General features: G+C 47.6%; 2 protein-coding genes and 1 long non-coding RNA gene across 3 annotated transcripts; all 3 read right to left on the reverse strand.

Moving 5' to 3' along the window:
- Nucleotides 1–12,879: 12,879 nt before the first annotated feature.
- On the reverse strand, nt 12,880–91,286 carry ADCY10 (adenylate cyclase 10). Its single transcript, XM_050962977.1, has 35 exons — nt 91,100–91,286; nt 87,842–87,946; nt 86,137–86,175; nt 84,772–84,915; nt 80,839–81,044; nt 79,087–79,183; nt 77,975–78,063; nt 77,083–77,274; nt 75,845–75,966; nt 73,784–73,860; nt 73,410–73,599; nt 70,867–70,922; nt 69,465–69,636; nt 67,517–67,709; nt 61,093–61,179; nt 55,493–55,776; nt 51,733–51,869; nt 49,364–49,489; nt 43,855–44,136; nt 42,234–42,590; nt 40,291–40,371; nt 37,953–38,015; nt 35,712–35,763; nt 33,537–33,768; nt 31,613–31,720; nt 31,055–31,233; nt 29,742–29,789; nt 28,386–28,542; nt 27,382–27,586; nt 27,202–27,298; nt 24,289–24,404; nt 20,955–21,072; nt 20,088–20,283; nt 18,076–18,264; nt 12,880–13,287 (listed from the first exon to the last, which is right to left on the reverse strand). The coding sequence occupies exons 1-35, from the start codon at nt 91,284–91,286 to the stop codon at nt 13,099–13,101; spliced, it is 5,172 nt and encodes a 1,723-aa protein (XP_050818934.1). The 3' UTR covers nt 12,880–13,098.
- On the reverse strand, nt 57,591–60,721 carry LOC127055866 (uncharacterized). Its single transcript, XM_050963395.1, has 2 exons — nt 59,434–60,721; nt 57,591–58,405 (listed from the first exon to the last, which is right to left on the reverse strand). The coding sequence occupies exons 1-2, from the start codon at nt 60,098–60,100 to the stop codon at nt 58,302–58,304; spliced, it is 771 nt and encodes a 256-aa protein (XP_050819352.1). The 5' UTR covers nt 60,101–60,721; the 3' UTR covers nt 57,591–58,301.
- On the reverse strand, nt 64,289–67,072 carry LOC127055919 (uncharacterized). The gene is made up of 3 exons (XR_007775660.1): nt 66,511–67,072; nt 65,222–65,274; nt 64,289–64,615 (listed from the first exon to the last, which is right to left on the reverse strand). It is a non-coding gene; the product is annotated as an uncharacterized LOC127055919 (long non-coding RNA).
- Nucleotides 91,287–104,986: the final 13,700 nt, after the last annotated feature.

A 104,986-nucleotide genomic window follows, 5' to 3' on the forward strand; every position in this document is an offset into this window, starting at 1 on the left:
TCCACTGACCTCGATGGGCTTTGGTCAGACCCACCAGCGAACTCCAGATGGTCAGATTCCATTGTTAATTTACATTCATGCAGACAGGCCATTGACAACAATGGGTTTGCCAGGCAAACATTACCCTTCTCCAGCACTGGGTTTAGCATGGGGCCGGGCCCAGAGTCAGAAGGGGCCCCGGCCAGCCCGATCCCCCAGCCGGCTGAGCTGGCCACGAAAGCTGCCCCCATCCCTGCCCTGCCTCTTCCCCAAAACCCACACCCCTGTTCTGCGCCTGCCTCACCTCTTTCCGCCCTTGCTCTACCCCAGCCCTGCCCCCATTCCACCCCTTCCCTTCAGCAATATCCTTGGGTACTGCAGCAGGGGTCCGGCATGCCCTGAACTCACGGGGTGGCGGGAAGTGGAGCAACCTGGCCCCAGCCCGCCTCCTGTGACTGCTGTGTGGTGGTTCCTCCCTGCTCCTCAGTCCCAAGGCTAGGAGCCAGGGAAGCAAAGCAGAGCAGGCTGGGGCCCAGTCACTCCACTTCCCACCGCCCTGTGAGTGCGGGGTCAGGCCCGCCCTGCAATCACTGGGCGGCAGGAAGTGGAGAGACCCAGCCCCAACCCGCTCTGTCCCCGAAGCCTGGGGAGGAGATGGAGCGGTGGGGAAGGGGCATGGGATGGAGAAGGGGATGGGGAAAGCAGGGGGAAAGAGGCAGTGGGGAAGGAAGGGGGTGGGATGGGGAGGAGATGGAGCAGTGGGGAAGGGGCATGGGATGGGGAAGCGGGGGCCCAGCATGTGGATCCCCTTGGCAGCAGCTGGAGCTCCACCGTTAAGCAGGCCCATTAAACCCTCACCCTGACAAGCCCCACCTCTCCTGCATCTGTACCACCCCGATGAGCCTGTTGCCGGCAGATAACTGCCTGAGGCCAAGCAACAGCGGGGGGGTCCGTCGCCTGGTGTGCCGCGCCAATAAACACACCAGGGTGGAGAAGCAAACCAAGTTTATTTGAGATCTCAAAGCGGTGCAGGGAGATTGACTCAGATCAAGCACACCTAAAACAAGCAGTCTGTTCCTTTATATCCATGAGAACTTTTCTCACTGACTAGCAATCCCTCGTTTCCCCTCCCTCTTCCTCCTTCCTCCCCCTGTAGCAATTACGTAAGCGCAGGTGCATTAAGTAATCTTGGCCGCGGCAGCTCGTTAGTAAGTTTTCCTTCTGCAAGTTATCTTGTCCTTCTGCTAAAGGTGCACAGGCCTCATTATTTCTGCTTTAGACCAGTTAGAACTGTTGCAACTGATAACGGCTGTTACACCTGGCCTTTTAGGTCGATTAAAGTTCAAACATGGAGGGACTCTTGTCTGCTGAGGCCTAAAACCAGGAAGGCTCCATACTCTTGTGGCCTTCCACCCTCCTGAGTTACGTAGGGTTATGCTTAGTGACACCAACAACTCCCTCCTTTGAGAATACTCAACAAACTTTTGGCTGAGTGTTCTCACATTTAAAGGATAACATGTGATTTAGCTCTAGGGAGCTGAAGTGCTTTACAGCAAGCAAGCAAGAGAAGAGTAACAATACACAACACCACACCAGTGAGCAGGAGGTGAACAATGCCTTCCCCTATTTTTCCCAGGTTAAGTAACCAGCCCCAGAGGGAATCAGAAATAGTGGGTTTCCTTTCCTGGGCCTTCCACTGTTTAAAAGCCTGTTTGGCTGACAGGATGTACTTTTTAATATCCTGTGCGTCTTCTGGGACATAAGTACAGCATTCATCCTCTATAAGGGCGCACATCCTGCCCTGGGAAGCCACACTTCCACCCAGGAAGTGTCCAAGTATGTCTCCATGATCACAGATCAGATGGTATTTCTGATGCGTCTGTAAGGGCAGTGGGCCAAGTCTGGTACTCAAGATCACTTCAAATGGCCATCATCTGGTAATTCAGGAAATCCCGAATTCCTAAACATACTAGATCCCACTGCAATGCCTTCCCAGCCTCAGTGATATTCAATACCATCTTTCCTTGGTGTAGTACTATAATACACCTGTTATTTAACTATTCTCAGGTACTTTCAAAAGGCATCGACATTAATAGCATAGGAGGGGGGTTACATTATTAGTCACTCTCCAGGACACAGGGCGCAGCCTGTAGAATAAACCCCAAAATCCAATTAATACCACATTCCCAAACATGGCTCCCACAAATGTCCTCCCACTAGTGTATAATTCTTTGTTTCTTCACCAGGGTCAGTTCTTAATGTTCTTTCTAGTCAGGAATTCCTGGACTTTGGCAATTTCAGTGGAGCGAGTGTTCCTTCTTCTTTCCCAAAACAGTCGTGGTGCAGCATCCTTGTACTTTTTCCCTACTGTCCAGAAGGCACAGTGGAGCTAGAAGGTGAAATAGGCTAATCATCAGTAGGAGAATTCTCCCGATGTGGAGGGGTCTTTTTGCAGTGAGAATCTTGGGTCCATGCAGTCAGTCTTTGACATTTTACAGCGACGGTGGTAGTCACCGGGACTTAAGGGCCTTTCCAGGGTGGAGCCAGAGCAGACTTTCGTCGGTGGACCTTTACATCAATCCCGTCTCCTGGTTCCAAAGAGTGTTAGGGCTGCTAGGGTCTTTGGGTAGCGCTTCTTTACCTGTGAGAAAAGAAACTTAACACATTTCATTAGTGCCTGGCAATGTTTTGCAAATCTCATAGCTGCGTGGGCAAATTCAAGCCCTCCTTTTCCTGGTTGTTAGCCAAGTCTTAACTGTGAGCAGTGTTCTTGAATGGAGTCAGTATCTTATCTATAGCCTGAGCTTGCTATTTTATTTTATTTTTTTTCAGTTAATTCATTCTGTTCTTTGTCCTTCTTCCCTTCTTGGCTTCTTTTAACCTGCAAAGGAAACTTCCACTTTTTACTTATACACCTTCTTCCCAACAATGAAGACATAAACATTGTCATTATACAGTACATTAGTCTTATTATTTAATATATGCCACACACACCCTTTTGCTAAAATAACCTTATTACAGAGCTTTGGAGCAACAAGCCAGGACAAGCACACCCACTTTGAGGAGTTCACTCAATACAACCTCTAGTCCAATAGCCTTTCACCATCCCCAGCCCTCTGGCTAGAAATCTGAGGTAGCCAAAAAGATCCCATGTACAATATGGGGAGTGGGTTAACTTTTCATGTCTTTGCTTTCAAAGACTGTTGGTATGCAAATTTTAACAACAATTTTTGCAATTAACAGTTTGGCCAATGAAATTTCTTTTCTTTACTTAAGGAAATGCATTAGACTTTAGTATATTACATTCTCCTGATTTATCCAAACACTTTGTATTCCAAGTTGAACAAAACAAATATCTGCATTTTAATTTAATCTTTTTGTTTGATTTTAAACTAGACTATTTTATAAAAATATTAAACACAAAAATTCCGGCCACAAGACAAACACCACAGGACAGAACATAGAACACAAAACATGATTCCTATTGTGCCAGTAAATGCATGGTACGTTGAATGCTGTTCAGCTGGCATCAGTTTTCTCTGATTATCTGAAAGACAAAAAAAAGAGAGGTCTACCCACCCCTTCTGGGCAGACAATCATCGCTTGAAATATACAAATACTCTTGTTGGCTTCAGGCAAAACAGAGGAATTACCCCATAGTTTCTTGTATTTGTTTCATAGGCAGCCCAGGTTTTCAATTACATAACACTGTATACATTCTTCAGCTAATTCAACTAAATTGTTCATAGCCAAACCAAATGATTGCAATCCAATAACTTCTTTTCCTGAATTTATTTACAAACATTTCACAGACACCAAAAACTTTTTTTTCTTTAGCATTTTTACAAAGTTCAACTGCTGTTTCGTTCAGCAACTACAGAGTTAACTTCTCACTCTCCCTTAAATCACTTGCTTGTCTCCCAACAGCCACTTTTATCAACTTAAATCACCATTCCAAGTAAGTCCTGGGTATTTGAAATCTCCATGCTTACACTTACTGACTCCTTCCTTCCACTACACCCTTAAAGTTTTCCAACCTGTTTTCCAATCTCTCTGTCTGTTGCCTGCCCGCCTGGGCCCGATCCTGCTTTTCTTGCTGAACCGTCCCTTCCATGGGCACCAACTTGTTCCACTACCAGTTTAGCTAGGAGGGTGGGCTTCTCATCTAGCCCCCACCCCTCCTGGTCTCTTCCCTTAAACATTCTTACTCACAAGACTACCCGAGTCCTCCTTCATGAGGCTTGCCACCTGGACAAAAACACATGGCCCATTGGGCAAAGGCCATTTACTTAACATATAATTTAAAGGACTATTCTTAGAGGGTTTACCCAGAGACTCATTCATCTGTTTGACACGTAAACAGAAAAGAGAATTACACAGAGAGCAGAGGGAATTACAGTCTAAGCCAGACTTTCCCACTTCTATACACTGACCGCTACAGGGGACGGGACAGAAGGATCTCAATTCAACCTCAGAACTTTCTTGCACACATGGCTTCCACTCCGAGGAATTACGAACAAGAGGTTCAGTTCTGCCCACACTCCTAACGCCCAAATGAACAGAGCAGAAAAACAACAGTAACCGGTTAAACAGAACAGAACCAGATAGCGTTTTCTTATCCTATTAGGACTCACTTTTACTCATGCAGTTCTCAACATATAACACCAACAGTACCAAGCAAAGCAAACACAAAATAACAAGGGTAAAACAAATAGATGGTGTAAATTCTGCAGGGCTCCCCCCTTCTTAATTGCTCACCAAACTGTGACAAATTTCTGTTACCAATCTATCCCTCGTGTCAGGTGATCAGGCTGACACTACAGGATCGTTGGGGGAAGATAAAGAAAACACACCATATAACTGTATTTTAAAGCTCCATTAATAAAATAATAAAACAACAACGGAGAGTGTTGGGAACGCTCCCTCATCACTCAGGAAAACATTAATGCCCCAAGCCCCTTTCATACCCACACACGTACGTCCAGACTGGCCACTTCTGTGTATAATGTTCAGAGAAGGGGGGAGAGGTGAACTGGAGATTATCCTGTATACAGCTTGTCCAGAATTTCTAACATGCTTCTGCTCTTTGGAGGGCTGTTCTCTTGCACCCTGGAATCTTCTGCAGCATCTCTTTCAGAGATTCCAGTCCAGGTCAGCTGCCTGCGGCTTCTTCACTGTCACCAAGCCACACCGGCTCCGGGGTCACAAAGGCACACTGTTGGATCTTACTGGACAGTTAAGCTTTGCAAATGTATTCTCAATTCTGTAACTTGTATTTCCTTTGCTTCGCCTCTGTCTATATTTTTTCCTTCACAGCCAGCTGGGGCCGAAAGCAGCCCCTCCCTGCACCAAGCACAGTCCGCGCCGATTCCTGACCCTGAACGCAGAGCAATCCCCCCCTTCCATCCCTGGGCCAAGATGATTTTTAAATTAACCCGTTCCTTTCCTCAATAGACAAATTTGCTCACCCTGTGTCAGGGCTTTTTGGTGATTAAACGCTCCTCTTAGATGTATGATCTTATCTAGATTGAAGTACCTTCTAGTGGGCATTATTTAGATGGATTTTCACGGTGTAAATATTCCAATTCTCTAAATACCTGCAGGTTGTTGAACTATAATGTACGTACATGTAATATGCTGGGGTACCCTTAGGGGGTGAGATGGAATGTTTAGACTGTCCCCCACCCATTTTCCACTTACACACACACGGAGGGTGCCCTGTCCGCGCTAGCGGCTCATAAACTAAGGATTTTTCCCTACAGGGTACTCACACAGGAGAGGCTAACGAGGATGGCCACGACCCTCCTACACCTCCCTTCAGCAAAGAGCGTCGGCTAGTCTCTGGGAGACGGCGCCGCTTACTCTGATTGCATCCAGTGAGATGATCAGACTGTCAGTAGCCCACACAGAAAGGAAAGGGGAAGGGAAGATGGGTACACACACTCCTAGACCCAGGCAGCTTCCTCACCGGACGATGCCAGGCCAAGTCAGCCCACCATGGGTTGGACCTCCTAAAGATCCACTAGTTACCGGGCTTGCGTTAGAGTAGTCCTGGTCACGAGCTTTTGCTTCACAGGGTACTCTGGGCGTCTTCCGGTAACAGTCATTCACACTGGCCCCCAGTACCATTCTGCATTTGATCTTGCTTTTTAGCTACAACAGGGAGAGAGTGCACTAGGACATGGGGTCTCCCCTTTCTAAACAGGTCCCTCCTTTTTCCCTGCACTATCCCTAACCTGCTTTTGGATCCCTGCACTCTGCCAGACAGAGGGAAGAACTGGAGCTACAGTGGGGTATTTTTACAAGAGCTCTCCATACAAACAGCTTCAGAAGCTACCCATTTACTGACAAAACAGGAGTAATTGGAGGATCGTGTTATAATTAAGTGATCCTTCCGGTGGCCACCTTTCTGGTCCTCTAGTTGATATTGAGGCCAGTCTACTATACAGAACTTTTTAGTTTGCTTTTAGTTAGTGGATCTGATCCAAGCACTTCCCAATTCGCTAGAATGCATTCTAAGGGTGTACACCGTGCCCTGCCTGTACTCTGTCCCTGCCCCATATCCTAGGGTGACACTGGGCATCCCCAGGTCATAACAGGCAAAAATCCAGACCACTGGACTGTTCCTACCTTATCCAAGGGACCGGTTCCTCACCGTCGCCCTCAACTGCTTCTCCACTACTCGAGCGCGTTGCACCGTTGTGCCCTCTGGGGTCAGTCGAACTGCGTCTCCGCCGAGGCCCCCGGTGAAGTCACCGGTGCGCGCTGGGCGTCAGTCGTCGCCGCAATCCGTCGACCACCAGAAGGGATCCAGGCAAGGCTAATTTTAGCCTCAATGCCCCACGTTGGGCGCCAAGAACTGTTGCCGGCAGATAACTGCCTGAGGCCAAGCAACAGCGGGGGGGTCCGTCGCCTGGTGTGCCGCGCCAATAAACACACCAGGGTGGAGAAGCAAACCAAGTTTATTTGAGATCTCAAAGCGGTGCAGGGAGATTGACTCAGATCAAGCACACCTAAAACAAGCAGTCTGTTCCTTTATATCCATGAGAACTTTTCTCACTGACTAGCAATCCCTCGTTTCCCCTCCCTCTTCCTCCTTCCTCCCCCTGTAGCAATTACGTAAGCGCAGGTGCATTAAGTAATCTTGGCCGCGGCAGCTCGTTAGTAAGTTTTCCTTCTGCAAGTTATCTTGTCCTTCTGCTAAAGGTGCACAGGCCTCATTATTTCTGCTTTAGACCAGTTAGAACTGTTGCAACTGATAACGGCTGTTACACCTGGCCTTTTAGGTCGATTAAAGTTCAAACATGGAGGGACTCTTGTCTGCTGAGGCCTAAAACCAGGAAGGCTCCATACTCTTGTGGCCTTCCACCCTCCTGAGTTACGTAGGGTTATGCTTAGTGACACCAACAAGCCCCTCCGACACCCTCCCCACTGAGCCCCAACCACCTACACCTGGACCCCCAGCCACCTCCCCTGCACCCAGACACCTGCCCTCCCCTGCTGAACTCCAACCACTTTCACTTGGTCCTCCCTGCACGTGGAATCTCCCTGTGCACCCAGATCCCGCACTGAGCTGCCTGCACCAGGGCCGGCTCCAGGCACCAGTGAAGAAAGCCAGTGCTTGGGGCCACCAATGTAAAGGGGCAGCATGTCCAGGTCATCGGCAGCAGGACCCTCAATCCCTCTCAGAGCGAAGGACCTGCCACCAAATTGCCACCAAAGCATGAAGCGGCACAGTAGAGCTGCCACCAAAGTGCCGCCAATCATGGCTTTTTTATTTATTTTCTTTCCACTTCGCCGCTTGGGGCAGCAAAAGACCTGGAACCGGCCCTGGCCTGCACCCAGACTGCCCCACACAGAACCCTCTTACCCCTATCTGGACCCCCCTCCACTGAGTCCCTCTGCGCTTGGATTTGCTGCCAGGGTGAGCCTCCCTGCCCACATCTGGTGTGCCTGGTGTAAAAGAAGCAGAGCCCCAGGGTCTTTCTGTGGCAGGCATGGCCCTTGTGCTGTGTCAGGGTCGAATTCAGCCTCACTGCCAAGTCCCTGTCCCAGGGGGCTGGGAAGGCTGCAGGGTATTCTCCCACCTCCATGCAGCCAGTGGCCTGTACTCCCCACTGCCATGGTGGAGCTTCCACATTTATTTATTGTAAAAAAAAATATTGTAGAATTTAAAATATTATACACAGAATTTGATGCAGGATTCCCTCAGGAATATGGGGTGCTGTGCAGCTGTGATGGTGGGACTGTGAAGAGGGTGCTGGACAGTAGTGGTGTACAGGGTGTTGTGCAGTTGTGGTGGGAGGTCAGCGGTAAGGGTCTCTGGGCAGGGGGTGCTGGGCACAGAGTGACCAGAGGAGAGGGAGAAAATATCGGGACACGGGGGCGGGGAGGTCCGCCAGCAGAGCAAAACCAAAGCCAAGTGCTGCTGGCAGAGCAGCGAGAGAGAAGGGAATAAAAAAAACCCGAGTGCTGCCAGTGGAGCAGTGAGAGGAAAAAAAAAAAGCCGAGTGCTACCCGCGGAGCAGAAAATAAATAAATAAATAAATAAATAAGGCAAATGCTGCTGGTGGAACGAAATATCAGGACAAATTGCGTCCCGACCAAAGATCGGTTAGGATGCGGGACAAACACCTCAATATCAGGACAGTCCCAATTTTATCGGGACATCTGGTCACCCTAGCTGGGCATAGCGGGTCTGGGGGCATAGGGCATATGGATCTGAGGAGGAGATCTCTGGGCAAGGGGGCGCTGGGCATAGGAATCTGTGGGGGAAGTCTCTGAGTGAGGGGGTGCTGGGTATAAGAGCAGGGCACTGGGCAGGGGGGCAGTGTGGAAGGGGTACACTGGCAGTGCAGGGCTGGGCAGGCCAGTGTGCGTCTAGCAGTTGTGGGTTTGTAAACAGTGCCCTTGTGCTGCACTGAGTGGGGCTACTCCTGCTGCGCTGCACCTCATTGCCTCCAACCAGCCCCTCGCTCTGCCCACAAAAAGTTAATCTGGCCCTGCCCTCTTCTGTAAGGTGGAGATCCTAAAGCCATATTTAGTCTGACATTCCCAAATGTGTAACCACTTACTCTACTTCCAGAATGTGCATATTCTGGTGTGGTCCCATAGCACATGTATAAACAGGGTGGCCTCTACAAACATTACCTTGGGGCTGGCATTTTCCAGACGTTGTTAAATAAACATGTAGAAGATCAAAGATATATATAGATCAGTGGTTTTCACCTTTTCCATACAGGACCTGCTCATTTAGCAATATGTGAAGGGCAAGATGGTCCCTGATATCTGGTCACATGCCCAGGCTGAGAACCCCGATATAGATAATATGTAGTCTCTGAAAGTTAATTCAAGAGAGTATCAAAAGGACTCCATAGTTTCCTCAAACTTCTATGGTATTCTCATCAGTAAATACTGAAATGGGTTTTGACCCCAGTACTATGTATATTGCCATTGTTCCCCCTCCCCCGCAAGAGAAATTGGCTCCCACTGGAATTCTCAGCTCAGAGGGGATGGAAAGTGGCCTCTTGGGTGTTATTTCAAGGGCATTTTTTGTTTGCTGAATATCAGAGTAATACTAATCCTGCACAGAGGGAATAAGGCAGAAACCATAATGGCAGAATTAGCTACTAAAGTGAATAACTACTGGGTATTTCTCAGTATGAAATACATTTATATTCCATACATAGGATAACCAGGATAACTGCTGTCCTACTAAAATCCCTGTGTCAGTTCAGCATACAATAACACAGTGGTTCTCAAACAGGGGTATGGGGCCGTTGGCAGGTTTCAGGGGGTCCACTAAGCATGACCAGTGTCAGACTTGCTAGGGTGCAGGGCAGAAAGCTAAAGCTTCACTGCACAGGACTGCAGCATGGGGCCCTGAGCTCCACCACCTGGGGCTGAAGGCAAAGCCTGAGCAACTTAGCTTCACGGTGCCCCCTATGGCATGGGGCCCTGGGCGATTGCCCTGCTTGTTACCCCTTAATGCCAGACCTGGCTTTTATATGCAGTTTTATTGGACAAATGGGCTGTGGAGTTTTTATAGCATTTTGTGGGGGCTCAGAGAAAGGTTAAGAACCTCTGCACTAACATATTGACTCATGGGCAGAAACCCCTGCCCATGCACAGTTCTTTGACCACCTTTGGTGGGAACATTTTTGACCATCTTGTAGCTAGTTTGGGACACTTTTTAAGAACACATTTTAAACCATTTTGAAGCTTTTTAAAAAAAACAGCTAGTTTGTATCACTTTGGGCATTTGGGGGGCAGTTTTGATCATTTCTATGCATTTTTTGTCTTCTTTTGGGGAATTTGGAAGCATTTTTAAACATTTTTGAGGGGAAGTTGTTTTCACAGCTTTTTGGCAGTTTGGAGGAAAGTTTTATTTTTCTTACCAGTTTTTTGGTACATTTAGCATCTAAAATATGCGCAACTCTGGCACCACAAATGCTCAATTGAAATCAAGGAGCTCATTCAGGTGCATGAAGTTAAGCACATCCTTAAATGTTTTCAGGGTGAGGGCCAAAGAGAGGAGGGAGAGAGAGTGGAATTTTTTGCAGTTGTGGTGACTGACGTGCAAGGTTATTATTACTCTTTGAGTGTCATTGCTTGATAACGTCTGCACTTAAACTCCTCAGGAGTTAGAGGATGCAGTGTTGGAGAGTTTGTATATCACCTGTGTCAGAACAGAGTTGAATGCACATTGTCCAGTAACCATTCCTCACTTTGAAATGTTTTTTCCCTCCCAGTATGCAGACACAGATTTCTATGAGACTCCAGATTTTCAGAACTTTGATAAACTTTTTTTTTTTTTGGTGCTGTTTTTCAATACTTTCATAGGGCTTTGGAACTTCAAATTTCAAGGACAATTTTTCCACCAACTCTATTTCTCAGTACACCACAAACAAGAAATTTTGAATGCATGCCTTCAGCTTCTCATCTCCCATGTCTGTTTCCTTTCAAAAGTTAAGATGGAGGCAGCAGCCTAGCTGAAGCAAAGTTGAAGGCCACGCGGATTAGCACGCTCATACACAGGATCTCTCTTACTGAAAGGCATCACACAACAGACTTCATGCCTTTTAATAAAATACAGAAACAAGTCATGAACAGCACCAGCTGGGGATGCCTAAAATATCTGTGGTGGATATGACGTTATTGACATAAACTGTGACAGTACAGATCATTGTTGCAACCAAGGTCCTATAGATTACACTAAATCTTGTACAAAGGAGGTCAAGTAAGGAGTCTATGAAAAGGTTATGATTTGCTGGTTGTGATTATGCTATCTGGATGCATGTGTCATTTTTGTATTTAAAGTTATAAGTATTGGCTCTATACTGTCTATATTTCAAACTCGTGCTATGCTTCTGGGTGACACCCCAGACAATTTGGCATCAGCACTGCCTAGGCTGCTTGATGGCCCATTAAAGACCATCAGCTATACAACTGACCCACTGAGAGAAGGCAGATACACCTTATGACTCAGCAAGGCATGCAGGGACATGTCTATGGAGGGAAGGCTTCCAAGCCATGTGCTGGGCAGCTTGTGTTTGAAACAAAGGAAGCACAGATCACATGGGAAGAGACTATAAAAGGCAGCTGCATCTTCTCCATTTTGTCTTCAATCCTGCTTCCTACCTCCGGAGGAACTTTGCTACAAACTGAAGCTCTGCACAATGGACCGAATGACACATCCAAGCTGTGGATGTACTCCAGAGACTTAACTTAAGCCAGCAGTTTATTCCATCACTGCTACAAGCCTGAACCAAGAACTTTGCCATTGCTGTATGTAATTGATTCCTTTAACCAATTTTAGCTCTCATCTATATTTCTTTCTTTTTATGAATAAACCTTTAGATCGGGATAGGCAACCTATGGCATGCGTGCCAAAGGCGGCACACGAGCTGATTTTCTGTGGCACTCACACTGCCTGGGTCCTGGCCACCGGTCTGGGAGGCTCTGCATTTTATTTAATTTTAAATGAAGCTTCTTAAACATTTTAAAAGCCTTATTTACTTTACATACAACACTAGTTTAGTTATACATTATAGACTTATAGAAAGAGACCTTCTAAAAATGTTAAAATGTATTACTGGCACGCAAAACCTTAAATTCGAGTGAATAAATGAAGACTCAGCACAGCACTTATGAAAGGTTGCCGACCCCTGCTTTAGATTTTAGATTCTAAAGGATTGGCAACAGTGTGATTTATGGGTAAGATCTAATTGGTATATTGACCTGGGTCTGGGGCTTGGTCCTTGGGATTAGGAGAACCTTTTTTCTTTTACTGAGGTATTGGTTTTCATAACCATTTGTCCCCATAAGGAGTGGTGCTTGTGGTGATACTGGGAAACTGGAGTGTCTGAGGGAATTGCTTAATGACTTCTGGTTAGCCAGTGGACTGAAACCAAAGTCCTCTCTGTTTGGCTGTTGGTGTGCCTTAATAGTGAAGGAACCCCAGCCTGGGGCTGTGACTGCCCCATTCTAAGCAATTTCTCCTGAATTGATACTCTCAGTAGTGTCACATAGGTCACATCAAGTATCAGAGGGTAGCCGTGTTAGTCTGGATCTGTAAAAGCAGCAAAGAATCCTGTGGCACCTTATAGACTAACAGACGTTTTGGAGCATGAGCTTTCGTGGGTGAATACCCACTTCCTCAGATGCATGTATTCACCCACGAAAGCTCATGCTCCAAAACGTCTGTTAGTCTATAAGGTGCCACAGGATTCTTTGCTGCTTTTATAGGTCACATCGTTACAGTGGGTGGAGAGTTGTAGTGACTTTGTTGAAGAAAGTGCATTTTAGTTATGAATGTTTAAAAAAAAATTAAATTAGACTTTTCTTTTTGGGAATAGCACTAGACTCTGTTCCAGATTATAAAGGAATACATTACTATAGTGAAGAGCTACTGCAGAGTTTAATTAACAGTAAGGAAAAAATGGTCTAAGAAAGCCACGGTGAGAACCCACATTTACCAAAGGAAGAGATGAGCAAATTTAGAGGACTTTGCAGAGAGCAGGTGTTGTACCGTAGGAATATCATAAATGCTTACAAATTTGGGCAGTGCCGGTTACAAAAGCTTACAAAGTGCTCCAGTTGGACAGAACTACATGCAGCTCAGACATCGAGGATCTCAGATTCTGGGAAAGGATTGTTAATATCCAATGCTGGCACCCGCAGCAAGTACTTGGTTTTATGAAGCTCTGGAAAGTCTTTCTCTGTCATTCCTATTTTCCACTTGGGAAAATCTGGTGCAGCCTTCAGCCATAAGTCTTCCATGGGGCCTTTTGCAGTGAACCACCATTCCTAAGGAAAACAAAAGGGAAATGAGAGGCCAGAATGAGACTAGATCTTCAGAGACAGCATTTCCAAGATGGTCAGGAAGGGGAGAAATCTGACAAGAGCCCCCTATTCTTGCTATCGATTGCTATCTATCCCACACTGCCCCACCAGCAAACCAGGGAACAAACAGATTACGAAAGTTGCAATTTGACCTTTGGTTCCCAGCTGGCTTTGGGGAAGGAGGTAATCTGCATCATTCATGCCTAAACCTGGCACGGATCTCTTCCCCTTCCATGCTGGCTCAGCACTGCTGCTCCCCATGCTGTGACCCACGATAAAAATAGCCCGTACAGGGATGTTGAAGCCCCTTTACTTATGCCCTTTTAGGGCGTAAGTGAATGGTTTTCATTTGATGATTTACTCATGCTTCACGCTACAGAGACACTATACTGGAAGTATAAATATTGTAGTTATTTATCTTTCTACAAAATACTTTATTGCAATAAAGCAGGCCAGCTGCCTTTACAAAGATGACACCAGAACAGAACCATCAAACCACAGAACTGTCCTCCAAGGTGATAAAAATGCATCTTGCAAGGGGAACTGTTCTCTCAGTTTGCCACCAGGGTGGAATTTCTCAGGCTAGGCTGGCAGAGCCTGTGGTTGGAAAGGCCGATTCCAAACTCAAGTCTTCCACATTGTGTATGGCAGAGTACTGTAAACAAGGAGCCAGAGAAGGATCTTACTCAAGTGGTTAGAACTCTACTTGTGTCCATCTGGGTCTGGAAAAAGTTCTCAGACATCCATATTTCAAATCCCCTCTCTTCCTGGGGCATGTCCTTCTGATGAAGGTGGTTGGCCATGGTTTGTATGTCATCCTAGCTGTAGATTTCCCATACTTTTTTTTCCCCTTCTCCTCCAACTGTGATTGGACCAAGCACATTTCTGGCCAATGTCTTTCTAAAAGGCCAATCGCAGGTGCTTCCTGGACCCAAAGCTGTCAGCCTATTAGTATTATTATTTTTATTTGTATTGCCTCATTGTGCTAGGTGCTGGACAAACAGAACAAAAAACCATCCCTGCCCCAAGGAGCTAACAAGCTAAGACAAGAGTCAACAGGTGGATACAGACAGACAGGGGAGCACAAGGAAACAGTGAGACAATATTGGTCAACATGGTAGACTATGGTCTCAAAGCACTTGGCATCATGGCAAAGGAGAGTTTTAACTTCAGTGCCCACACTGGCCTTTGTTATCTTGGTCCAAAACAGAACTGTGCAGTTGGGGCCCTGGTAGAAGGTCCTGTTAAGACAAACCAACTAGTTTTGAGTTTGTGTCCATAGTAAGCCATCATACCTTTCTTAGCCTAATTCTTTCAAGGGATGAGACAAATGTATCCATTTTGCTTCACTTCTAAATTCCAAACTATACACCCCAGCCATTTGCTCCAGTCAGCTCCCTGGGCAGGAGAAGAAAATAGGCTCTGTCAAGAAACGCAAGAGCTACATTAGAGCACTGGCTTTGAGATATTTTCTGACATTACCTCACAAGAGTGTGTTAAAATTAGGTCAGGAACTAACAGTGCCAATGGAGGGGAGGTATAGCTCAGTGGTTTGAGCATTGGCCTGCTAAACCCAGGGATATGAGCTCAATCCTTGAGGGGGCCACTTAGGGATCTGGGGCAAAAATTGGTCCTACTCATGAAGGCAGGGGGCTGGACTCAATGACCTTTCAAAGTCCCTTCCAGTTCTAGGAGACTGGTATAGCTCCTATTCTTATTAAAACTCTTCCAGTAAGAATGCTTGTTGCTGTTATACGTCCATTGCTCCTGTAGTTACCTTCACTTGTTCCATGTCCTGTCTATATGAGGAGTGTACCATGAAAGTGCATATTTTCATGCATCGCAGGCATGCTACCATCTGGCAGTGTCTTCCAATTATACCAGCTTCTTTGCAGGTGCTTCAGGGCACATGGCCCAGCAGATACGTTGTCATGTAGGTGTCTTGGCCAGACTGCACTAGATCTTTAGACATGAAAGCGCATATTTTCATGCATCGCAGGCATACTACCATCTGGCAGTGTCTTCCAATTATACCAGCTTCTTTGCAGGTGCTTCAGGGCACATGCCCCAGCAGATACGTTGTCATGTAGGTGTCTTGGCCAGACTGCACTAGATCTTTAGTAATGCTCCTGTTTTTAAGTCTTTCTGCATTGCTGCTTGTGAGCTTTTTACATTTTTCTCTGCTTGTCTGACATCTGACAACAGCCAGCTGCTGTTCATCAGAGACTGGGCATTTCTGTCCCTATTGGGAATAGTAGGCCAGGCAACCAGAAGGTGTGGGGTCAAGAAAAGGAAATTGGGGTGAGGACTGGGTGTGCTGGGACCTACTGACCATGCAATGGAGGTGTAGGAAGGAAGGAGGGGAAGGGTGGCTTGTGCAGGGCTCTTACAAACACACACTCAGGAGAATCTGGGAATGCATTCCCTTCCCAACCCAAATCAGACCCCATCGGTACATTTTCACAACTATAAAGTAGCTTACCAGATCTGAATGGCATTTCTCCGGCTCTCCAGGGTTGAACCTGTAGCTGTCTCAGGAATCACTGCATCAGATTCCTCTTACTCCTGGCACTCAGAGGCCTTCTCCTCTATTGCTCTCATAATGCAGTCTCCAGTACAGGGAATGTCCATCTCTGCCAGATGCTGGGAAATGCCATCATACATACACCTTCCCTAATTGCTGTGATCATGTGGTACCACAGGCTCTGGCCCTGTCCATAAGGCAGTGAGTATCCTGATGTCGGTGCTGGCCAGCTGGCAGCCTGGTCGGATGATCCAATGAGGCATTGAAGAGATCAGATTGCAAATCAATCACCAGAAGAAGCCTGCCACTGTGGAAGCACTGTGCAGCTAGGGGCCACTCATGTGTGCTGCACTGTTTGTACAAGTAGGTGGGTCCTGGCCAGGCTGACTCCTGGTCAATGGAATGCAGACAAGTGACCAGTCAGGCCACCTCTGCAGAATGGGATTGCACTGGGAGGTCCATTTGCACTCTTTGGGCTAACACAACATTGCCCTCTGCTCACCATGACACTGAAAATGACTGAGGCTTGATCAAGGTGGACCTCAAAAAACACAGGTGGCTCAGCACAGTCTATAGCATAATAGAAACCCAAGTGTGTGTGTAGATGTGGAGCATGTTACAGCCATTCTAGGGAGAACATGCTATGTTAACCACGACAAGTTTGACCAAGCCACGATGGGCAGGCAGGTGTAGACAGATGCATGGACAACATGAAAAGGAGATTTAATTTTGCAATATATAAAGTTTTCACTAGAGAGAAAACCACTAGACCCCTAAAAATGATGCTTCTGTAGATCTTCCATCAAAATTTACTCCAAAGCACAAGTTCCAGGAGGCACAGAGCAGGAAGCAATGTTATTTTGGAATGGTTGGACATGTACTAGAAATGGTCCTAAACCTGTTAAATGTTTTGAATGGGATTATATGCTTCTTAAACCATAGCCCTGAGGATCGGTCCAGTGACGTCAAGGTAAGTACTGTGCACACAATACTGCGTAAGACACTTGGGTTGAAATCTCAGGCTTCATCTCACTCCACAGCTTGGCAGATGTGGGTTTGTCTACACTTACCGAGGGATCGACACACGGTGATCAGTGCATCAGCGGTCAATTTTGCAGGTCAAGACCCACTAAATCGACCACAGATCGCTCTCCCATTGATTCCTATACGCCACCAGATCAAGTAAGGGGAGTCAATGGGAGAGCATCTCCTGTTGACATTGCATAGCGTGGACTTCGTGGTAAATAGATCTAAGCTACATCAACTTGAGTTATGCTATTCATGTAACTTAAACTACGTAGCTTAGATCGACTTTTCCCTGTAGCATAGACAAGGAGTACTGCAGAGTAACCCTGGCAAGAGCTGGAAGCCTATTTGCTGGATTTTGTAAATAGTCACCACTGCAGGGTAAGCAGTAGCACAGTTAATAATTGAGTCCTTGAGAGATTCTGTTCCATTCTGTTGGAGGAGAGTCCTGATGATGTGGGTGGGTGTGGACATACACAACAGGGTGAAGGACCAGGTGCTGTGCATGCTCCTCCCCAAGCCTGGTCCCCAAATGTCATGCCAACCCAGGCTATCTGAGAATATACCACAAATGTTAGTGGAAGTTAGCTGTTAGGTGGGCTTGGGGTGTATGTCACAGTGGTGGGGCAGTTCCCTGCCCTTGTCAGGAGTTAAAGAGCTCCTCTGGCACAACCAGCCTCAAGCCAGTGCAGCTGTAAGGCTTGTCCAGCCTAGGTATGAAGGAGCAGGACTGCAGTGCAGCGGTCCCTGACGCCCAGAAGCAGAGGTTGCTGACTGGGGAAACAGCTAGAGAGCCTTGCCCACCCAGGCCCTTGCAGAAAGGAGAGGGCTGATACTTTTGCCCTTTTTTTGTTCTCTTTTGCTTTGGCTTCCCAAACTTTGTTTCGGCTACTTTAATTCCCCCTACCCCTGGGCAAGGGGGCAGAGGCTTTAAACAGCTCTGGACTTTGCGACAGGAACAGTGCCCACCCTCTCCCCCAAGGGATGCTAGGGAGGTATAGCCTACTGCAGGCACCCAACAGCTCCATCCAGGATTTCAGTCATTTGCTTTCACAACCCCTCCCTTGACTTTATCTATATTGCAGCCATTAACCTGTAGCCAGCTCCACTTTCTTCTAGGGAATCCTAAATCCCTTCCCAGAGACCAGCTCATCTGGTGCTCAAAGGAAAGAGCTTTCAGATTACCAGCTCTCAGGACTTACATTGCTGATCTCCAGCCAGGATTTCTCCAGGAGGTTTCCATATATGTCACAGAGTTGGAATGCTTGGGATAGGTAGATTTGGCTCTGTTCTTCATTGCCCAACACCAGGAGGATATAGGCTTTCAGGTGGTAAACCCTAGGGTAATAGATAGGGCTTGTGGAGCATCGAGAGAGAACCTGGTCCAAGTCCTAACAAGAGAACAATTGAGATTCATGTCAGGATGACATCCCAGAGCTTTGAGATCCCTTTGCAGGAATACAGTATGCCTGAGCCAGCTAGAAAGAAACAGGAAACCTGCAGAGAGATAGAAAGTAGCAGGGGTGAGATAAAAACCAGGAAGATTCAGACTGTATGAATTTGTCTTGATCATGCGCTTAGTCTGCACTCACTAAACTGGGCTTTGCAATAGTCTCTTATCTGACCTACAGGACAATTCCTCTTTGGGAATTGTGCACTCTGTGTGGCTGATTTCTCTTCTACCTCCTGTCCAGAGGCCTAAAGATATGTTTCTTGCAAAGTGAGTGGGATGGGGACGAGGGAACATCTGGCACAGCCTTAATAGCATCTTTTTCCACATCTCACAATGTCCGAATAATCTGTCATGGCCCTTTCACCCCACAAATGTACATCAATTACTGGCCCTGAAAACATATAGTTGAAGGGCTATGATAATGAAATACTGCTTTTTGATCAAGGGTTTCCCCCACTTTCTGAGTTCTCCTACTGGCTTCCTGCCTCTTATTGCATCAGCTTCAAGTTTCTCTGTCTCCCCTACAAACTCTACAATGTAGACATAAACCTAGCTGCATGGTGCAAAACTGTTAATGCCTTCTCCCCTCCTCCCTTGCATAGCTGGACACATACAAATATAGAACATCACTTTTGACCAGTTTCCACATTCCACACCAAAAATAGAAGAGTGTATGTGTGCTTTGGGGGCACTTCATTTTGTCTGGGGATTTCCCCTTCTCTCCATTGTAGTGTATTATGGGGGGAGAAGAGTTTTTGCAATTCTTGCCATCAATTTTTGGATGAATCAACTGGAAAGAAGCAAAATTATGATCAACTTCTCCCTCCACTTGGAATAGGTTTTGCATTGGTTATTGCTCATGCTGAGCTGTAGTACAACACTGAAGGGATTTCAAAACCAAACCACCACCTGAACAGCCATTAAAACCATTACAGGGGCCCAAACAGGCAACTCGGTAATTCAAGGGAGGAGACTAAGGCTAGTAGAGCTGAGTAGATACACAGAGCTGGAATGCTGCAGGTGTCAGGACCCTGGTATTGAATCCAAGTCCATTAGGTCCCTAAACGGTATCCCCAGTGTCCACGCCATGGCTGCACGCTGAACCACTACCCCTGACTGACAGCCTTGGTGCTAAAGGCCTACAGCCCCACAGCAGCTAGGCCCCTGATTGGCTGGACTGACAGCTTTCTCATTGGGCACCTGGACTATATAAAGACCTCAACAGGAAGAGGAAGCTGTCTGAGCAGCAGGGCATTGCTGCCTGGACCACCTTGCTGCCCTGCTGTTTTGCCTGACCTTGTCTTGCTGCTGTACTGTCTCACCTGACTCTGCCTTGCCTGACTGCACCTACCTATCTTGCTAACCCAAACCCTTGGATTGGATCTCCTGGCTACAGAACCCCTGCAAGAACTCTGACCATTGCCCCGGACTGCCTGTAATATCAGTTGTCCTCCCAGTTACCAGACCTCCCACACACCACTAGACCATGACTCTGGACTTACCTAGTCTGTTTCCCATCCTGACCTATCATAATGCCCAGTGTCTGAAAGAGAAGTGTGTAGGGAAACTTGACAGATGGTTGCTCCCAATGGGCCTGATTCAAAGCCCGTTGAAACCCGTGGAAAGACTCCCACAGACATCACAGGCTTTGGATCAGGTCCTCCATGTCTAGCAGCCACCAGGAGATATCCAGCCTCCATTTGCAGATATTGCATTTTACAGTCTTTCCACATAATGTGGACTTCTCCTTCTCCCTCTCACCTTTAGCGTCTTAGTACGAGTCTCCCGGACCAATTCAGGCTTTTCCTCAATGTGTTTCCGTAGCACAAGGACCTCACACTCCAAGAATCTACAGAATCCACTGGTAGCAAAGAATGAGGCATTAGTTCTCCTCAGCAACCTTCTGGCCTTTTCAAACGGCTCCTTGAAGTTGCCCCACTGCTGAAGTCTGGCAAACCTAGATCACCGAGAGAGAGAGAGATCCACATAAGATTTGCTGTAGGGGACTGGACTATTGGACCAGCCAGCGGCACCGATCTATAGATGGAAAACTCACACTGCATCTAGCTACCTGCACAGTGCTATACAATGGGGAGAGGAATTCTTCCTAATGCATGCAGCAAAGCATGAGATATGATTACCACCCACTTAGATTGTACTTTGGGGGCAGTGACTGTCTCATTGTTCTGTGTTTGTACAGCACCGAGCACAGCAGGGTACTGGTTCATGACTAGGACTCCTAGGCACAATGGTGTTGATTATAATAATTTAATGCAAAATAAAGATGTTTTTACTGGACCTAAAATTATCCATCTGAGGCATGTGCCATCATGACAAAAACTTTTCAGCCACCCCGCCAGCTAAGGTGGCCTTAAGGCTCATCAACACCCCATTCAGTCCTCTAGTAGAACTGGCCCAGTTCTGCCACCCTTACTCACATTGAGAAGTACCTGATCAGCCAAGTAGTCACACTGATTTCAACAGGACTCATGGACTAAATTGTTATTCAACATGAGTACAGATGGCAGAATCCGGCCCAAAGTTTCTGAGTTCCAACCCACCATATGGCAAAATAAAGATTAAACCAGTAACACAGCAAAGCAATTTTGAGGAGACTTGGTATGTTACCAAATGGCCAGGGATGAATACAGCCCCAACATGATGCTGTTCTGAGAGATAAGGATGCAGTTTTTTTCATTGTGCTGTATGAATTCCAGGCACTCTTTAAATGACTTAAACGAAAATCCTGTAAAAGAAATTTGCATTAGAAAAGCTATTTCCCCTTCTGGTGGGGGTGTATTTCCCTATTCTAAAACTACCATAAGTACAAAGATAGTCAAGAGGGATTTTGGAAGTAGCTGAATCGCCTGGCAGAAAAAATCCTCAGATCTCGATGAAAATCTAAAAGGAATGCTGCAAGATTTGAAGTTTTAACTGAGTTTCTTGGGGTTGTCACAGGCTCTGTATCAGTGATCTCTAGTGCAAGGGGAGAAACCTTGTACTGGGCAGAAAAAATGAAAGCATCATCACTCAAGCATGCAGTCCACTATTAAACTGCCCATGTTTCTGTAACACCGACAGATCCCAATTGACAGCAGCTGGGATAGAATCTGAGACCTCTGGAGCTTGGTGCATGAGCTAAAAGCCAGCTGCCTGTTAGCTAAGGTTGTAGAGCAGACTCATACTCTCGCTCTAAGTGGTCTCAGTGCCACTAGATGGGACAGAATACCACACTCAGGAGGTGCGTGGGTTACATTTATTCTCCACAATGGATGCAATGCAGGGATGGGCAAAGCAATTCCTATGTTGTGGAGAAGCAGCAGTCCTTCCATAAGGAAGGTTGCCACTTGGATCCCATTATCCATCCCTCTCTTTCTAAAAGGAGGATCTCCTTAAACTACAGAGCATCTAACGAAGTGAGTATTTACCCACGAAAACTCATGCACCAATACGTCTATTAGTCTATAAGGTGCCCAGGATTCTTTGCTGCCAGAACAAAAAGAGAGTTTCAGATTCTTCCAACTTTTTTGTCACTTTTGTAGGGGAAACAATCCAAATAACCACAATCAAAAACCCAAAGAGAATTGACTTCAGCAGATCGCTGCCTTTGATCATGATTGTGAGAGTAACCTTGCCTATGTAAGCAGAGTCAGGATGAGCTCTATCCTGACATCTGGTGGAAAGAATTTCAGAGAGTGTATTTGCATAGGCACGCCTACTCCATCCCACGCTGGCAAGCTGTCGGACTGCTTTGTGACAGAAATGACTCAACCTCAGTTGAGTGGTACTTGCTAGACAAGGGACATGGGTTCCAAAACCCAGTGAATTGAGAGAGGCTGGGGACAGGTATCTGTGCCTGGTGGTGCAATCTCCTTGAGGAGCCAGAAGCACCAGTTCCACCCCCTCCTCTCTCCACTGTGGAATGTCAGAGTTGATTTTTTTTTCCCCTCAAGAATCTAAATACAGGTTACTGAGCTGAACTCACTTTGGGCTAATGGTGCACTAGCACTGGGGCTCCCCTACTAAGAGCTGAGATCACTAAGAGTTGAAATCACTAAAGAGCTGAAATTACTGAGCTGAGAGCACTGAGTACTGTGCTAACTAGTGGGGGAGCCTGAAGATATACTGTGGAACAGAGCAGCTGGTGGAGTGGAGCAGTTGTGGGGACGGCTGGAGCGGATCACGGGACAGCTGGTGGCAGCAGAGTGGCTGGCAGAGCGGAGTAGCTGTGGGACGGGTGGAGCGGCCCACAGAGCGAGCGGAGCCGAGCAGTTTGCAGAGAGAACTGGAGCAGCTCATGGAGCACAACAGCTGGTGGAGCGGAGCAGTTTCTGAGGACGGCTGGAGGAGCAGAGTGGAGCGGCTGGTAAAGCGGAGCAGTTCGTGGAGAAGGCGGAAGCAGAACCCACGGAGAGGCAGGGCAGTTGGCCCCGGACCACGTAAGGTGCCCCTTTCTACCCAAGCTGGGGGGAGGGACCTCTACAGATAAACTCTCGAACTCTGGGGTGGCATTGACCAGAGACTTTTGGGTTGTTGGACTTTGGGGTGATTGGACTTAAAACTCTAAGGGGAAAAAGGACAGTGCCAAACGTACTTGGAGGTGGGTTTTTGTTTATGGTTTGTGTTATAACCCTGTTTGTGGTGTTTCTCCAGTGGGATGCCGCATTGATTCCTTCCTTTATTAAAAAGATTTTGCTACACTCAGACTCCGTGCTTGCGAGAGGGGAAGTATTGCCTCCTAGAGGCGCCCAGGGGGGTGTGGTATGTGAGTGTCCCAGGTCACTGGGTGGGGGCTCGAGCCGGTTATGCATTGTGTTACTGAAACGGAACCCCTGGATACTGAACCCAGCCCTTGTTGCTGCCAACTCAGAGGGGCAGAAGGTTATACCTACAATAGGTTATTAAACACATTTAACAGATACTCCAAGGAACAGACATTCCTACACTGGCTAGCTTGATGTAGCATGTAAAAGGACTGCTGGAGCCCTAGACTTTCACTGCAAGGAAAGTCTCTAACCCTTTCCCTTGCAGAAGCAGAGCTCACAGCATAGTCAGATCAGTAGAGAAGCTAGATTTGTCAAAGAAAAAAGGTTTCCCATCACCAATCAAAGGTTCACAAGGGAGTTCTCCCCTCTTGCAGACCTCAGGAAACCCACTGTAAGGTGGTGTGAAGTGACCACTTCATCTCCCAGCCAAGCCCCCTGTTCTCACACAGTCTCCTCACTTTGTGGCTTTCTGAAGTCTGTACAAAGGCAGCTGTGATCCTGGAGACCTTGGGCCAGGTCTATGATTCAATGTTTTACCAGTCTAGTTAAGTCAGTTAGGGGAGTGATTTTTTTAATGAGATAGCTGTGCCAGCCAAAGCCCTAGCATGTAGCAGCTTTACTGAATGGGGAAAGGGCTTTTGCAAGTACAGTTTATGTCATTCACAAAACTGGTATAAGCTGTACCAGTCGAATTTTTTTGCTGGTATAACTGCATCTCTATTAGCAGGGTTTTGCCATTTCAGCCATACTGATATAGTTATACTGGCAAAGGTTTTAAGTGTACACAAGGCTTTAGATGTGTGGAGTGCCCGGGGGCTAAAAGGAGCAGGATGATTGGGGGGAATTCCTCCATGCGGCTGACTGAAGTCTGCAGAACCCCAGTTAGCCTTAGGAGATTTGTTAGCCAACTTTACAACCTCCCACTCCCATTATAAAGCTCCATATTCGTATGGGAATATCCCAAAAGTTTCAACGTTTACACAGATATCAACATCCCCTCATCGGAGCTACAACCCCTTTTCTGTTAAAACTTTTAACTCTCTTCTTTAAAAGCATGTCAATTGCTGTTTAACCACAAACAAGATGCCAGAATGGCGCCACCATTTTTTGGCAGTGTTGACATGGCGACCATCCCTGTCCAGGAGTGTCTTTGCTAAGCAGGCCATTATCTGTTGTCCTCATCACCCAGTACTTACCAGCATAAAGCAAGAGTTCTAAACAGTAAGAAAAGAAACAAGCCATCTCAATGATTCTCTCCTCCTCAACAGCCAACTCCTCCAGCCAGCTCAGTACTTGCACACAATCTTGGTACCTAGACATCATGGAGAATTATTGCATGACTCATTTTATTCTGTGTTTCTCCCTTTATTTCCTTTCCTCTTTTCATGTCTCATTCTCTATCCTCCCATCCATCATTCCACTCATATATCTATCCTATTTTTCTCTCCAAGGATCTTTGGTGAACAAGCTTATGGAGAAGGACTTCAAGGATGCCCAACAAGACACTGAGTGGATAGAGACGTTCCGCTGTGGTCCTTCCCAGGTGCGCAAAGTATCCCGATGTTCATATAAGTGTCTGCAAGGTCCACTGTGGAGAGCTAATTGCCTTTCCAGCTGGTCATTGACAAGAAAAAGCACCAGGAGCAGTGCATATAGAAGGCAGGTGGCCAACCTATTACTACAGACAAACATGCCCCAGCAGAAGGAACAGTTGTGAGAACAAGTCTGTTCAGGAAGCCACTGTGGCTCAGAGAACGTTCTTATAGACCAGGGGTAGGCACGTGAGCTGATTTTCAATGGCACTCATACTGCCCGGGTCCTGGCCACTATTCCAGGAGACTCTGAATTTTAATTTAATTTTAAAAGAAGCTTCTTAAACATTTTTAAAACCTTATTTACTTTACATATAACAATAGTTTAGTTATATATTATAGACATATGTAAGCAGAGTCAGGATAAGCTCTACCCTGACATCTGGTGGAAAGAATTTCAGAGAGTATATTTGCATAGGCACACCTATGCCATCCCAGGCTGCCGGGCTGTGAGACTGCTTTGTGACAAATGACTCAACCTCAGTTGTGTCGTACTTGCTAGACAAGGGACATGGGTTCCAAAACCCAGTGAATTGAGAGAGGCTGGGGACAGGTATCTGTGCCTGGTGGTGCAGTCTCCTTGTGGAGCCAGAAGCACCAGTTCCACCCACTCCTCTCTCCACTGTGGAATGTCAGAGTTGATTTTTTTTATTCCCTCAAGAATCTAGATACAGGTTACTGAGCTGAACTCTCTTTGGGCTAATGGTGCACTAGCACTGGGGCTCCCCTATTAAGAGCTGAGATCACTAAGAGTTGAAATCACTAAAGAGCTGAAATTACTGAGCTGAGAGCACTGAGTACTGTGCTAACTAGTGGGGAAACCTGAAGCTATACTGTGGAACAGAGCAGCTGGTGGAGTGGAGCAGTTTGTGGGGATGGCTGGAGCGGATCACGGGACAGCTGGTGGAGCGGAGCGGCTGGCAGAGCAGAGTAGCTGTGGGACAAGTGGAGCGGCCCACAGAGCAAGCGGAGCCGAGCAGTTTGCAGGGAGAACTGGAGCAGCTCATGGAGCAGAGCAGCTGGTGGAGCGGAGCAGTTTCTGAGGACGGCTGGAGGAGCAGAGTGGAGCGGCTGGTAAAGCGGAGCAGTTCGTGGAGAAGGCGGAAGCAGAACCCACGGAGAGGCAGGGCAGTTGGCCCCGGACCACGTAAGGTGCCCCTTTCTACCCAGGCTGGGGGGAGGGACCTCTACAGATAAACTCTCGAACTCTGGGGTGGCATTGACCAGAGACTTTTGGGTTGTTGGACTTTGGGGTGATTGGACTTAAAACCCTAAGGTGAAAAAAGGACATTGCCAAACGTACTTGGAGGTGGGTTTTGTTTATGGTTTGTGTTATAACCCTGTTTGTGGTGTTTCTCCAATGGGATGCCACATTGATTCCTTCCTTTATTAAAAAGATTTTGCTACACTCAGACTCCGTGCTTGCGAGAGGGGAAGTATTGCCTCCTAGAGGCGTCCAGGGGAGTGTGGTATGTATGTGTCCCAGGTCACTGGGTGGGGCTCGAGCCAGTTATGCACAGTGTTACTGAAATGGAACCCCAGGATACTGAACCTGGCCCTTGTTGCTGCCAACTCAGAGGGGCAGAAGGGTTACACATAGAAAGAGATCTTCTAAAAACTTTAAAATGTATTACTGGCACGAGAAACCTTAAATTAGAGTGAATAAATGAAGACTCGGCACAGCACTTCTGAAAGGTTGCCAACCCCTGTTATAGACAGATGTCTAATAAGAGATAGACCAGTCTTCTAATCTGACAGAGGTGGGAAAAAATAAGGCTGCCACGTGACTCCAGTTGACACTTCTGAGCCGTGTGACAGAGGTACCTGTATCCCAAGTATGGGGATCCAAACTGCCTCCTCATGAGGAAGAAATACACTTCAGAAGAAAATTACCAGCCAACCAAAGCAAAAAGCCAAACTTAGCCTGTTCATACTTCCTCACTTCCTGGCTCGATAGACCAGGGAAGTCCTTGGTCGCCCTCATAATGTGCCTCCCACCTCTTTCTGTCAAGGGCACATTGTTATCATCAATAGTAATTCACATTAAGAGATGTTAGGTATGGCTCAGTATTATCCCTCTATCTCCTCCTTGGTCAGCCATGAGGCTGGACACCATAAATAGGGCCCTGTGTAAATCACATTTTCGTGGAGGGCATGGAAATGGAGAAAATGCCCTGAAACCATGATCTTTTACATATTTTTCCTTACAATTGACTAAATGTACTTGTCAAATTCATTCCTTACAAACTGTTGGGAGTTTTCTAAAAAAAAAAAAGAAAAAAAAGGGATTTATACAGGGCCTTAAACATAAGGATGTCCTTCCTAGAGACAATTCCTAGAGACATTGGTCTGTCTTCTGTCATTGTAACCACATGCCTTGCCCACTGAAGTCATTGGGATTTCTTTATATTTACTATACTTGGGTCTCTATCGTCCTTCCACGGTTCCTTATTAGATTTCTTCTCCATACACCATTCTCCTTAGCCAGTTCATACGGAACATAAATTTGCATCATACCTGATGCTCAGAAAGAGAGCTTTGAAGAGCATGCAGAGAACCAGATAGTCCAGCTTCCGTTTCTTCAGACGCACACACATTTCATGGGCTCGATAGCCTGTGGAGAAAACAAATGTGTTAAGTGTCTCTCCCTTAATACTGACACCTTCTCTTCACAGTATATGATGAAAGTAGACTTACCTAATTGAATAGATAGGGGCAGGTTACCCAAGCAGAGCTTCATATAGGCCAGTGATTGTGCTAATTTAACTGTTGTTAATAGCCCTCCTCCGATAACCTGTAGGTGAGAGCTACGCTGGATGGCCATCAGCTCATATTTCATCCATTCATCTTGGTAACCCATCATCTGGCAGCAGAGTGAGAATTCCGTATAGGATGAAATGATCTAAAATGTTCAAAACAAGAAAAAACAAGAACCTGAAACTGTTGACTAAATCGTTATCTGGTATAGGCTCAAAAGGGACAAATGGATAAACCAAAAACCCCCACATTTCTTTGTTCCTTTTTCTCTTACAATACTGACCATTAAAAAAATTAGGATTATTAATATTAACATTTATTATGCTCATGTCTAAAGGCTCCAGTCAGGATTCCCGCCCCTCCCCCCGTGCTAGGTGTTGTACAGGCACAGAATATAAACTAGTGTAGATGAAATTAGCAATAGCTTAAAAATCAGAACCAACCTAAACTGTTACAATAAAAAAAAATGAAATTGAACCTCAGATCAACTCTTTTGGGAGGCTTAAAAAAGCTCAGTGAACTTTAATTGTTTGTCGTTTCACCACATCTCTGCCTCCCTAGTTCTTTCCAGAGGCAGAAGTGCTGCAACATGGCAAGAAAGAAGACCATGGGCATGTTTTACCATCCAAGACAGAAAGAAGCAAGGCATGCTGGAAATCTGACAAGAAAGCTGGTTTTCCATGAGATTTCCAGTCCCAGAGGCTTAGACAGTGGGAATGAGGTTCAGAAAAACATCAGAACATTGGGATGATTATCCACAGCAAGCTTTTATAGGTCAACCCATTGCTTGTTGAAATTAGATATCTGCTCCATAATAGTCAGGACTCCTCAATCCCCTTTGGGCAGGATGTGTCCTGTCACCACAGTTATTTCCAGGGCTGCTAGTTATTTCCTCTTCTTTGGGGGCAGGAGGAGAGGTTTCCTAGTGGTGATGGTGGACCCACCTGGCTCTCATCATCCGATTCCTCTGCTGAGTTCACTTTCATGAGTGCTGCCAGGCGACAGAACTTTTTGCTGTTTGTAGCAGTGTCCAGGCTGAAAAGTTGCCACAATAAGGAAAGGCAGTGGCCCTGCTGGTACAGGAAAGCTAATTTCTTCTCCCTGTCACACAAGACACATCTTTAGCCAGAGCAGATCACAGCAGCACAAAGATCTCACTATTACTACTAATTAAATAGAAAGCTGGGGTGGGAGGAGGAGGAGGCAGGATCCTGAACTGGACATTTCTTCCTCCTCCTAAGAGAGGAGGCATGGAGGATTCCAGGCAAGGAAAGGGGAATGGAAGAAGTAGCAATCGGATGATGGGGTACCAGTTGGGGGAGGGTCAGTCAGCAGAGGGGTGGCATTGTGCGGGAGGTGGATGTAGCAGCAGGGAGGTTGAGGGTACCTGTGGGCATTGGGAAGGAAGTGGGACATCTGCTTCCCCACTTTGGCTGGCTGCGGAAGGGAGCAGCACAGAAGAACCTGAGTCTGCTTTATGCAGCAATGCTGAGAACCCTCCCCCTTGCCTGGCTACTACAGATCAGCTGTTAGGCTCCAGCCAGTGGGGGATTAGCAATTGTAGCCCTGTGCCAGTAGGGGTTGCTCTGTCAGCAGAGGGGAGCAGGAAGGTCTTGGCCAGGGCATGAGGGAGCACCATTAGCTGGGTAAGACACTTCTCCCCCACCATCCCGCAAGCATGGAGGGGCACAGTTATCGGGGGGACCAGAGGGGATAGCTGTGAGGGTGATATGGGGAAAGCCATGCTGTCAACTCTCATGATAGTTGGCATTTTCTTAAAGCCCCAGCTCCTGGAGTCATGGGATCACAGAAAGCAGCAAATGAAGTGGGTATTCACCCACGAAAGCTCATGCTCCAATACATCTGTTAGTCTATAAGGTGCCACAGAACTCTTTGCTGCTTTTACAGATCCAGACTAACACGGCTACCCCTCTGATACATAGGATCACAGGAGAACTTTGGCTGCCATTTATTATTTCAAAAGAACAAGGTTCATGTTGTGAAGAAAAGCTTGAGTGACTGGTGATCTTCGGGGAAGGGAGGAGAAGCCGGAAGGGCTGGGGGAGAGGAAAGAGACTGGGGCGGGAGGCTATTTGGGGCAGAGAGAACAAGGGGGCTGGGGCAAGAGGGAGAGAAGGAATGAGTGTGGGGAAAGCAAGAGAGGAGACTGGGAACTGAAGGAGGAGAATCGTGGCATGCAGTGCACCACAAGCTGGCTTGGGGGGAGCTGTTGGGGAGTCTGGACGGATTTCACATGGAGAGAAGTCTGGAGTGGGAAGGAGGGTGAAGGCTCAGCTCACCATCTGGAGACTCCTGCAGTGTAGACTGGGAGCCTGCCACTGGGGACACTGTAGGGGGAGGCCAAAGTAGGTGTTGAGTGTTTTATTGAGGGGTATCAGATGAAAGGCAGTTATGCTAGGACACTTTGGTGATCCAGGAAGGAGGGTGGCTTCGTGGCAGGGAATTACTCTGTCCATCTGCCCCACCAATGGGGATAAGAGGTGAATGTAATGGGGGGAGGAGTTGTGTCAGCAGGAAGGGGGGTCCAGCAGAGATGGGGAAGAAGGTGAGCAGAGGAGGAGGGTGGCAGCAGCAGGGGGATATAATGACCTATGTTGGGGATTCCCGGGGAAGACATGAGACAGCCTGACTCCACCCTGGTGCCTCAACCCAAACTCCTTCATCCCACCCTTCAGGGCCTCACCTACCCCTCCTGGAATCCAGCCTTTTCCTGCTCACTTGTTTCCCCATTCCTGAAATCCCCCTGCTGGACAGTCCATCACTTCTACCTGTCCTCACTACCTCACCTTCATGCCCAAGCACCCCATCTTCAGACTCCCCTTCTCCCATCTTGCCTTAACCCTTCACCTCTGCACTTCCTCCTTTCCACTGCCCTAACCCTCACTGCCCAGTACCCCGGGCTGCCTCACTGACCTCTGCCACCAACCCCTCCCCTGCTGTTCCACCACTGCCTCCCCTCCACTGGGGTCCCTCATCTCCCCCTGCTTCCCCCTCCACAGCACCTCCCCCATTATGCATCCCACTCTGATATCTCCCCTTCCTGTGGTACCTCCATCCCCTCATGCTGATACTCCCACCGCCTCACCTCTCTCTCTATCTGCTTGAATCCCCAACAACACTATCCCGCACAGCCCAAAGGGTCTCTCCATAACACCAGATGCTTTTCCTTGCTCCCTCTGCCCCCGTTGACCCCAAAGCCCATGGCTCCCAAAAAAGCATTCCCATGATGAGGCTGGTTAGCAAGGACAGGCCAACACTTGGAAATAATGCCTTCAGCAGTAACAGGGAGCATAAAAATATTCTCAGAAACAAATGCATTTCTTTGCAATCGATTCCTGTTTTCCAAAATAAATGCTTTGCTTTAAAGTATTGTACCATTTGGAATGCATGTATCTGTAATTCCGTCTTCACTAGAGTGTGTAAACACCACTTTTTAAAGCCCCCACTCTTCACATGCTTAATTTGAAGCATGCAAGTTACATGCTTCAAATTAAGAATGTGCTTAAGTGTTTGCAGGATCAAGATCTAAATGACAACCAGGTACTAAGGTAAAATCCACCCGACTTGGTTTTACTCCAGTTCTACTTCCTACCCTTTACTGCGACTATACAAGAATTGCTGCTTCTTCTGGTGAGACGCGTGCTTTGACACTTCCAGCAGAGTCTTAAAAAAGACTCCAATCAAGGTAAATGGGAATCTTCTGTTTAATAAAATCAAAGCCTTCCTAATAAATTTCTTTGCCAAATTCATTTGGCCCATGTTATAACAGACCTGCAGAGGGGAAGGGAGAGTAAGACAAAGACTGTTTGTAACATTATCAGCCAACTGCATGCTCCGAAATGGTAGGGGTCTCAGCTGCCATTTTCTAGCATGACATCAATGCTAGAGCCAAAGGCGGAGGTGGGTTGGGTTAAACGTCATCAAAACTATTGTGTCCTCCACCCCTCATTTAAGATAACTGTGAGAGACAACTCAATGGCCTCACCTAAGCCAAAGGGGGCATGCGAGCCCATCCAGTAGTTTGGACTTTTAGTTTCGGATGAGGTTGTATGGACATAGGAGGGCGACACAGGAAACCTGCAATCATCTTCCATGGATGGCCCCAACCAGATACATAAAAAGGTTCCGTAATGTCTTGCTGACTCTTTACCTCACCCTTCAGGCTGTAGAAGGTAGCTTCCTCAAACTGGTTAATTACAGTCGCTCTGAGATCCACTGATTTGATCAGACTCTCTGCTGTATCCAAATTGCTAAAGGCCTTAAGCAAAGCAAACCGCAGAGAAGGGTAGGTGACCATTGTGCCACACACTTTCTCCAACCCCACCACCCACTGAAGAGAAAGGGCTGGATTCTTCGGTCTGCTACGGCCACTGCAAGCAGCCAGAGATGGCCAGTGGAGAATCCCCTCTTCGCAGGTGGAGGCAGCAATGTGTCTCCTGCCCCCATCCTCCCACACCCTGTGGCAGGGGAAGGAGGGTGTTCTATGGGCAAGGTGTGAGCAGAATGGGGTCATGGCAAAGCTTTACGCCTGATCTTCCACTGATAGAAGCCTAAGCTAGGGCTGCCCTCGTGCCCAAGGCAACACGGCACTGAATCACGGAGCTGCGGCTGTGCACCCCGTTTCTTTGCTACCCTAGCTGTGCTCACGCAGCGGTGAATCAAGCCACAAAGCAAAGGAAGCTCTCTTCACTCTGTCTAGGACAGCAACGTTGCTTTCTTTCCCCTTGGAGTAACCCAGGAGCTGCTGGAGCTGCCTGCAGAGCTGGGACATAATGCCCATGGGTTTCTTTGGCTGAATGTATGGAGGAAATGTAGTACTAAAGGACTGATGGCATTGAGTCCCAGTCACCCTTCAACTCCCTCCACCACCACCACCCTCCATGCAGCCTTGCCAATGCACCTTACTCCTGACCTGTGTACCACCTCCTCCAGGCTATTCCAGTCATAGGCCCCTTCCACAGCTCGCTAACAGAAGCACCTCATCTCTCCCATGAGCTCTCCATGGTAGACATTGCTAATTCATAGGATGATTTTTGTCATATGACTAAATGTCACCCAGAGACTATGATGGGCCTCCCAAAATAGTGTCCCTAATGATCTCCTTATCCTCCCCACCACCACCACCACCACCACCACCTCCTATGCCCCCAGCTTCTAGAGGACTGGGGCTAGTGCCCTAAACCACCATGCCTTTGAACATTCCTCACTCCCCTCCCACTACTATATTTACTATACTAGGGGGGTTGGGTGAAACCGCCTGGAGGCTGGTGCTTTTGATAGCCAGCCTTCACTCCGGACAAATGTGTAAGGCACTCAGCTCTTTTCTGGAACAGACAGCCAAAGCAATAGGAGCCTCCCCCAAAACGCAGGCCACGGGCAAAACTGGAGCAGGAGTTGATCCATGTGACCTAAGCAGTTTCCTGGGAGTCTGATAACAAAAATAGGGCTTGGGATTGACTGGACTGCACAGGCGTGTGTGGGTGTGAAACATCACAGAAAGACCCAGAGAAGGCAGCAGAAAGCCAGGACAGCCACACAAGGACTTGTAGCATGACCCTGAGAAAAAGGTGCGGGTGTGAGAGCGAGAGCGTTTGGGCAGAGTGCTGTCTGGAAAGAAGCTTGAATCTGTGAGCAATTAACTGTCTCCAACTGTTTGAGTCCTACAGTGTTCAGGGAAACAGAACTTTATGTTCATTCCTTGTAAATCAGGAGGACTGCATCAATGAAATGCCTGGCTCAGTTTCTCCTTCTAACAGAAACAACCCACAGGATCCCAAATTTTGACTAAAAGCTCAGATCAAAAGAGGTAATAATATTAAGCCGTATGTATGCTTGTAATCTTTCATGTGCTATGTCTGTGACATTAAAATCCTGTGCCACAGCTCAGGGTCTCTAGCAAAGTAGGAAGGAGCGGCAAGGGAAATGTAGGGCCTAACACTACCATTCTGAAAGAACCAAAGAACATGTGTTCCTAGATGAAATCTGGGATAGCCTGCTAATATGGGGAGAAGTAAAAGGGAGACCAGTGGAAAGGACATGAACTCGCATGGGCTCAAGGGAGCAAAGCAGCTCACCATGTAGTTGTTTGACAGATGTAAGTAAGCAGCTGCACACTCCAACAAGTAATACAAGGCTCTGGCATATTCTCCCATCGCCATGCAGTGCCGGGCCAGGGGCACAAAAACAGACTCCACGATCTCTTCACATTCGCAGGATCCCAAGCGCCTGATCTTCTCCCGACCCCTGTCAGACTGCTGAATGATCTCATCCAGCCTCTCCAGAAACTCCCTCTCTATCTCTTCAGCTCTGGCCGGAGACAAGATGGCAGAAAAGGGGGAGGATTCCCATGTCACAAGGCTTTCTTGTGTGTCTGCGTGTGGGGTGTTTGGTAGAATTCACAGTTCTAATTCCCCGGTGCTGTTTTTATGTTGTTCTTGTGACCCAGGGGACAGTGCTCTCTGTCCCTAAACTCCTCGCCCCGCCTGTGCCTTTATGGCACTGTTCTGGAGGAAGGCTATGGCATTCCTTTATGCAGGGCAAGTTTAAGGCAATCTGCAGCTCTTGGCACACCCCCACATGGGGTCTTGTGGCCACTAGAGGGTGGACATGTGGCGATGCTCCCCCACCACCACCTCCACCAGACATGGCAGAGCCCCCCTTCTCCCTGGGCCATGCCCTGTCTGCTGTGGGGTGGGCTCAGGCAGCTTCCTCCCTAGCTACAGTGACTGCTGCTCCCCTGCAGGCTCAGGCAGATGTCACATCCCTGTATCAGTTACTTTCCCTTCTCTTTTTTCACGTTCTTTTTTTGCAAGGGCTGGAACCAGATTTCTTTAAAATGAAAGCTAAGATGCAGACGTCATTGCAGGGTTTCTGGACGGAGTCCAGGCCCACAGCACAAGCCTGTGACGTTAGCCAGCCTTGGCACCCTGTGCTTTTGGCCAGGATGCAGGCAGCCCTTTCCCTGCCTCGCTTGAGAAGACAGAATTTCATTGCCTCTGACAGCACCAGCACCTAATCCCTCCTAAACAGAATAACCTAAACCATTTCATTCTGGAGAGCTTCCTGTCTCTTAACACGCCAGAGAGAAAGCGGAGCACAAAAGTTGGCTAAAATGTACCTGACTGAACAGCAGTTCTACAAGATAACTTTGTAAGCAGGCCTGAGTATCTTACCTTGGATAGAAAAGAAATGTGACCTAACTGATTAAACTGTATCTCCTGCCCTTGGTTTATCCGCAGCAGGACTGTGAACCATAGCTGGCCCAGACAGTATGAAGCTTTCATGACTATCTGTCTTTCCCAAGCAGGACCTTGAAAATGTGAATTGAGTGTAAACAGATGGAGAGATGCCTGCCTGAGTCTGCAGAGAGCCTGAAACAATCATTCTGAGAGTGTGTTTTGCCGCATCCATCTCAACCAGGGCTCCATCAACTCTGCTCTTCCATGGCTGCGCAAGTTGCCATTTTTCCAGAATGCCACAGAAACCACCATTTCTGCCATGGAATTCACTGTTGAATTCACTGTTTTGCTGCATTCAGGCACTCATCATTTTATCTTCCTGACCTGCCAGCAGCTACCTCTTGCTCTGCAGATTTCCCCACGACAGAGAGTTATTTCAGTGTACGCTCCCTGTATGGTTCCATGGAACCAGGGAATGGGGAAAACGCTAAGTCCATGGAACAACACAGGCTGGTGAGCTAAGCAGGCTGGAGAACGGTACAACAGCCAAGATCTGAAAAGATGAGACACTAAGCCAGCTCCCAGATTCCCACTTCCCTGGCATCCACAGGGGAAGAAGGATCTGGGCCAGGCTGGGGCAGGAGCTAAGGTTTGGGCTGTGGAGCCAGGCCACCCAGAGGGTGTAATGAAAAATCCATTCGGACTGTTGAAAATAAATAAATTCTACTGCAAGAATGTTTAGCTATGAGCCACAGGGGATGGGGGGAGAGTGAGTGGGAATGAAGGGCATTTCCCAGAGAGAGACAGAGAGTAAATTAATGCTGCTGTAGAATGTAGGAAACCCATTGTGCCATGGAATACATGGGGCCCTGACAGTAGGCATGTTCCATTCTAAGAGAGTCCCTCACACCATCCAAACTCCCAGTCTCCGTGGGTATCTTGCCCCCCATTTGGTAATGTCTTCTCCCACAGGTAGCAGCCAAACCCATATATTCCACTCACAACCTCTGGAGCCCCTAGGAATCTATTTCTTTGTAAGTGGTCTGGTGAATGAAGACTTTGTTCCCGTACTTAAGATTTTCCTCTGGCAACATCTTGTGTTTCTTTAGTGCCTTTACAGTCTCTGGAAAGAAAAGCAACCACTGATTCAATGCCACATCATATGTCCTGGAATAAAAGCCGATTTTTACCATTCTCTAGCACTAAGATAATGAGATGAAATTCCATAACATAGCGAATGTCTTCACTGCAGACTTAGTGTGTGACATACCAGGCCAGGAAACTCCAGAGGCCACAGTTAATGGGAAGAATCCCACCCACCCAGAAATCCTCCAAATGTCGACAGCTTAAAGAGGAGAAACACTCACTACTCCCAAAAATGTTCTTTATGGTCCAGCTCTTTAGCTAGTGTAAATCAGCATAGCTCCATTGATGTCAGCAGAGCTACACCCATTTATACCAGTATATGATCTAACCCAGTGGTTTTCAACCTATTTACCATTGTGGACTGCATATGTGGCCCACAATGTGTTATGTGGGCCACATCCAATACTACCTCTATGGCCCTGAGGATGTCACATGGCCTGCAGCTCTGTGCTGATTGGGCCACAGGTGGCCTGCAGGCCGCAGGTTGAGAACCATTGGGTGGAGTTTTTTGCCCAAACTTGTTAGTCCATAATGCACTTCATCAAACTGTTAAAGGTTCTTTTCAGCGCAGCATTTTAGGCTTTGGCTACACTAGCACTTTTGTTGGCAAAACTTTTGTTGGTCGGGGGTGTGTGAAAAAACACACAGCGACTGACCAGGGCCGGCTCTAGGTTTTTTGCCGCCACAAGCAAAAAAATTTTGGCTGCCCCACATCCCAGCCCTGGGCTCCCCCCCTGCCCACCGGTGCCCCCCCCGCCACCCTAGCACTGGGCTGTCTCTTCCCCCACACCCACCCACACCCCCTGCTGCCCCAGCACTGGGCTCCCCACCCCCAAACATGAGATCCGCTACCAGCACATGGTGGCCAAGCCCTGGCCCAGCCACGACTCCATCCCCATGTGGATGGAGCTGCTGGGCAGCATGGAGTGGGAATACTTCCAGGTGGCAGTGCGGCTGCGGGGCAGCACGGAGAACACGGCTCCCTCCCTGGGCTTTGAGGTGCTGCTGGTGGCCGAGGTGGATCAGTTCATGCTCACCACCCTCACCCTTGACATGCTGGCAGCCGAGGACCTGGAAAGCCCCCTAGACCTGCTGCTCTTCAGCCTCACCATGCCCTGGCCCAGCCCCGGCAGGCAGAAAGGTGAGGATCTCCGGCTGCGGGGCTACCTGCTCAGCACCGACGAGCCCAGCCGGCCGCTCACCTGCTCACACACTCCAGTAGCCTCTCTCGCCACCGCAGCCCAGGCTCGGCTCCAGGGGACCCCGCTTCCATCCCTCCCCAGCTCCTCACACACTCCTGTGGCGGTGGCGAGAGGGGCTCCCGGAGTGTGTGAGTAGCCGGGGAGGGAGGGAAGTGGGGACCGGGATGCAGGAAGGAAGGAGGGGTCCTGCTGCCACTCTGAATCTCCCCAAGGCGGCTTGGCAGGGTACGGCCGGGCTGGGCAGGGGGCGCAGATCCCGGCTTGCATGCTGACAGGGCGAGTGGCTTTTTGCTATTCCAAGCAAAAAAAAGGAAGGGGAGCGGGGCGGAGTGCCGCCCCTTAGAAAGTGCCCCCCAAGCACATGCTTGGAGGGCTGGTGCCTAGAGCCGGCCCTGGGACTGACATAAGTTTCACCAACAAAAGCGCTTGTGTGGACAGGACTATGCTGGTGGGACAGCATCTCCTGCCGACATAGCTACTGCTGCTTATTGGGGGTGGTTTAATTATGCAGCTGGAAGAGCTCTCTCCCCCAGCATAGAGCGGCTACATGGGAAACCTTACAGCAGTGCAGCTGCAGCGGTACAGATGTGAGATGTGCCATTGTAAGGTCCCTAGTGTAGACATAGCCTTAGTTAGTCAGAGTGAAGGGGGAGAAATTCACTTCCCTCTAGCCACCTATTTTTGTTTGTTGCTTTCTTTTAAACAGTATTTTTCACTCCTGAATTTTTCAGGCTAATATATGATGCTGAGGAGCCCAATTTTGCTCTGTTACAAAGATGCAACCCCCGTTAAAATCAGTGGAAGTCCTATATTTAATAAAGCTGTGATTTGAGCTAGACACACACAGTTCTGTTTGGGTTAGAAGCTTAGATTTGGTCTTTAATTTCTCACTGCTGCACTGACTGAGTCTAAAAAAAACCCATGGGTGGTCTGTTACATTCCAGGAAGATAAGCTTGAATTTACCTTTCTCAAAGTCTTGTGGAAGTAATAACTCTAACTTCTTGGAGAAAGTAGAAGTAGTGATGTCTGAAATTCAGAGAACAAGGGAGAAGGCATATCTAAGGGTGCTTGCTGCACAAATCCTTTGTTCAAGACAAATGGTTCTTGTACATGCTGCCTACATAGAGAATAATCTTTACCGGCATTGGGGACCATGAAAATTTCAGGAGATGGCTGTCTGGACACAGAGATCCTAGTCAAGGGTGCACCTGCTCAACATGAAAAAGAATCGAATAAAGTTCCTCTGAAAAGCCACTGTAGAGTGATCATCTGCCTTTGCTTATTGGAAAGAGAGTTTTATGAGCTTTCATCGCGATCCCAGTCTGCAGCTGAGAAAAAGAGTGCTGCCTCTATGAAAGTGGCTACCATCCCAATAGACGTGCCATTGGACATTAGCCATTTTCTGTTGTATTCTTTTATACATGACGACTTGAACACTCCCTTCATTTCTTTCTACAAAAGGACCACAACCAGCATAGTATGACTGTCTTTTGTATGACATGTTAAACTCAGGTACCAACCATTATGGTCATGAAAGATTTCATAGCACTTTTCTCAAAAGTTAGAGATGGCAACTGTGATGTTCTGATCTAATTTCTTTGTGGAAATGTACATTCGACTCCATAAACACTTTTCGGAGTGTGATTTGAAATAGTCATTCCTTCCCTCCTACTCCTTAAAATACCCTGCTGGGTAATGTTGCTGATACAGAGTAGTTGCAGTACTCCACCCTAGAGATGGCTGCATTTCTTGGTGGGTGAGTAATCCATGTTTAAAGACACTGTATAAATACTGTAGGAAGTTTTACTGTCTTTTCAGTGCCCTGTTTGGCCCTGTTTTATTACCACAATAAGCGTAATGCCCCTACTCCATTTGTTACATTCTTAGACCTGGTGCGATGAACAGCTCAGTGGGATAGTGGAGAATATATAGAGAGAGAGAGGTCTAATTATTATCACAAAACACCGCCACACACAGTACCTCTAATCCACCTAACTCCTCTTTTCATTAAGAACTAAATGTCCAGTTCTTTCACAGAGTCCGTGCGAAGCTGTACCTACATTAACATACTAGGTCAAATTCATTGTAGTCCAACTCCATTGAAGCAGGCTTACTCTTCTCTTAAATTATTTTGCAATAGGTTTGTTCCATATTGCACATATTTTCCTACTCATACTGTGAACAGCAGCATTCTCTAGAGAGAGCCAATGTTTCAAATTCAGACTGCCCGAACTGAAGCAGGCGGAAAGGAATGACCCAAACTGGAACTTGATCAGAAGTTGAACACCTGGGCTTGGATCCTTCCTCTTACCTCACTTGCCATAGGATCTTACAGAGCTCAATTTTACATTTCATCTGAACAATGGGAAATCTCCAGCCAGGCGGCACTCCCTAGCACCGTGGTAGGGCACTGGTTCAGTACTGACTCAGGGGATTAGGCCTCAAAGGTATTTAGGCACTGAGCTTCCATTGAAATCAGTGGGACTTAGATGCCTAAATACCTTTGAGGGGCTGGGCCATAGTCAGTTGCTCCCTGTGATGGGGCTTTCTCCCCATCACCTGCAAGGCAAGGGAAAGAACCCCAATTAGAATACTCCACACTTGGGAGTGATTAACTAATTGCCTCCTGGACAGAGGAAGCAGAGCAAGGCATTTTAAGTAGACTGAGGGTGCTCTGGTGGGGACAGACTACAGTGGACAGTGGTTTCTGATGAGCAAAGCCCTAGCAGTGGGTTTAACAGCCAGGAAACACCAGAAGAAGAACACTGCAGGAGTGGTTTAGGGCCCTGCAGGAGAAGTCCTGAGGCAAGGCCACCAAGGGAACTACAGCGGACCCTGAGGCTTCAGAAGAGGTTTTAGTTTGAAGATCTGATTGGACTTTCATTTGGACTTCTTCATGTTATCCCCAAAAGGGATTTAAATTTCCATGTACCTTGGTCAGATGACCATGCCACAGTGCACCCAGAAGTGGCAAAGAGGAAGCCTGAGCAAGGCCATTGAAGGGCAGGGAGTGAGCCCAGTAGGTGAGGCCAGAGACAAGGACCCTGTGCAAGATAGCATGAGGGGTGCCCACTAGGTGAGGATGTGCTACTTGTACTACACTGCCCCTGAATCCTTCTCCACTCCCCATACCAATACTTTACCTGCCTGTTTCATTTTCTTTTTTGTGCTCTGTCTCATACCTTCACCCACTTCCCTTTTCACCCCTCTTTCTCTCTCCAGCTCCCTGGGTTTTAGCATAGTGGTCTCACCTCACTCCCTCCAGGTTACTGTGAGTTCTGTATCTGATGGGACTTTTTACCTTCACTTGTCCTCTGGACACTTTTAAGGGAGCATGTGCTGGTTAGGGAAGCCTCAGCTGTGACAGCTTTTCTCTCCATCCCTGCCAAATTGGAGAGAGAAACACGTGTTAATAATGAGCTGTAGAACAACTTCTCATCGCTATCCGCATGGCAGCGGCCAGCGGAATCCAGTGGGCCATTGTACTAGGTGCTATACTGACACAGACTACAAAGATGGTCCCTCTCCAAAAGCACTTAAAATCTAAACATTTAAAAGACAAAACTAAAGGCTAAGTTCTCACCGGCTGTGAAAAACGTGTCACGGACCATAAAATCCCTTCTTCCCTGGTCTTCTGTATAGTATAGGGTAAAAGTACACTAATTTTACAGGGGAGACCAACGTTTCTCAAACTAGGGGTCCCAACCAAAAGAGGGTTGGGGAGGGGGGTGTCACAGTATTACCACCCTTACTTCTGCCCTGCCTTCAGAGCTGAGTGGTCGAAGAGCAGCAGCTGCTGGCCAGGTACCCAGCTCTGAAGGCATCACCCCATCAGCAGCAGTGCAGAAGTAAGGGTGGCAATACCACAACCCCCCTACAATAACTTGTGACTCCTCCACTCCCCCTTTTGGGTCAGGACCCTTGCAGTTACAACACCATGAAATTTCAGATTTAAATATCTGAAATCATGAAATTTATGATTTTTAAAATCCCATGACCATGAAATTGACCAAAATGGACCGTGAGTTTGGTAGAGCTCTACCCGTGGGGGTTACACCACCAGTGCCCGCTGTGCTCTGTAGAACAACTATTATTTGCATTGCCATAGTGTCCAGGAGACCCAGTCACAGATCAGGACCCCGCTATGCTAGGAGCTGTACAAGCACAGAACAAAAGGTCCCTGCCTCAAAGAGCTTACAGGGACCAAATTCTGCAGCAGAAATCCTAAATTCCACCAACAGGGTGAATTCCTTGGAAAATTCTATGGCTGCTCAAACAGTCCACAGGGTCCTGATTGAGATGAATGGGACAAATCACACCTCTCTCAGCCATTTTTCCTCAAAGCCATTGTTTCAGGCTTTCTTCAAACTCAGGTACATGACACTGCCTCAGTTTCCATTTTCTCTATTATCATAAAGACTATAAACATATCTGTTCCAGCAGGAAAATTCAGATTATAAAGAATATTTCTAGGGCAAGGACTCAGTTCCCCAGCAAACCCCACAGCCATGGAGTTGTGGAATACCCTAGGCCCTGTGTCTAGGTGTAGCTGAAGGCAGAATTTGGGCCAGCCCAGGTTCCACCTTCACATATTACCATCCCAGCTAACATAGCCTCCTTCCCTGCACACAGTCCTTCCACTCCACACCTCTGCCTGCTTCTCACTACTCCTTCACAGCCCCACGCTGCCCCCACCACAGTCCTTGACTTTTCCCTACTCTTCAGCTCCTGACACCAGACCTAAAGGATGAGCAGAAATGTGAGGGGGCATGGAAAGGTTACAGCATATGTGGGGCTTGAGGGGCAGAGAACGGGGATATAGGAAAAAGTAAGGGGATTGGGAGAGCCTGAAAAGGGGGCCAGGATGCCTCTCCAGATTTCCTCTAGGGTGGGAGAGGATACAGAGCAAACAGGGCTACTGGAGGTGAAGGAGAAGGGAGAAAGGGACTTGGCAAAGGTGTCTGGTGCATCCAACCAGCTGAGAGCAGAAGATGCCCAGAGGCACACTTAGTCACACCCACTAGGCCCCATGTCTCAGAGAATGCAGAGGCTAAATACACACTCGTGCAGTATTGGGATGCAGAGCTGCATTGAGGACTGTGCAGTCAGTGCATTGCCTGCATAGCCCTAGTCTCTGCAGCAGCAAGCAAAGCTCTCCCTGTAAGATTCTGCGCCCTCCCGGCAGCACAGTCCCTTTGGGAGCCCAGCCTGGGGAGCGCTGTGGAAACAAGGGTTTCCATTTACCTTCAAATGAGGGTGCCTGAAGCCTTTTCAGGGTTGTGTAAATGATCAGTGAGGCTGCTTCGCTGAATGGGTATTCCTTGTGCTGCTCAGAACTGCTTTCCTGAGACTCAGTGCTCCCCAGCGTCATTTCCACAGTGTGGCGGTGAAATGAAATGAAGTCCCCTTCTCCGCAGCGTCTGCATTTGTGAGCCTCCCCTTCCAGATAGCTCACACACTTGAGATGTAAGGCTTTCTTCTGGCTCTTCAGCCAGATCTCGTAGGCTGCTTCCTGCAGCAGTGGCATGCAGAACGCCATGACACCGCATTGCATCACCAGCTGCTCTTGCTTGATTCGGTTATAAACAGAAGAGCGGATATCTGAAAGATAACGTGGGTTTATCCATCCCCTCTCAGCTAGGACAGCATTTGAGCACACAAGGCTCTGTTTCTGCTGCAGCCACTGATGGAACTGTCCACACTGAAGGTGTAACACAGCCCTGGGAGATGGGTCATCGGTGGTAGGGATCAAACCTAGGACCACCAGATCTGAAAGCATGAGACATTACTGCCTGAGCTAAAAAATGCAATCCTTAGCCATGGATGTAGCAGGCTCCTTGACCTCCAGATTTGGACCAAAGTGCCACACTGTATAAATTATAACCACTTGGCAATACACCAGCAGATGACAAAATACCTCATACACTTTAATTCACACCTGTTGCTATTGTTGGTGCCAGACTTGCATCGAAATAACAAAAGATGTGTGGTGACTTCTGTGCCAATCTGTGAGTAGACAAGCCCTTAGACACCATAGGGAGAATTTGGTGGAATCTAGGTGAGGTAGGAGGAGAACAGAACAAAATAAAAAATGCAAGTAAGACATATTAGCTCATACCAGCTCATTTTGGCCTTTATTCGTCCTCACAGTATGTTAGGGGGTTTTGAATGACTATAATTTAGTGCTTTAATGTATATATGCTGCCACATCGTGGTTATTATTGTTTGTATTAAAGTCAACAGAGATCTCAACTGAACTGAGGGTTACATTATCCTGGGCACAGCATAAACGCATAATAAAAGAAAACCCCTGCCCCAATGAGTTTATAATCTACATACCTGTCAGACAAAGTGGGGGACAGGAAACTGAAATACAGAGAGATGACGTGACTTGCAGGCCAGTGGCAGAGCCAGAAGTAGAGCTTAGGTTTCCTGTGTGTGTCAGGTCAGTTTCCTGTCCCCTGGACCCAACTGTCTGTCTCTACATACCGCAAGAGTGACTTCAACGCATTCCTAATGCTGCAACAGCTGAGTTTTTTGTATAGAATTTTCCTTTATTTTTTTAAAGAAAAAAAGCATTGACAATTACCCTGAAACAGATGCTTCCCAGGAGTTTATTTCAAAGTGTGACGCAAGATTCCGATGTGTAGGCTGTGACTATTAGTAGATACATTTAAGATGCAAGAAATTACTAAAAACTACAGGCAAAAAAAAATCTAACGATCTGTACATTACTAGAGACAGCCCCTGCACTTTATGCATGTTAACAAGAAGGATTCACACAAAGATCACCAAGAACACAGACAAGCAGCAGTGGGATTTCAGCATACTCTGATGCCCACAGTACCTGGCCAGCTCCACATACCTGACTCTTGTCCAATTGATCTCACCGTCCCGGGGCAAACAAGTAACTCTGTGGAGGGCATATCCTGTGATTGTGCATTCTGGGAGTCCTTTCTTTTATTAAAACACTTGAAGATGTGGGAATCCACCAGGGCTGCAAGTGTCTGGTTCATCTTCCTCTTGGTCCATTCAGGAAGGATGTGGAGCAGCAGCTCAGTCGTGAAAGTCAGCCCAATGATAGCTGCACACTTCACTACCATCTGCTCCGAAGGGCTCATGTTGTCTAACTCAGCCAGTGCAATGCCTACCGAAAACAAGTCATCCAGTAAATCATCACTTCTCCATGCTAGGTGCTCCTGAGAGACCAAGACAGTAAGATTACAGTGGTTAGCTTTAGCATTGGGAGTGAGAGGAGGATGGACGTCCTCTCTGGATCCTGTACTTTTTACCCTACAAATGAACTGACCTGAGGAAGCCAACACGTCAGTTATCTCTTCTGAAAGCTGCCTTCACCATCAACTACTGATCATGGGCAGTCACACGGAATTCACCCACTGGATTTTTGTACTGACCATGAGTTGATCCAGAATCCACCATAACTGCTCAGTAGCTTGCTTTGACTGTAGAATTCATTCGGAGGGCTGTCTTTATATTAATTCTTAATAGTTTGTCATTTAAATGAGACTTAAAGTGGCTTCCCAGAACAGCATCTGGACTCTGCTGCACCGAGCTAGAGTGCCGACTACTGAACTAGAGGTCTGGCATGACTCCAAGAGCAGACCAGCGTATTCAGGGATTAGACTGGGGCACAAAGAGGGGAGAACCTTTTACAGTACAAATGCCAGAAGAATGCCTGTTAAGTAGACTGTAGTGAGACTGAGTGGCCTCCCTCAAAGCTGAAGAGGGAGGAACCACTATACTCCCCACAGTGGGCAGGGCTAAATCTGCCACTCCCCCCTCACCAGAAGTCCTGGGGTGGGACAGAAAGTATAAAAGGAGAACCCCAGAGCTCATTTGGGACTGGAACACCAGAGGGAGCAGCAGATGTCTCTTCTAGGGAGCTGGAATCTCAACATGATCCCAGACTAGCAGGACTGTCCTTAGGCATACACTATGTATGGCACCTGAAAATTTGGGGTACCACTGAGTCTTAGGCCTGATCTACACTACGCATTTATACAGAATTTAGCAGCGTTAAATCGACTTAACCCTGCACCTGTCCACACAATGAAGCCCTTTATATCAATATAAAGGGCTCTTTAAACTGATTTCTGTACTCCTCCCCGACAAGGGGAGTAGCGCTCAAATCAGTATTGCCATGTTGGATTAGTGTTAGTGTGGCCGCAAATCGACGGTATTGGCCTCCGGGTGGTATCCCACAGTGCATCATTGTGACCACTCTGGAAAGCAATCTGAACTTGGATGCACTGGCCAGGTAGACAGGAAAAGCCCCGCGAACTTTTGAATTTCATTTCCTGTTTGCCCAGCGTGGAGCTCTGATCAGCACAGGTGGCGATGCAGTCCCAAATCCAAAAAGACCTCCAGCATGGACCGTACAGGAGATACTGGATCTGATCGCTGTATGGGGAGACAAATCTGTTCTATCTGAGCTCCGTTAGAGAAGACAAAATGCCAAAACATTTGAAAAAATCTCCAGGCTATGATACAGAATCCACAGCACAGTGCTGTGTGACAAGCGTAACGGAAAGCCAAAGAATCAAATGTACGCTCATGGAGGGAGGGAGAGGGGACTGAGGATTCCAGCTATCCCACAGTCCCCGCAGTCTCCGAAAAGCACTTGCATTCTTGGCTGAGCTCCCAATGCCTGAAGAGTCAAAAACATTTTCCCGGGTGTTTCAGGGTATATGTCGTCAATTTACACCCTTCTCCCGCCCAGAAAGAAAAGGGAAAAAAAACACTTCTTGACTTTTTTCACTGTCACCCTATGTCTACTGCATGCTGCTGGTAGATGGGGTGCTGCAGAGCTCAACACCAGCACCCCCTTCCCAGTGGCAGGTGGTGCAATATGACTGATATCCGTCTTCATCATCAGCCCGTGAATGCTGCTGGCTGGCCTCGGTGAGGTCAGCAGGGGGCGCCTGAGTTAAAATGGGAATGACTCCCGGTCATTCCCGGCAGATGGTACAAAACAGCTAGTAACTGTCCTCATCATAGCAACTGGAGGCTGAGTTCCATCAGCCCCACCCCTTTCATGTCTAAAGAAAAGATTCTGTACTGCCTGGACTATCAGCAGCGGGAGGCTTCCTCCTCCTCATTTTATCTCACTAAAAAGTCAGTGTTTCTTATTCCTGCATTCTTTATTACTTCATCACACAAATGTGGGGACACTGCCACGGTAGCCCAGGAGAGTTGGGGGAGGAGGGAAGCAACGGGTGGGGTTGTTGCAGGGACACTCCCTAGAATGGCATGCAGCTCATCATTTCTGCGGGATCTCTGGGGCTCTGACACAGAGCGGCTGTGCTCTCTGGTTCTCTAGTATACTTGCCCCATATTCGAGGCAGGACTGACTCTATTTTTAGACAAAACATAAAGAAGGGAATGACCCGGGGAGTCATTCCCCATTTTTGTCCATGCGCCCCCGGACGACCTCAGCGAGGCCAGCCAGGAGCACCCATGACAGCAGCAGATGGTACAAAACAACTGATAACCGTCATCTCATCGCCAATTTACAATGGCAGACAGTGCAATAGGGATGGTAACCGTCTCTGCTACCTTGCAAAGGCAAATGAATGCTGCTGTGTAGCACTGCAGTACCGCGTCTCTCAGCAGCATCCAGTACACATAGAGTAACAGTGACAAGGCAAAATGGGCTCCATGGTTGCCATGCTATGGCGCCTGCTAGGGCAATCCAGGGAAAAAGGGCGCGAAATGATTGTCTGCCGTTGCTTTCATGGAGGAAGAATTGAGTGACAACATTTACCCAGAATCATCCACGACACTGTTTTTGCCTTGGGATCTCAACCCAGAATTCCAGTGGGTGGGGGAGACTGCGGGAACTATGGGATAGCTACGGGATAGCTACCCACAGTGCAACGCTCCAGAAATCGACACTAGCCTCAGACCGTGGACGCACACCGCCGAATTAATGTGCTTGGTGTGGCCGCGTGCACTCGACTTTATACAATCTGTTTTACAAAACTGGTTTATGTAAAATTGGAATAATCCCGTAGTGTAGACATACTCTCTGTGTCCCGCTCCTGCCTCTTCCTATCCCTGTTCTGACCCTTCCTGCAGGCTCCCTCGGCTGGCTGCTGCAGCCTGGTGACTCTAACTCCGGAGAGGATCTAGTAACTTAAAAGTGAAAAAGTCTTTCAGCCTGCCAGACCTATTACCACAACATTGAAACTGTTAAAGAGCCATTCAAGTGGTAATAAAACCATTTAACAGGCATTTGCCAATCCCGAGGTATATATTGTCTGTTTCTGAATTTGCTGACCAAAACAGTTGTGCATTACTGTAATATTTACTCAGAACATGTCAATCTACAGGACCTTAGTTTAAAATTTGCTTTAAAAATATTTCATTAGTGAGTTGGTGAAGATTATAAAATCACATCTCTAAAAAATCCTTGCATAGATTTTTAGATACACAATCATCTTTAGCCTTAAATGTTTGGATCTTCAGACATATCGTTTTTTAAATAAATCCTTCAAAAGACCACCTTATCTAAAATACACATTTTAATTTTAATTACTATAGGAAAAAAAACTTGCTTCCAAAGTCTTCCTGTCCTTTCTGTGCATCCCATTCTCCCTCCATATGCCCGCCCCGTTGAAGAGAGCCCTTAAAGGGACAACACCCCTTTCCTTCCAGATAGCTGGACAAAGAGTTTCCCTTTCTTTACTTCTGACTATCTGATGAACTAGTTTTAACAGAACCCTCCAGCAAAATTAGTACTTAGTAAGATATAACATCCTTTGTTATGCCTAAAATCTTTGAAAACCTATTTTAAAGTTGGTAAAATTTCATAAACATGTCTGTTGTTATGGAGATCACACAAAGTTTTCTTAGTGTTCCCTTTTTCTAAAAGCAATGAACACACTAAAAATTTATGAACACACTAAACTGCTGTGACTGATTAATTTAAAATAATGTTTTTGTTTCAGTGCGTTAAATATTTAGTAATCTGGAATGATTACTTTATGAAGGTTTAGGAGTCCATTTAAAATATAAAATCGGCTTAGAAATACTGATTAAGAAAATGTAAATCAGAGAAGAGCTGCATCATGTATTCCATAATATTTAATGTTGTATTCAGCAAGACAGCTGATTCGCCCTTACTACAAAGTTTTTGCAAATAAGTCTCTGACAAACTTCAAGGCATATCAAAAAACCTATGACTGACATTTTTTATTCCCGAGTTTAGTGCTTTTAATTAGATACCTTCTGCATGTCCAGTCTTCACCATCTGGCATGCAGGGGAAAACATGCCCCATTTTCTTTAGAAAGAAATTGCAGAAGATTTTTTTTTAAATGTCATTTGCTTCATTTGGGTTCAGGGATTTGGCTGGAAGGGGGTGAGCAGAATGGGGGAGGGAAGAGAGGGAGACAGTGGGGAGAGGGCGGGGCCTGGACAGAGTGGGGCAGGGCAGAGCAGGGGTGGAGTATGGGTGGGGCCACAGGCAGAAGAGGCTGGGAAGCTAGCCTCCCCAAGGGACAGCTTCACCCACTGCCCATGACAGCAGGTAAGAGCGGGTTGGCTCCTGCACACCCAGCATGCACTGCAGTCTCCTTAGACAGGAGCTGTATTCACAGAGCCAAATGTGTGGGTGACATGCATTCTGTGTGAGGGAAAGGGTACAGGGGTCTCTGCAGGGAACTGTGACTCTCCGCCCCTGTGAGGCAGGCCAGGTGGGTCGGTATCTTTTGCTGCCTCCTCCTCCCACATTGGGCATAGGGGCACCAGTTTAATAATACTGCGTAGGGCCCCTTAAATCCTAAGGATGGCCCTGCAGACTAGGCCCTGAGTGGAGCTGCGCCCTGCGGTCAGAGGAGACATGAGAATCCCCAAGGATTCCCCGCCACTGTTAGGATCCTGGGCTGGGACCTGGTGGAGTAGGGTGGGTCTGGGTCTCCCTATCCCACTGCTGCCAACCCCACCCCTGGGGTGGCAGTCTACCCACCTTAGACCAGATGGTCTGCACTTGCCTGTTTTTGCTCTGTGCCAGCCAGGAGGTTCTGGGCCATAGACTGCCTGTGCTTTATCATCCCCGTCTTCCTCCCCAAGGGCCAGAACTTCGCCATAGACTATTGATTACTACCTGCCTGTAGTGAGGCGGAGTGGCCTCCATCCCCACTTGAGAGTAATGAACCACTACACATACTTCTTGCCTAATTGGAAGGTATGGCCTATTCTGCAGAGCTCAGACTCATGCTTCTCTGCTTTGCTCCAAAGTTCAGACCTGCGCTGTCTGCTGCATTCAAGCTCCCAGGCACTTTTAAACTGCTACCCTTAAGGAACAGAAACATTGTGTCCCCACTGGCTGGAGACATCAGGATCAGACCCTCACCTTTTAAGGTAGGGGGCAGCATAATATTTTGCAGCTTAACATTCTGGCGAATGGTGCAAATGTACAAGTCATTGTCTGAGCTGGAAAGCGATTCCGTTTTGGAGGGGATGGCCTTGATGGCATTGGCTGCACGGAGAGAAAGAGGAGAAAAAACAGTGACAAGAACTCACATTTTAATTGGTTTGCTTTTTAAATATAATCAAAGTAAAACAATACTTGACAAGATCTAATGGGAACAGCCATTATAGCCATTTTGGTGTGAGAGTAAACTCTGTCACCCGGAATGCAAAACGGTTCTGTTGCATTTCTACTTTATCGCAACAATCCGAGGCTGGCTCTTCTGGGGGCCAAAGCTTTAGTGTTTGATCCCTGCCCAAAGGGATCTCCTAGATTTCCCAGACTAAATCAGATCAATGGCCCATCCAGGCCAGCATCCCAGTCCCATCAGCTGCTTAGGAGGAAACTGTAACTCTTCTTCCCTTATGGAAATTTGGCACTAATATATGGGGAAGTACCAGCCTAATCCTAGGAAGTAAATCGCTGGTTTATGGCCTACAGGAGCTGGGCTGCGATTTTTCTCTTCCTCCTTATTTATTTAGGAAGTTTTAAGAGGCTTACAGAATCATTGCCATTGAATTATTATCATTTTGGTTTTGATGTTTACAACAGCTTTTATTTAAAGAAACATTGTACAGCAACATAATCATCAAATCTCTCTGTTTAACAGGGTGTTACCTTTGCACTATGCAAGAAATTTTGTTTCTGGTGAAGGTGGCAGTTTTGCAACAAAAAAACTTCAAAAACAGACTCCAAAGATAGACTGCTGAACTCAAATTAATATGCAAATTAGACACAATTAACTCAGGCCTTAACAGAGACTGGGAATGGCTGGGTCATTACACTAATTGAATCTATTTCCCTATGTTAAGTTCTCCTCACACCTTCTATGGGTCATCTTAATTATCAAAAGTTTTTTTTCCCTTGCTGACGATAGCTCATCTCAATTGATTAGACTCTTCCTGTTGGTATGCATACTTCCATCTTTTCATGTTCTCTGTATGTATAAATATCTCCTGTCTGTGTGTTCCATTCTGTGCATCTGAAGAAGTGCTGTAGCTCACGAAAGCTCATGCTGAAATAAATTTGTTAGTCTCTAAGGTGCCACAAGTACTCTTGTTCTTTTTGCAGATACAGACTAACACGGCTGCTACTCTGAAACCTGTATTATTCTGATTACCCATTTATCAAGCCAGGCATGTCCATCAAATGTTATTAATCAAAAACATGGACAGATGTGCTGGGTTTGGTTTTGTTTTCAGGCAAATGTATTTTGTCTGAATATTGAACAACATATCTAAGAATCTATCCCCTACATTTCTCATATCTTAGCTAGTATAACTGCAAGTGATACCATTCCCATAAATATCAAAATCTTTTGGATGGAAGATATTTGCCACCATAATATCTTGTATCAATTAGTCCACAGATTAACTGTGTGCTGAGTAGGAAAGTGTTTCCTTTAATGTTTTAAAGATGTTAATTTTTCATTTCACTGGGTGGCAGCATATTCTATTATGGGAAACTATAACTATTCACTATTAGAGGGGTACCACATAGCAAAAATCTTTTAAGGTTGCTAACAAATTGCATTATAACCTTCTTTTTCAGTGACTTATAACTTTGTTAGGCATTAAGCTTTGGAACTGAAATTTTCCATGCTTGGTCTCTGCCTCAGATTTGTTTTTTTTGAAAAGTTAAGACTTAAAATGGTTCAGCAGTTTTGTAAATGTTAAAAAAATGCATATTTTCCACCTGCCCTCTTTTTGAGCAGCTTCAGTGTCCCAAAGATTTGGAGCAGGAATAAAAATTTGTCAGGGACAAATAGCATCCAAGAGTTCTAACTCAGTCCCATGCTTTAACCACTTAACCTCACTTCCCTCCTGGAGACAGGAATGGAACCCTGCAAACCAGCATTCTACTGCTGCCTAGCCAAGTGCTGCTCAATGTACATCACTTACCCTCTGCCGCCTCCCCTGACCCTAGTCTCTCCTCCTTTCCTAGCCTGTGCAGCTTCTCTTTCCATTCCCCTCAGCACATCTCCTCTTTGTCCCTTGCACCCTCCTTCCTTCCCTGAATTCCAGCAACCAGTGCCAGGCAGACAGACATTCCCAGAAAGATGAGAACTGCCTGGGAGAGTGAGTCACTATACAGTATACAGTGGGCTATGGCATTTAAGAATATAAGAACGACCATTCTGGGTCAGACCAAAGGTCCATCTAGCCAGTAGCCAGTCTTGCAACAGTGGCCAATGCCAGGTGCTTCAGAGGGAATGAACAGACCAGGTAACGAGTTAATGACAAGTAGCTTACTGAAAAGGCCCTCCCACTCATCATCTTCTTCTTCCTCCTCCTCCCACGGATGGAAGATGAGCATGTTGTTTAAATGGAGGTTCCGCAGCAACTCCTCGCAATAAAATGGGATTCCATGGCTTCTCTGTATCAAGAACCTAAAGAGAGGCAAAACTATCACTGACCATTAAAATAAGGGACTGTTATTCTCCTTAGCCGATGTTGGGGATGGTAGCTACGTAGACACCATGGTGACAGGTGCCTTAACAACATCTAAGATTGCAGTTGAAATGGATGAGGCTGCATCAAGTGTCCTGTATGCCTCCTACATGGTAGATTGCAGGGCTATACTGAAGATACAGAGCGTGTTGTGGGGTGAATGAGCAGCAGGGCATGGGGGCAGGCTCTTAGGAAAGCATCTCAATATTCAAATGACAGTCAGGTGTAAATCAGCACTTAACGTAGCTATGGTCGTTTACAACAGCTGAGGATCTGGCCCCATGTTTGTTTTTAAATGTTACTAATAGCAACTAGGTTAGTAAAACTGGACCAAATATTCTCTGCTAGCTCATTACATAGGTGTCACCATCTTCCTGCAGAGTTTCAACCTGTCACAGCCAGCCTCTTCCTTAAACATCTTCCTCCTTTCTCCCATAAAGCCCTATCAGTCGCAGAAAAAGCTCCCTGGCAAAGTCCATCTAGTCCCCACCTTTTCCTTCTTCAAATTCCTTCTTAAAAGTCACCTCTGCCTTTATGCCTGCAAGACACTGCCAGTTGACATTGGCTAGGCAGATGGCAAGCCATAAGCACTGTTCATTGTGCTAAAATGTACTTAGAATCATAAAATTGGAAGGGACCTCAGTAGATCATCTAGTCCAACCCCCTGCTCAAAGGGGGACAAATCCCCAGACAGATTTTTTTTTTTAAAACCCCAGTTCCCTAAATGGCCCCCTCAAGGATTGAACTCACAACTCTGTGTTTAGCAGGCTGATGCACAAACCACTGAACTATCCCACCCTCTTGTTTGACTAACTCTTACCTTCCCATTTCCTCCATCATCACCCTCTTTGGCTACCTGTTGTAACATACAGTCTTGGTGTTGTTAGGGCAGAGACACTAGAGCCCTCATCCTGACTGGCACCCTTAGGTGTTACCATAATATAAATAAATGCCAAGATTTTTTTAAAATGGGAGCCTAAAGTGAGACTCTTAAATCCATATTTGGGCACTTCAATAAATTGCCTGATTATTTCAAAAGTGCTGAGCACCCAGCAGCTCCCATTGACTTCAACCATGCAACTTTAGTTGTGCATACTCACTATGATTCAATCTTTAATTAATTACTGTCCCCCTCTTCCCTGCGGGACTCTTTGCTTCAGTCAATGCACACAATGGAATCTAGGATCCTCTGGTTACACCAGTGTGTGGGTCACATGAGAGTCCTTGGAGTTATTTTAAGGGTCCCTTCTACAGTACTTATACAAAACCAGGAGGAGGGTAAGGAGATTTGCTTAGGCACATACAGCAGTTAGGCATCTAACTTCCAGTTGCTCTTTTGAAAATCTCTCCATTTTGTACCAGGCTTTTGGTTTGCAACATTATCAACAGGCTCGACCAATATCTGTTGACTAGTTGCTATGACATTTGCGGCCTCTCAGCCACTTGAATTGCAAAGACTCAAAATGTCAGTAAAGCTTCCTTTGGCACAATAGCCCCCAAGTCCGCTCATTACCTAATGTTTCACTGATTCACAGATTCTAAGGCCAGAAGAAACCACTGTGATCAGCTAGTCTCACTTCTTGATCAGTATATGGGATGGTAGAACACAGGCCATAGAATTTCCCTGAAATAATTCCTGTTGGAACTGGAGCATATCTTTTAGAAAAAAACATCCAGTGTTTTCGTACCATGCTTAGTTTTAGTATCTTAGCAAATATGGAAACAGTACGGGCATGGCCACCTGCATTACAGTAGTAAAATGGAAAAAACAATAAGGATAACATTTTAAAAAGCACTGTGCAGGTTTTTTTTAGTTGATTGCTTTTAGCTAAAAGCAGGTATCAAATAAGGTTTAGTGAATTTTTAGCCTTGCAATCTGAATGGGTGAAACGGCAACCTGGAGATAAGCGTTGGCTATGTCTGTTTATAAAACTGGAGATGGAAGCCTAGTACAGACTGGGTTTTACCTAAGCAAAAAGGGAACTGCTGATACAACACTGAGGACTCTTGGCAGGTCACAAATGGATATAGAAATTAGGGTGACCAGATACCAAATGTAAAAAATCGAGATGGGAGTGGAAGGTAATAGGTGCCTGTATAAGAAAAAGCCCCAAATCTCGGGACTATCCCTATAAAATCATGACATCTGGTCACCCTAATAGAAATAGGCAGAAAGAGTCTAGAACTGGAAGGAGTTGCCTAAATTTGAGGTACTGGTAGCTGTGTTCAGCTGGCTGGAATAATGAACATAGATGGGTGGGTAAGTCACCACCTGCCCCCCGTGGGACATGTTGAGAAGAGGTGTAGGAGCCACTGGGTTACTCCAGAAATGGTGGGGAGTTACTCCAGAAAGCTTAGGCTTTACTGTGAGGATTTTACCTTTGTTTGTGGGCTCCGAGAATTACTCTGAGGACATCCAGGCATCACCCAGACTGCTGAGGACTTTGGGCCCCATCACTGGACCAGCTGGATCCCAGACTCCCTAGGGGATGGGAGACTGAAGATTTCTGTTGGTTTCTTCTGCCTCACCTGTCGCCACTGCCTGATTCTATGCTCCTCCTCAGCATCCTTCCAACCAACTCTGAGGCCGATTGAACCACATAGCACCTTCATGACAAGCCAAGACACCCTCTCAAGCTCTGCAAGCCAGACATGCCACTGCTGAACCTGTCTGGAGCTGCCCTGCCTCAGCCTGCATTAATTCCTGGGACAACCCCAGAAAGAAAACTGCATTTCCTCAACCTTTGCTGCCTCACCTTCCCTCCCCTGCTGTGCCAACCCCTTTGCCTAAAGAGTTGGAATAATCTCTGACCATGTTGACTTGAAACCCTGTCAGAACTCAAACAACTCAGACTGTATTTTCCCTCTTTGCGTTGAGTGAGTAGTTGAAGGAATTTTGACAGGGCAGTTGTTGTACTAAGGTGCACTCACACCTGACTGCTGAATGGTGGGGCAGGAAACAAAGGTCAAGTTAACATCTTAGCCTTCTGTGCTCACCACTCTTCACCACAACAGAGGGGATCGATGGTACCATCTTAGCTCTCTGCCTAGGAGCAAACTGATCAAGAGATCCGCTGAGCAACCACCCTGGGATGTATTTGCAAGCCAGAACATTAGAAGGCAGTGACAAGCCAAGAGCTATGTGTTAATAACAACAATAATACCCGGACTTTCTATAGTGCTTTTTCAGAGTCAGTATAATGATCTTCATTTTACAGATGGGGAAGCTAAGGGACAGAGAAACAACGTGACCTTCCCAAGGTCACCTAGTAAGCCAGTGATAGAGCCAGGAATAAGCCTCAGTCCCAATCCAGTGCTCTATCCACTAGGCTACAGTGAATCTTTGCCAGGCCACTAGATGGAACAGCATTCAGTTAGGGCCAACCATGTTTTACTAGGTGCTAGGCTGTTGGGCTGTTTTGAGACTGCTTTCATGGACCCTACAGAGTCAGTCACTTGGCCATGAGCCATTTGGTTCCTCCTTTACGGACCTGGTCCCCTCTGTTTTGCTGAGAAAGGTTGGTTTGCAGCTAAGAGCACAGATCAGGTGCCTATCACTTACATTTCTAACTCCCGAGGGATGCTGACCACCCCAAGGTCCTGGCAGGCTTTTTGCAGGATCACAGAGGGCTTTAGCTCCCGCAGCTTAACGTAGGTGGTCTTTGCGCTGTTAATGATGTTTGCAGCAGAAACACAAGGCAGCCGTGCTTGGCGGCTGGGAGGAGATAGAGACATGACCATAAACACTGGGATCCTGGAGAGCAAGTTGTCCAGAAATTCCCATGATGCAAGATCAATGAAGTGGGCTTCGTCAATGACAAAAATGAGAATGTCTTTCTCCACTGCCTAAAAAAGGGCAAAAAAAATTGCCTGAATAAGGTGTTGCTTCAGTTACATATATCTTGCCTTCAGGCCAGGGCCAGGGGTCTCATACCCCCACCCCCGTGACTGCTACTCCAACCTATTGGATGGAAGAGCCGCTGCAGCTCCTTTATGTTGGTTAGATAGGATACGGGGCTCTGCATACACATGGATCCATGGCTCCTCCCATGGCCTGACCCCCTGACCACCTCTAACATGACCTTCCGTGCTGACTAGGGGTATGTCTAAGTTACGGGATTATTCCGATTTTACAGAAACCGGTTTTTTAAAACAGATTGTATAAAGTCGAGTGCATGCAGCCACACTAAGCACAGTAATTCAGCGATGTACTGAGGCTAGCGTCGATTACCAGAGCGTTGCAGTGTGGGTAGCTATCCTATAGCTATCCCATAGTTCCTGCAGTCTCCCCCGCCCATTGGAATTCTGGGTTGAGATCCCAGTGCCTGATGGGGCAAAAAACATTGTCACTGGTGCTTCTGGGTACAGCCTCACCCCTCCCTCCGTGAAAGCAGCGGCAGACAACCATTTCGCGCCTTTTTTCCTGGGTGAATTGTGCAGACGCCATACCACGGCAAGCATGGACCCTACTGAGCTCAAGTCAGCAATCATGGATGTTTTAAAGACCTCGCACATTCTCGTGCAGTCTATGCTGAACCGGGACCTGCAAAGCCAGGCGAGGAAGCGGCGGCTACAGCAGAGCGGCGACGAGAGTGATGAGGACATGGACACAGAATTCTCTCAAAACCGGGGCCCTGGTGCGTTGGAGATCCTGCTGGTAATGGAGCAGGTTCTAGCCATGGAACGCCGATTTTGGGCCCAGGAAACAAGCACAGACTGCGGGGACCGCATAGTGTTGCAGATGTGGGATGATTCCCAGTGGCTGCGAAACTTTCACATGTGTAAGGGCACTTTCATGGAACTTTGTGACTTGCTTTCCCCTGCCCTGAAATGCCAGAATACCAAGATGAGAGCAGCCCTCACAGTTGAGAAGCGAGTGGCAATAGCCCTCTGGAAACTTGCAACGCCAGACAGCTACCGGTCAGTCGGGAATCAATTTGGAGTGGGCAAATCTGCTGTGGGGGCTGCTGTGATGCAAGTAGCCAAAGCAGTCACTAAGCTGCTGCTACGAAAGGTTGTGACTCTGGGAAATGTGCAGGTCATAGTGGATGGCTTTGCTGCAATGGGATTCCCTAACTGTGGTGGGGTGATAGAGGGAATCCATATCCTTATCTTGGCACCGGAGCACCAGGGGACCCAGTACATAAACCGCAAGGGGTACTTTTCCATGGTGATGCAAGCACTGGTGGATCACAAGGGACGTTTCACTAACATCGACGTGGGATGGCCAGGAAGGGTTCATAATGCTCGCGTCTTCAGGAACACTACTCTGTTTAAACGGCTGCAGCAAGGGAATTACTTCCCAGACCAGAAAATAACAGTTGGGGATGTTGAAATGCCCGTAGATATCCTGGGGACCCAGCCTACCCCTTGATGTCATCGCTCATGAAGCCATACACAGGCAGCCTGGACAGTAGTCAGGAGCTGTTCAACTACAGGCTGAGCAAGTGCAGAATGGTGGTAGAATGTGCATTTGGCCGTTTAAAGGCGCGTTGGTGCACATTCCTGACTCGCTCAGACCTCAGCCAAACCAATGTCCTCATTGTTATTGCTGCTTGCTGTGTGCTCCACAATCTCTGTGAGAGTAAGGGGGAGACCTTTACGGCAGGGTGGGAGGCTGAGGCAAAACACCTGGCCACTGATTACACGCAGTGAGACACCAGGGCGATTAGAAGAGCACACCAGGAAGTGGTGCGCATTAGAGAAGCTTTGAAAACCAGTTTCATCACTGGCCAGGGTACAGTGTGACTGTTGTGTTTGTTTCTCCTTGATAAAACCCACCACCCCTTGATTGACTCATTCCCTGTAAGCCATCCCCCGCACCCTTCGAACACAGCTTGCTTTCTAAGGAAATAAAGTCACTTTCATTTAAAAATCATGTATTCTTTATTAATTAATTATAAAAAGAGGGAGAGAACTGACAAGGTAGCCCGGGTGGGGTTTGGGAGGAGGATAGGAGGGAAGGAAAAGGCCACTAAAAAAATTTCATGACAGCTTTTTGGTTGGGCTGTCCACTGGGGTGGAGTGACCAGGTGCATGGAGCCTCCCCCCACGCGTTCTTACTCGTCTGGTGGGTGAGGAGGCTAAGGAACATGGTGAGGAGGGAGGGTGGTTATACAGGGGCTGCAGTGGCACTCTAAGATCCTGCTGCCATTCCTGAAGCTCCACCATACGCCAGAGCATGTCAGTTTGATCACGCAGCAGCCCCAGCATTGCATCCCGCCACCGCTGATCTTCCTGTCGCCACCTCTCATCTCGAGCATCCCTCCTGTCCTCACGTTCGTCCCTCCTGTCCTCACGGTTACTGGCATCTTTCCTGTACTTTGTTACCACGTCCTTCCATTCATTCAGATGAGCTCTTTCATTGCGGGTCACTTCCATGATTTCCGAGAACATTTTGTCTTGCGCCTTTTTTTCCACCACCTTATCTGAGATAGCCTTCGGGACGGAGTAGGGAGGCTTGAAAAATGTGCAGCTGCATGAGGGAGGGAAAAAAGGGAGAGAAGTATTTAAAAAGATACATTTTACAGAACAATGGTTATACTCTTTCACGGTGAACAACACTATTCACCTTACATAGCACATGTGATTTCACTACAAGGTCACATTTTGCATCTTAATATTGAGTGCCTGCGGCTCTGGTGTTAGAGATCTCACAGACGCAGGTCCGGGCAGCAGAATTCGGCTTGCATGCGGCCATGGTAAGCCATTGTCTTTCGGCTTCTGCAGCCTTCATATATTCAGCACTCTTCTTTCAAATAGCAAGCAAAGCCTGTTGAGTGCTGCTTCTTTCCTATTAATGTGCAGCAGCAGAAACCACCCCCCATCCAGTTCTCTGGGATGATCGCTTTACCCCTCCCCCCACCGCGTGGCTGGTATCATGAAAGATCACTGCTAAACACCCCGCTCCCCCCCTCCCCCCAACCGCGTGGCTGGTAGCAGGGAAGATCCCTGCTAGCCAAACGCAAAAAAGCTCAGCACCAATCACCCCCCCCTTCCCCCTGCTTGGCTACCTGCAGGGAATTATTTCTTTTAAGCCACAGGTAAACAGCCCAGTAGGAATGGCCATCTCTGTCCCCTTAATTAAATTCCTGAATTTCAACCAGATTACCATGAATGGTAGCACTCTCCTGAGGATAACACAGAGAGATAAAGAATGGATGTTGCTTGAATGCCAGCAAACACCGGGACCATACGCAGGTAGGCTTTGCCATGCAATGATACCAGATTACTTGCTACATGCATGGCGTGGTCAAGTGTCCTACTGTGGAGGACGGAATAAGGCTTCCCTGCCCAGAAACCTTCTGCAAAGGCATTTGGAGTACCTCCAGAAGAGCTTCATGGAGAGGTCCCTGGAGGATTTCCGCTCCATCCCCAGACATGTTAACAGACTTTTCCAATAACTGTACTGGTCGCGAATGCATCCCAAGTCCTCAGGGCAAATTAATCATTAAAAAATGCTTGCTTTTAAACCATGTTTTATATTTACAAAGGTACACTCACCAGAGGTCCCTTCCATGGCTTCATTGTCTGGGCTAGTGGCTTGGGCGGGCTGGGAGGGTAATTCCATCAGGGTGAGAAAAAGCTCCTGGCTGTTGGGGAGAATGGAGTGCTGTGTGCTCTCTGCAAGCTCGTCTTCCTCTTCCTCCTCCTCATCTTCCCCATCCGCAGAATCCTCAGGCATGGCTAAGATTACCCCTACCTTGGAATCCATGGACAGGGGTGGGGTAGTGGTGGCAGACCCCCCTAGAATTGCATGCAGCTCAGCGTAGAAGGGGCATGTTTTCAGCCCTGCCCCGGACCTTCCGTTTGCTTCTTTGGTTTTCTGGAAGGCTTGTCTGAGCTCCTTAACTTTCACACAGCACTGTACTGAGTCCCTCGTGTGGCCTCTCTGCATCATGGCCTTGGAAATTTGTTCAAATGTTTTTTCATTTCGTCTTTTGGAACGGAGTTCTGTCAGCACGGAATCCTCTCCCCATACAGCAGTCAGATCCAGTACCTCACGTGCAGTCCATGCTGGAGCTCTTTTTCGATTCTCCGGAGACTGCATTGTTACCTGTGCTGATGAGCTCTGCGTGGTCACCTGTGCTGGTGAGCTCTCCACGCTGGCCAAACAGGAAATGAAATTCAAACGTTCACAGGGCTTTTCCTGTCTACCTGGCCAGTGCATCTGAGTTCAGATGGCTTTCCAGTGCGGCCACAATGGTGCACTCTGGGATACCGCCCAGAGGCCAATACCATCGATTTGCAGCCACACTAACCCTAATCCGACATGGCAATACTGATTTCAGCGCTACTCCCCTCGTTGGGGAGGAGTTCAGAAATCGGTTTTAAGAGCCCTTTATATCGATATAAAGGGCTTCATTGTGTGGATGGGTGCAGGGTTAAATCAGTTTAACGCTGCTAAATTCAGTATAAACGCGTAATGTAGACCAGGGAGGAGACAAGGTCCAGAGCTTTCCTTCCAGCCAGCTCATCCCACTTCATTCATGCACGTGTAAGAGGGCTGTGTCCCTGCACACCGGGGCAATGTCACCCAAAATGATTAAACTCTTTTGGAAAAGGGGGTATTTAAGTTTTTCCACTCTGGGGGTATAGGCGGTGTATTTTGGAAGGAGATCCAAGCATTGAGACAAAACGTGAGCCAGTTTCATGGAGAATCCATCCCATAATCTGAATCTGAGAAGGACCAGAAAGTGCACTCGGTGATACAGAAAGACATAGTCCTGCCCTCTAGCTTTAGACATCACACAGTGAGTGCAGGTAACAGGAATTAGGACTGAGGAGGGGTATAGAGGATAAGGACATAAGGAAAATGACTGGGGTACACCGTATTCCCAGCCTGCTAACCAACTGCTCATTAGCAGAATCTGCAGGTCCAGTCAGGGCCAGCTCCAGGGGGTTTGCCGCCCCAAGCAGCGCATGCGCAAAAAAAAAAAAGTCACGATCGCGATCTGCGGCAATTCAGCGGGAGGTCCTTCGCTCCAACCGGGAGTGAGGGACCCTCCACCGAATTGCTGCCGAATACCTGGACCTGCCGCCCCTCTCTGGAGTGGCCGCCCCAAGCACCTGCTTGATAAGGTGGTGCCTGGAGCCGGCCCTGAGTCCAGTGCAGTCTGGGGAATCATTTATCTCCATTTCACAATAAAGAAAGTGGTTCACCTTCTGTAGTATTTTCACAAGAAATAGTTCCATCTCCTCTGTCCTTGTTTCATTATCCATTTTGGAAACCTCTGCAGAGATGGGGAACTAGTCAGAAAAAAATGAGAACAGTGAGCAGAAGAGGCAGCGTTCCTGTTCATGATATACACATTCATGGGAAAAGCCCTGATTGAAATGTCCAGCCTAGTGAAACACACATGTTCATCTCAGTGTCTTTCCTTTCCACTCAGGGATTGCATCATCCAGGACATGTGTACGTGAATATACCAAGGCCTCTGCTTCTAGATCCTCTGTCTAATTCCGGCTGAACAATTAAACTACCATCTGACAGGTCTTTGGTGACCTATGTGAAATAAACTGTTGATCTTAGACCTGCTCTTGGTAGGAGGGTGCCTACAGCAGAGGAACTATGGGTGAAATCCTGGCCCCACTGAAGTCAATAGGTGTATTGCCTTCCCTTGTGATTCAGTTGAGTCTGGCTGACTGACAGTGGACAGGCTAAGAACTGGAGGGGCTGTGATAGCTGAACTGCCCTCTCACTCAGAGAGGTGGTCCTTTCAGAGCAGAGGTGGGAAGTTGTGTGTACACAGCAGGCTCACTCCACCAGTATGGGAATTCTGTGGATAAGGAGAAGGGTTTCATTCTCCAGGGCTGCCAACCCTGCACATTTCACCCAGTTTCCATTTTTGAAACCTCACCCTCCATGACACCTTTTTCCCATTAGGCCTCTTTCGAAATTTGATGTTTCCATACTGTGCAGCGACAGGCAGCAAAAGCAAATCTTTAAAGTGTAGAGAACAAGAAACGAACTCCCTCATTTACTTTTATGGCAACCAGTGCAGCTACCAGGGTGAATCTTTCCCTCCACATTCAACTTTTCTCCACTCCTGCTCAGTATCCACCCATTCTCTTAACTGCTCTGTAAGTGCCCTAAGCTCCCATCTGAACCCCCAACTTCCACCTTCAAAGTTGTTCCTGGGATGAGTAAGGGCTATTTCTTGCAATCTCACAAGTCTGTGTGGAATTGCTTCCCTTCCTCCTTGTAGACATGCGGACTCACCGCTGCGGCACCTCCTGCTGGTCTGTTCTGGGAATTAGCTCATTCCAGCTCCAGGTGATCCGCCTGTCCTCTGGCTCCCATGTCCCTCCCCTGGCAGTAACCCCTTTCTCTCAGGGTCTCCCCTCCCCAGGGAGCCCCCACCCACTATCCCCACCTCGCCTCAGTATCAGGCAACTGCCTGTCATCATCTAGCCCTACACCCTGGGGCAGACTGCAGTATCAGTCTACTCATCACTGGCAAGGTTGGGTTTGGATCTGCTGCCTTTGCCTACCCCTGGGCTGTCCTTTGCAACCCCCAGTACCTGTTGCCTTCTGCTAGGCCACAGCCTGGGGCTTTCCAGGTTGGAGCTCCCCAGCTCCACTTCACTCAGGTACCCTGTCTCTAGCTCCCTGCAGCCAGGCCCTTCCCCCTCTACAGGCAGAGGAAGACTTCTGAGCTCCTGGCTCTCAGCCTCTTTATACAGAGCAGCTGTGGCCTGACTGGGGCGTGGCCCAGCTGCAGCCACTTCCCAATCAGTCCAGTTTAGCAGCCCCCAGCTACAACCTTCCCTCATGGCTGTTTTAAGCCCTTCACGGCAGGAGCAGCGTAACCACCCTGCTACACTCCTATGTAAGCACGGGCGTGTACTTGGCGCGGTTTACCCCTGTCCCGGACACCTGCCCCTTCTGTGGCTTGAGGGAGACCCTGGCGCACATTTACTTAGAGTGCGCCCGGTTGCAGCCCCTACACCGGCTCCTCATTAACATCCTTTTACGTTTCTGGCTGCACTTTTCCCCTCACCTCCTTCTCTACGCACTCCCTATCCGTGGCCCCACGAAGTCCCGGGACCTCCTGGTCAACTTCCTCCTTGCCCTGGCAAAAAAGGCCATCCACGCGACCAGAGAGAGGAGGTTGGCCGATGGAGACCCCGGCGACTGTGGGGCTTGTTTCCGATCCATGGTCCGTTCACGCATCCGGGCGGAGTTCCTCTGGGCGGCGTCCACTGGCTCCCTTGACGCCTTTGAGGAGCAGTGGGCGCTGTCCGGGGTTCTCTGCTCGGTGTCCCCGTCAGGTTCCCTTCTTATGACCCTTTGACCTCACTCCTGTCCCTGTTCTTTTATTAGTTGTCCCCCGAACTCAGTGGGTTCTGTGGCCCTGTGGTTCCTCCCCTTAGGCTGGGGGAGGATCCTTTAGCAGTGGGCGGGCTTTGCCCGCCCACTTCCCAGACACCCAATAGATACACTCCTATGTAAGCACGGGCGTGTACTTGGCGCGGTTTACCCCTGTCCCGGACACCTGCCCCTTCTGTGGCTTGAGGGAGACCCTGGCGCACATTTACTTAGAGTGCGCCCGGTTGCAGCCCCTACACCGGCTCCTCATTAACATCCTTTTACGTTTCTGGTTGCACTTTTCCCCTCACCTCCTTCTCTACGCACTCCCTATCCGTGGCCCCACGAAGTCCCGGGACCTCCTGGTCAACTTCCTCCTTGCCCTGGCAAAAAAGGCCATCCACGCGACCAGAGAGAGGAGGTTGGCCGATGGAGACCCCGGCGACTGTGGGGCTTGTTTCCGATCCATGGTCCGTTCACGCATCCGGGCGGAGTTCCTCTGGGCGGCGTCCACTGGCTCCCTTGACGCCTTCGAGGAGCAGTGGGCGCTGTCCGGGGTTCTCTGCTCGGTGTCCCCGTCAGGTTCCCTTCTTATGACCCTTTGACCTCACTCCTGTCCCTGTTCTTTTATTAGTTGTCCCCCGAACTCAGTGGGTTCTGTGGTCCTGTGGGTCCTCCCTTTAGGCTGAGGGGGGATCCTTTAGCAGTGGGCAGGCTTCGCCCGCCCACTTCCCAGACACCCAATAGATACACTCCTATGTAAGCACGGGCGTGTACTTGGCGCGGTTTACCCCTGTCCCGGACACCTGCCCCTTCTGTGGCTTGAGGGAGACCCTGGCGCACATTTACTTAGAGTGCGCCCGGTTGCAGCCCCTACACCGGCTCCTCATTAACATCCTTTTACGTTTCTGGCTGCACTTTTCCCCTCACCTCCTTCTCTACGCACTCCCTATCCGTGGCCCCACGAAGTCCCGGGACCTCCTGGTCAACTTCCTCCTTGCCCTGGCAAAAAAGGCCATCCAAGCGACCAGAGAGAGGAGGTTGGCCGATGGAGACCCCGGCGACTGTGGGGCTTGTTTCCGATCCATGGTCCGTTCACGCATCCGGGCGGAGTTCCTCTGGGCGGCGTCCACTGGCTCCCTTGACGCCTTCGAGGAGCAGTGGGCGCTGTCCGGGGTTCTCTGCTCGGTGTCCCCGTCAGGTTCCCTTCTTATGACCCTTTGACCTCACTCCTGTCCCTGTTCTTTTATTAGTTGTCCCCCGAACTCAGTGGGTTCTGTGGCCCTGTGGTTCCTCCCCTTAGGCTGGGGGAGGATCCTTTAGCAGTGGGCGGGCTTTGCCCGCCCACTTCCCAGACACCCAATAGGTACACTCCTATGTAAGCACGGGCGTGTACTTGGCGCGGTTTACCCCTGTCCCGGACACCTGCCCCTTCTGTGGCTTGAGGGAGACCCTGGCGCACATTTACTTAGAGTGCGCCCGGTTGCAGCCCCTACACCGGCTCCTCATTAACATCCTTTTACGTTTCTGGCTGCACTTTTCCCCTCACCTCCTTCTCTACGCACTCCCTATCCGTGGCCCCACGAAGTCCCGGGACCTCCTGGTCAACTTCCTCCTTGCCCTGGCAAAAAAGGCCATCCACGCGACCAGAGAGAGGAGGTTGGCCGATGGAGACCCCGGCGACTGTGGGGCTTGTTTCCGATCCATGGTCCGTTCATGCATCCGGGCGGAGTTCCTCTGGGCGGCGTCCACTGGCTCCCTTGACGCCTTTGAGGAGCAGTGGGCGCTGTCCGGGGTTCTCTGCTCGGTGTCCCCGTCAGGTTCCCTTCTTATGACCCTTTGACCTCACTCCTGTCCCTGTTCTTTTATTAGTTGTCCCCCGAACTCAGTGGGTTCTGTGGCCCTGTGGTTCCTCCCCTTAGGCTGGGGGAGGATCCTTTAGCAAAGCCCGCCCACTTCCCAGACACCCAATAGATACACTCCTATGTAAGCACGGGCGTGTACTTGGCGCGGTTTACCCCTGTCCCGGACACCTGCCCCTTCTGTGGCTTGAGGGAGACCCTGGCGCACATTTACTTAGAGTGCGCCCGGTTGCAGCCCCTACACCGGCTCCTCATTAACATCCTTTTACGTTTCTGGTTGCACTTTTCCCCTCACCTCCTTCTCTACGCACTCCCTATCCGTGGCCCCACGAAGTCCCGGGACCTCCTGGTCAACTTCCTCCTTGCCCTGGCAAAAAAGGCCATCCACGCGACCAGAGAGAGGAGGTTGGCCGATGGAGACCCCGGCGACTGTGGGGCTTGTTTCCGATCCATGGTCCGTTCACGCATCCGGGCGGAGTTCCTCTGGGCGGCGTCCACTGGCTCCCTTGACGCCTTCGAGGAGCAGTGGGCGCTGTCCGGGGTTCTCTGCTCGGTGTCCCCGTCAGGTTCCCTCCTTCTGACCCTTTGACCTCACTCCTGTCCCTGTTCTTTTATTAGTTGTCCCCCGAACTCAGTGGGTTCTGTGGCCCTGTGGTTCCTCCCCTTAGGCTGGGGGAGGATCCTTTAGCAGTGGGCGGGCTTCACCCGCCCACTTCCCAGACACCCAATAGATACACTCCTATGTAAGCACGGGCGTGTACTTGGCGCAGTTTACCCGTCCCGGACACTTGCCCCTTCTGCGGCGCGAGGGAGACCCTGGCGCACGTTTACTTAGAGTGCGCCAGGTTGCAGCCCCTACACCGGCTCCTCATTGCCATCCTCTTATGTTTCTGGTTGCACTTTTCCCCTCACCTCCTTCTCTACGCACTCCCTATCCGTGGCCCCACAAAGTCCCGGGACCTCCTGGTCAACCTCCTCCTCGCCCTGGTAAAAAAGGCCATCCACGCGACCAGAGAGAGGAGGTTGGCCAATGGAGACCCCGGCGACTGTGGGGCTTGTTTCCGATCTATGGTCCGTTCACTCATCCGGGCGGAGTTCCTCTGGGCGGCGTCCACTGGCTCCCTTGACGCCTTCGAGGAGCAGTGGGCGCTGTCCGGGGTTCTCTGCTCGGTGTCCCCGTCAGGTTCCCTCCTTCTGACCCTTTGACCTCACTCCTGTCCCTGTTCTTTTATTAGTTGTCCCCCGAACTCAGTGGGTTCTGTGGTCCTGTGGTTCCTCCCCTTAGGCTGGGGGAGGATCCTTTAGCAGTGGGCGGGCTTCACCCACCCACTTCCCAGGCACCCAATAGATACACTCCTATGTAAGCACGGGCATGTACTTGGCGCTGTTTACCCCTGTCCCGGACACCTGCCCCTTCTGCGGCGTGAGGGAGACCCTGGCGCATGTTTACTTAGAGTGCGCTAGGTTGCAGCCCCTACACCGGCTCCTCATTGCCATCCTCTTACGTTTCTGGTTGCACTTCTCCCCTCACCTCCTTCTCTACGCACTCCCTATCCGTGGCCCCACGAAGTCCCGGGACCTCCTGGTCAACCTCCTCCTCGCCCTGGCTAAAAAGGCCATCCACGCGACCAGGGAGGGGAGGTTGGCCGATGGAGACTCCGGTGACTGTGGGGCTTGTTTCTGCTCCATGGTCCGATCATGCATCCGGGCGGAGTTCCTCTGGGCGGCGTCCACTGGCTCCCTTGACGCCTTCGAGGAGCAGTGGGCGCTGTCCGGGGTTCTCTGCTCGGTGTCCCCGTCAGGTTCCCTTCTTATGGCCCTTTGACCTCACTCCTGTCCCTGTTCTTTTATTAGTTGTCCCCCGAACTCAGTGGGTTCTGTGGTCCTGTGGGTCCTCCCCTTAGGCTGGAGGGGGATCCTTTAGCAGTGGGTGGGCTTCGCCCACCCACTTCCCAGACACCCAATAGATACACTCCTATGTAGCTGCAGATGGCTAACGGTCTGTGAATATCCTTTTGAATGTATAGGAACAAAGTCCAGGGTGTGTGCGCAGACTAGGATTCAGGCTCACCAAATAGGTCAGCCTCATGACTGCAAGAAGGGCAATCCCAGAATAAGAGTGAGGAAGTGGGACAGGTGAAGTGGATGGCATCAGATCTACAGCATGATGCCACTAACTCTTCCATGCAAATCTAGGAGCAAACATTTCTGCAGCCATTCCCAGCACCCTGTATAGCCCAATTATAACAACTGTGTTGAATTTCATGAGAATTCACACCTTTGAGCCAGTGTGCGATTTCAGGGTAAGAATAAAAAATGCTGAGATGCTGAATTGGTGTGAAGCAAGGTAAATAACAGAACCCAATTCCACAGACAGGCTTTTCCCCCAGAGAGTGAGGGCTTTCTCCATTACCTTAACAAGAAAGATGTTATTCAGGAGGCAGTAGTAGGTCTCTTCTACCACACCTCCGAGTTTGCCTTGGAGGATGTGCTGTCTTGCATCATAAGATTTACAGGCATCAATCCCCAGAAACATGGCCATGAGTGTCCGGATGGCAAAAAAATTCTGCTGCACATTTACCTTTGTCAGCTCCATAGCAACAACCCTGCATGGTTAAAATGAAGAGAAATTATAAGGAAGTTCTAATGGGGAGTCAGGAAGAGCCAGCACATTCTGAGAAAGAATTACAGAAACACAAACCTACCACTTACCATATGGACATCTAGACACATAGAAAAAGTTTCCAAATGAAGGAGAAATAATGGAACTAGGGTTCTTCAGCCCTTTGTGATCGACCTCCAAGACAACTACAAGACATTTCAGCACCTGATTTTTTGTATGGATAAATGGCTGAGGATCAGCAAAGGATTTGAGCAATGTCTCCTGGTCTCTGTTTCCTCCGTGGCTGGTGCAAAACAACCTAACCCCAGAGCTCAGCCTCTCCATTTTTCACTTTTCTTTGAGGAACACAAAAGATGAACAGCCCTGAACTGATCTCCAACCACCTTTTCTAACCATACCCCTTTGGGTTACTGTCAGAGTCCAGACTGATCAATCTGTTTATTGTCTTCTGGAGAGCACAGCCTTGTCAAAAGCACCTGGCTGCTTTCAGTTCAGTTCCATGCATTCCCCTGGACTCTAAAGTCATCCTGCATTGAAAGACTTGCAAACAGACATATCCGTGAGCATCCATCCCATTAGAGCTGCTCTCATTGCCATATCGCATGCATCCAAAAATGCCTTTTCTTAGTGATGGGCTATCTCCCAGCCCTTCACTAATGACATTTTTAAAGTCTGGCCATTTCTCTTGGGGAAAAAAACCCAGCACACTTATGAGCTTTTATCCACAGTTCAAAAGTTGCATTAGCCCATGAAAAGCTGATCAAAACCTTTTGAATTTTGAAATTTCAACATTTTTAATGTAAAAGTAAAAAGGACTTTTTTTTTTAATATTGACAATTTTCATGGAAATCTTTCCCCAGCTTTCAACCAAGTTTTGAGCTGATCAAAATACTTCAAATTTTGAGTTTTCAAATTAAAGGGGGGAAAAATAAGTGGAGAATTAATAAAACAAATTTGCAGAATGCCCTCCCAATTTTTTTTTTTAGCAGCTCTCCCATATACACTGTCTTGCTAGACATGTTTCCTATTTAGCATCTCAGTCAAATAGCACTGAAACATGAATCTGACTTGATCTGTGTCATGATAGCCACAACCAAGGAATCTTTCATAGGATGCATGGGACAAATAGCCAGTCGCATCTCTTTTTGATGCGTTTTTATGCCCTGCTAGTTTTGAGGTTCCCAGAAATCACACGTCCTATGTGTTGACAGAAAACAGATGGACGGCTATGCCTCCTGATTCATGGGAGGTGGATAGCTCAACAAATCAACTGGACAAGAAGCCACAGTCAGTCAAAGAGCAGGTGAGGTTAATCCTTTGAATCATGAAAGGACCCGTCCAACCTTAAGTGAATCTTTCAGATTGCCTCATTTATTAAATGAGGAATTAGAGCAGTAGGCTAGCATTGATAGATACAATTGGACCACTGGTTGTTTCATCGCCCCTGTGACTTCTGGCTATTCCTGTATGTGAAATAATAGTTATACTAAAGGAGGAAGTTACTAAAAGCTCCTCTCCCCCATGCAGGGCTCATTTAAGCCATTAGAGGTCAGTTTTTAGCCAATTAGACAGGCATTTGGCCATCTCAGTCTGTGCCAGTCTCACAAAGCCTCCATAGCATTTGGCATTATTGCAGGAATTCCTGTAGGAATGTTGCAGCTCAGGATCACGATGCAGGGGCAGAGGTGTGTGTAGCACAGAGGGTCAGGTGTATCAAAGCGAAGTTAAAGGCACTTACCTGTGGCCAGCTTCATGGCCTAAGTAGGCAATTTCAGCAAGTAACTGGCTCTTTCCATACCCCATAAGGCCTTCATACATTATGACGTGGCCTTCTGTAGACCCCACAAATCCTTTCAGTAAAATGTCATAGATTTCAAGCTCTTTTTCCCGACCTAAGAAACATTGAGTGACTTTAAGAAAACAAAGACCAATGCATGTCCCTTTCCCTCTTTGCTTAGCAGTGGCAGCATGTTTCCACCCATATTGGAAATGCATACACAAGTCACTGGTTCATTTCCACCTCTGCTGCAATCCTTATCTCTCCCTTTCTCCCCACTCATTTTGATAATTGCAGCTCCCCTCTCTAGCATATTCCCAAGCCCGACTGTCCAGATTCCAGCACACCGCTGCTACCCTCCCCCCACACACACAAAGAAGTGTGACTACATTATTCGTATCCTCACACAACCCCTTGTTTATTCCAATAGCCAGTGTCATTCTTCAGATGTGTATCCAGTCTCCTTTATAGACCCTGAGCTACATTCCCTGGAGCTGGCACAGGGAAGTATAATTTACATATCTCCTTAGCAGCCTGCCAACCAGGAGATTCATCAGCTCCTACAGGGCAACAGGATTAAAGCTTAGAGATGAGGTGGGGCTCAGCCGGTATTGGGGTGCTGGAATCTAGCATTTTGTTTCAACCCCATTTGTCAGTAAAGTGAAAAGATGCTAATCAAAGACACAAAGGGAGTCGATATGAGGGGTAAGAATGTGCATGTATTCCTTAGAGACAAGGTGGTGAGTATGAGGAATATCTTTATTGGATCAACTTTGGCTAGTGGAAGAGACAAGCTTTCAAGTCTCACAGAGCTACTCTTCAGGTCTGGGGAAGGTAACCAGAGCGTCACAGCTACATACAGATGGTTAAGCATAAGGAGATCACACATGTTGCATGAGACCACTTAAAATGAAGTGGGCAGTTAACACCTCTGCTGGAAAGTTTGTTTCTTCCACCAACAGGAACTAGTCTAATACAAGCTATTCTGTCACCCACCTTGTCTCTCTCCTATCCTGGGAGCAACACGGCTACAACAACACTGCAAATATGTATTCTATACTCTTGTCTGACCATGCATAGATCCTGCAGTCCATAGCACCATATAAGACCTGCAGGATCAGCCACCACAACTTCAGTGTAAAGACTCTGTATCTTTAAGAGCATCCTGACCACATCTCAGAGCTTTACTTTTCTGAATGATCCCAGTGGTCATTCACTTAATATCCTCAAGTAGCGGGTCCCTCTCAGACATTTCCCCCTATATCCATCTCTTCCTTGGGCATCCTCTTCCCAGCAGCAACAACTGCTCCACAGGTTCCTAATGACAAACCGACTGGAGTTCCGAAGAGCTCTGTCCACCTACCCAGTAAGGGGTAATACTCAGACCTCTTCTTGGTGAGATACGCTTTGCCAAACATTCTGCAAGGAGGAGGAGAAAGGAAAGCTGCAGTTAAAGAGTGAAAATACTCCTGGTCAGAATGAATGGGGGCGCAGCTGGGCTGCCCACTCTCTCTGAATCCAAGCCCTGCTTCCAAGAAGGGTTTCATTATTCTTAGTCTCCTGCACCCAGAAGTTCAAGTTGAGATGGGGTGAAGTAGTGTCATGGGGTTTTCCCTTCAGAAGAGCACTAGAGGAACATCAATAATAAAGGAGCCTAATGAGCCTGGTGTAATGAGAGAGTGTATTAAAATCCATCGGTGAGAAATGGAAAGCTAAGAAGGAAATGAGACATAGCACAGCCTACAATTCTTCTGGTAAAGAACAATGCAATGCCTACCAGCCTGGTTTCCTGAGACTGCTCAAGGATCTGAAGGTAACAAACAATTCTGTACTGCAAATGGGCGAGAGATGAGAGACAAGTAGGAATAGACAGATTCAATAAAGCCTGCAGAGGAAAAGATAAGGAAAGCAAAAAAAGCAGAATGAGATAATACTAGGCAAAGGCTGTAAGGGGAATAAGAGCATCTGTGAACATGTCTTGGAAAAAAGAAAGTAAAGTGATTAATAAGTAAGAAGATGGATGAAATCGATGATTACTCTGAGCTACTGCGCTGCTTTTTAAAATCTCTCTTTAGCAAGCTATACATTAACAATGGCCTGACTCCTTCAAATTGCTCCCCACATATGGACTCCCACTGAGTTTAATGGGGCTTCCTCCACATAGGAGAGCTTGTAGGAATGGAGCCTTGGATTTAGATAATGAGAGCAAGGCAGATCTTGTATAAACAGCTGTTAATGAAAGGAAGTATCAAGATATATGAAAAAACAGAACACATGCACACTTGGTCTCTGAACTCAATACTAGCTAGCTACACCACAGTTGCTATGAATTTGGGTTTTTTTTGTATTGTGCCTTTAAATTTCTGACAGCACGGCTGATGCAGCATGTTCCAAAGAAGGGACACAAACTGTGCTACCTCATGGAGACTTTACTTTTGTTCTTTTTTAGTTTGTTGTGCCCCTTAATCTGAACAGGGCTGTTCTAGGTGTATGGAGAAATATACAACGCTTCTACATTTCCGTGGTGCAGTTCCCAGTCTCCTAGTAGCTGGAGCTGGTGTGGGAGTGGGAGAGAGATGCAAATAAGACACTATAGTTACCCATTCTCTCAAACATGTGGATTGATTGAAGATATGCCAGTTGAAGGTATTTTTACACTGAGCTATTTGCTGTCCAAGCAGCTGTTTGTCTCCTTGGCTTAGTTGCCTTGAGTTGATGCTCTGGATTCAAGCAAGGATGACGCACATTGTGGCTTTGAACAGACAGGAGAGCACACACCCCCTTTGTGCTGGTCAAAGGAAATTTGCCCTTTCATCACCGCCACCTCATCATTGTAAAATGGGGGTGTGACTCTTGGAGCTCCTCAGTGCCAAATAGCAGAGGGCCCCCCCCCCATTGTAACTCACATCAGGTCTGACATACTCATTGTCCCAACACACTGCTGTCATGATATATATCTCAAAGGCGTCATGAAAGATATCGTATGTAACCTGGTGCCCTGCTGGTCCCAAAAATCATTGTGTGATGTATGTACAGTTTGGGTACAAAGAGTTATAGATGTGTGCTGGAAATATATTCATGAAAAGTGTTTGGGAAGTAGAGCATAAAAACCCAGCCCCCCTAGACAAAGGCATGTGTATTTACCTGTCTGACCAGCTGGGCTACCAGCAGAGGACAATGTAAGTATATTTACATACAAGGAAAACAAAGACATCAAGCTAAACAAACGGGGGAGAAAACTCTGGACTTTGAGTAACATAAGGGGAACAAAAAGACCTTTTAGTTCTCTATCACTGAGGGGAGAGTAGAGTACAGCACCTTTAGAGCCTATGAAAGCTGGATTCTCTTGGCCTGAAAGGCAAGAGCTGCTGGAAACATGATGTAAGTGAGAAACTGCTTAGGTAAAGATTGCAACTTGCTAAGATTCAATTTTCATCACTAGAAAGTGTGTTTTGATTGGTTTTGTTTGTGACCTTGCCTGTCTCTTTTCCCCTTGCTTAGTATCACTTAAACCCAAGGACTTTGTGAATACCCTTTGTCTTACTTTATTAAAAAACTATCTCAGTGCTGTGTGTATTAAAGTGAAGTGTGAGGCTTCAGCTAACTTAACAGGCTGCTGTGTGCTCTGTCTCTTTGGAGGCAGTGAGCATAAAGTGAGGGGGACTGGATGCTGCAGGGAGACGTTTCTGGGGAACTTGGCAGCTGGGACTCACTGATTGTTACCAGCAAGCCAATGTTTAGACTGGCAGAGTCTTGAGGAGTTTGTTGGTAAGGCAGACAGACTAGTGTGTCAAGGACCTGCCACACAGCTTAGCAACACCAAAGCTCTTGCTCTTGCTAAGGCAGAGTGGTAACAGTGGCTCACAGTTCTGAGTGTTCTTAGCATGATGTCACAGGGGCACTTACGTTTTCTCACTGATGCCAAGATAATGATAGACCACACCAGGATTCACAACGCCTTTCATCTCAGCCTGGGGGAGCTCTTCAAAGAAGTAATGAGGCAGCCTGGAGTTGGCGTAGGTCACTGCATCACAGGACACTAACCCCGGATAATACATCATCATCCGGGCAGCGAGATTCACCTTCTGGCCAATGACTGTGTGGTGGAGAGAGCCAGAAAATAGGCACTAAAAAGTTAACTGAGCTCCTGCCCACCCTCCTGTGGACAGTTCCATATGTATCCATGCATACATACCAGCAAAAATACACAGCCTACACACACACTCTGTAGGTACCCAGGGGATACCAAACATGCCCTGGACCAGAGAAACAGACTATACCTGTATATTCATGCCTTACACGATGGCCAATTACTCCGCAGAACACTGGCCCGCTGGTAACCCCGATGGAAACTAGCCTAGCAAGCAATGAGAGCAACATGGAGTCAGCAATCCCAAATGTCCAGTCCCTCTTGCCACATCTGCTCACACACTCTCTCCCCACCCCCACTCCTGTAGTGCTAATTTGTATTGACTATCCCCACATCAGCCAGCTAGGTCTCCCAACAGCCTGTATGCAGCTCTGTGTGCGCGCAAAAGGGATGGAGAAGAGGGCAAGGAGCTTCTCTCATGCACGTCCCATATCATGACAGTTCTTGTGCTTCCCGGAGTGCAGAATGCCATGAGCTACCATTGCTGTTGGAACTAGCCTCCTCAGAGAGATGGGCCACAGCCCCAGCTGCTCTCCACCCCAGCTAGCAGAGCTGACCGCAGGCCAAAGGGAGCCCATGTCCATCCTTTGCAAGTGTGCCACAGAGGCTGCATTCCTTAGGCAACTCCACAGGCACAATGTCTCTTTGACCTCCCAGTGGGTGGTGAGTCCCTGTTCTCTCTGTAATGCAAAGCCACAACTGAACCCTCATTTCCTGGTGTGGAACTGGAGGTGAAGCCCTGGCTGAAAGCTCAGGGAAGTATTCACATTTTCTGAACACATTCATTTGCCCACAGTAGAAGAAACCCTGCATGCCTAAAATGCTTCCATGGGTGAGGGAGTGGTGAGATGGGTGTAGTTTCATCCCTCCCACCTTGCATCATCCAGCTGGCCCGTCTGTTAAACCACACCCACTGCTATGGTATGCATATGCCTCCCATATTTATAATGGGTGCACACAGCAGAAAACTGCTTAACTGTAATTGTCCCTAGACACTGATCTCGCAGGGTACTCACACCTGGAATTTAATTCTGTCATGTGTGAATGGTTGAATTTCCCTGGCTCTTCATGGTTTGCATGCCCCTTAAAAGGAGTGGCTACTGGGCAAAGCACAAGACACACACACCGCTTACTGGCTATCACGCACTGTTCCCAGCTGAATATAAACGCTGCCCTCTGAGTTGCCAGTCTGAATTCTCCTTGCTGGAGAGTCAGGAGCTGGAGGGACATCCCAGCAGAAAAGGGGAGCCAGGTTTCACAAAGACTCAACAAGGTTAGTACCAGTGATGTGAAAAGGGAGTGGAGTTTGGTTTGGTTCTGTCATTTATGGACAAAAATGGGACAGAGGCTCTGGTCCCACAAACATATAGGAGTTTTATTTGAAGCCTCGGTGAAGTCAGCAGTACCTACGTGCCAAGGGACAGGCCTCAAAAATTCAGCAACCGGACCAGAGCATGCTGGAAGATAGCAGAGGGTGAAGTGCTCTCTCCAAGCACTGCAGGAATCCTGCTGGCTGACAGGCCTTGGGGTCCCCTTCAGCAAGGAGCTCCTCCACCAACTGCAGTCAAGAAGGACTTGATGGGTCCTTCAGAGGCCAGTGGGGTGGGGGGTGACAGTCAACAGGGGTTTGGCTCATGCTCTTTCTCCTGTTACCAATGCTCAAAAGGGGTAAAATCCCTTTAGAGCTCAAAGATTTTTCCATTCTCATGCAAATGGTGCTGAGAATCCTGCGCAGCTGGCATCATTAGTGAAAGACACATTGTTCTCTCTTTTCTGCAGGGACTGGACTTGGGGATTGGAGTTTCTTGGACTGTTGTGGGATAGGTCAGTGAAGGTGGTTGGCTTTGCATTTTGCTCTGAAGGGTGCTGAGATTCACAGTCATCCTGAGCAGGTTCCAGATTCATGGCCAGTCACCACAAAAGCTCCATTAGCTGCACCCACCAGTATCACCTCTGAGCCTGCGGTTCTATTGCTCCAGTGGCACATAGGTGTCTTAGGAGGTCTGGCTCATGTAGAGTGAGTGGGAGCCCAGGTAAACTGGGCTAATCCCAAATTTTGTCTCCCAGCTGTCATGTCACTGCCTCCTGCCCACTAGGGGGGCCCTCCTGTTGGGACAAGGGAGTTTCGATGACAAACAAGCCCAATAGCACCCCCTGTAGGCGACATGGAGAACTGCACCTTCCTGCTTACTTTATTTTCATGAGCCTCTCAGAACAGAAGTTGAAGATTTTAAATGCACTGTCCAAGGCGTGGGTGCTCTCGTCAGCCTGCTTATCCCCAGGGAGCCCAAACACACACAGGAATGTGCAGCCCTGCCAGGGAGGGGAAAGAAAACACCAGAGGGGTTAGCATTTTTTCCAAAGAGCAAATCAGTATCAATGTCTGTGGCAAACAGTTCCATTGTGCTCCAGCTCTCCCACCCACCCTGTTAGAGTAGTGCTGTCATACAGTACCCCTAAAATGCTCTGGGAGACCCCACCACCACCTCAGACTCAGTCTCTTCAGCACCAACCTTTTTATCATTCCTCCTGATCCCCGCCTGTCATAAACAGATAGCTAAGGGTTAACGTCCCATTTTACCTGGAAAGAAGTAATCTGAAACTGACCAGAGGACCAATCAGGAAACCAGACTTTTTTAGGTCTGGGTGGAGGGAAGTTTGTGTCTGAGTTCTTTGTCTTGTGCCTATCTCCCTCTCGGCTATGAGAAGGATTTCTCTATTTCCTGCTTTCTAATCTTCTGTTTCCAAGTTGTGAGTACAAAGATAGGTTTGTTTTTTTGTATTTACATGTATGTAGTTGCTGGAGTGTTTTGAATTGTATTCTTTTTGAATAAGGCTGTTTATTCATATTTCTTTTAAGCAATTGACCCTGTATTTGTCACCTTGATACAGAGAGACCATTTTTATGTATTTTTCTTTCTTTTTATATAAAGCTTGCTTTTTAAGACCTGTTGGAGTTTTTCTTTAGTGGGGAACTCCAGGGAATTGAGTCTGTGCTCACCAGGGAATTGGTGGGAGGAAGAAGTCAAGGGGAAATCTGTGTGTGTTAGATTTACTAGCCTGACTTTGCATTCCCTCTGGGTGAGGGGGGAAGAGAGATTAGCTCTCGGTACTTCTGTTTTCCAAGACTGGGAACGGGGAGGGTAGAATCCCTCTGTTTAGATTCACGGAGCTTGCTTCTGTGTGTCTCTCCAGGAACACCTGGAGGGGGAGCTGGTAACTAAGCTTGGAGGTTTTCATGCTAACCCCCATATTTTGGACGCTAAGGTCCAAATCTGGGACTAGGTTATGATACCGCCCTCCACTTCCCTTCTCTATCCCTAATGACAACGCCACTGTCCCTCCTGCCTCCTACTAGTCCCGGAGTCCCAGGGGAATGTTTGCCAGCTCCGGCTGCCCAACTGGAATCGTCCTGAAGCTCTGACCCACTTTGTCAAACATAAAGACTTTGTTGATTTTGCCTCTGAAGACGTAGATGATGTCTGAGATCTTCACATTGGCATCGTGGATGGCCTTGCACAGATGCAAGGTATTGGCACTTTCGTCAAACTGCAAGTTCACAAAGACAATTGTGACTGGCCGAAGCTCAGATAAATATTCTAGAGGTTGGTTGTCGTCAATCTGAAAGAGAAGAGCCAGATGTACTCAACAGTCTGTACTCCTGGTGAGTGGGAAGCATTCACTACTCTATATACCCCTCCTCCAGCTGGGCTGACTCTGCTCTCAGATACAGATGCTAACTCCATGAGGGCAAAGATATTTGATCAGCTATTGCTGTAGGAGGAAGTGGGCCCCCATCAATGGGAAGCACTCTCCAGTCTCAGGACGATGATCCTTTCAGCACAGGACTGAGAAATGAGGCTAGGCACCAAGGGGATAAAGTGGGAGATAGCTGAGCTGAGCCTGTCAATGTGACTTTGCTACAACCCAGGTCTCCCCATAAACTTTAAAATTTTAAACGGAACAAAGGAAAAACTTTTTCATACACCTTACAATTAGCCTGTGGAACACATTGCCTGCAGTCAAGAACTCGGCAGATTTCAAAAAATTATGACAACATCCAGTGTTATAATAGTAAGGATTTTTTTTTAAATAAAACCCAATAGTTTTGGAAGGGATCTAAACCCTCATGTCTCAGGTCATAAGCCAAGGGAGGGGGAAGGAAAAAACTTTCCATGTGGACAAGTTGATCCACTACTGCCCACTGCAGGGTTTCTTGTATTTTCCTTGGTAGCATCAGGAGAACCTCAGAAAAATTCTAGCTGTGTAAAGCACAGACCACCAAGCCAAAAAATAAAATTCTGTGAAGTTACTGCAGTACCTTCTTCAGAATGTTTCTCATCACATACTTCCGGAGGGACTTCTCCAGCTCATCATTAGGAGACAATGTGGAGGTTGCTCTGAGAATATCTAGGAGAGGAAATTCAATGCTTTAAATAGCAGAAGGAAGACTTGTGGTTAAAGCGTAGGGTTTTATTTCTGGCTTTGCTCAAGGGCAGACTTTTGCCAGTGTGGACTGGACAGTGCCTGGATGGGGCTGGAGATTCTTGTCTAACCTATTTCACTTACAATCTTGAAAATGCAAATCACAGTTCCATAGGCACCGAGTTTCTAATCTGCCAGGGTGGCGGGCTCCCCTGGCTCCCTGCAGGTCCCGCACCCACTCCACCCTTTCTCCCAAGGCCCAGCTCTGCCCTGCTTATCCCACCCCCGATCTGCCCCACCCCACCTCTTCCCTGCCCCTTCCTGCCCCTTCCCCACCCAGTTCCACCCTTCTCCCAAGCACACTGCACACTTGCTCCTCCTCCCTCTCCCTCAACGCCTCCTGACACAGCAAAACAGCTGATCTGTGGTAGGCACTGGGAGGGAGGGGGAGGCAGTGATCCGTGGGGCCCACCAGTGGGCAGAAGGCACTGGGAGGAGGAGGGGTTCTGGTAGAGGGGCTGCCGGTGGGTGCTCAGCACCCACCATTTTTTTCCCATGGATGCTCCAGCCCCAGAGCACCCACAGAGTTGGTGCCTATGCACAGTTGGGATTTTCTATTAGAAAATTCCTTGTGTGCTTATATCAGCACCACTGAAAGCTTGCTCACCCAGAAAGACAGTAGGCACTGAGCAGGGTTCCCTATAGTGTCTCTTTTTGCCAGCCAGGGGCCTCCATAGAGCTGACACAGAAGGTAGGGAGAGGGTCTCTTCTCCTCCACAGTCAGTGTAGCCCTTGCTGGTGTCCAGACAGGCTGAAGCCAGGATGCGGGAGAGGGAGTTGAAATGCAGCTGGCTGCCTCAGGATTTTGGTGGCAGGGAATGGAGGAGGACACAGGAACTCAAAGGGGTACAGTCCATTCACCCTCTCACATTTACACTGATGGAAAACAAAGGAATCTCAGCCTGCCATCTCCCTGGGGTCAACACAGTAGAAGAAAGAGGGACTCACTGTTACTTTCACTAGTGGGGTAGTGCTGTAGGTATTCAGTACATTTCCAGAAGAACTCATCAAACTCAATCTCAGAGATGTTCTTTATGTATCTAGCCTAAAGGCACACAGAATTAAAGGCGTCTGTCAGCTTCCCCAAGCCTAGTGTAGAATTATTCAATAAAACGCCCTCCCATCCTTCACTGTCACCTCCATCATCAACCTCCCTGTCAACTGGGTGGAGGACACAGCAGTAATCAGAAAAGATTTTTTGGCTGGAGCAAAACAAGTGACCATGCTCCCAATGAATGCAACAAAAAGATTCTGCAGCCTCCGAAGCTGGGTGCAAAGCCTTCCAATTCCACAATCTTTCTCCTGCTGGGTATCTGTCCAAGCCCCAATCCTGTGAATGCTTACATATGTGCTTAACTTTAAGCACCTGATTGGCCCCATTGATTTCAATGGGCTTACTCATATGCAGGTGCAGGACTGAAGCCCAACTTCTTCTCATGACACCTGTCACTGAACTATCTCAGTGCCTCCAGAAAGATACTAAAATCACAATAGGCCCATGGTCTGATTCTCTTCCCCATTCTCACAGCTGCTCTCCAAGAACCAGTGCAAGGTAATAGGGGGGTGCTCAAAATAACCAGTGGGCTGCAGGTAGCAATGCTCCCACTTCCACTCCCTGGCAGGGTGGTCGTATTTTCAGAGTTCAAGGCGGGGACACCAGGATTGGTGAGGGGGACGGATCGGGAAATTGTGTGTGTCAGGATGAGTACTTGGGGCCTTTTACAGGAAAAGGCAGGGCAAGTGAGAACAGTATTTACCCTTCTGTGACCTCTTTCTTGTTCTCCCCTAGCCCTAATGTCTCCCATCCCAATCTAGCTCTACCCTACCACCCCCCGACCACCACCTTCACAGTCACTGATTCACCCACACCCTCAGTCACCAACTGACTCCATCAACCTTCCCCCGCAACTCTTCCCTCAGCTCTCCACCTGCTAAGAAACATGCCCCACAAACATACCTTTTCCCCCAGGCTGAAATCCTCCCTCTTCTTAACAGACCTCCACAGCTCAGGCTCACACCCTCAACTCTGAGCGCTGGCCACCAGGCAGCTCCAGGCTCAGAATGCCCCCACACATCCCTCCAGCTCTAGCAAATCCATCCCCAGGCTCCAAAATCTTCCTCCTCCTACCTGACACCCATCACCACCAATCTCAGATGCCCCCCAGGTCGGAACCCTGCCCCCTGCTCAGAAAGCTCTGGTATTTGGGGCTCTGCACCTCCTCCTCTGCCACTTGCATCCCTTCCCTTGCAGAGACTCTTGCAGGGGCTGGAGGTTGCAGGGAGCATGGGTAAAGAGCCCCATACTCTTGCTCTGTGGCTCTGTCCTCTGCAATACAACAGCTACACTACCCAGTTCTGAGATCACTGGTGGGGCTTACCTCCCTTATTCCCTAACGATCAGCTACTCCTGGCAAGAGGAAGCCAAAGTTAAGCCCATGCTTCCAGGGAACGAGATATTTCCCACATTCTACTATGCCTTCTTACTTCATCACCACTTTCAACTTTTGCATCACCATCCCTCTCGGCCCCCTCTGCCCAGCTGGTCCATTGGATACAGGCCCAATAACAGATATACACACAAGCATACGTGTGAGGTTGCATCCAGCAGAAGACAATGGGACACGTAAACACACTCCAACCTAGATAAGAAGGCAATACGCACTGGTTATGAACTATTGTTGCCCACTCCACATTGCCCACCTTAACAGCTCTTTGATCTTTAATTCTTTCTATTTCTATCATGCTCCTGTTACAGAGTTCCCAGCAGTTCGGCGATAGAATAACCTCACTTGCTTTTGCTAGGTTTTGGGCCAACCGAACTTCGTCCACTGCTCGGCCAATTACCAGAAAATATTGGTGCTTATTGTCTCCAACAACAACTTTGGAGATGTGACCTGCAGATAGCCCTGAAAAGAGAAACAAGGTTGTTATGGAGGGAATTTTTACTTTACCATATGTAATGTATGTATCTCAATTATCTTGGAAGCGGATTTTGGAGGCCAACCTATTTTTTGTAGGGATGGGAGGTTTGGATCAGTTCTTGACAATATGTGATATTTATTCCAGGAATCTGAGGATTTCTAGAACAACACTCTCCAATGAATTAAACAGCATGTCAGTTAATAAATAATAATGCACACATAATTATAAGGGTCACATGGTAGCATCTGTTATAAGGTTGCAAATCAGTTTCCTTTATAACAATCTGTTTATATCTGAAGAAGAAAGCAGTGTGCTATAATCTTGGACTCCCATTCAGACAATACCTGGATCTATGAGATTTGTAACAAGCTGTGTTACTCTCTGTGATGTTGCAGTCTATATGGTTTTATTAAAATATGCTAATGAGTGAATATAAAGTAACTGGAATATACTTCATGCAAAAGGTCTCTTGTAAGATATCATTACAAAACTTATAATCTACTGAGTGTTATCATCCTACTTGTATAAATGTACCACTCTTGTATCTGAAACTAGAAATATGAAATATAACTCTGAGGGCCTATTGTAGTTATGCAAAGTGTGGGATATTAATGGTGGTTTGGAATCTTGATGACTACCATTAACCAGGACAACTGTCTACAGATGGCTGTGTTTACCTGTAAGTCTTCCTGTATACGTGTGTGCTGGCAAGTGGGCAATGAAGTCTTGCAGTGACATGTGATCATGTCACCTGAACTGGAATCCATCTTTAACCTGGTGTCTTTCCATTGAGAAGGAGGGGGTGGGAACCCAGAGAGGGACAAAGGATTCCCACCTTATGCAAAAGATATATAAAGGAGTGGAACAGAACAAAGAGGAGGAGCCATCATGAAGAATTCCCTAGCTACCACCTGAGCTGGAACAAGAGCTCTAACAGGGGAAAGAATTGTGCCCAGGCCTGGAAGGTGTCCAGTCTGAGGAAAAAACTTACTGAAGCATCTCTAAGGGTGAGATTATCTGTATTCCATTTGATTAGACATAGATTTGCACATTTTATTTTATTTTGCTTGGTGACTTACTTTGTTCTGTCTGTTACTACTTGGAACCACTTAAATCCTACTTGCTGTATTTAATAAAAATCACTTTTTACTTATTAATTAACTCAGAGTATATATTAATACCTGGGGGGGCAAACAACTGTGCATATCTATTAGTGTAATAGAGGGCAAACAATTTAGGAGTTTACCCTGCATAAGCTTTATTCAGGGTAAAAAGGATTTATCTGGGTTTAGACCGCATTGGGAATTGGGCATCTGAGTGTTAAAGACAGGAACACTTCTGTTAGTTGCCTTCAGGTAAACCTGAAGCTTTGGGGCAAGTAATTCAGACCCTGGGTCTTTGTTGGAGCAGACGTGAGTGTCTGGCTCAGCAAGACAGGGTGCTGGGGTCCTGAGCTGGCAGGGAAAGCAGGGTAGAGGTAGTCTTGGCACACTGAGTGGCAGCTCCCAAGGGGGTTTCTGTGATACAACCTGTCACACTCTTGAATTAGGCTTGTCATCCATAGGTAGATTCATCAGGCACCTGACTAGACCTCTTATGCATACACCATGATCCAGTGGATCAATGGTTACTTATTATTGTACCTGATCATAAGTTTCCATAAAGTTCACCTCTATGCCAATGAGTAATTTATTTCAAATATGGAGCATAATGTTTACACTCTTCTCATTTAAAATAATTGTTCCCATGCTTTTTTCTTCACAGACAGATAACTCAAAAACAACTAGAGCTTGGTACTTGGCATGTAGCAAGTGCCCACTGAGGGATACGTTCATGAACAAGCTTGAGAAACACTGGCTGGATAGCAATAAAATGATATGCAATTCAATAATCCCTTCTGAACCTGCTCAGTGCAGCATCTACTAAGACTTTGAGTAGAACTCAGTAAAAAGCACTCTCTCATTTGGGACATCACTGCACATTCTGTTTGTGTGGCCTAACCAGGGGGCCAGCAAGCAGAAGGGTTTTGCTCTCAGTCTGCTGCTGCTGGAAGTTTGCGTGAAGGGAGTTTGTAAATGTCTGCTTGAAAACACACACAGAAAAAACATCCAGATGTAATCTAAGACTCTCCAGCTTAATATAAGGAAGTGGCAAAAGAGCAAGTTCCTGAAGATCCCAAACTTAGGTGGCTTTAGTTTGTTGCCCAAACAGACAGCTGTGTGAACAGAGGTACTGTGATGGCACTTCCCACAACTCTAATGGCTAGCAACTTCCTCAGAAGTAGAGCTGGTAAAAAAGGGAGTAGTCTTTCCACTGACAATTTCAATTCAAACAAAAAAGAAATAATTTTTATCTAAATTTTCCATTAAAATTTTTGATTTTCAGCAGAAATTCAAATACTGAAATGCTTTGGCTGAAAACAAAAGAAAAAAATTGATTTGGAAATGCTGCCACTTATTTATGGGAGTTGTAGCTCCGCTGCCTCAAGCTCCCATTATTCTCTATAGGTTGGACTACATCACCCATGATACTTTTCAATATCCTCTCTTAGTGAGGGAGGGTGGTTAATAACCGGAGGAGTCTTTGTTCATTGTGTATAATGGGAGATGTAGTCCAGCTCGGGAGGACATTAGATGACCAAAATACAATTCCCATGAGGCACTGTGGCAGGATTTCTAAATCAAAATATTTCAGTTTTCAGCTGTTTGGGGTTTTTTGATGGAAAATTGAAATTTTCCATGGAAAACAGACACTCTTTGTAACAAAAATTGCTTAGTAGAAAAACCAATTTTCCATAAAAAACAGTTTTGATGGAATTTTGTCCACGAGTTCTAGTCAGAAGCTATTCAGAGACAGTCATAGCTCTGTAAAAAATAAACTAGGTAGAGTTAGCACCGACGAAAGGTGCCAGACTGGCACCAATAAATAAATTGTAGTTGTTTATTCACATAATAGATACAGAATGGCCAGCTCTAGGACCAACTGCCCCAAACTGCCTCCCTAAGGTACTTCAGTAGTTTGATCCCCAAGGCCCATTCAGTCCTTGGCTTCTCCAACGAGCCTGTTGTTTCTGAATGTAAGGATGGTTTACGTGTCACAGATATATGTCTGCTATGAACTCAAATGAAACCTGCAATGCATTTCACATGAGCCACCAAGCAATCAGATAGGAACAAGTCTTGGTCATCACTTCCACAGGCTCAATTTGAACCAGCAACTTAGAGGTGAAATGCTCTTTATTCCAGTCCCCAAAAGGCTCTCCTCTCTGACCAGAAATACATTTTCACTACCACAGAAGCGGCTTTCCCACATGGCTGCCAAAAAGGATGCAACTGACCAGATCACTGAGCAATTCACATCTTTTACAGACTCCTGGCACACTAGAAATTGAACGAGATTTGGGCATGGTGTTTCTCAGCGGCATATCTTGTGAGCAATTGGAGTGAGTGGGGGATCATGTGACTGTCCACTCAGGAAGCAATATTGCCTACTGGTTAGGGCAGGGAACTGGCAATGAGGAGACCTGAATGCTCATCCCATCTCCGTCACCAACTCACTGTGTGACCTGGGGCAAGATATTTCATCTCCATTTGCCTCTGTTCCCGCCCTGCACAATCAGGCGAATGCTTCCTATTCACTTTTGTAAAGTGCTTTGGGAATGTGCTCTCTAGTGACCGAAAAGTATTGTTATTCCACTAGTAGCCACAGTACCTATCTTCACTCGGAGCTCCAGACCCACTTCAGTCTCACGAACCCCATATTCTTCCTGGATCCTCAGGCTACATTTCAGCGCTAGTGTAATGATATCGCTCAGCTGGCTTCGTTGTACTTTCCACAGTGCTAGCAGTGCATCCCCTGGGGAAGGCAGTGTGACAGAGACTTATGGGACACATGCTCTTCTTGTTTCTAAAGTGCTGACAAAGCCACTTGGCTTTTCAACAAGCCACAGAAGATCTACCTGCATCAGCCCAGCACTCTGACCCACAGAGAGATTGCTCACTAACCAACCCAAACTCCTTAGCAGCTGCTGGCTGTGAACAGACCAACTCCTCTATGCTAGCAGCTGTCAGTTGTGACTACTCTTCCCACTCAGTAATCCCCTGCAGCTGCTTTTTATAAGTGAACCCTCCTTCCCGGTGATCCCTTATAGCCACTGACTGCAAATGTCCCTTCCCCGTCAATGACATAAGAACATAAGAACGGCCATACCGGGTCAGACCAAAGGTCCATCTAGCCCAGTATCTGTCTACCGACAGTGGCCAATGCCAGATGCCCCAGAGGGAGTGAACCTAACATGTTACGATCAAGAATCTCTCCCCTGCCATCCATCTCCATCCTCTGACAAACAGAGGCTAGGGACATCATTCCTTACCCATCCTGGCTAATAATCATTTATGGACTTAACCTTGCAGTGGCTTGCTGCATGTTCCCCTCCCCTCTCCCACACACACAAATGTGTCTGCTGGCTCAGGTACAGCTAAGGCATTGCAGCTTCTATCACCCTTGGGCAACTGCTAGCACAGTCATTCAGGCCTAGATCCCCAAAGGTATTTAGTATCACAGGGGTAGTCTGTTAGTCTGTATCCACAAAAACAATGAGGAGTCCAGTGGCACTTTAAAGACTAACAGATTTATTTGGGCATAAGCTTTCATGGGTAAAAAACCCCTTCTTCAGATGCATGGACGGAAGTGTATCTGTGCATCTGAATAAGTGTGGGGGGGGGAGTTTACCCATGAAAGCTTATGCTCAAATAAAGGTATTTAGATGCCTAACTCCCATCTGAGTTCAGTTCTAAAGGAAGCACCAGCCAGGATTTCTCAATCAGACACAGAGGAAGCAGAATTGGGGTTGTTTCTAACTGAAAGATTAGTGTAAATTCTTGCTTCTTCCAAATCATAGATCAATCCTGTGGGAATAGGAGCCAGAGGGATGGGTACAATAGAACAAGGAAAGGGAGTTGGCTAGTTTGAGTGCCACCACTGTCCAGAGCCTCACAAGTCAAATGACAACGGGAGAGTAGGCCACTTTCCCCCACCCCAGTGCTTCCTCCTTAGATATTGTAAACTAATAAATACCTGCAAAGTTCAAGATATCACCTCCATAAGCCAGTACCTCTGCAGCAAGAGAAAAGGCAAGAGGAAGTTACACACAGCTCTTGTCAAAGAAAATCATGGAACAAATTGTTCTGTCAATCAGGGGATGGGCGTGTGTGTGTGTGTGTGTGTGTGTGTGTGTGTGTGTGTGTGTGTGTGTGTGTGTGTGTGTGTGTGTACACATTGAGGGGGCATATTTTGCAGAGTAGGTATGGCTGAGTGAGCAAGATGGTGTGTGCTTGAGCATGTCATCGCAACAAAGCTCCCAGCTGCTGAGGGCTCAGAGCAAAAATCAGGGAGTTAAACTCCATCTCAAAAGCCACTCATGAGGCAGAGCACAGTGTTTTTATGGCAACTAGAAATATCCCTTCCCAGACCCACCTCTTCTCCCAACCCTTCAAATCCCCTACTGCTCAGTTCTCGAAATGTCGCATCCAACAGGAAGGGCCCCGGGGACAACTTGAGAAGCACTGCTCCATGGGAAGTTTTGAAGCAAGCTCTCAAAAGCAACGTGACAGCAGGAGATAAGGAAAGATGATCCAGTGTTTAGAGAGCTAAGCCAGAGACTCTGGAGAGCTGGATTTGGTTCCCTGCTCCATCACAGACTACAGGTGTGAAGTTGGACAAATCAGCTGGCCTCTCCATGCCTGGGTTCCTTATCCGTAACATGAATAATAGCACTCCCCTACCTCACTTCCTCACAGGGGTGTTGGAGGCCATATAAAAGCCTAAGATAGACAAAGAAAGGCCACATTGTGCTCTCAGGCTGTTGGGACGCTTTCTAGATCCTGAGAGGGAACTGGTAACTTTTGTCAGAGCTCAGCTCCCCAAATCATTAGTCACAGGGGCACTGTACTCCTTGGCCACATAAACAACAAGACGTTGCTTTTCCAGTGAAATGGAGTGGACATGAGGGTTCCCTCTAATTTTTCTCACCCATGTACAAAATTAATTTTGTTATGTGCACCAATATGAAGGTGAAGTGTGACACATAACAAAATTCATGTAGTGAGGATGGGTCCGGGGCTGAGAGGTTAGGAGTGTGGGAGGTGGCTCAGGGCTGGGGCATAGGGCTGGGGAGCCGGGGGTAAGGGCTTCATTTGGGGGTGTGGGCTCTGGGATGGATCCGGGATGAAGGATTTGGAGTGCGGGAGGGAGGTCCGGGGACATGGCAGCGAGAGAGGACTCCCCCCAGCTCTTTCTCGCCGCAGCACCTTCGGGGTTGGTGCCTCAGGATAAGCACCCATCCCACGGCAGGTCCGGGCTCGGGCCACAGCAGGCTGGGGCCAGGGGAGGGGCACCCTTCTCCCAACTGCAGAAGGTCCTGGGTGGGTTCCCTGAGCATGTGTATGGCATTAAGAAGGCTACCATGTGGCCATGCAGCTTACAGGAAACCTAGGTGGAGGCATACACCAGGGTAGAGCCACAGGAACTATGGACCCTTCAAAGCAGGACACATTGTGCCAGTGAGGAGCAGCAATAACTGGTTCCCAAGGCAGCTCCAGCCAGCCCTCCTAATCTTGGGAGATTTTCAAGGCTTCCTAAGTGACAGAGAAGATCCCAACCTCCAAGTACAGAAGGGCCCACTCTGCTTAACAGAACACCTTTCTGATGGGCATTTCTTCAGTTCCCCAGACCTGAGCCAAGGAAGTGCTCTCAGCAAGCGATCATGCTGCCTGGTACTTACCTTCCACAATATCCCCAACGTAATGATTGAGAGTCTGTGTTAGCTGGTCAGCGCCACGGTCCAGACTGGTGTCCATGCTAAACTTCTCTGTCAGTGCAGTAAAACCTGTAACACAAACAGCAGTCAGGCAGGCACTGGAGGAGGCAAGAACTGGGAGATCTCAACGACTGGAGTCAGACTTGCTGTGTGTTACCTAAAATGTGCTGATACACTTAAAACTGATTTATTAAGCAAAGGAAGTATTATCTGTAGTTAGTGAATTCAAGTGGAGTTTCTAGGTTACCACGTCCTTCAAGATTTTAGAACAAGTCGATCTCATCCTCTTTCACCTTGTTTTTGTTTGCAATTGGAAGCAGAAAACAAGCATTCTCTCTTTTTCAACTTCCAACGGCTTCTTAATTTTGAATGAACTAGTCATTGACCTGAACTAGCTGAATAAACTGAAAGAAAGAAAATATTCTTTCTGTACCGCACAACAGGCTACTGCTGCCAAAAACTAGTTTAGCACATCAGCTAACCCTGGTTCCAGGTGCTTAGCCAGTGACTTCCACTGGCTCATTTGAAATGAAATTGGACTTTCATTAAAACTCGGCAACAAACGTGTACTGCTATGTATTATTTTTGTATGTAATTTAAATTATTTTAATAGGCTATAAGTTTAGGCCTTAACATAAGTTGTTAAATTCAAGTTTAATTTTAAATCATGTTGTTTTTTCTTAAAATAAATCTATATTTAAATAAAAATAATCCTATTTAAATAAAAAAATCCTTTTATATTTTTTAATTTATTTTTATCCACCCTCCATGCAACAGTCCCGGATTTTCAAGTCCCTAGTTCTTTCAGTTCACTTTGTTCCTATGCTGGAACTCTCCCTGCTTTCTAGTTCTGATCCTTCCCTCACTCCATTTCACCCTGTTTGCCATGAGATCATGCTGATCCTTCTGAGAGAGGTGGCAGAGATCCAGGGGAACATGCTAAAAAGCTTTAAGTCCTTTCTGGGTAATGATGGGAAATTGCCCATCTCCCACCAGACCTTCCACTTGCAGAGTGCCACAAGGATCAATTCTCTCTCCTACAAACTGGTCAGACAACAGGGACTCCAGTGCCAGAAATATGCAGATGACACATAGTTCTGCTTCTCCCTTCCGCATATACATATGATTATACTCCTGCCACCAAGATGGCCCAGTGCTTGGAGGAGATCAGTTCATGGATGGAGAACAGCTGATTAAAGCTGAACCTGAGCAAGACAGAGGAGATGCCAGTGGGCAGAGGCATTTGCAATCACAGTACAGTCTCCTTTGGTTGAAGGTACACATCCATCATTGGTCAATTCAATCTGTAGTTTAGGAATGCTCGCTGATGACACACTTTCACACAGTAGCATCCTCAAGTAACTTTCTCTACAACATGCAGTTGGCTTGGAGAGGCTCATCCTAGAGGATGATAAGCTGGTCTCTGTTATAAATGCTTTCCTCACCTCCCAGCTGGGCTACAGAAATGCAAAATACCTGGGCATAAAGCCTTCATGCCTTAGAAAACTGAGAATGTGGCAGCACATCTCCACAGCAACACAAACTACCACAACCACATCAAACCTATCTTCCCACATAATATGAAGTCAAGTTCAAGGTCCCAGTCCTTATCTTCCAGGTACTCTTTGGCCTGAGCCCATCATATCTAAAAATTGCATAAAGTTCCAGAATGGGGACAGCAGTTGACAACTCTGCCCTGAGCTGCTGCTGCACCATTCTCTGCTACTCCTGACCCAAACTCTTTTGAGCTTAAAGACTGCCAATTCTGCAAAACGGTCCAAAGTGCTATAATAAAGGTGAAAGTCCCTAAGCCATTTCAGTTATGACTTCAGCTAGATTTGGGCCCAAGCCTACCATTACTGCAGACAATATCTCTTTTAAACCTTCCATGTACTAAGGGTGGGCTTTTCAGAAAGGCCTAATAAAGGACTGTAGTGTGGCGCCCTGGCTCCCCGCTGCGCCTGAGAGGGACGGGCCAGAACTGATGCCGGAGTGGGCGGAGCCCCCGCCACCTCTCCCCGCCCCCTGGAAGTCCAGGGGTGGGACAGGAAGTATAGAGGCCCAGCCCCAGCGCTCAGTTAGGCGTAGGCTGCCGGAGAGGACAGATGCTGGTGCTTGAGCTCCTGCCGGGCCCAGCCTGCCCCGTGCTTGCTACCCTGAGGAGCACTGGCCGAGCCTGCCCCGTGCCCGGTACCCAGAGGAGTGGCCTGAGCTTCCCTACGCCCGGACCCAGAGGAGCGGCCTGAGCTTCCCTACGCCCGGACCCAGAGGAGCGGCCTGAGCTTCCCTATGCCCAGTACCCTGAGGAGCCCATGGTCTGGGACCCACCTGACAACGCCGGCAAGAGACAGGTACCTAGAGAGGGGGAGATTGGAAGTGGCCCGGGGGTAGCCGACCCCAGTCTGGCTCCAGGGGACCCCGAACCGATGTCAATGTGTTGCGGTCAGGATCCCCACTGACTGCAGCGTATCTTTGCCGCAGCTAGGGCCCCGGGCTGGAACGCAGTGGAGTGCGAGGGCCTGTGTTCCCCCTGCCACCCTTCCAAGGGTGGCAGACTCCCCCTCCCTCCTGGCCTGAGAAGGCTCCTTTATACTGTTTAACTTGCTGCTCAGCCCCTGCTGGAGGGTCTGACCCGTACCTGTGTTTGCTCAGCCCTGCTGAAAGGCCTGAGCCTGAACTGCTTACTGCCCCGCCCTGCCCAAGGGCCTGGGCTGATATCGTGTGTTTGCTCCGCCCTGCTGAAAGGCCTGAGCCTGAACTGTTTGTTGCCCCGCCCTGCTCCAGGGCCGGGCTTATAGACTCTGTATTTGCTCAGCCCCTGCTGAAGGGTCTGAGCCCTGGACAGATTGCTGTTGTGTAGCGAGGCACCCTGGCTCCCTGCCGCGCCTGAGAGGGACGAGCCCCAGCACCGGACCCTTGCAGGGAGTTAGGGGTGGTCTACACAGTGAGTTACTGCACAATAAGCCAGGGTGTGAGTCTACAGCATACCAGCTTGTCACCCAGTCATTCATCATGTGGACACTGCTAAGTCGTGGATATAGCACTGAGTTAGTGCATGCCAAGCTGGCAACCTATTGATTCACACCCTGGCTTGCTGCACAGTAATTTGCCATGTAGACAAGCCTTTAGGCATACAAATCCCATTGATTTTCAATGGAAGTTGGGCACCTAACTTCCTTGGGCCCTTCTGAAAATCCCACCCTTAATAATCTCTCTACCCACCTGAAATGTCTGCAAAAAGCAATACTCCATCAAAACTCTCAATGAAAGGCACCTCCTGGGAGAAATCACCATATACGATGAGATCGGGGACATGAGCTGCTACTTTCCCAATTATAGTGCAGTCATTTGACTTTCTTTGCTCCATATTGGCAATGAATGCAATCTGCTGCCCAGGGTCCTGAAACATTGATGGATAATTCAATATATGATCCTCCCACTCGGGGAAGGAGGTGACTCCCACTAGCCTGCCATAACCGTGATCACTCTTGTAATGATCAGACAGCAGCACCATCAAGTACAGGTCACAATTCACTGACGGAAGGGTTTCAGCCAGTAACATTCTCTGTATATCACAGTCTACGTAGCTACAGTTGCTAGGTGAGACAAGCTTCCTTCATTAATGTATTTTAAACCCATTTACACAGAAATGGTGTGATGGGGTATAGAAACCCCACACGAGTCTGGGCTGCTGTGACTCTTGGACCTACAAGAGGCTCTCCTCTTGTAAACTCAAATGTAAAAAGTATGTAAAAGTTCTTAAGATGTTACAATAACAATGAAAAATAGGTCAAGTTGTTTACGACCCTGGATGTTGTAACAAGTCCAAAAGAACCAGACAAAGAAGCTGGATTAGTCTAAACCAAAAAGGCCATGTTGACATAATCCAAGAACTGCTGACCTTATGATTGGCAAAAACAGCAGATGTGGAACCAGAAGTTAATTGCCCAAAACTGGTGTGATGGATATGAGGCCTAACTGGTGAGAGGGATGAACTATGACTCTCACTTTTCCTCTTTTGGGTTCCTTAAAAAGAAACAGTGGAAAAAAAGACACGATCAGTTCCATTCAGATCAATTCAGTTCAGCTCTCCCTCTCATCTCACCACCTTGCATCCCAGCTCATCCCCCAATCTGCCAGCACTGCAACTCATCCCAGCTCACCTTGACTCATCGAAAGGACTTTCTTCCTGAGAGGAAGGCTGGCTGGCCTTAATCTTGTTCAAGGTACTTTGTTTTCACCTGTGAGTGCTGAAAGTCATCACATGATCATGACATACAATCCTCAGCCCATCAGCGGGGATATCCGATTGCTAGTTCTTTAGAGGCATGTGTAAGAGCCTGTATTGTTTTCTCTTCCCCTGTTGTGTTATTTTTACACACACACACACACACACACCGCTTCCTATCTCTCATTCTCTTGACTGTTTATCACATTCTGGAGTCAACTATGGTGTATTCATCCAAGCCTGCCTTGTCTAAGAAGAAAAGATCCAATCAGATGAGGTCCCTGACCAAATCGTAAACCAGGATCCAAGCGGCAGGTGTCATGGCTGACTTGCCAACCAAAAGCACCCACTCATAACTAACAAGCAGTCCAGTGTTTCAAAAACATCAACAAAAGCCGTAGTTTGCCCATCTTTTCTATCCTCTCTCTGCTCTACCTTGTGTCTGTTAGTTAAGAACAGGATAAGTAAATGCCCTCTACACATCAAAACTGAGAGTAAAATTAACCCTTTCCTTTTATCAAAGAACAGGTGTTCTGAAAATATGAGAGTCTGCTATTTTGCCTCCAAAAGGAGAAGGGCTTTCAAGGTTTTGCCTAAGTTTGTTTTGCATAAATCATTCAACCACAGTTTGACTATAAATGCCTGTTTTGATTTCTTGTTCTTTCTTGTTTTTAATCAATAAACTTTTAATTTAAATTAATGCTTTTGAGTGTTTGCCAAGTTACCGAGTAAAATCAAGCCCTCTGTTTAAAATAACCCCAAGTCTACCTGTCCCTGTTTGAAGTTGGACAGTGAAAGAGTTTATAAACACCTTTACCTCTTTGGGCTTTTGAGATCAATACCCATACAACAAGGCCCAGTCCATCCCACCCTGTAACACCTCAACCAAGTGTCAAGCTTCAAGGGAGGAACTAAAAAGGGAGAACCCAACTCAGTTGTTTCCTGGCTGGAAAAAAGAGCAAGTCTGAGGCTTTCATGGTGTGAGAGATTGGTTGGAGCCAGAAACTGGGGAAGATAGCTGCCTACCAAGGCCTGCCTGGAGGAAGGGAAGGGTTTATGCTGCTTCGTGTTTATTTTGGACTTTGGGCACCCCGATAAGGTGGAACTGTTATACGATCTAGCTGAAGAGCTAAATCACTTCAATCCAGAAGATGTTTGAGACTAGGTGGAGCAGCAGAGGACCAGGAGGGAAACAGAGGCAGAGCCATGGCCACACAGTGCCATGCCGTGAGGGGGTATAGCAGGAGGGCACGTAGCCATAGATGGCTAATGGCATGAGACTCTGCTGGTCTTTCCTTTCAAACTCTGGGCTTGCTATGCTTCCCCACTCAATAGTTGAGTAGAAATAAGGAGGCTACATTACCTCTATATTTGGCACTGGTGTTACCACCAGTTCTAGTGTCCACAATTCAAGAAAGATGTTGAGACATTGGAGAGGATACATTGGATACATTGTTCAGAGAAGAGTCATGAGATTGATTTATGGATTGGAAAACATGCCTTTCAGTGAGAGGCACAAGGAGTTCAGTTTAATTTAGCTTTCTCTTTGTTGATCACAATCTCTAAGTATCTATATATAGAACAGAAATTTGATAATGGTCTCATCAGTCTAATAGAGAAAGGTGTAACAAGATCCAATGGCGAGAAGCTGAACCTAGTCAAATTTAGACTGGAAAAAAGGTGCACATTTTGAACAGTGAGGGTAATTAATCACTGGAACAGCTTACCAAGGTTTGTGGTGGATTCTCCATCACTGGCAATTTTAAAATCAAGATTGGTGGCTTTCTAAGAGCTATATTCTAGTCCAACTAGGAATTAATTCAGGGGAGTTCTCTGGCCTGTGTAATATAGGAGGTCAGATCAGATTGTCACAATGATCCCTCCTATCCTTATAATAGTTCTTATATTTCCTCCAGCTCCCTCAGATGATACCTCTCAAAGTGCTCTCTCCCTTGCACTGCCCCAATATCCTCAGACTGCAAGCCCTGCAGAGAAGCTACCCTATTGTTCCCTGTCCCCTTCCAACAGAGACAAGGAAACAAATGGGAGTCAGGGGGCTGACTAACCTCTGTAAAAACCCTCTACACAGTGTCCTGTTGCCTTTCCCATTGTGACCAGGGCCGACTCCAGCATTTTTGCTGCCCCAAGCAACGGGAAAAAAAAAAAGATTGACCTGCCGCCGAAGTGCCACCGAGGACTACAAGTGTACAAGTGGAGCGACTGAGTTGCCGCCAAAGTGCCGCCGAAGAAGAAGAGAGGGACCCAAAGGACCCATCGCCAAATTGCCACTGCAGACCAGGACGTGCTGCCCCAGTAACATAGGGACTGTCACCCCTTTCCATTGGCCGCCCCAGGCACCTACTTCCTTCGCTGGTGCCTGGAGCTGGCCCTGACTGTGATCCATGAAGATGTACTATTCCCTCTAGAGAACTTCTCATAAAGACCATCACCAGGGGCTACCCATGTACATAAAGGCCTGCCGCTCTAGAGATACCTCATTTGTTGTCCACCCTTTCAGAGAATACTCAGGCTGTGGCCACTCTGACTGGAAAGTGCCTCCCACACACCTTCTAATCAAGAGATCTTGCTCAGAAGGGTCCCCCAACAAACCACACACATATAGCAATGACCCTTACCTGCTGTTTCATGTTGATCCACCCAGTCACATGGCAGCGGCACAGTCAGCTGCAGCGGCACAGGAGGCGGCGAACAGAGCGGCTAACAGGGGAGTTTCAGTGGGAGTGCTGTTGGAGGAGCAGGTTTTTTTAGTTTTTGTAGTTTGTGGATTGTATTGTGGAGTTTGTGTGTGAGTGAGTGTGTGTGTGTGCAGGCTGCTAGGGGCTGTGTGCTGGGAGCGAGGCTGAGCCCTGAGTTGGGGGCGGGGCTTACCTGATTAGGGGTCCTATATAAGGAGCCAGGCACTCAGGCAGCGGCACAGGAGGCGGCGAACAGAGCGGCTGACAGGGGAGTTTCAGTGGGAGTTTCCAGGGGGAGGTTACAGGGGAGACCAAGGCAGAGAAACCAGGAAGGCGGACTAGGGAAGAGGCAGGGGTCTGCCAGCAGCCCAGCGCTTGTTGGTGGCCTGCGGTGCGGTGTGAGGCTTGGATTGCCAGGCACAGAGTTGGAACAATATGATGGAGGCGGAGGTAGCAGGTGCAGACACACTGAGGATGACTGGATGCAGTAGCTGCGGCATGTACATGGTCCTAGAGGGGGCACCTGAAAGGAGTTTCATCTGCATGAAGTGCCGCCTGATAGAGCTGCTGGAGGAAAAGGTAAGGGGACTGGAGATGCAAGTGGAAACTCTGGCTGAGTTTAGAAGGGGGTTTGAGCAGATGATGGAACACAGACATGATGAGGCACAGGGGACAAGCTCAGACGAGCGGATAGAAGCAGGACCAAAGAACTCTGAGGAGGGGCTGCTGGGTGAGGAAAGTGGACGGTGGACGCATGTGACTAGGAGAACCAGGCAGAGGAAAAGACGGGTCAGCGATGGAGAAATAGAACTCAGGAACAGGTTTGCTGAGTTGGAAAAAGAAGATGGAGCACAGCAGGCTGCTGAAGGAGAAAGGGCGAGGAGGAAGAGGCGAGCAGCTAGTCCTGCAGAAGGAGGGGAGGAGTCAATGGAGGCGACACCAAGCACGAGCCCTAGGAGGATTGTAAGGGCAAATACAAATCGAGAGGAATTGCGGCCAGCTGCTGTGGGGGATAGACCGCAGAATTGCACTGTCCCCAGGAAAAGGCAAGTCTACGTGATTGGAGACTCTTTACTGAGAAGAGTAGACAGGCCTGTAACTAGACCTGATCGGGAGAACAGAAGGGTGTGCTGTCTGCCAGGGGCTAAGATACAGGATGTGGACCTGAGGCTGAATACAATCTTAGCGGGAGCAGGAAAGAATCCGTTGATTATCCTTCATGTGAGAACGAATGATACGGCTAGTTACTCGCTGGACTGTATCAAGGAGGACTATGCCAGACTGGGGAAGACGCTCAAAGAAATCGAGGCTCAGGTGATCTTCAGTGGGATTCTGCCAGTTCCTAGAGCGGGGCGACGAAGGAGTGACAAGATTATGGCGATCAACAGATGGCTCAGGGAGTGGTGTTATAAGGAGGGCTTTGGGATGTACGGTCACTGGGAAGCGTTTACGGATAGACGACTGTTCGCTCAGGATGGACTTCATCTAAGCAAGGAGGGAAATAGAATTCTAGGATGGAGGCTCGCCGACCTCATCAAGAGAGCTTTAAACTAGGAAGTTGGGGGAGACGGTTGGGAGATGTTCGGGAGATCTCCACGCTGGAATATAACCTGGAGAGGGAAGTAAACAAAGTGAGAGGGGATACCCTTGTGGTCCAAAGAATTGATCCAAGGAGGAATAGTGGAGTAGAAACGAGAGTCACGGGTGATGCTGGTGGTAGAAGGTCTGTGCACGACAGGGGAAAGAATGTCACTGATGCCAAACGCCGAAAATTAAAATGTCTGTACACTAATGCGAGGAGCCTAGGTAACAAGATGGAGGAACTGGAGCTACTGGTGCAGGAAGTGAAACCGGATATTATAGGGATAACCGAAACCTGGTGGAATAGTACTCATGACTGGAGCACGAGTATTGAAGGCTATGTGCTGTTTAGAAAAGACAGGAAGAAAGGCAAAGGTGGTGGAGTAGCCTTGTACATCAATGATGAAATTAACTGTAGCGAAATAAGAAGCGATGGAATGGATAAGACAGTCTGTCTGGGCAAAAATCACACTGGGTAAAAAAGCAACTAGAGCTTCCCCTGAGATAGTGCTTGGGGTGTGCTATAGACCGCCGGGATCTGATTGGGATATGGATAGAGACCTCTTTAATGTCTTTAATGAAGTAAACACAAAGGGGAAATGTGTGATTATGGGGGACTTCAACTTCCTGGATATAGACTGGAGGACGAGTGCTTGCAAGAATAATAGGAGTCAGATTTTTCTGGATGTGATAGCGGATGGATTTCTTCATCAAGTAGTTGAAGTACCTACGAGAGGGGATGCCATTTTAGATTTGGTGTTGGTGAGCAGTGAGGACCTCGTAGAAGAAATGGTGGTAGGGGACAACCTTGGTTCGAGTGATCATGAGCTGATTCAGTTCAAACTAGATGGAAGGATAAACAAATGTAGATCTGGGATTAGGGTTTTCGACTTCTTGAGGGCTAATTTTAAAGAGTTAAGGAAATTAGTTAGGGAAGTGGATTGGACGGAGGAACTAGTGGATTTAAATGCGGAGGAGGCCTGGAATTACTTTAAGTCGCAGCTGCGGAGACTGTCGGAAGCCTGCATCCCAAGAAAGGGGAAAAAAACCATGGGCAGGAGTTGTAGGCCAAACTGGATGAGCAAGCAACTCAGAGAGGGGATTAGACAAAAGCAGAAAGCTTACAGGGAGTGGAAGAAAGGCAGGATCAGTAAGGAAAGCTACCTTGGTGAGGTCAGAACATGTAGGGATAAAGTGAGGAAGGCTAAAAGCCGCATTGAACTGGACCTTGCAAAGGGAATCAAAACCAATAGTAAAAGGTTCTACAGCCACATAAATAAGAAGAAAACAAAGAAAGAAGAAGTGGGGCCGCTATACACTGAGGATGGAATGGAGGTTAAGGATAACCTAGGCATGGCCCAACATCTAAACAAGTACTTTGCCTCAGTTTTTAATCAGACTAGTGAGGAGTCTAGCGATGATGGAGGGATGATAAACGGGAATGTGGATATGGAAGTGGATATTACCGCAACTGAGGTAGAGGCCGTACTTGAACAGCTCAATGGGACAAAGTCGGAGGGCCTGGACAATCTCCATCCGAGGATATTAAAGGAACTGGCGCGTGAAATTGCTAGCCCGTTAGCAAGAATTTTTAAGCAATCGATAAACTCGGGGGTTGTGCCGTATGACTGGAGGATTGCTAATGTAGTTCCTATTTTTAAGAAAGGGAATAAAAGTGATCCGGGTAATTATAGGCCTGTTAGCTTGACGTCTGTAGTATGTAAGGTCTTGGAAAAAATTTTAAGGGAGAAAGTAGTTAAGGCATAGAGGTCAATGGTAATTGGGACGAATTGCAACACGGATTTACTAAAGGTAGATCGTGTCAAACCAATCTGATCTCCTTCTTTGAGAAGGTGATGGATTACTTAGATAAAGGAAATGCGGTAGATATAATTTACCTAGATTTCAGTAAGGCGTTTGACACGGTTCCGCATGGGGAACTGTTAGTTAAATTGGAAAAGATGGGGATGAATATGAAAGTTGTAAGGTGGATAAGGAACTGGTTAAAGGGGAGACTCCAGCGGGTCGTATTGAAAGGTGAACTGTCAGGCTGGAAGGAGGTCACTAGTGGAGTCCCTCAAGGATCAGTTTTGGGACCGATCTTATTTAACCTTTTTATTACTGACCTTGGCACAAAGAGTGGGAATGTGCTAATAAAGATTGCGGATGACACAAAGCTGGGGGGTATTGCTAACACGGAGAAGGACAGGGATACTATTCAGGAAGATCTGAACCACCTTGTAAACTGGAGTAATAGAAATAGGATGAAATACAATAGTGAAAAGTGCAAGGTCATGCACTTAGGCATTAATAATAAGAATTTTAGATATACGTTGGGGGCGCATCAGTTGGAAGTGACGGAGGAGGAGAAGGACCTTGGGGTATTGGTTGATAGCAGGATGACTATGAGTCGCCAATGTGATACGGCTGTTAAAAAAGCAAATGCGATTTTGGGATGCATCAGGCGGGGTATTTCCAGCAAGGATAAGGAGGTGTTAGTACCGTTATATAAGGCATTGGTGAGACCCCATCTGGAATACTGTGTGCAGTTCTGGTGTCCCATGTTCAAGAAGGATGAATTCAAACTGGAACAGGTTCAGAGACAGGCTACCAGGATGATCCGAGGAATGGAAAAACTGCCTTATGAAAGGAGACTCAAAGAGCTTGGCTTGTTTAGCCTGGCCAAAAGAAGGCTGCGGGGGGATATGCTTGCTCTAGATAAATATATCAGGGGGGTTAACGTTAGGGAGGGAGAGGAATTATTTAAGTTTAGTACTAATGTAGGCACGAGGACGAATGGGTATAAACTGGATATTAGGAAGTTTAGACTTGAAATTAGACGAAGGTTTCTAACCATTAGGGGAGTGAAGTTCTGGAACAGCCTTCCGAGGGAAGTAGTAGGGGCAAAAGACTTTTCTGGCTTTAAGACAAAGCTTGATAAGTATATGGAGGGGATGTTATGATAGGATCGTTAATTTGGGCAATTGATCTTGGATTACCACCAGATAGGTCTGCTCAATGGTCTGCGGGGAGATGTTGGATGGGATGGGAACTGAGTTACTGCAGAGAATTCCTTCTTGGGTGCTGGCTGGTGAGTCTTGCCCACATGCTCAGGGTTTAGCTGATCGCCATATTTGGGGTCGGGAGGGAATTTTTCTCCAGGGCGGATTGGCAGGGCCCTGGAGGTTTTTCGCCTTCCCCTGTAGCGTGGGGCACGGGTCGCTTGCTGGTGGATTCTCTGCAGCTTGAGGTCTTCAAACCAATTTTGAGGATTTCAATAACTCAGTCCTGGGTTAGGGGTTGTTATAAAATTGGATGGGTGGGGTTCTGTGGCCTGCCTTGTGCAGGAGGTCAGACTAGATGATCATATTGGTCCCTTCTGACCTATGAGTCTGAGTCTATGAGTCTATGGTAACCCCCCAGAGAATTCCCACACGGCAACCACCACTCCAGTGACAGCTCCTAGACACTTAACAGATCTCTGGGTTATCTAGCAGTGCAAGTACAGTGGTACAGTACAGTATGCCATACCAGCAAGATATTTATAGGCGGTACAGTGTAACAGAAAGACACAGGAGGAGCCAGCGGCTCAATGCCTGCAGCTCCTCTGGCATGGCTGTACCACTCCTAGCCCTGCCCCCTGCCCTTCCACAGAGCTGCGTCTCCTCCGTCTCTATGGTAGCCCCTCTGGAGGATAGGACTAGGGGCATGTAGCGGGGTGGTTACACGCTCCTGCGTGGCGAGGCTTGAAACAGCCCAGGAGAGGGCTGTGGCTGGGGCAAGAAGCCTGGGCTGATTGGGGGAAAGTAGGCTCAGCTGGGGGCATGCCCCAATCAGGCCCAGTCGACCCCTATAAAAGGCTGTGAGCCAGAGGCCCAGGCAGTCTCCTTCTGCCTACAGAGGGAGAAGGGCCTGGCTACAAGGTGCTAAGCAGGGAACCTACATTGGCGCAGGGCTGGGGAAAGGCCAAGGGAACTGGGGAGCTCTGGCCTAGGAAAGCCCCACGTTGCAGGCCCGGTAAGGCCTATTAGGTACTGGGTTGCAGGGGGCAGCCCATGGGTAGGCAGAGGCAGCAGGTTCGAACCCCCTTTGCCTACGATGAGTGGCTTACACTGCAATCTGTCCCAGTGAGCGGGGGCTAGATGGGGACTGGCAATAGCCTAACACTGAGGCAAGCTGGGGATAGTGGGGTGGGGGTTTCCCCTGGGATGGGGAGATCCTGAGGCTGTGAGGGGTTCCTGCCAGAGGGACAGCACCCCAGGTAAAGGGGGCACCAGGTCCTGGGAGGGACGTGGGCCAGCGGTAAGGCAGATCACTGGCCTGTAGAGGGCACTCTGGATGCTGGAAGAGCTAATTCCCGAGGACAACCAGCAGGAGGTACCGCAGGGGTGAGTCCGCATTGCTACAGGGCAATACAGCCACCAAAGAAGCTGCCAGCATTCTGCTCCTTTCCCTGCTGCCTCTCCCAGTGGGGAAAGCTATCTAAGGATTATCAACATAGACTACACACACAAACTAGGTTAAAAAGAACATGATTAAGGTTGCAAGGTCAAGCACTCAAAAATTATGAAATGCCAGAATTAAGAGGTCAGACTTAAGGCAATGAGGGTCCCACCAACTTTCAATAAGGCTCTTAAGCGACTTAGGTGTTTTCAAGATAGGACTGGACTAAGGCTTCTAAGTCACTTAATTTTCTCTGACTGAAAATGCATGTGAAAGCCTCCTTTGCATGGTCTACATATTCAAGGAAGGGAAACAAAATATACACACACAAACTTCCACTGTATATGTTATATAAATGCAAAGAAACACCCCTATGCACTGTCTATGGGCTCTTAAAAATGTAAAATGCACACAGCCAATGTCCTACAGAAGAAGGCCTTAATCCTAAATAAGACATAATACAATGCTAAGAGGTGCTTCTTCACACCAGTAATTATTTGAATAAGGGTTTGCGGAATCAGACCCTCAGTAAGAAAAGAACAAAAAAGGGAGCTTGGAGGCTGCTGTTACTACAAATCAGAGTTGCGCTGAGTAACTCAGCTATGCATTCTGTAAGCCCCTGTAGGTAGGAAGCTTCCTTTGTCATTGGTCTGTAAATGCTATACACACCTATGGAATGTGTAAAGAACTCATATTCATTGCAATAACATTGTTGATGAGAGACAATGCACTGAGCCTTTTACAGGAGTGTAAGAAACCATGTGCACTATTACAGGCACCATACAAAAAAGGATTACACCAGATGATTGGCTGCATCAGTCTAAAATCCCAATGCAACAGCGGTGGGAAACTGGGGGCTTTGGTTATTTGTGTTTAATAATAGACATATATTTCTCGGATGGGGAGAGTGGTTAATCGCCATATTCAAATGATAGATTTCACGTGTGTGTTGGAGAAATTCTGGTGGGGGAAGGGAGGAGAAGGAGCAGCCCTTGCTAGAACAGAGAGGGATTTTCCCAACAGCATCATGCCTGCTGCCAGAGACGGGTGAATGGAGAGTTGAAAGAAAAGGCAGAAGCCCTACATGTTGACTAAGGCAGCTCTCATTCTCTTCTCTGTTGGGCTTTGCTGCCTTCTAGCAACACTTTGTGTGTGAAATAAACAGGAGGTTTTGTGTTTCCCTGGTGGGACTAGTGTGAGAAGTGCAGTTAAACTTTAATGCTGTGGGTGAACATAACCAGGCCGATTGCCTTGGTCCAAGAGCACCTCTCTTCTAGCTGTGAGGGAAATAAGAAGCCACCTGTTCATGTGAGCCACTGCCACAGATACAGAGGAGATGGCTCAGATTAGATGAATGTTCCATGCATCCAAACCCATCCTACCAATGGAGGAGGACTAGCGGGCAGCTACAAGGGGAAGTAAGAAAAATATGGTATCAGGTGCATAACAATTAGCAATATACAGTCATGGGGTAGTGGAATGTTACATGGCTGTTTTGATTTACCATTAAGACAATAGTGATATGTGAGAATTCACCTCTCATATTTAAGTAGCAATTTTCCCCTCCATGTTTCCAATGTCAGATGTAAAAGCTGACGAGTGCAATGTATTAAAAATAATAGCAACCAGTATGCTTAGCAACAGAGAGAGAACTTACATAAACATGCAACAGCATTCTTTCTTTAAAATGCAAAAACATTTACATTTGGTATGTGTCTAACTGGAATCTTTACAGTACAGTCTTTAGTATTACTTCTTCCATCACAATCATCAAGAGAAGGTGCCCTTTGCGGGAAGAGAAATAAATGGTCAATCTCACCTAGTAACCTAATCAGAGCTTTGACACACTGCATGTGTTCTCTCATCTGAAATTAGTGACAAACTGCCCGGAAGTACATTACAGCCACAGCTAGAACCCTGCTGTCCTTCCATAGAATGGAAGAGTAGGTGTGTGGGTCATTGCTATCTTTTTTCCTGTTTCTGTCAATGCACTGGCGGATTAATGATTTTGCCGCCCCAGGCCCTGAAATAATTGCCGCCCCATATGAACTTGTTTTAGTTCTTTTACAAATTCATTTGAACTAAAATGAATCTGAATATCATTAAAATAATTGAACATTTACAAGTTTTATTATAAATAAGATTACAAGTACATATGCTTGCTCTATATAAATATAGATTGAATGCGCTTGAATGCGCGTCTGTATAGTGCGATTTCGCTTATAGCGTGGAACCACACATGGATCTAAAACTGAGAACCACTAAATTCCTTCCTCCTGGTCATCTTACTAATGTTTAGGATTCTCGCGAGTATGTTTACTAAATGGCGTTGCACCATCATTGGTGGTTTTAATATGCGCTGTGATTGGTAGAATCACAGCATCATTGATGCCACAACTGAAAAAATGCTGCTACTATAAATTTGCTGCCTCTGCAAATTTGTCACCCTAGGCCTAGGTCTTGTCAGCCGAGGTGACAATACGCAACTGTGACAATGGCTAAGCGGCATTAATCTGTCCCCCTTAGTTCTTCACTGGGGTCTTCATGTTGTATAATTTCAAAGAAATTGCAAATTTCTGGCAGGAAAACCTGGAAGTCTCCAACATTAGGTCTTTGACCTTACTCCCTTAGAAGTTTTGTTTGAAAGTTCAGAGTTACTGTGATGGGGTCCATTCACCACAGAGGCACCTCCTACTGGCCTTCATGGGGAATAGCTCTGCCAGCCAGTGTGCCCTCTTCAGATGGTGCTTCTCTCTGCCTGCAGACCTGCCTGCAAGTACCGTAATGTCCTCCTCATGACTCGGCCTTCCAGCCAAGTCAACGTCGGTATTTCCCCTTTCAAGCCAATTCCCCAGTGGCAAATGGCAGAGACCCAGGCCTGCCCACTACTCTGTGTCCCGACCTAGGGACTCTGTGGATAACAGCCTCCTGCTGCATCTCTAACTTCCTTCAATACTGCTTCAATTCCCTGGACCACTTCCCCACAACCTCGGTCCTTCGCTCCCAATGGCCATCCAGGAGCTCCCTCTTGATCCCCTGTCCCTGCCAGCAACTGCTCTGTCTGCAATGCTACCTTTGCTGCAGCCTGTTAGGAATACAGTCCTCCCTCCTTGAGCTCCCCACAACAACTCAGACTGACTCTGCCCCTACAGTGCCTTTTGTAAAAGCCCACTAAGCCCTGATTGGCTGCTCTGTGCAGCCTTCCTCCAATTGGCTGCTTCTTGTGATGTCTTACTAGGCTGCTTAGAGGACTCACCTCCCCTGCTCCTTTCTGGGATGGCGTATGACAGGCTCCTGAGGCCTACATTAACCCCTTCCATGCCAGTGTGGGGTGAACACCCCATCACAGTTACCTTTTCAGCTCCCTTTTGCTGAAAGAAGTCATGGTTATCTCATTGTCACCTACGCAATATGATCCCATTCGTATCTTATTTCTGAACACTGTGAATTATTTTTCTTTATAAACAAGTGTAGTGGGGTGGCTACTTTGTTCCCAGCATACATATAGAAGTTAGATAAAAACCTAAATATTCTTGCTGGAAGGCTGCAATGTAACATGACTTTATTTTTTAGAATTCAGCACAATAACACACAAGAACCCAATAACAGGGAGAGGCAAAGCAGGCTGCTCCCTAAGACAGAGACACATCACTCAACCCTCCTTGATTTGAGCTGGTTCTTTCCACAAAGACTCTGCTTGCACGCTTTCACACAGAGCCTCCTAGCAGAGCTGCCAACCTCAAAGCTCGAGTTTTTGCCAATCACATGTCAAAAGTACCCAAAATCACTGAAGCTGGCACCACTGCATTCTTCCACACCTCTCCCTGATCCCAACCCACCCCCGAAGGTGAGTCTGGGGTGTACACACTGAGGCTGCAGAATCCCTGTTTCCCCGAACCTGTCCCTGCTCCCACGTTACCCTCTCCCTGCTGCCTGCCTCGCTCTTTGTTTCCGGCCACAGATTGACAGGAGAGCAGCTCCCACCTCTTTTGCTGGCTCCTCACTGAAAGCAAACAAGAATCATGGCAACAGCTGTGGGTAAGCCAACCCCCATCGCCCACACAACTCCATCCACTGAGAGTGCCCACACGCACCACACACATCACACACCATTGGCTGTGCTAGTGCACCCCCTTGTAGCTCCTCAGAGGCTTGCAGGTG

The sequence above is a fragment of the Gopherus flavomarginatus genome, chromosome 7 (genome assembly GCF_025201925.1).
Source record: "Gopherus flavomarginatus isolate rGopFla2 chromosome 7, rGopFla2.mat.asm, whole genome shotgun sequence".
NCBI classification, from domain to species: Eukaryota; Metazoa; Chordata; order Testudines; family Testudinidae; genus Gopherus; species Gopherus flavomarginatus.

Bases quoted from the DNA above. Each gene is read 5' to 3' on its own strand.
- LOC127055866 (XM_050963395.1), bottom strand. From the start codon at position 60,100: ATGCACTGGCCAGGTAGACAGGAAAAGCCCTGTGAACGTTTGAATTTC. The intron at 58,406-59,433 runs GTGAGTGTACCT...TCCCTCATGCAG, and splicing joins AGCCATGGAAGGGACCTCTG to CTGCACATTTTTCAAGCCTC.
- ADCY10 (XM_050962977.1), bottom strand. From the start codon at position 91,286: ATGTTTCAGGACCCTGGGCAGCAGATTGCATTCATTGCCAATATGGAG. The intron at 44,137-49,363 runs GTGAGGGTCTGA...TGTTTTCGGTAG, and splicing joins GCTGCCCCCTACCTTAAAAG to GCATTGCACTGGCTGAGTTA. The intron at 42,591-43,854 runs GTATGTGGAGCT...GTTATCTTTCAG, and splicing joins ATCAATTGGACAAGAGTCAG to ATATCCGCTCTTCTGTTTAT.